The following is a 113,946-nucleotide window of genomic DNA, read 5'->3' as shown; positions in this document are numbered from 1 at the left end:
GGAAGGGAGGCAGGGAAGGAGGGAGGGAGAAAGGAAGGATAGGAGGATAGGGAAAGGAAAGAAGGCAGGCAGGCAGGGGGAAAGAGGAAGGAGGGAACTGGAAGGGAGGCAGGAAGGAAGGGAAGGAGGAAGGGAGGGTGGAAGGAAGGATAGACAAGTAAGAGGGAAAGAGGAAAGAAAGCATGTGACTACGGTGGGAGACGAGGAAAGACCGGTGTGCTATGTTATGCAGAGGTGTACTTATAACAATTTTATAGACAAATTATACTATTTACAGTCGCGCGGGGGGGGGGGCGCGAAATGTTTTCTTCTTCCTAGGGTGGGCAGGACAGAAAATAATTGAGAAGCACTGGCTTGGGGTGACTGGCCCAAAGTCACCCAACTGCTTTAATGGCTAAGGCAGGACCCACTAGGCCAAATTTATGAAATACATTTGTTACTTTTCAATTTAATATATTGGTTTTGTTGATAAAAATTAAAATATAAAAGAAATGGAGGCATATATTCCCTGATAATATTTACTAATGTTCATTCTGGGTTGATTGGTGGGAGAGATTGTTTCCCAATCAATCAGGTGAGGTGCTGCAGGACTTGATTCTGTCTTTGTTTTCAACATCCACATGAAACTACTGGGCAAGTCATCTGCCGGTTTGGTATCAGTATTTTGATGATACCCAATTAAGGTACTGTTGGAAGACATGCCAATCTGAGTTCAGTTCCAAGTGGGAAGAAAGACACTGGAAACATGGAGACTGCTTAGAAGGTGGTTTTAATGGTGAACAGGACCACATGGTTTGAGGTCCTGGGAGCCGATCACATGGGTGAGAGATATTTTTATACCCTCTCGGCTTTGAATTTTAGCTTCCTGTTCCTGTGGCAAGCTATTGGCTGCTGTAAGGGTCATAGCTAACCTTGTAGGTTTTCTGAGTCAAGCTTGGTTGAACTGTGCTGGGTGGGTGATGTAATAAAGATGATTTGGGCAATTCCTATTATGGCTGAGGGCTAATCCTACCTTTGTTGGATCTTGGGTGAGGATATTTGCTTATGAATAGACCTAGCCAACTCTTTATCTCTTAAGTGCTGACATCTGCTGTGGACTATTGAGGGTGGGGGCTATTAAGAGTGAGTCTGCTTCCTGCCTAAAAGCGTTTCTCCATTTCTCATCCAGGTAAATAATAATCTGCCTTTGTAATATTTCCTAGAATATTTAATTCATCCTGGAGAGGGGTGGGTGCTAACTTCCTACAGTACCATTTAAGAATGCAGGCAGTTCCATGCAGGGCGGCGGTTTATAAAATTAGGTTCAGATCTGATCAATATTCCCATGTGTCAAGGAAGTCCTTTAGGTATTTCTCCAAGGGCTCCAATCACGATTGGTTACAACAATGGATTTTTTTTCCACAAATATTCAATCTGTGAATATATATGGATTATAGCTCATGAAAGCCCCAAATCCACAATCTCAGAAAATTAGAATATTGTGAAAAGGTGCAATATTCTAGGCTCAAAGTGTCCCACTCTAATCAGCTAATTAAGCCATAACACCTGCAAAGGGTTCCTGAGCCTTTAAATGGTCTCTCAGTCTGGTTCAGTAGGAATCACAATCATGCGAAAGACTGCTGACCTGACAGTTGTGCAGAAAACCATCACTGACACCATAAGGAGGGAAAGCCTTATAAGGTAATTGCAAAAGAAGTTGGATGTTCCCAAAGTGCTGTATCAAAGGACATTAATAGAAAGTTATGTGGAAGGGAAAAGTGGAAGAAAAAGGTGCACAAGCAGCAAGGATAACCGCAGCCTGGAGAGGATTGTCAGGAAAAGGCCATTCAAAAGTTTTGGGGACTTTCACAAGGAGTGGACTGAGGCTGGAGTAGGTGCATCAAGAGCCACCACACACAGACGGATCCTGGACATAGGCTTCAAATGTCGTATTCCTCTTGTCAAGCCATTCCTGAACAACAATGTCAGAAGCGTCTTACCTGGGCTAAAAAAAACAGACCTGGTCTGTTGCTCAGTGGTCCAAAGTCCTCTTTTCTGATGAGAGCAACTTTTACATCTCATTTGGAAACCAAGGACCCAGAGTATGGAGGAAGAATGGAGAGGCACACACTGCAAGATGCTTGAAGTCCAGTGTGAAGTTTTCACAGTCTGTGTTGATTGGGGAGCCATGTCATCTGCTGGTGTTGGTCCACTGTGCTTCATTAAGTCCAGGGTCAACGCAGCTGTCTATCAGCAGATTTTGGAGCACTTCATGCTTCCTTCCGCAGACAAGCTTTATGGGGATGCTGACTTCATTTTCCAGCAGGACCTGGCACCTGCCCACACTGCCAAAAGTACCAAAACCTGGTTCAATGATTGTGGGATTACTGTGCTTGATTGGCCAGCAAACTTGCCTGACCTGACCCCCATAGAGAATCTATGGGGCATTGCCAAGAAAAAGATGAAAGACATGAGACCGAACAATGCAGAAGAGCTGAAGGCCGCTATTGAAGCATCCTGGTCTTCCATAACACTTCAGCAGTGCCACAGGCTGATAGCTTCCATGCCGCGCTGCATTGAGACAGTAATTGCTGCAAAAGGGGCCCAAACCAAGTACTAAGTACATATGCATGCTTATACTTTTCAGAGGTCCGATATTGTTCTATGTACAATCCTTGTTTTATTGATTGCATGTAATATTCTAATTTTCTGAGATTGTGGATTTGGGGTTTTTATGAGCTGTAAGCCATAATCATCACAATTATGACAAATCACGGCTTGAACTACCTTGCTTTGCATGTAATGAGTCTTATCTCATATATTAGTTTCACCTTTTAAGTTGCATTACTGAAATAAATGAAGTTTTGCACGATGTTCTAATTTTTTGAGTTTCACCTGTATTTTATGTCTCATTATTTGCATTCTCCCATTTCTATGTAGAGAAAGTGTTTTGACCTATTGGATAAATCTATATTTGGCCCTGCAGAATTGTCTGACTAAGAGGCATGATTTGTAATGAGGCAAACTTTATTATGCATGACTTTGGAACCTAAACATTTCAGTCATTAATCTTGTTAATAATGCTGCAATGTGAATAAGTCCCATCTGTAAATATCCATTTGTGCTACTTTATTTTACCAAAATGTAATTTTCACTAAAGTTCACATTTGAATATGTTAAGGCTACATGTTTTACAGGTGGGCTATTACAACTGTTTCCGCATGAATCTTCTGTCTTTTGATATACAATCACAGAGCATGCCACCCTAACCCAGTCTTAATGTTTTATAAGAGGGTAGAGCAATGAAATACACTAAGGCAATATAGTTAACAGTGCCCAGTTATAACTCTAAAAGTGCAAAATATACCAGCTCAGCAAATCACATGCTGGCAAGATCATGCTGAATACTCTATAAGCTAGGCTTCAGCAATATGTGAACTGAGAACTACCAGAGGTACAAGCTAGATTTCAAAGAGGCAGTAAAACTAAATTGCCAACATTTGCTGGGTTATAGAGAAAGCAAGGGAGTTTGAGAAAAACATCAACTTCTGCTTCATTGACTAAAGCCTTTGATTGTAGATCACAGCAAACTTTGACAAGTTCTTAAATAAATGGGAGTACCAGACCACCTTACTTGTCTCTTGAGACACCTCTGCAGGTCAAGAAGCAACAGTTAGACCCGGACATGGAACAACCGATTGGTTCAAAATAGGAAAAGGGGTGTGACAAGACTGTATATTGTCATCCTGCTAATTTAACTTACATGCAAAGTACCTCATGCAAAATGCAGGGCTGGATGAATCACAAACTGGAATTAAGATTGCCCAGAGAAATATCAACAACCTCAGATATCCAGACAACCACTGTAATGGCAGAAGTTGAAGAGGAACTGAAGAGCCTCTTGAGGGTAATAAAGCAGAATTCAAAATTTGGCTTGAAACTCAACATTAAAAAAGTAAGATCTAGTCCTGTCACTTCATAGCAAATAGAAAGGGAAGAAATGGAAACAGTGACATTTTATTTTCTGGTCTCCAAGATCACTGCAGATGGTGATTACAGCCATGAAATTAAAAGATGCTTGCTCCATGGGAGAAAAGCTATGGCAAATCTAGATAGCATATTAAAAAGCAAGGACATCACCTTGCTACAAAGATCCATATAGTCAAAACTGTATTTTTCCAATAATAATGTATGGCTATGTAAGGGAGGCCGAGCACTGGAGAATTGATGCTTTTGAATTGTAGTGATGAAAGAAATGTCCTTCTGGGTTCGGCTCTGTTGGAAGAAATGTCCTTCTGGGTTCGGCTCCAAGTGGGGAAAAAGACACTGGAGACATGGAGGCTGCTTGGAAAGATGGTTTTAATGGTGGACAGGACCGCATGGCTTGAGTCCTGAACAGAAAAGGTGATCACATGCTTCAATGTTGGTGGAGAAGAAGAGAAGGCAAAAGGAAGGAGTGAAGAAGGGCTTGCAGGGCTTTTTATAATCTGTTCTGCCCCACCTATCTGTTTCCTGTTCCTGTGTAAGAAATGTATTCTGATTGGTTGCCAGACTCCATTGGGCCCATGCAAGGGCAACCCTCTAGGCTGAGTTTTGAATCCAGGTTTGGTTGAGTTCAGATGCCATGTGGTCAGTTGAGTAAAGGCTTATATTATCATGCCTTCATTCCCATCCCCCTGCAGTTGAGAACTCTTTATTATGTAAAGTGGACCAGCTTGGCCTTCTTAATGGCCCATTGACAAAGTGGGATGGGCCGGAAGCTGCAGGAATTTACTTTGTGTTTAAAATGTGTTTCTCCCTTTTTCACATCCAGGAAAATATAATATTCTGCCTTTTCAATATTTCCTAGGATATTTCATTTTTCTGGGAGAGGGCTGGGTGGTAACTTCCAACAATCCCTCCTTTTTTTTTCAAAACATGTGGGTGGAACGCACATGTTTTTGACAAAAGATAAAATTGGTCATATCAGGGAAACTTAATTTTTCTGATGGAAAGGCATTGAAAGAGACAGCAGAAGGATCCCTTCAGTAGCTCCCAGAGAGCTTTCAACCATGAAGGTCTAGCAACCAGGGCACAATTTCTGGAAAGAAATTTACAATATCCAATTTACCATGCCAATTATTTCCAGAAATTACACACAATGAGCCCAGGGACTCCTATCAGAGACCACCAGTGCAACATGTCCTGCTTTACTGGGCAACTGGGCAGCATCATTTTTTTTTTCACAGTCAGGGTTTGAGTTTTGAAGATCCTTTCTGCTACTCTTCAAGTGGGGGAATTGCCTGAGGGGACTTGACCCTCTCCCATGGGATTAAAAGGGAGATATCACTGAAAAAATCAACCTAGGAAAAGCTTTGTGGAGTTAAGTCAAGGAGATAGTTTCAATCCAATTCTGAATGGAGCCCCCCCCCCCTCTCTCTCTCTCTCTCTCTCTCTCTGTGTCTGCTTCTACAATATAGAAAATACAGACATTTTGGACAAACTTTCCTCCCACTAGATAGAAATCTAAGGTGTTCAGATCTTGCTGTGCCAGCCATTCTCAAATACAATTCTTACATGAATACATTAAACTGATTACAATATAAACGAGACAGGAAAGAAAACCTTACAATGGGTTTCTGTGAAGGAGGCAAAGAAAGAAAACTTTGCAATCAATTTTCACCCTCCCCCGTAGTTTTACAGCTGTCTTCTGGTAACACTCTCCTCCTCCCCCCAAAGGGGAAAAAAATCTATACTGACCTGAAGAGTACAATCTTCTAGGGCTGAAAGACATGAGAACAAGGTTCCCTCCCCCACAGAAAAGGCATTGTTGGAGGATTAGAAGTAAAGGGGCGTGGGGAGGGGTAGATAGCTTGCAGACAGAGTTTGAAAAATAAAACCATCAGTTACTAAACAGATAAACATTATGGGGATATCACAGATGAGAAATGGAGTCTGGATTCACATGCTTCAGGAAAGAAATGAACAGGTAAAATCATTTAGACACACAATAAATGCAAGGATAAAACTTTTCTTGCAAATATTTCCTGGGTTGTTACTTTAAGATATAGGCAAGGAAGGAAGGAAAAAAAATTATCTTTACTCTGTTTCTGCTGGCCAAACAGACGCAAAGTAAAGACTCCCCTCCACCTTCACTTAGTTTTCTGGGCCCAACAAACTGAGCGAAGGCAGTTTCTGCCAGTGTACTCTTTTCTTTCTTTGAACACTTTAAAATTCTTGTCTTTTTTGGATTGGAGACATTTTATAGTTACAATTACCTCGAGGGCACACAAAGACTTAGACATACACACACAGAGACAAAGAGGGGATAACAAAACTCATGAGTTTCACAAACAAAATCATTCCCACCATGAATCTCAGTTAAATTGGGGAAGGCACAAATCTTAACAAACAAACCACGTGGTTACATAGAAGACAGAGAAAGAGACAGACAAGAGAAAAAAAGAAATCCCACCATTTTCCCTTTTCTTTTAAATACCTTTTTAGCCAAATTAGTTTTTCCTGTATCATCTTTCAGCAAAGCCCATTTTTCTACAATCTGTTTTGCTTTCCTTTTTTTTTCATTCTGGCCAGGACAGGGATCTGCCTTTTCGTCCCAGGCCCCCAACAGTTCCCCTAGGGGGGTTTCCGTGACCACCCGCGAGCTACCGCTTCCCATGATCCCGTTCAGATGTGGGCTCACTTCGTCCTAGCCGGGTTTGCCACTTCGTATTCCCCGCTTCAATTTCGTGTCCTTAGAGGACTTCCGCGCCCTTTTGAAGGGACTTTTGTTTGCCCTTCGGAGGGTCTATGTGTGCCCTTCGGAGGGACTTTTTTCTGTGTGCCCTTCGGAGGGACTTTTCGCATTCCTCACCATGGGAACCTTTTCTCTATTCGCGCCCTTTCACGCAGGGACTTTTCTTACAGTTTCAAGTCTTGGGGAGAGACCCGGAGGACCAGCTGCACAGTTACCCAGGAGGGGTTCTGTCGGAGCGGGTATGCGTACCTCCTTTTTTCCCCTTTCTCTAACTTTCTTATGGGCTTTGGCTTTTTTTTTACTCTCACAGGACAAAAACAGCAACAACAACCAAAAAATAAAAAATTCATTCACTTTTCCATCCACTTTCACACACACTAGTCACACACAGGCAGGCATACACACATTTCCCATGCTTTAAAATTAAATTTTAGAGAATTAAAATTTAGGAAACTCACCTTCTTTCCAGGCAGCCTTTGAGCTCAAAATCAAAACCCCTTTAAAGCCTAGATCCAAATGGCTAAGGTCAAGATAAAGTCCACCCACAGACTCAATGGGGTCTGTGCCGGCATGGGAGGCTTACCTTGGCCATGTCCATTGGTTAGGCTAGCGTGGAGTCCCATCTGGGGGGTGCCAATTGTTGGAAGAAATGTCCTTCTGGGTTCGGCTCCAAGAGGGGAAAAAGACACTGGAGACATGGAGGCTGCTTGGAAAGATGGTTTTAATGGTGGACAGGACCGCATGGCTTGAGTCCTGAACAGAAAAGGTGATCACATGCTTCAATGTTGGTGGAGAAGAAGAGAAGGCAAAAGGAAGGAGTGAAGAAGGGCTTGCAGGGCTTTTTATAATCTGTTCTGCCCCACCTATCTGTTTCCTGTTCCTGTGTAAGAAATGTATTCTGATTGGTTGCCAGACTCCCATGGGCCTGTGCAAGGGCAACCCTCTAGGCTGAGTTTGAATTCAGGTTTGATTGAGTTCAGCTGCCATGTGGTCAGTTGAGTAAAGGCTTATATTATCATGCCTTCATTGTCACTGCCAGAACTCTACACCCATCCCCCTGGAGCTGAAGGGGAGAACTCTTTATTATGTAAAGTGGACTAGCTTGGCCTTCTTAATGGCCCATTGACAAAGAGGGGATGGGCCGGAAGCTGCAGGAATTTATTTTGTGTTTAAAATGTGTTTCTCCCTTTTTCACATCCAGGTAAATATAATATTCTGCCTTTTCAATATTTCCTAGGATATTTCATTTTTCTGGGAGAGGGCTGTGTGTTAACTTCCAACAGCTCCAAGTGGGGAAAAAGACCCTGGAGACATGGAGGCTGCTTGGAAAGATGGTTCTAATGGTGGACAGGACCACATGGCTTGAGTCCTGAACAGAAAAGGTGATCACATGCTTCAATGTTGGTGGTGGAGAAGAGAAGGGGCGATGGAGGGGCTTGCTAGGCTTTTTATAACCTGTTCAGTGCCACCTCTCTGTTTCCTGTGTGAGAAATGTATTCTGATTGGTTGTCAGACTCACATGGGCTCATGCAGGGGCAACTCTCTAGGCTGAGTCCAGATTTGGTTGAATTCTCAGAGTTCTCAGGTGCCATGTGTTCAGTTGAGTAAAGGCTTATATTATCATGCCTTCATTCCCATCCCCCTGGAGCTGAAGGGGAGAACTCTTTATTATGTAAAGGGACTGGCTTGGCCTTCTTAATGACCCATTGACAAAGTGGGGATGGGCAGGAAGCTGCAGGAATTTACTTTGTGTTTAAAATGTGTTTCTCCCTTTTTCACATCCAGGAAATATAATATTCTGCCTTATCAATATTTCCTAGGATACTTCATTTTTCTGGGAGAGGGCTGGGTGATAACTTCCTACAGTAGGGTTGGAGAAAATGTGAGAGTATCTTGGACTGCAAGGCGATCATATCAGTCAATCCTAGAGAAAATCAACTCTGACTATTCTTTTGAAAGACTGTTACTGAAGCTGAAGCTCAAATATTTTGGCCGTTAAATAGGAGAGGACTCATTGGAAAAGACTCTTAGGTTGGAAAAGATTGAAAGCAAAAGAAGGGAAATAGCAAAGAATGAGATGATTAGTGTCATTGACACAATGGACATAAATTTGGGCAAACTCCAGAAGACAATGGAGGGGAGGGGTCAGTGTACTGGGTTCCATGTGGTCATGAAGAGTCAGACACATCTTAGTGAAAATATTTTTGCACTGTCAGGATTTAAAAAGTGTATTTTACTAATTTTTTATATATAATCTAGAATAGTTAAAATATTGTGGGTGTCAGGATTAGGGAGTTATGAGCTTGTTGGGAGTTCAGTTCCAAGTGGAGAAAAAGACACTGGAAACAGAGGCTGTTTGGAAAGATGGCTTAATGGTGAACAAGATCACAGGATCCTGGATACGCGGCATAGTTTAGAAGAACACCTGACGGCCGTGACCAGGGGGGCCTTTTACCAGGTTCGCTTGGTACGTCAGTTGCGCCCCTTCGTGGATCGGGATGCTCTGTGCACAGTCACTCATGCCCTCATCCTTTCTCGCCTGGACTACTGCAATGCTCTCTACATTGGGCTGCCCTTGAAGAGCACCCGGAGGCTTCAGCTGGTCCAGAATGCGGCCGCGCGGGTTGTCATGGGGGTACCTAGGTGTTCCCATGTTACACCTCTTTTAGGCGGCCTGCACTGGTTACCGGTTGTTTTCCGGGTGCGATTCAAGGTATTAATTATGACCTTTAAAGTGCTCCATGGCTTAGGCCCAGGGTACCTGCGAGACCACCTACCGCCACCAGTAGCCTCCCACCGTCCAGTACGATCCCACAGAGTTGGCCTTTTGAGGGTGCCGTAGGCCAGACAGTGTCGGCTGGTGACCCCCAGGGGGAGAGCCTTCTCTGTGCGAGCACCTTCCCTCTGGAATGAGCTGCACCGGAGCTTCGCATAATCCCTGACCTCCGGTCCTTCCGACGCGCCCTAAAAAGTTGGCTTTTCCAGCAAGCCGGCCTGGCCTGTTAATTTTAACTTATTTTAAATGTATTATCTTTTAAATTCGATTTGTTTTTTGGATATGTATTTAATTTTTTTTAACTTTTGGGATGTGTTTTTTTTTTAATGTTGTACGCCGCCCTGAGTCCTTTGGGAGAAGGGCGGCATATAAATCCAAACAAACAAACAAACAAACATGGATTGAATTCCTGAGCAGAAAAGGGCAGAGATGCTGAGAGCCCCTGGATTTATGCCCTCTCTTGGGCTTTGAACTTCCTGAGGTACAGGAAGAGTATCCTGATTGGTTGCTATCAGAGGTCGTAGCTAGCTTTGTAGGTTGTGTGCTGAGTTTGGTTGAAACTTGGTGGGTGGTGCAAATGAAGGGCAATAAAATGGGGTAGATCTTGGTTCTGTAGAATAGTCTGGCTCAGGCCTTAATGGCCCATTGACAAAGGTGGGGGCAATGAGTTTCTGCCTCCCTTTTAGGGGGTAGTATTCTGCCCTTTTAATATTTCCTAAAATATTTAATTTTCACACAGAGATGGGTGCTAACTTCCTATAAACTCTGGGGAAAATATGATCTAAAACTGTTGGATCTGATATGGGTATATTTTGCTTATCTCTGGTAGTTCTAGGTAAATAGACGTCATACTATAGCAGTTAGCAAAATCCTGTTCAATTATTGCTCTGCATTCTTTTTCTTTTGGTGGTTGTTAAATCATCTCTGTAGAATTTTGATTTCTAAGTTTTTGAATTGAAAACAGAATATATATATGGGTTCAATAATGCAACAATTCTGTAGGGGTCCTGGGTGCTCTGAGCTTGTTTTATTGCAGATGTTTTATTACCCAAACTAGGTAACATCATAGGTGCTAGAAAGGTTTGCTGTCAGTTTATATTCTGGTGGCTTGTCCTGTCAGTGTTGGTGGGGGTGATCTTAGAGATTCTTTGATTGGACTGTTTACTGTTGGCTCTGGCAGTTTCTTGATTGGGGTATTGTTTACTTGATCTGATGATAATCTTGGGAGTTAATCTATGGTGATCTGGGTGCTGTATGCTGGTTGAGAGATGCTTGAGTCTTTTTGTTCCCTTTTGGGCTGGTCTCTTTTGCAAAGTCTATAGATGTTGTTAATGTCTATGTGTCTATTGATGCCTAATTTATCAGAGTGCCAGGCTTCTAGAAATTCCCTGGCATCTTTTGGACTTAACTGATTTAGGATTGTCAAATTTTTACAATTGAAACTACTAAAAATCTGTCTATATCTTGTGAAACAATTCTATTTGAGTATGCCCTCACTTTGAGTAAAACCAGACTGATTAGTTTCAAATCATTTTGAAGCACTATTTTCAGCTGGAAAAAAATCTTTATGAGGCAGTTTAAAATTAAATTAAATTTAAATTAAGTTTAATTGATTCTTATATTCAATAGTAAAGGGATTATTGTAATAGTAACAAGTTGTACTCAGTATATAGATTTGTATTTTGAAAAAATACTCTAAACAAGCTCTTACCCTTTCGCGTAACTATAGGCTGTTATGTATATTGGGATTATATTGTTGAAATATGAGATCCAAGTAATTTTGGTATAAACCAGTTTATTAGAAATGAGACTTGAATAAGGTCCCCACTTTTGACAGCGAGCTTTAGTTGACCGTTAATGTTCCGTCAAAGCAGTTCCTGCATCACTGGAAATAAAGCGCCACGTAGCAAAATTGTCTCCAAATGTTTTCGATACGTATTTTAAAACGTTTAAATACGTTTTTGCACCACACTCTCCTTCCTCGAGCGACAATAAATTTCACCGCCAATACATTTTATGGCTCGTTTTGCTTTCTCCCTCTTGGAAGTGGTTCACCGTGGTGCAATTAATAGCATCTCCTTCCGCGTTACGCCACACGCCACAATTTTCAGGTGCTCCCCTAATGCAAAGTAGATCGTCCCACTATATCCTGTAAGCAAAGAAAAACCAATCAATCCCGGCTAGGATTGTATTTTTCTAAGGCAACGTTTTCATTTGTTGCAGAAGATGGACTACTTTTCTCAGCTCCCTCTTGCCGTCAGTCTTCCCCGCCTCTCCTCGGCCAGCTGACGTCACAGTCGTGTGAGGTTTCTCGGCAATAATGGCAGCAGCGGGACTGGAAGACATGAATCTGAGGCGCAGCGGTTAGGGTGGCGCGCACAGCAAAGCGCGCGCGTGCCCGCCGGATCGCTGTCCCTCCTTAGATATACATAGACATAAGAACTGAGGGGGAGGGGAGTGCTAGCAGGTTTACGTCGAGCCAGGCCTGGGCCGCCGCGCCAGACAGAGCACTGAATCCTAATCTCGATCTGGCGACAGCGGCCGCTACGGAAATGGCCGAGTTGTCGAAGGCCTCCAATTCTGCCTTGGCCGCTGGCGGTCTCTCTGTGTCGCTGATTGAATCAGGTAAAAGAAAAAGTGAGCGCTGTCGCGAAAGGGGACGGGAAAATATGCGAGGTGGACGAGCCCAGCCTCTCAGCTCCCCTCACCTCAGACGCCGCCATCTTACTCGTGATCCTGACTATGAATTACAGTCACCTAAGGGGATCTCCCACCCCCTCCCCTCCCTCGCCCTCCTCCAACTGAGCTCAGCTCTGAATTCATCTCTCTCTCTCTCTCTCGCTCTCCCCCGCAGAACTGTATTTTCTCATAGCTCGTTTCTTGGGCGCTGGGCCTTGTAGAAAAGCAGCCGAGGTGAGTTCCGAATCGGCGCCGTACTTCTCGGCTACCCCGAGAAAAAATTCAGAGTGCCCCCGCCCCTCGCTTTGGCCAACTGCCGCGTCTTTTGATTTTAAAGATGTGGTTCTTCCTTTCCCTACAGGTGCTGGTGCGAGAACTGGAACAATATCAGGTCTGCTTGACTTGTTTTTAAATTCTACTTTTCTTTTTTGATACTCAAATTTTGCTCATAGTTCTTGTTTTTATTTGTGGACATTAGTCCAAGAATCCATTGTAACATCTTTTTCATGTCCCCCCCCTCCCCCTTGAACTTTAGTTGCTTCCTAAACGATTGGATTGGGAAGGAAAGGAGCATTACAGACGTTATGAAGACCTGGTGAGATTTAGTTAGTGCACAAATGAACTATATAAGCGCATTTTAAATCATCATTACTCTATTAATCATCCTACTTACTGTGATGTATTAATTATTTCGCCAGACAACAAAAACCATAAATGGGACTGCAAACTGAGAATGTTGTCATCACAATGGAGGTGGGGTTTGTGAGACTGACACACACAGGATGAGTTGTGAAAAAACATCAGCCTTGTTGCTTTTGCCTCCCTGTCTTTCAAAATGAGAAAATACGAAGAGAGATTTTTTTTCTTAACTAATTTTAGTTTAACAGAGATTGTTGTTTCTGGTTACCTTAAATTTCTCTGCTTTTGAAGATATATTTATTTTCACTTATAACCTGGATCATTCTGTATTTTGTTTGTACTGAAGAAGTTGATCTTCAAAGTTTTTTTGTTGCTACTAAGAATGCTGCTTAGTAGTCTTGCGGGGCTGATTTTAGGGCTTTCAGGGAGAAAGGGATTCTTAGTGAGTTCATTGGAGCCTAAAATCCTTATCCTTATTTTCTCTCTCTCCATTACTTTCCTCCAAATGATACAGTTTAAATATTCTTCACAGTATGTTCTCTTAAGAAATCCTGCTTTTAAAGCAAATTCCATTGATAAGTTTCATTTATTTCTTAAAGTTATGAGACTTCTTTAAAAGGATGAAACTTTAAAAATATAGAATTTAAATATTTTTTTGTCCATAGGATTTCCAATGAAAAATACAGTACATAAAATTGAACTGCCAAGTTTTAGTAATTTATAATTAGAAATATGTATCTGACAGTGAGATTGCTCATTTGGTTCCATGCATTTATCTTCAGAAATAAATAATTGTTCTACATTAATGAAGCTTCTATCCTGAATTTTCTTCTTGTATCTCTCTCTCTCATATTATTACAGTAGATGAAAGTTTCAGGAATAATAAATTCAGTAGATTTGTTTTATAACAAATGATTCTCTGGATACTAGACATTTTATACTTAAATTGTTTCAAAACCAGTTCAATGTATTTAACTTTCATGTTGATCTGAAAAGCAAAATAAGGTGCACACTTTAAGGTGCTTCATTGCAGCAAGTGATACTCCAGATAGGAAAACATATTCATCATATGAAGTAAAAATTATTAAATGAAAATGTTTTTTAAAAATAAAAGAGTTTTGGTCAGAAAGATATTAAAGGAAGTGATGAAAGAGATTTAATAGATAGCAGCACAAAAAAGTGTTCTGCTCTTGAAGAGGTGTCCTCTGGGATGTTCAGATTTAGGGCAAATTATAGGGATGTATGATTGTCTTGATTTTATGAAGAAACAATAGTGAAAAACAGTGACTGTTGGCTTCTGGTATTATGTTCCTATTATATATTATGAGTATTTTTGATAGAAGGCAATTAACTAATTAATTTGAAGTTATTATTTTCTTTAATTATAGCTAAACTAAAGTATATTTTGGGGAGAGGGAGAAATAATATAAATAGTAAAATGAGGGTGCTTTTTAAAAAAAGGCTAAATTATGTGCTATCAAGTATTTTCAATAAGGAAGGGATAAATATTTTTTCCCAAAATATTTAGATTGTGTAAGCATCTTAAGGTATATTAACTTAAATTTTAATTTTATTCTTATTTGCATGCTAGGTATTATCTAACAAACATGTGGCTCCAGACCATTTGTTACAAATTTGCAAGCGAATCGGTCCTATATTGGATAAGGAGATTCCACCCAGCATTCCAAGAGTGAATTCATTGTTGGGTGCTGGGAAACAGTCCCTGCTGCGAACAGCAAAAGGTATATTTAAATTTTGTATATTGCACACTTCATTAAATTCTAATCAAATATGTCTGAGCTTAGTATATACAAAAGTGCACATCTTAGTTTTCCAAATTAGGATGACTGTCCTTAACCATTTAGTGAAAACTGCTTGAACATACTCAGTTCTTTTGAAGATACAGTACATTTCTTTATATTGCTTTGTTTTATTTCATAGTGTTGAAGCATAGAAAATGATAGAGACCATATAGCCAGAGTTCCCTAAGTTGTTGTGATAATTACTTGTTATAGTGCTTTTTAGAAAAATAATTTGTTTATTTAAATAAAATTTATTTAATAATACTTATATACTTATTTATATATATATAGCCTTAGCTTAACAAACTGTAAAGATGTAGAGTTTTTCAGTTTCTTAACTGCTGCTCTCTCTCCCTTGCTGATTCATACAGGTGTTCTTTAGCCAAACTTGGACAACCTTGAGCCTTTAGAGGTTGTCTTCTTGGCTTGTTTTAGCTTAGAGACAAGACTGAGCACAGAGTACAATAACTTTTTTCCCACTTAATACCTGTCTTGGAACTCCTAACACCTGTCCTTGCTGATATCTGGTTATGTTTCCAAATACTGTGGTATTTTCCACCAGCCTCTCTATTCTTCATCTGTCTTTTAATCTGCTTTGTTACTTCTTAGTCCTTGGCTGTACAGGTAGTCCTCAACTTACAACCATAATTGAGCCCCAAATTTATGTTGCTATATGAGAAATTTCTAAGTGAGTTTTGCCCTATTTTATGATTTTTCTTGCCACATTTGTTAAGTGAATCATTACATTCTTAAATTAGTTACATGGTTATTAAGTGAATCTGGTTTCTCCAGTGAGTTTGCTTGTTAGAAGGTCGCAAAAGGGGATCGTAAGACTCTGAGACCCTGCAACCGTCATAAATGTGAGACAGTTGTCAGGCATCCAAATGTAAATCACATGACCATGCGGATGCTGCAATGGTCATAAGTGTGAAAAATTGTTATGTCACTTTTTCAGTGCTGTGGTAACTTTGAACAGTCACTCAATGAACTGTTGTAAGTTGAGGACTATCTGTAATATGTCCAGACTATGCAGCCCAAGGATAACAGCAGAAATGTCTAGCGTACACCAATGACCTCCTTCACTGACTAACACTTTCACTGTTTTATGTATTTTCATCAAAAAGCAGATGCATATGCTCTCATATCATTCTGGGGCTTTTGACAACACCTTATAGTTCTAATTACACATTCATCTTGATTTGTGTGCCATGAAAAAAGTCAATAGTAATCGTTGAATCATTTTAGTTCAATAGAAAAAATGTATCAAGTATATTATTTTGCTTTCTTGTGAATTATTACTATTTAAGGCCTAGTGAAGTGGGACTTTAAACCATGGTTAGATTGAAAACAACAGCATAATCACGTGCAAATATTTTCTTCTGCTGTCTGGCTTGGTTGGATCTCAGTTAACACTAACATAATCACCAGAACATCTCTTATCCAAAATTAAAAGCCATTCACCAGAAGAACCAACAGAAAGAGCATATAACAATTATACATATGCCTCAAACATATTAGTATAGTGGCTGTTCCATGTAATATTCTCAGTCATTCCTTCTTGAATTCTCTCCTGGCTCGGACAGTCTCTCCTACATGACTCCCCTCCTCAAAATAGCTGTCTCCCTTTTCCATGTTGTTTTCATTTTAGTTCTCAGAGAAACTTGGGTGGGTGGAAGCAAGGCCAGTTCAAAGGAATCCTCCACCCCCATATCTGTTAGAGCAGGTGCTGCTATCTAGAAACATTAAATGATTAGCATGTCTTTCCCTCCTCTCCCTTGGGAAGTGAAGGTCTCATCAACCACTATGTCTCCTCTCCCCCCCCCCCCACCCAGAGGTGTCCACTCTGGTAACCTCTTCATTTACAGATTCCTTGGGTGGTTGTAATGCAGGGTAGGAAGTTGGGAGTTTGGAAGGCTGTGGCTTTTCTGGGAAATGCTGATGGAATTGTCACACCAAGTCATGTGTATGTCCATATCTGGCATTTTCTCAGAACGTTTGGATTCTAGGTAGTCCTCCCAATAGATCAAATGATGCCTTTGTCCCTTTGTTCTAGACTAGAGTCCAAAGTTTCTTCGACTTCATATTCTTCCTCAGCATGTACAATCACTGATGGAGGCAATCTGTGCTGAGAGTGCATAGGGCTAAGAGGGCCTTTGATTAGCAATGAACAGTGAAAAACTGGGTGGACTTACGTTTCTTAGGAGGCCTAGTAGAAATCAGAAATTTTGTACCCTGTTGACAGCCCTTCCTGCTAATGGGCGTCCCCAGCCTTGTAAGACTGTTTAGATTGTTCAAGCTGCATGTTTCAGTAGGGTCTGGACAGCCAATTGTTCTTGCAAAAAATCTACTGCCGCTGCGACAAAGTTTGAAAGGGAATCATAGCAATCCCTTTGCTATGCAGATTATTCTATGAAAACTCTGTGGGGGGAATATAATAAATCTCTTTGATATATAAGGATGTTGAAGAAGGGGCTATTGTGCAAAGAACCGTTTTAACTCTTCAAACAGTCTTCTGTGTGCTCATCCAAGCAAATTACACTCTCTTTTTTAAATAACTAAGATAGAGGTTTAACCTTATGAGGAAATCTAGGAATAAACTTTCTGTAAAAGCTCACAAAGCCTACAAAACCCTACAGTATTTGTATTATGGAGAGCCTGACATGAGAACACTTTGTGCACTTTCTGGGGATCCATTTGGATTCCATCTGTGAAAATGTGGTAACTGAAGAAATCTAACTGTTGCAAGTCAAACACATACTTCTTTAATTTAGCACAGAGGTGCTTTACCCTCAGTCTTCTTAAGACTTCACACACATGATGGTCATACAGTTTCTTATCTTCTGAATAGATTAGGAGATCAGCCATATAAATTACTATAAAAATGTGAATTTTATCAGAAAAAAATGTGTCATAAATCTAGAAAGCCAAACTGCACATAGTCAAATTTGTCATACTTGTTATTGAACACGCAAAAGTTCCGACCCCTTCTTGATTCTTGGTAAGATTAGTGTATATTTTGGAGGTCTAGTATGCACACATTTTTCAGTCTGTCCAATATGAGTAGTAAAGATCTCTTACTGTAATCACATTAAGGGCTTTGTAGTCATGCATGGTGCTTATTGAATTGATTGTGGAGAACTTGGGTCTTATTTCTATAGGACAAAGAGTAGGCACCAAAGCTGGCAATTTTAAAGGTCTAATAAAATCTTTTTTGCAGATTAGAATCCAAATACTGTTTCAAAATTGACAAATCTTTTTCTGACATGGGATGTTGTCTCTTAGCAGAGATTTTAGCCCCGGGACCAAATCAGTTGCACAATCACTGTCTCTTATGTGGGGAAAGGACCGATGGTTCCTCTTCCCCAAAAACATATACAAAGTCTGTGTACTTAGTTGGTAACTTTGCCTCTTCGTCCTTGGAATTTTCTTTTGTCTGTGGCAAAGGGGAAGTTGCTTGCACATGATGGAATTGGCAAGCTGGCATGGGAAAAGAAAGGATTCCTGTCTCCTAGTCTCCTTTCTCCCTATTGTCAAACTTCAGGCACACTGATCCTAATGCAGCTGGGATGTGAGGGTGATGCATGACATTAAGGGGCAATTCTTCTGCATGTTTTGCTATTGTTAGCTTCAGTTATTACTAAATCTATAAAATTGCATTTCTTCTTGCCCATGAGGTAACAGTAACAGTTAAAGTAACAGAATTTTTCAGCAAAATACCTTGATTCAGATAGAATCAAGGTGATTGACACTCACATGTTGTCATTTTCCAGGCCTGGACTCTGCGCTCATGTCAGTGTTCTCTCACACCCTGGCTGGATGATCTTTCTTCTCTTTGAGGGCCTTTGGTTGGGCAGATTCTTACCATATGTCCAGGTTCTCTGAAATAAAAGCAGAGTGCTAGGTCTCCACACCTCTGTCTTTCTTCAGCTGTTCTCCTTGCCACCTTTACTTGCGTGGGTTCCTCCTCTCCCAACTCAGTCCCTGCCAGCATGAGTGGCGAGAAGGCTGAATAGTAAAATTTTGAGCTCAGTTCTTTCTGAATTTCTTCTAGGCATCAAATTTCTCCCAGGCATGCACTAATGATCATACAAAGCTCGTAATCTGGTCTAAATTCTAGGAAACTTCTTGTCTTATCAACTTGGCGGTGATTTTAGCCTTTAGCCTTTGTCTATCCTGAGGAGTTCGGGCTACTTTGTTCTACTCCAGATCTGTGGATTTAATTTGAATTCAGCTACATACAGCCTGACCCTTTCATTATCCTGTTTAAGCTGGTGGATCTGTACAGCACCTGTCACTCTGATTGGATCTCCAAAATGATTTTTGAAGTTGTCCTTGAAGTTCTGATAATTATCCATAATTGGGTCATTCTTTTTTGGTGATTTTTGGGAGGTACTGGCACCCTTTAACAGATTCAAGATGAAGAATACCCTTGAGAGTCAGTTGAAAGTTCCGCCACTCAATAACACGCTGTGGAGCCAGAGCAACCGGAGTTGCTGGCTGTACCAGATTTTGCACCTGTTGCACTAGCTGAAGTACTGTTGCTCTCAAATTGTATGCTTCATTCTCTGTCCTATCCTGTTGCCATAGCACAGCATCCATTATTCCTTCATTTGCTGCTGCTCTCATTCGGGCATCAGTTGCCATCCAGTTGTTGCTCTCTAGGAGAAAAGTTGATGTGTCTGAGAAGATTAATGTCAGATGCGGATAACCACATCTACAGGTGAAGAGTTCAATTAGCTGTTTTATTGTTCAAGCCTAATACAGAGGAATCTTCTCAGATTGCCCTCTTGTGCCCATGTAAGGATTCCAGACTAATTTCCCTTTTGATTCCTCCCCCTGACTTGGCCAGTCTCTCTCAATAGCCAAGTTAATTTATAGCTAAACAAAACTTTGATGATATTTTATAAGTGTTTCTTTCTATTTTTGCTGCTATTCCTATTACAAACATCCTGTTTTTCCTCAGCCTCTTTTACCAGAAATGTAATTTTCTTTCAATTCATTTTCACATGCATGTCTTTCTTCTAAGAAGCAGTTAAAGACTGACAGTTGTTATCACACAATGGAAAATGCTAATATGTAATGGGGGAAATACGATTTAAAAATTAAGATAGAGTATTGAAAAACATAAAATTACTCCAGTGGATCTTGCTACTAAACAGTTCAATCTTGGAATTGAGTTAAATCTTGTAAATATCTGCAGTCTTTTATAATGTTTTGACAAATTTATTAAGCACAATCATAATGATTACCATAAAATATTTTTCTCATGAGCTTAGCAGTCTTTTAGTCACCAATAAAGGTTGTTAATTCAAATGTGAAAATACTGTGTTGAGTAGGCTGTTTTTAAAGAAAATTCAATTTGAAATACATTTTAAATTTTGTCTCTATGTTACATACATTTTTAAATTTTGCCACAAAAAAATTTGTTGCCACAAAGAAGAGGGAGTCAAACTATTCTCCAAGGCACCTGAGGGTAGAACAAGAAGCAATGGGTGGAAACTAATCAAGGAGAGAAGCAACTTAGAACTGAGGAGAAATTTCCTGGCAGAACAATTAATCAGTGAAACAGCTTGCCTCCAGATGTTGTGAATGCCCCAACACTTTAAGAAGATGTTGGATAACCATCTGTGTTAGGGTTCTAAATACCATGCAGAAGTAAATCATTGTCCAAGGCAAAACATCCTTAAAGGTGCAATTTATTCCGCAGGCATGTTAGGACGGCTATGGAAATTCCAACTCTAAATTACATCCTCTAAGTTCAACCAGTTGAAAGTTCATGATCTCTCCCCACACCCACAAATCCATCACATGTTCCAATCATATTCTTCCACGCTGGCATGTACACCCATCTTCTTCCGGCCAGGTGTCGAGATGCGAAGACAAAAGATGACCTTGGCTTCTACAAAAGAATGTCAACAATCCATTCTACAATCCTACTCCTTTCTATTCCCCCCTCCCAACTACTACACTATTGAAACAGCATAGAAAATTATAAGAAAGTGTGGCAGGCCAAAGATCCAAAAAAGAATATAATTACAGGCCTGACAGGCGGCCTCTCCTCAAAAGAAAAACGTTTCCTGCAAAGAGAATAACATAAAAGTTAACATAACAAAATTAACCACCTCTTCTCCACCCAGGGGAACCCCTTGACTTCTCGGGAAACTTCCCATTGAATTGCTTTATTAACTTCTCCACTTTCAGGTTCCCACTGGTTACCCAATTAGTTTCAGACCAAGGGTAACCCTTCCAATGCACTAAGTACTGTAAGCAACCCCTATTCAGCCTGAAATCTACAATTTTTTCCACCTCAGATTTTGTTTCCCCTTCCAACACTAAAGGAGGAGATTGAGCTTGGGTGGATGCTCTTCTGTTAGACCCAATTACTGGTTTCAACAAGCTACAATGAAATTCTGGGTCAATTTCCCCTAGACTTCTGGGTAGACTGAGTTGAACTGTAACTGAGTTAACTATCTTCACTATTGGGAATGGACCTAGAAATTTTGGACCCAATTCCTTGCTAAGCATTTCTAATCTTATGTATTTGGTAGATACAAAAACATTGTCCCCCACACGGTAGGGGTTTAGGAGTGAGCGACGTTGATCATCTTGCTTCTGGTAGGCTTCTGCCGCAACTGCTAGAGCCTTCTTCGTATTCTCCCATCCTTTCTTTCGCATGTCCATCCATTCACTCAAAGACATGAAAGAAGGAGGTTCTCTAGGCAACTCAGGCATGGCAACAACTTCCATGCCACTGGTAATCTGGAAACCCGCTAATCCTCTGCTGCTGTGGACCGCATCGTTGTACGCCACTTCGGCGAAGGGTAGCAAGTCCGACCAGTTGTCTCGCTGATAGTCCACAAAACACCTGATGTATTGTTCCACCACCGCATTGGCTCCCTCTGCTGCGCCGTTCATGCTGGGATGAACCTCTGAGCTCAGTTCTTGTGTGGACCCAATAGATCTCAGGACCTCTCTCCAGAACTTGGCTGTGAACTGGACTCTGCGGTCTGAAATGATCCTCTTGGGTACTCCATGCAGGCGATAAATGTGTTTCACAAACATTTTCGCTAATTCGTTTGCGGATGGCAATCCTGAGCAAGCAATGAAGTGTGCCTGCTTAGAAAACAAATCAATAACAGTCCCTATTACTTTATGCCCACTGCTGTCTGGGAGTTCCACAATGAAGTCCATTGCGACCTCTTCCCATGGCCGTTTAGGGCTCTCTGCTGCAGGTGCTGTAGGTTCTGGGCTCTTGGATTCAATCATCCACGGCTGGCCTTGTTCCTCCTCTGAGGCCTCCCCCTTGGTAGGACTCTTCGTCACCTGAAGTTGGGGGTCCTCTTCCAGAGGTCGGTTGGGCATTTTCCCCTCCGAGGCCTCCCCCTTAGTTGGACTCTTTGTCACCTTCAGTTGGGGATCCTCCTCTGGAGATTGTTTGCCCTTTTCCTCTTCCGAGGCCTCCCCCTTGGTAGGACTTTTTGTCACCTTAAGCTGGGGATCCTCTTCCAGAGGTCGTTTGCCAAGATGACTTTTCTGTGCTGGCATCTGGGGCCCTCTCTTTACCACCATGGCGACTGGTACACACATTTGTTCTTCGGCAATTCCCTCCTCCGAGGCCTCCCCCTTGGTAGGACTCTTCGTCACCATAAGTTGGGGATCCTCTTCCAGAGGTCGTTTAGGCTTTTCCCCCTCCGAGGCCTCCCCCTTAGTTGGACTCTTTATCACCTTAAGTTGGGGATCCTCCTCCGGAGAATGTCTGCCCTTTTCCTCTTCCGAGGCCTCCCCCTTGGTAGGACACTTCCTCACCTTAAGTTGGGGATCCTCTTCCAGAGGTTGTTGGCCCAGATGACTCTTCTGTGGTGGCATCTGGGACCCTCTCTTTACCGCCGTGGTGATTGGTGCGCACGTTTGTGGCATTGGGGCTGGAGCCAAGCACTCTGACGCTCTGTGGCCAAGTTGACAACAATGGTGGCATTTAATTGGGCCCCATGAGGAATGGAACCTAGTTACATCTCTAAACTCAGGAACCGTTTCATCACACTGCCTTGCTCTCCAACTTGCAGCTGCCCCCTTGGTAAACCCTTCTTCCATGGTGGAGATTGCTTCTCTGTAGGAAGGTGGAGTAAGAACCTTTTGGGGCATTGCAGATGCACCTTGTCCCGCTTCCCATCTTGCAGGCCTGGCTTTGGTAATCCCTTCTTCCATGTTGGTGATTGCTACTCTGTAGGAAGGTGGGGTAAGAACCACTTGGGGCCTTGCAGGCGCACATTTTCCCGCCATCCACAATGCAGGCCTCTGTTTGGTAATCCCTTCTTCCATGGATAATTCTTCTCTGTAGGAAGGTCTGGTAAGAACCTTTTTGGGCCTTGCAGGGGAGATTGGAACCGGTGGGGAGGTCGATCCCTCGGTTGGCCACTGCCCAGCTTTCTGCCATGGTGCCATCTGCTGAGGGAGGGCAGGTGCCCACTGGCATCCCTCCCATCCATGACCTGGGGTTAAGACCCATCCCGGGGTTGCCTGCTTCACAGGTTGCAGCTCAACCAATGATGGCTGGCTAGGGGGTTTTACGTGCCAAGGACCCTCCTGCTGGCTTGGAGGAGTTATGGGCCAAGTAGGTGCCCTTTGCTGGCTTGGATGAGTTATGGGCCAAGTAGGTGCCCCCTGCTGGCTTGGAGCATTTCCCCATGCTGATGGCAAAGGAGTTGGTAAGTAGCATCTCTTCCATCCAAGTCCTGGGAGGAAAGCCCAATTTACTGCCCAATTTGCTTCATTTACTGGTTGCAGCCCCATTTGTGGTGGCTTGCAAGTGACAGATGCTGGAAAAATTCCTTCTTCCTGCCTCCTTTGAAATTCCCATTTTGAAAGGGAATCTTTCTCCCAGCTAATTGCAGGGTGACAAGCCATTTCATTTATTGCCGTCTGGAAGGAGCCCAAACCTCTGTTCTAGGTTTTTTTTTCCCCAAGCCTTGTTTCCAAGCTGGGGGGAAGGAGGGGGAGCATGCACTCACAATTTTCCTGAAGAAGTCCGTCTGAGATTTCCTTCGTCTTGTCGGGTCTCCTCCTGCATTCCTCCAGATGCAATTAAACTGGAAACAGCATTCCATTGCCTTTGAAGTTCCGCACTCAGCTTCTTATCACCAAAAGCTTCTCATTAATTCTTCGCTGATATTTACGCTGTCCCGGTCAGCATTGGGAATGCCGAGACCCCATCACCAGATCTTCCATCACCAGCCCTTCCCCCTTGATAGGGGGAGGGAGCTAGTGAAATATTTTTAAAGTAGAGAGTTGGAATAATGTTAGGGTTCTAAATACCATGCAGAAATAAATCATTGTCCAAGGCAAAACATCCTTAAAGGTGCAATTTATTCCGCAGGCATGTTAGGACGGCTATGGAAATTCCAACTCTAAATTACATCCTCTAAGTTCAACCAGTTGAAAGTTCATGATCTCTCCCCACACCCACAAATCCATCACATGTTCCAATCATCATCTTCCACGCTGGCATGTACACCCATCTTCTTCCGGCCAGGTGTCGAGATGCGAAGACAAAAGATGACCTTGGCTTCTACAAAAGAATGTCAACAATCCATTCTACAATCCTACTCCTTTCTATTCCCCCCTCCCAACTACTACACTATTGAAACAGCATAGAAAATTATAAGAAAGTGTGGTAGGCCAAAGATCCAAAAAAGAATATAATTACAGGCCTGACAATCTGTCTGAAACGGTATAGGGTTTCCTGCCTAGGCAGGGGGTTGGACTAGAAGACCTCCAAGGTCCCTTCCAACTCTACTATTCTATTGTATTGTATTGTAAATTAACAAAATCCTCATATAGACATATAGAATGTTTTATATGTGAAAAGGTACATTATTGCAAAGCTCTGAAGACATTTTTGAAATGAACTTATCTCTTTGGTGATTGCACTTGAACAGTATTCTTAACAGGATAATATAAATGACATTACCCTTTTTACCTTTTTTCAGGATATTTTTAGAGTTCTGATTTAGCTAGAATCCTAATGTTACTTTTTGTACAATTAAAATACACTTTTGCAGATTGCAAATATACAAATTGGAAAGGCTCAGGTATTGCTGCCCTCCATAGAGGAAGACCACCTGAAATACCTATTAACTGTGGCAGAAAACCAAGTCTAGGTAAGTGAATGTTTTTTTCTCTTAATATCTTATGCTCACACTTTTTTTTACTTCTGTTAAAATGTATGCTGTTTATCTTACTGAAATGTATTATTAAATAATGCAATTACAATGATTAGAATCAAAATATTAACTTGATAGGAATAATCTTAAATTAAAACTTGCTGCAAAAATGCACAAAAATGCTGAATGTTTTGTACTTTCACCTTATCTGTTAACTTCTCTGTTATTACTTGCTCTGAAACCTCAACCCAACAAAACTTTGTATTTAATTAATCCCCCGCCTTTAAAATAAACACATTTTAAACTTAAGAGTTCTAGCTATCTAGAAAGAAGAGAATAAAAAGAAGAGAATAAACAGTTCCAAGATAGATAGATGAAGATGTAACCTGTTATAAGGGAACTTCATTTTTTTCCGTATTAGTTATTGTAGCATAAATAACCATTGATCAGAAATCCTATATAATCTGAGTAATTACCCTTTCCCTTCAAAAAATTACATAATCTTAACATTTTTTCCTATTTTAGTGGAATTAAATTATGCGAAACAGTTGACTGGATGTACACGATACAGTTGTTCTTTCCCAGAAAATATGTACCAACATACAAAGATGCATAGACGGATTCTTGGTCATCTTTCTGCTGTCTATTGTGTAGCATTTGATAGGACTGGACATAGGATATTCACTGTGAGTTTATTTATTTCTTTGATAGAAGTATATGATTTGCCTGATAGATATGGAGTACTGGATGACTAACAAATACAATAAAATTATTATTAAAAGCAATCAAAAACATACATATGTGCATAGAGCAAAATGAGCTCACCTAATATCTGGATCCTATAATTGGTGAAAAAGCTGGGTCTTTAATGGCGCCTGAAAAGCCAGCAAAGTCAATATCATCCAAATCATGGGGGTTCTGATTTTCTCCTGGATCCCATTAGATAGCATTGTTTCATAGAGGGAGCCTAGAGCATATCCACCCAATTGGACCTCATAGGATAAGCAGAGATAATTAGAAACAGGTTTATTGTTTATTGTTGAAATTGTATGTTTGGAGTTTAATAGAAAATGGAGAAACATGAAGTCTAACAATTCATATTAAGTAAATGTGCTATTGAAATCTGGCCTAGATGGAATTTGGTATTTTATTTTACACAGCTTATGATGAAATATAAATTTCCTGGTAAAGTGACTTAAACAAATATGTTAAAGACTAGAAGATTTCAGTGAAACAGTAAATATGCCAGGTATCAGAATTTGTATTGGTGGATACTGGGATAGGAAGAAAGCTTCCATAATCATCTTGAATGAAATCCAGATCTGTCAAATCCTTTTAGAGTAAAGTAACTCATTTTCATTAATATCATGAAATCTTGATTTAAATGTGTTCCTGTTTAACTAACTTGGGGTACAATTGGACCAAATTTCAATTTAACCTTCATCTCTGAAATAAAAGGCTCACCATTGATTTTTGAAGTCTGTTCAGACAAATGAGGCAATTTACACCAATGAATGTAATTTGTTTAATAATAATGTATTTATTTTAATATGCATATTTCTGTAATTTTGTTGATACAAATTACAAAAACATCAATTTTGTAATTTTATTAATTACATCAATTGTGCAATTTCAGATTAAACAAACATTCGGCTTTATTGGACATCTTTTCTTGAAATGACCCATTAAAGGGAGGTTTTACTCCTTATACTGGTACAAGAAGCCAGGTTCTATATGTGCATTCTCAAACCTAAACTGCTTGAGAGCCAAGCATGATTGTTAATTTCACCAAGTCCTATTTAAAAGATAATTTGCTACATTTATTTTATAGCTCATTATGAAACTGATAATTAATTTGTATAGTAATAAAATAGTAGCTGTGAATTGAACATTCTATTGTTGCAAGCTTCTCTTCTATTAAGAAATGCTTTTGCTTTCACATTAACATTCTTTAAGAAATCAAAATAAGGCAGAGCTAATGAAACAATAGAACTGAGAATAATTATAAAAAAGTTAAAAATATCTGGAAATATATTTGTGCTAAATTAAATATCACTTAATGGCAATATATTGATCCATTAGTTACCCTCTTTGACTATTTATTTGGTATATCATTCTATTAAACCTAAATTGTAATCAGGGTAGACTACTACAGACTGTTGATTAAGTTTACATTTTGAGCTATATCATGAAAAATTTATGCCACCATTTAAATAGAGCTAAATTATAAACAGTGATGTAAAAACCACAGTGATGTTTTCACAAACATCTTGAACTTGAAGAGAACACTTTATGCCTTAGCACAATGTGTGGGCCAAATCAGTAGGTGTTCATTTATCTATTACTCAGATGTGTTATCTCATTTCAAAACAGTCTTAGATGTAGAATATTACAAATTGTTATACTAAACTGCATTTGAGAATATATATATACTCCTGTAACACATGTAAATTTAAATGATGATTAGATGCTAATTACCTTTTGTTTTTATTCAGGGATCAGATGACTGCTTGGTAAAAATTTGGTGCACACATAATGGTCGGTTATTAGCTACCCTAAGAGGCCATTCAGCAGAGATCTCTGATATGGCTGTGAACTTTGAGAACACAATGATTGCAGCTGGTAGTTGTGATAAAATTATCAGAGTTTGGTGTCTTAGAACATGTGCCCCAGTTGCTGTTTTGCAAGGTCACACAGGATCAATTACATCTTTACAAGTAAATTCTTTATTTATTTATATATGTTTGTTAATGCATGTTGATAAACTATTTTTAAAATTGCTTTTTATACCGTAGTACATTTTGGGATCTTTACTTTGTATGTTTCTAAATTGGTAATTATCAGAAAGTTGCAGTTGTATAATTAATAATGTCTGTGAAAATGATGTGATTCTCCTGTGCGTTGCTTGGAGAATCAAAGCATGGGCTAACTTTGTCCATTAGCCTAGAGACTGAGTTATGAAATTGTTGACCACGCCTCCTCTAACTGGAAGAGTTCAGTTTTTTAACTCAGTCCAGCCTGAAGAGACATATAATTTTTCTCTCTAGTATAATAGACAAATTAACTCTCTCAACTGTAAGTATTTCCTTTGTAGGTTTTTTTCCTCTACTCGAGGTGACTACGGAAGTGAAGGGCAGGCAGTTCCATTCCGACAGACTGCTTTGCCGGGCCGTTCATTTTTCCCAGAGCAATTCTGGTGCCCTGAAGACTAAATCAGCCAAAACGTGTAGCAGTTGACCTCATCCCCTACCAATAGCCGCAATGAAGAGCTGGTTTGCCACTCCCGCTTCGGCCACGCTGGGCACGATCCGCTGATTAAGCGAGATCAGTCCCTACTGCCTTAAATTCGCTTTGCCGCTGAGCCTCACTGTTCGAGCGAGTTTGGCTTTCCTGGCAGGCACGATTCGCTACAAGTAGTGCAATCGCTGTCCTGCTCACAGAGCAGCAGTTACTGCCATGGTCACCACGAGGGAAAGAGTTTCGAGACAGCCATTGGCCTCGTCAAAATTGCAACTGTGGCCATTTTGGAAGCCCTTTTTGAAAGTCTGCGCCATTGCAAAAGGACAAAAAGGGCGGCCGATCTGTTCACCCAAGATGTCCACATCGCTCTACTGGTGGAAGTCCTCCAATCTGAGCCAGGGGTCCCTCTTCAAGGAGCTGGACTGGATTGTAGTAATAACCAATGCGAGCCTCTACGGATGGGGGGCGCACTCACTCAACTATGTAGCCCAGGGGTGTTGGAATCCACAGGAGCTCAGAAACAGCATCTATTGGCTGGAGCTGCGCGCCATCCGGTTGGCACTTCTTGACTTTCAGGACTTGGTCAGGGCCAGTCATGTGCTGGTCCTCACCGACAATGTGGCCTCCAAGGCGCATGTCAACTGCCGGGGAGGCACGCGATCCAAGTCACTGATGTTGGAAGCGGAAAGGCTCCACTGTTGGGCGGAGAGACATCTATCAATATGGGTGGAGCATATATCGGGGACCGTGAATGTCCAAGCAGACTGGCTGAGCAGGGAAACGGTGGATCAGTCAGAGTGGCGTCTTATTCATTTCCTTTCAGCCATCAACCATGGGCCAGAAGGTTTCCTCCAACACTATCGGATGTTGGCTGAAAGCATGCATTGCCCTTGCCTTCGAGACACAGTCTAGACCTGTACCCAGGCGCATCACTCCTCATTCCACCAGGCAGCCTGGGCTACTCAAGCCTCGGTAGAGGAGATTTGTAGGGCGGCGACCTGGTCATCTCCGTCGCCCTTTGTCAGACATTATAAGTTAGACATGTTTGTCTCGGCTGGGGCCTCATTTGGGCAGGGGGTCCTTCAGAGGGTTATATCGGCATCTCAGACCCCTGACCAGCCTGGCTCCCGCCCTTGAGCGTCATTGCTTTGGCATGTCCCATGCTTGGATTCTCCAAGCAGCGCACAGGAGAATGACCGTTGACTTACCGGAACGGTCCTTCTATGTGCGCTGCGAGGAGAATCCACCCCACCCTCACTTCAGCTGGTCCAGGGAACTTCCGGTCTGCCCTGTTCGGAGTTTGACTTGAGGATCGGATTGTTTCAATTCTGGACTATTTCTATTATATTATGACCTGACAGCAAAATCTACATCTCTTAGTTCGGCTGAGCCTTTGTACAAAACTGAACTCTTCCAGTCAGAGGAGACGTGGTCAACAATTTCATAACTCAGTCTCTAGGCTAATGGACAAAGTTAACCCATGATTGGATTCTCCTCACAGCGCACATAGGTGGACCGTTCAAGGTAAGTCAAGGGTCGTTCCTTGTTGCATATTTAATTTGATTGAGGTCATAGTATTTGTAAATTTCTAAAATAATGTTTATAGACCACCAAATCCATTAAAATAAGACAGAAAATTTGGTCTTAATGGTTAAAGTATCAGGTTAGAGAGCAGGAGACCGTACGTTCTGGTGTCGTCATGTCCAGTCACTCATTCAGCCCAATTCGTCTGACAAGATGGTTGTTGGGGAGAAAATAGGAGGAGGATTAGGTATGTTTGCTGCCCAGTTCGGAACATCTGAATTGGCTGATTTTGTCCTGAACATTTTGCATTATTTATTTGAATAAAAATCTACTTATTGAAAATGCTGGTGATAAAATTCTATTCTCTTACTGCACCTCTATTGTGATACCTCAGATATGCTCTAGAATATTTGATTCTCTAAATAGATTTTGAGAGTCTTCATAGGATAAGAAGAAACTATTTCCCAGTCCCCAGCTAGGTTGGTAAAATCATTGTATCATTAGAAATTAAGCATTGATTTCACTCTGTTAGATAAGAACATGTTGCATAGTTTTGGACAAATGAAGCAGCTACAGTGTTACAGACTGTCATGAGATAGAACTTCAAATTTATTTATCTAGTATTATACGAAACTAAAATCAGAATGCGATTGTATACTGAGCATATTTTTATTTGTAAATCACATTTGCTGTAGTGTGTTCATAAATTATATCACTTGGTGCTATATTTTATTTTTACTTTTGAATGTTTTTAGAGATAGAGTGTGCAAACTATATTTAGTTAAGGAATTAAACATGGAAATTTGTACATTGAAAGAAATGCTGGGATTTCTAGCATTTATTCAAAACTGTCTGTCTGTCTGTCTGTCTGTCTGTCTATTTATAACACACTATAACTGGTTATTTTACAGTTCAGCCCGTTAGTCAAAGGTTCAATAAGATACATGGCGTCCACAGGTGTAGATGGAACAGTATGCTTTTGGCAGTGGGATACCATATCCATGAAATTTAAGTATGTATCTTTCTATGTTACTGATTATTTTTTTTGATAAATAGTATGTTTAGTTTGTCAGAGTTATTTTTATATTTCAATAAGAAAATGATTTTTTATTACAGAGTATAAAAAGAGGATCTTATGGCATTTAAAGGAAGCAAAGAAAAGCTATTTTCTTTGTAATATGGAGATGTCCAAATACATTGGAAATAGGAATTTATTTTTATGAACTGTTAATGTAAAATCTCCATACTATTCATAGTGTTACATACATACAAGTTAACTCTTATTGTCTTTGAAGTAACAGGCCATTGAAATTCACAGAAAAACCTAGACCTGGAGTTCAGATGCTTTGTTCTTCTTTTAGTGTTGGTAAGTATGTGACATACTAAAGCCGAATGTGTTTGTACTACTCACTTTTATACTTACCCAACCTCAGAGAATACGTACGTATGTATGTATATACAGTACATATGTACATACATACATACATACATATTATTTTTTGTCCCCAAATCAGGTACTATGTTGCTTAGTGTTGTAATTAAATTGTTTGAACTCAGTAGACTTCTGTGTAGGTATACGCAGAATTGGACAATGAATAATCCAAATCTTCTTAGACTAATTGACAGTTTTTCACTGAAGACTTTAAAAAATATTTCCAGATCTGTAGAAATGGGATTAGATACAATTCAAGACAGCGATGGCGAACCTTTTTTGGCTCGCGTGCCACGAGGGGGGAGCGCAGGGGGGTCGTGTGCGGGCGTGCCGCACCCATAATGCAATGTGCGACCCCCCCAGTGCGTATGCGCGCACAACGCGATCCCCCTCCCCATTTTTACATGCTTTTTTCGCCCTCCCCAGGCTCCAGAGGCTTTATAGGAGCCTGGGGAGGGTGAAAAGAGCCTCCCCTGCCCCCCTGGAGGCCCTCCGGAGGCTTCAGGGACTGTCCGGAGGCTTCCCTGAAGCCTTCGGAACGCTTAAAACGACCCTCCGAGCAAACCGGAAGTCACTTCCTGTTTGCTCGGAGGGTCGTATTAAGCGCTCCGAAGGCTTCAGGGAAGCCTCCGGACGGTCCCTGAAGCCTTTGGAGGGCCTCTGGGGGGGCAGGGGAGGCTCTTTTCGCCCTCCCCAGGCTCCTATAAAGCCTCTGGAGCCTGGGGAGGACGAAAAATGGCTTTTAAAAAGGTGAAATCAGCTGGCCAGCGTGCGCATGTGCGCTGGCCAGCTGACAGGGCAGCGCCTCGCGTGCCCTGACAAATGGCTCCGCGTGCCACCTGTGGCATGCGTGCCATAGGTTCGCCATCACTGGCTTAAGAGAACCTATTACAATCAGGACAAATTGGTTAACGAACCTATCAACTTCTTTAGAAATAATCCAATTTATTCTGGTTCCAGTCCATCATTTACATTTGTTTCCTTTCATTGTTTTAAGCAATTTCTAATTTTTTTTAGGTGGAATGTTTTTAGTAACTGGAAGTACTGACCATGTTATCAGAATATATTATTTCGGTTCTGAAACTCCTGAAAAAATTGCAGAACTAGAGAGCCATGCTGTAAGTAATGTAATATTAAATTTGCCATAAATTCACATTTTAATAGAAAACATTTTATCTCACAATCCAGGTTGAAGTAATTGGTATAATTAAATGTAGAACAAGTAGGATTTCTTTATTTCTTATAAAGAAGTTTAACCATGCAGTCACGATCATAATGTCCTTAACCTGAAAATAGTCTATGGTTAATAGGACTTGCTTTCATATAGACAACAGAATGGGATGTAGAGGAGATCTCAAGTGTTAAGGGGTTAAGAAGTGTATTTGCATCCCTTTGGGTTTGGAGTTTTAATTACTGTTATGGGAACCACAAAATGCTGCACTTTGTACTGTTTGAAAGTAGAAGTCAGCTTAGCTTTTTTAGAAAAATTACATTTGTGATAAGATGTAATAACGCAGCAAATACTAACTAATATTAGAGACCATTGCTGTTGTGTGGCCAATATGTTTCAATACTAATAATACTAATAATAACATCATCGACAGTTTGTATCTGCCAAGAAAAATAGGGTGTAGAGGGCTATTGCAAATCCATCAAACTGTAGAAGAAGAAAACAAAGTTTGAATGGTTATATGAACCAGAGTACAGAAAAATCGCTATAGGCTATGAAAACCGAGAACAGTATAAAAATAACAGAAACAAAGGCAGAATATAAGGAAAAACAACTGGATGACAGATTAAATAGACAGAAAACCAAAGCTTTGCATGGACAGCACTTGAAAAACATTGAAGGCAAATGTGACTACAACTTGACATGGACATTGCTTAAGATGGGAACCATCAAGAAAGAAACAGAAGGTTTAATACTGGCTGCTCAAGCACTACAGACTAATGCCATGAAAGCGAAGATACAAAAATCAACTGGCAATCCAAACTCTCAACTTTGCAACAACAAAGTTGAAACTGTTTCACATTTAATATGTGAATGCAGAAACATTGCAGAAACTGATTGCAAAGCTAAACACGACCGAGTTGCTAAATTAATCCACTAGTCATGTAAAAAATACAACGTACCTGTATCCAAAAAGTTATGGGAGCACAAAGTTGAAAAAGTTACCGAAAATGAGAAGGTGAAGATCTTGTGGGATTTTTGAATACAGAGGGATCGTCATTTGGAACACAACACACCAGATATCACGGTTGTAGAGGGCCGAAACGCACAATTTATTGACATTGCGGTACCAGGAATTGCCAGAGTTGAAGAAAAAGAACTGGAAAAAAAATCACAAAATACCGCGACCTGGCCATCAAAACTACCCGATTATGGATGAAACAACAGTGATACCCATTGTCATCAGGGCACTTGGTACCATGTCCAAGAATGTTATAAGATACATCAACAAATTGCAGCTTCCTGCAATAACATCAACAGAACTGCAAAAAACTGCGCTACTCAAAATATCGTATATTTTAAGATACTTTGTTGATACCTAGGACGCTGGCAGAAAATCGTATCAACCATTAGCACCAGTCAGTGATATTTGTGATGCATTTTTGAATGTTCAGTTGGCTGAGTTTCATGTTTAATGAATAAAATATATAATCATCATCATCTTGATCTTTTATGCATCTTTACAGTTTTGCTCCTATTTGATTTTGCTTCTGGTGCTTTTCCCCCTTTGTATAGGCCAGTGACGTGCGGTGAGGGTTATGGCTGGGGAGGCTGGTGACGTCATCAGGAAGGCGGGGAATGGGACCACGTGTGCAGACCACGTGTGCAGACCACGTGGTCTCGTTCTCCGCCTTCCTGAGTGAACATTAAGGGGACCGCGGCGTAGCATTACTTCCTCCACCGGCACCAGTCCCTTTCACCCCGCTCAAGCCTTGCCGCCTGCAGCCACCGCCCGCCCTCGCTGCTCCTTTCGTTGCTTGCCCGCCCGCCTCTAAGGCACGCCAAAGCCTCCTTCGTCCCCCCCCAGCGCGCGCCCTTTTTATTTCCCGCGACACCCCCCCATTTCGGGAAAGCTTTCCCCATTGCCTGGGGGGTGAGGGGGGCGGCTCCTCTCCCCCCACTCCCTCCGTCCCTGCCTCTCTCCTCAGCCCCAAAGCTCCGTCCGCGCGACTCACTTCCAAGGCGGTGGCTGCTCCATCCCGCTCCGGCTCTGGAAGCGACCGAAGATCAGGCTGCGTCGCTCGCTCGCTCGCCAGACTGCTTCGGCGCCATTCTGGCTACCTTTGTCCATCCGCGCCCGGGAGATGCGGAAACAGTCCGGTGGACGAGTGACCGAAGATTTCGCTGCCTCGCTCGTTTGCTCGCCGGACTGCTTCGGCGCCATTCTGGCTACCTTCGTCCATCCGCGCCCGGGAGACGCGGAAGGAGAAATTTTGTCGGCGCCTCCAGATGATGAACCAGTCGCTTGCTTTCGTCATCGGGAGGCCGATAACATTTCTGCCTCCACGTCTCCCGGGCGCGGATGGACGAAGGTAGCTAGAATGGCGCCGAAGCAGTCCGGCGAGCGAGCGAGCGAGGCAGCGAGATCTTCGGTCACTCGTCCACCGGACTGCTTCCGCATCTCCCGGGCGCGGATGGACGAAGGTAGCCAGAATGGCGCCGAAGCAGTCCGGCGAGCAAGCGAGCGAGGCAGCGAGATCTTCGGTCACTCGTCCACCGGACTGCTTCCGCATCTCCCGGGCGCGGATGGACGAAGGTAGCCAGAATGGCGCCGAAGCAGTCCGGCGAGCGAGCGAGCGAGCGAGGCAGCGAGATCTTCGGTCACTCGTCCACCGGACTGCTTCCGCATCTCCCAGGCGCGGATGGACGAAGGTAGCCAGAATGGCGCCGAAGCAGTCCGGCGAGCGAGCGAGCGAGGCAGCGAGATCTTCGGTCACTCGTCCACCGGACTGCTTCCGCATCTCCCGGGCGCGGATGGACGAAGGTAGCCAGAATGGCGCCGAAGCAGTCCGGCGAGCGAGCAAGCGAGGCAGCGAGATCTTCGGTCACTCGTCCACCGGACTGCTTCCGCATCTCCCGGGCGCGGATGGACGAAGGTAGCCAGAATGGCGCCGAGGCAGTCCGGTGGACGAGTGACCGAAGATCTCGCTGCCTCGCTCGCTGCCTCGCTCGCTCGCTCGCTCGCCAGACTGCTTCGGCGCCATTCTGGCTACCTTCGTCCATCCGCGCCCGGGAGATGCGGAAGCAGTCCGGTGGACGAGTGACCGAAGATCTCGCTGCCTCGCTCGCTCGCCGGACTGCTTCGGCGCCATTCTGGCTACCTTCGTCCATCCGCGCCCGGGAGACGCGGAGGCAGAAATGTTGTCGGCCTCCCGATGACGAAAGCAAGCGACTGGTTCGTCATCCGGAGGCGCCGACAACATTTCTCCCTCCGCGTCTCCCGGGCGCGGCCGGACGGATGTATATAATATTATATATATAGTATATAATATTATATACTATTATTCCATGAAGAGAGGTGAGGCCCTGCCTCCCTTGCCTCTACTGACTGCACGTCACTGGTATAGGCATAGAAGGATGTCTTCTAAAAATATTTCTTGAAGCAAGGATAGAGAACTTTGCCTCACAAGGTTAATTCATTTGCAGATCAGATCAATTTACCCATACGGATCTCAAGCCTTTTACTTCATTATTGCACATGCCATATTTCAACTACAGTATTTCTCAAAATTGTCCATTGGAAAGTAATGGAATAATTCTGATTATTCAGAAGGAGATTTTGTGACAAAGCCAGAGTGGCTTCATTCATAATAATTAAATTTGCACGCTGTCCAACTTTCAAGACATCAGGGCGGTTATTGAGGATCTGAATGCTCTTGCAGTTTCAAAAGCCTTCTCACAAACAAGATATTTATACTGGGATTGCTGCTGAAGCAAAACTTAAATGTTTTTGTGTTCTATAGGGAGGCCCTTGAAACAGATAATGGAGTAGGATTTTGATTTAGCCTCTTGCTCCCGGCTAGATAGAAAGCAGTTGGTTCAAAGTCTGGTGTTTGGAACCAACCCCCCCCCCCCCCCCCCCCCAATATTTGGTTTAAAGTTGTCAAGGAAAAATATAGTACAGATGAGCCATTGCAGGGGAAAAGCAGATAGTATGATGTCTAACCAAGGAACTCAAGGTGACAGTGAAAATGACCACTGGACCTAAACCTTTTGCTTTTCAAAGCCTGGTCAGTTGTTTGTGATTTCATGCAAAGTTTGAAGACTTCCAAAGCATATTTAATTCCTTCTGATGAAGCTCACAATATGCTGAATTCTATCTTTTTTATCAAAAAAACTTGTTAGTTTCATATTCATATTCAATATATTATGAATCTAAGAGACTGAAAAATAAATAAATAATATCTGGACACTAATTCAGTTTTGTTCTTGTATATGGACAATCCTGTTATCACCATGATCTTACTTTGCTTTCATTAAATAAAAGTAGGACTATTTCCAAATTTGAACACATGTTGCCTGAATTTTATTTTAACTCGTGTTTCTTGTTTCAGGACAAAGTTGACAGTATTCAGTTTTCAAACAGAGATGACAGGTATTTTTTATGAAGATTGTTTTGTTAAATGAACTATGTCAAAGTAAGCTAGCATTGTTTTAACATTCATAGAAGATAAATGTTCTCTATGGATTTTTTTTGGGGGGGGGAGAAACAGAAAGTAGCATATAGATGAAATACAATGATGATGGGTATTCATCCAGAAAACAAGTTTGATATTCATATGACTCAGAATTGAAATATCATAATTTATTGAATATTTTGCTGAAATAAGTTGTAGTTTGGAAGGAGCAACTTTTATTGAAGACAGACAGTTATTCATTTCTAGTAGTAAGATCTATCAAAGAAACTTATCCATTTACACACACACACACACACACACACACACACACACACACACACACACTGTATGTACCTCCACAATGGCAGTTTTGGACGGCCTAGTTTTAGAAGATATTGTGCTTATTGTAGAAGAAGATACAGGAATGAGATGCCCATATGCTTGGATCTCACATAGCAAGGTTATTGTACTTTAATGTGTGTATGGGTTTATTTGTCCCTGTCTTCAGAGTTACAGCTGCCAACCTGTGAACAGAATAGAAATAAATATATTGAGAGAGAAACCAATAATGGCTCAGGAGAATATCTACTCTCTTCTGATATAGGAATATGTAGACGGGGGTTCAGAGCATTTGTTACAATAGACAAATTGTTGATTGGCCCTTACTGTATGATTTGGTGAGCTGTAAATATATAACAAAGATCTCTATGTTCTTAAGAAACATTTAAATATCATTGGAGACTAACTTTTGTGGGAGGTATTGCTCTAGTTACATTTTATATATGCAATAGCATGGATTCAGCATTTCAGAAAGATGCTATTTAAAATATGAACAAATGATTTCTATTTTGTATGTCACATACTCTTTTAAATTTATGTTAAGGTTCATAAGTGGCAGCAGAGATGGAACAGCCCGAATCTGGCGATTTCAGCAAGCAGAGTGGAAGAGCATTTTGTTGGATATGGCTGACAAATTACCAAGGTAGGCGTACCTTATTTGTGAATAGTATCAGCATTAAATTAATTTGAAAAACGTTGCACTATGTAATTTGGAGGAACTTTATAAATATTTGGGAGAAATGCTTTTTTTTAAAAAGGACATAGTTTGGTGGAAGGGTTAAGGTCAGTTTACTTTAAAATAACTGGGTTAATATAGTTCGGTATTTGTAGAAAGGTTTGGTATGCCCATTTTTGCAAACATATTCCCAATGCAGAGTGACTTCTATATTAATATTTTAAACTTTCTTTGTCATATTTATAGCTCATTACAATTGTACATTGACTCTTTACATAGCTCACAAACAAAAATAAATATTTTTATAGAACAAAATCAACAATCAAAATAGATAAACTTGTTAGGTTAGTGCTCCAGAAAAACTCCAATTTAAGAAATTTCAAGAAGGTGACCATAGTTGGGACCAAGTACAACTCTGGTGGGAGGCCATTCTAGATGGCTGGCCCAACAATAGAGGAACAATACTTCTGGGCCTTGGCCTTCAGTAGGAGACAATCTGCTGTTTCTCCCAGCATGAATTAAATAGCATACTTGAAATACAGAATACTGTATTTAAATGTTTACTTGAATTCATTCAAAGCAGTGACTTGTGTGCAGAGGAGGATAAATTTATGAAACCCAAAGTGACTATGATAGCTTGGAGTCGAAACGATAATGTAGTGGTTACTGCTGTGAACAATCATCTGCTCAAAGTGTGGAATTCTTATTCTGGGCAGCTTTTACATGATCTCAAAGTAAGTAAAAATTTATGTTTCCTATAATTTTTCTTTGGATGAAATATTAGATATATTTTCTTAAAATATGATATACTCCTAGGACACTGTGTTAAGAAAGCTGAAACAAACATGAATAATTAAGTGGCTAGTAGTGAATGGCACTAGAAATGAGACTAGAAATGATAGCACCAAGTGGAAGCTAGATAATAGCCTTTGTTTAAAGAAAAACTCAGCAAAAATGAGATATGGCTTTATTAAATAAAATAACAAAATGCTTACTTGAAGCTAGGGAAAGCCAACATTTGGACAATTTTGGAACCTTTTATTTACACTATAATATGTAACCAAAATTTCAATGATTGTTTATCCCTATGCCTCAGAATCAGGGTTTTCAGAATCTGTTTGGATATTAAATTTGGATAAATGGATAAATAAATTGTCTTGAGATTCTCAGACATCCAGGTTATGGGTGTCCCAAAGATGCTTTTTCAAAAGGCAAAAGAAGAAGTCAGAACTAAAGCATCTTGGATCAGAAGTGAAACATCTTCAAGAAAAAACAAAGAAAGTCTAGTTGCCTTTTGAAGCTCCTTTGAGACAATCATGACCTGGGTGACTGAGAATCCATAGATATTTATTTGCAATTTAACAATTAATAATGAAAAACCCACTTTTCTCCATGACTAATACATTAATTTCTATTCAAAAAGGGACATGCAGATGAAGTGTTTGTTTTGGAGCCCCATCCATTTGATTCCAGGATTATGTTGTCTGCAGGCCATGATGGCAATATCTTTATCTGGGACATAGAAAAAGGCATTCAAATGAAACATTATTTTAATATGGTAAATATTATTTCTAAAAGTATTGTTTTAGCAAGGCTATGGGGACTGAGTGGGTGTGGGCGGGATGGCATGGCCAGCTCAGTGTCACTCATGTCAGGAGTACCTGTGGTGGCCCAGGTGGGGCCGGGGGGGGGGGATCCATTTTCTCCAGCAGAGGAAGACGAAACCAGGGAGAGGGCCAAACCTTTGTCCTCCAGAGGAGTCTTGCCATCCCTCTCAGGAGGACCCCGGATGGCAGTGCAGGCTGTCCAGAGCCCGAGGCAGCAGAGCAAGTAGCCAGCCCAGCCCTCAAATTCCCAGGGCACTGGGGTCCCACAGCCCAACCCAGCCAGCTTCCCTGAAGGTGTGCCGGGTTGTGCTTACCACCTCCACGAGGCTGCTGCTGCTGTGCTCACTCTCCTTGGTCAGGTTGATCATGGTGTGTGTAGGAGGGCAAGGTATGTGGGTCAGAGGGAGGATCACACTCTCTCCACATGAGGAGATGGCTTTGCAACCAAAGCATTCTCAGCGATAGATGGGAAACCACCAGTAGAGGTCAGGAGGAAGAAACAAGTTTTCGGCTGCCAAGGTCTCCACCAGCACACTGCCAACCGCCACCAGGTTGTAGATCACTGCCCAGTCAACCTGGGCCAGGCCGAGGCACCGCAGGACCGTCCTTTGCTGCTCCCAGGTTGGCTTCGCAGGCCAGATCTAAGTACCCTGTTGGCCGAATCCAGCCCGTGGGCCTTGAGTTTGATATCTTTGTTCTAGACTGAGGAGCTATTTATCTGATAAAAGTTTTATTCCAGCACCACAAATACTTTAAAGTATCAATTCTCATCATGTTGTTCAGTCGCTAAGCGGTGTCTGACTCTTTGCGGCCCCATGAATCACAGCCAATCTTCCCTGTCTTTTACTGTCTCCCGAAGTTATTCTCACTTTGACGTTAGTCCTAATTAAACTAAAAGGCAGTTTAAGTAACTTGGCTGATTCCTTTTTACTAATCTTAGCTGTTTGCTGAGATGCACATTTTGTGCTAATGGGGCAAAGGTCGTTAGTTACAGATGGATAAGACTTCATCTGAAAAGCTATAAGCAGTCTGGAAAGTTTTTGTTTTGATTTTTATTTAGATTGAAGGTCAAGGACATGGTGCTGTGTTTGACTGCAAGTTTTCATCAGATGGCCAGCATTTTACCTGTACAGATTCTCATGGACATCTCTTGATATTTGGGTTTGGTTGTAACAAATCATATGAAAAGGTATTGTTACAGCTTATTTTTTTTAGCTGTTAAAATATATAATGTTCTAAGCTCACCAAACTTGTCATATATTCATTTATTTCATGTGCATACATTCAGCAAAAGCTTTAATTGGTAATTAGACTGTAGCCTAATTTGTAGTCTGTAGAGGGATTGAGAACTGAACAACATATTGCCTTTAAAAAAAAAAGAACGAAGGTACATCACTGCAAGTAGTTACCTTCTCTAGTCTCAAAGATGGGCTTTCTTTTGTTTCTAAATTATAGAAATTATTGAGATTGTTGCTAAACTATTAATCCTTTGTGTTAATATTTAAATACAAATATTTAATTTATGAAAAGTAACAATTTCACCAATTTCTGTTTGTGTATAACACAGACAATTCAGCTATATTTTGAGTAAACACAGATTAAACATTTCTTACGCTTAGATGCCTAGTCTGTTGTTTTGCAAAACAAAATATTTACCTTGAAAGTCTCAAATATTACACCAAAGAGTGAAGAAAAAATTAGACTGGAATTATAGTAAAACATTGTCATTTTTGGAGATGGATTTAAGAGAACACAGAGAAGCATTTTTTGCAAAAGGAATAATTTAAAAAAATACTTTGTATGAGTGATTGAGCTAAATCAAAATAAGACTTATGACAACAATTTGCTTCTTAGGAAACCAGTGATTGAAATTTGTTAAATATTTCTCATAAGATAAATTATAGTTTTCCTGAAGTTTACCTTTTTTGTTTTCACTATAACATATCTAGTTTAGATATAGTTAATAAAGTTAATTATATATAAGCTTCATTGTTTTCTAGATTCCTGATCAGATGTTCTTCCACACTGACTATCGACCACTGATTCGAGATTCTAACAATTATGTCCTAGATGAACAGACACAACAGGCACCCCACCTCATGCCTCCTCCATTCTTGGTAGATGTAGATGGAAATCCCCACCCAACAAAATACCAGCGATTGGTACCAGGAAGAGAGAATTGTGCAGATGAACATCTGATTCCTCAACTGGGATATATAGCAACAAGTATGAAAGGAATATTTAAATCTATGGCAAAAATCTTATCTTTGGAATTGATAAAACCTGATAAAAATGTTATATAAATATATTGTTTTCAAATTGTACTTGTAATAGATTCACGATATTCAAGCTATAAAATGTTAATGCTTTAATTAGATTAGAGTTGGTACCAATATTCTTTTACTGAGACAGTCTTGGAATTTTCAACAAAAATGCTATTGTAATACATTCTGATCTATGTTTTATATCCTGGTGCGCCAATTGCGTCCCCTTTTGGACCGGGGGGCCCTGCGCACAGTCACTCACGCGCTGGTGACGTCTCGTCTGGACTACTGTAATGCTCTCTACATGGGGCTCCCCTTGAGGTGCACCCGGAGACTGCAGTTGGTCCAGAATGCAGCCGCGCGGGTAATCATGGGGAGATCGAGGTTCTCCCATATAACACCTCTCCTGCGCGAGCTGCACTGGCTTCCTGTGGCCTACCGGGTGCGCTTCAAGGTGTTAGTCACCATCTTTAAAGCACTCCATGGCATAGGGCCTAGTTATCTGCGGGATCGTGTCCTGCCCCATACATCCCTGCGGCCCATTCGCTCACACAGAGAGGGCCTTCTCCGGGTGCCGTCCTCTAGAGACTGTCAGAGGGCGGTGCCCAGGAGTAGGTCCTTCTCTGTGGCGGGTCCCACCCTTTGGAACGACCTCCCCCCAGACATCAGGACAACAACCGATCTCCGCTCCTTCCGCAGTAAACTGAAGACCCACCTGTTTCGGCCAGCCGGCCTGGCATAATCTCGACAACTGTTCCACCCCTTGGTTAATTTTAATTGTCAATGTTAGCTTTTAAACTTTTATTCTTATTGGGGTTTTAACTTCCCTGATTATTGTATTTATTTATTTTTACCTCCTCCTTTGTAGTCCGTAGACCGTTGCTTGTGTACGTCGCCCCGAGTCTCTGTGGGGAGAGGGGGCGACTAATAAGTCTGATAAAATAAATAAATAAATAAATAAATCCTCAAAATGAATATAGGTTTCCCCAGAATTCAGAACTCCCTTATACATACAGCGGTATGCAAAATCTTTTCTTTTTAAGTTTCAGTTGTGAAACTGAAATATGAAATGTGGCATTTTAACTGGCCAGACTGCTATTTAAAGATTCCAATGGTGCTCCAACCTTGAAAACAGCCAATGAAATGATGAGATAGGAGATGCCACAAAATTTTAACTTGAAACATTTTGCACACTGCACATCCATCGTTCTGTCTCCTTTGCTGGATTTATAGTTGAGGCTTTAAAAATTTACTTGAGAAAGTACATCTCAAGAGAACATTTAGTTCTCACATTAATGAAATTATAATCATTCACATTTGCTTTCACATTAAAAACTATTTCTCCCATTGATGTGCCTTTGGAAGAAGGGTCTTTTAACAAAGTTTTTTTAGCTATTTGGGTAAACTCTGTCTTTGTAGAAATATTTGCCTGGTTACATCTTGACAAAAATGAAGAATATTACTCTTAGACAAGAGGGCAACTTAATCATTTTGCATTTTAGCAGAAAGTTCTGTCCCAAAGATACTTCTAAAGTACAGTTGCCAAGGTGCATTATACTTAGCTGTACTTGTTGAGGTTATGGAGAATCGTATACCTCCAGATATTATATATCTGATACATGCCATTCTAATGTAATAATTTGTTCAGGATGTTTTAATTTGAAATTTTGTATTGAGTAGGAGATTGGGCTTCTCTGTTCTTTGAAGAAGAATGCATCTTCTTTCAGGTTTTTTTGGAATTTTTGCATATCATTTGAATGTCCCAGTTCTGAAGAAGCTTCTTGGATAAGAAGCAAAATGTTTTCAAAGAAAAAACCAAGAAAGTCCTGTTAAAAAAGTACCTTTGGGACAATCATGACCTGATTGATTGAAAATCTTCATAATATTCATTTGAATGTTATTAGAATTTTGTGTGGTCCTAATGTATAAAGGAAGTGTGGTTGTAAGTGAACCCATAGTATCAACATTTGATGCGTGTTCAAAAAATCCATAAAGAGTGAATTCTTTTCTCGAGTATAAATGAACCCTTTTAATCACGTGAGTGTGCAATACTATTGGCAGGTTTTATTGAAAATTCTTTCATACTGAAATAAATATTTCCATTTAACTTTTGCAAGGTGACGGAGAGGTTATAGAGCAAGTAATAGGACAACAGACTGCTGAGCAGGATGAACAGAGTCTGGAGCCCAGCATACTTGATGGCATGATTAGACAGCTACAACAATTGCAGGACCAAAGAATTAGCATAGACCAGGATATTGTTTCAGCTAATCCACACTATGGACAAGAAACACCTAGAAGAGGTTGGTAGTTTACAATGAAGTTAATTTTTGCCGTTTCTTAGGTTCTTAAATATTTGCTAGTATTTTGAGTATTTATTTCTGTTGTTAACTGCCAGTTTTTTGTATGTCTGTGGTGGTGCAGTGGTTAGAATGCAGTATTGCAGGTTAACTCTGCCCACAGATAGGAGTTTGATCCTCACTGGCTCAAGGTTGACTTAACCTGAGGTTGGTAAAATGAGGATCCAGATTGTTAGGGGCAATATGCTGACATTTGTAAACCATTCAGAGAGTGCGGTAAAGCACTGTGGAGTGATATATAAGTCTAAGCGCTATAATGGTAATACTAGGCTGCAGTAATCTTGAGAAATTCCTGGGGGTTAACAACAGAAGTTAGGGGCACAGTTTGCATTCTGAGAATCTAAGGCTTTTAGAATGTTGTAGATTCTTAAAAGTACATAATTTACATAGTGTGCTAAAGAATGTTTTTTTTTTAATGAGGGAAACCTGTTCCAGTCTTAAAGCATAGCTCAGATTTAGGGAGAAATGTTAATGCCAGTATATTTAGGGGAAGTATATTATATTTGAGTGGGGATATTTCACAATTAAAACACTTTGTTTCTTGGGGGATAGGATTGTTGGATTCACTATACAATGTATTTCTCTTTGCCTTCTGATCTTTAGGTTTATTTTTTATTTGAAATACTTCATAATAAATGTTATCCTAAAATGTTAAGATTCATCTTCTTTTAAATTTTATTTATATTCTCTTAAGACTTTATTATTTCCTAATCCAAATAACTGGACTACATGCTCATTTATGCAAAATTTTGTCATATAATTTTAACATTTCTGTTGTAACTATTACAGTAGTTAATAATCTTTTATATATTATTCTGTGATGTGATTTTTACTCCCGGTACTTTATATTTATTTCCGTATTGTTCTTTAGATGTTCTATCTGCATGGTCTGAATCTTTATTCCAAAGTCTCAGCTCAATGCTAAACTAATTATAATATGGGGAAAATACATAATACAAGTTAAAAAATCATCCATATTTTTAAAAATGCATTTTGGAGTTGAGTTCATGGTTCTTAATTCTATTCAAATGTTCAGATACTATTACTTGTTCAATTGAAAAAAAGATTAGCTATTTGGCCATTTTAACTAATACCATATAAAATGTAATCCCTTTTACCTTGTTTAGATGAGGCACGGCAGTGTTTGGAGGGTTATATTTGGTTATCCAGAACAGTTGCTAGTACATGAATTCTGAATGGATCAGCTACCTGTAATTAATTCCTCTCTAGAGTAAGAAAGATTGCCCACAAGTGCTCCATACAGTGAATTCCCATAAGATGACTATAAGACAATGGTCTCTGATGGTTTTATTGCCCTGGGAACTGAGGGAAAGCCATCTCTGCCCAAGTTGAGATTAAGAGCTTTTAAAAGGATACTGGGTTCCCATACTTCCTTTCTCAATCACTTTTGGAAATTGCCTATTAAAGCTTTTTGGATATCAAGAATCTTTAGAAAGGCAAGTTTCATTGTACTGGATGAATCTGCACTGGTTCTATCCTTGACAAGTTTTATGCAAATGTAAGGACTTAAAATTTTCTTTTAAAAGTTTCAATAAAAGCAAAATGGTGATAATAGAATTGATTTTGGAAAGCTATAAATAGATTAAAGGGCCAGAAAGACTTAAAATAATAGAATCATAAGACTGGAAAGGACTTTGGAGGTCTTTTACTCCAACTCCCTGTCCAATATATGATTTTGAAATTAACTTTAGAAAACATTCCTATATGAAAATATTGATAATTGGGGGGGACGGGACACACATGATAAGGAGGCTGTGAAGGTTGACATTAGAAGATACGAGAAAGAGCTAAGATTACAATGAAAGCTGAAGATATGCATTAATACTGAATGAAGCAAAAATGCCTCGAATAATTCAAGATTATTTGGAACAATACTCTCAAAAAGTACTCTTAAGATTGTCTTCCATTATAAAAAGGGGGGGGGGGAAAGGATTATTGAAGAGAAAAAGAGATGTTACTGAAATTGTTTGTACTTCTCTTGTTGAAAAATGTAGAAGTTTATTCTTTGTATATCTTTATTATTATTTCTATAATAATTATTATCTCTTATACTTTTTAAAATATTTGTATTAGTTTTTATTAGCTTTTTAATCTTCATATCTGTAAACCTCAATAAAAATATTATTCAATAAATGCTGGAATATGGTAATAGGTATATAGATACTAACGTTTGTGTTCCAAGAATATATGTTCACCTATTTTTTATGAATCTTTTTAAAGATTTCCGCAGGCTAAGCTCAGATATTCAGTCACCTCCTAATATTGGTCTGAGACGTAGTGGTCAAGTTGAGGGTGTCCGTCAGATGCACCAAAATGCTCCAAGAAGTCAAATTGCTACAGAAAGAGATCTTCAGGCATGGAGACGAAGAGTAGTTGTTCCAGAAATAACATTCAGTATATTTAGGTAAGCAGACTCATTAAGCTAAAAATCTGTTGAAACTAACTATAAGCACCTGCTCATTCATTTTAGTTTGTAACCACAGACTGATACAACAGTATTGTTGCTCTTAGGCTTTATTTATCTCTTGGGCTGATTTTTTTTTATCATTTTATAATAACAATGGTATTACTATAAAGGTACACTTTCTAGTCTTTGCCATCTATTGGTTCTTTTTCAGTAAAAAGAAAAACCGCTTTTATGGTGTTCTAAATTGAAAAGTTCTGGAGTTGGATTTTTCATCTTTTTTAGTCAGACTATGAAGCTAAGATTAATGGAAGAACCATTTTGTATAAGGGAAACTAATTTGTAGTTGTTCGTTCTCTTACAGATACATGTTAGCAATAAATAAAATAGTAGTTGCTTTCATATTTGAGGGTTTTTTTCTGACAAATTTTCAAAATAATATGTTAGAAATCAGGAAGAATATAGGATCTCAAAAGGAGAAGAAGAAAAATGGCTGTATACAATAGAGCAGAAAAGGAAGCTGTTTCAGTCCTCAGAAAAGGTAAGAAATCCATGACTTTTGAAATGCATAATTACACACAGATGTAATTTAAAAGCCTAGCTTGTTAACTGCCATGAAAAAGTATGGCAGTTAAAAATCCAGACAGATCTATTTCTTTTGCTCGGCTGCTTTAAGCAATGAATTTAACATTACTTAAAGCAGCCGAGCAAAAGAAATAGATTTGTATCATTGTAGCTAAGAATAATTTAAATAAAATTATTATGAAAGCCAGAATACATGCTGTGGATTGTACTTTATTGAATCAGAATAAACCATAAAAATTGCAAAAACTGTGCATAATTGGCTTTTCCAGTAGTTAAGTCTATTACACTATTTTTGAAGTCAAGTGTCCAAAACATGTCTCCTTTCTGACTGAACTCAATCCATTATTTCAGTGATGGCTATTTCAACCCCTGATTTTCTTTTTCAAAATGTCATTAATTCAGAGTGATTCTGAAGATTCATTGATGGAATCTAAGAGAAGGCTTTTTAGGCGCAAATATGCATCGTATCAATCACGGAACAACATTGAGCAATCTGATTCTTCCAGTGAAGATATAGGTGATAGTTTTGGATTCATTGATCAGGTAAGCATTTTTGGTTTACCTTAATGATTCATATTATCAAAAAAAATTGACTTTGATTTCCAAAAGTTCAAGCTGTTGTCTTTACAAATATGATACAGTTTCCTGTGTTAAACTATATAATCACTTTATGATAGATTATCATAGTTACTACATAACCATTTAAACGAACTGATTCATTTAAAGAACAGTTTCTTAGGCCAGGGATTCATAAATAACCTTCAACACTTTTGAGGAACTACATTCTTTTATCATGGCACATTTACTCTTACTTTTCCTTCCTTAAGAATGAAATCTCCAACAATCCAAAAAAGTAGAATTAGGACAAAGTAAAAGCTGTTTGTAGTTTGAATTCCCACAGCAGCAAAAAAGTCTCCTACATATAGCTCCACCCAATTCATTAGTACCAAGCTTTGTGTTTCCTGAAGAAGCCAGTTTCTTATGTCCCATAATCTTGGTCTCTTTAGTCTTGTATCTGTCTAATGCATGAGTGATATCAATATCTTTTTTAAAAAATAAAATTTTTATTTTCAAACAAACACAAACACACAACACATATAATATAAAAGCCTCTTCAACTACATACAGTGTGTCGATTAGTTACAAGGTCTTTCTGCGTCCTTTCCATAGTCATCATTTGAATTTTATCAAAATTCACATATTGTCAATCAAGATATCTTTGTATACATTGTTGTTATGCTTCCTTTGTTTGATTATCACTATTGTTTCTCCATTTTAGACAAGGCATTCTAAATATATAACCATTAATATTATAATGATTCATTATATCATCTTCAATATATCCAATAATAAAGTTATTTTTTTATCCTATTCTAAATCATTCTATTATTTTAGCATTGATAACATTCTCTAATAATTTTCAATTCCATGTTTTTCCCCATTATTATCATCAATCTAATAGTCATGTATACAAATTGTTATAATTATTAAACATCCATTAAGCCTAGCTATTATTACATCCTTTCAACATAAGGCATATTAAATTTGAAGTAAATTTATATTATGGCATTTCATTACATCATCCTGAAATCATCCAATGATATTACATCTTTATATTCTATTCTATATAGAATTGTTTATCTTTTATAAAAAGGCTTTTCAACATCATCTCCATAATGCTCACTTATAGTTTGTATAAAATTTCATATTATCAATCTAGTATATATGAATGCTTTATTATCATTATTAATCATTTATTTGACTATAGCTATTATTACTTTATCTTATACATAGTACTCAAAGTTTAACTACATTTAACTAAATTTTATTGTGACATTTCATTTCATCATCCTGTATCCTTCCAGAAATAGTGTAGTCCAATATCTTTTGCCATTTGTAAAGTCTGTATTCTAAGTTTTTTCTTGATAAGTCTTAGGTGGACTTCTCTTAAGAACTTGTTGTTCATTGGATATCTTATAAGGATTCGAAACCCTCTATCTGCTCCTTTTATCAGCTTAACTTTTGTTATCATTGGTGCTTCTGCTGAGATTACTCTCATTATTTCTGCCAAATTTTCTCTCCTTTGTTCATCTATGTTCTGATATCTGAAATAAAGTTCCGGTTCATTGATCTTTCCTTTCCATATTTCACACTTGTCTTTTCTCTCCACTCTCAGTTTGCTGTCAAGTGTCAACAATTTTCTTACCACTTTCATATGTCTCTGTGATTTTTTTGAGCTCTGTCTTCAAACTTCATCACTGTCCCTGTACTTGTATTTTGATCTATAATTTCAAGTCTCTTTTCAATTCTCTCTGTGATTATTAAAACTTTTTTAATTTCTAAGAAAATTCTTTGCAAAGTTAGTGCCTTTTCTTCTTCCATTGTGCCATTTTCCAGGTTATAAACACTGCCAAAACATTTGAGACTTTTTAGGTTTCAAACAAATTCAGTGGAGCTTTTCAAATCAAAGCTTTCTCTTTCCTTCAAAGGAACATCTGTATAAACAAAACTTTTTCCACTGACCCTTTCAGTAAACAAAGCCTATATCTTTATAATATCAGATATTGCCAAGCCTCTAGCCACTAGATGGCAGTGTTACCTCTTTTCCATCTGTTTTTGCCTCTCTCTGTAAACTCCAAGCTCGGAAGAGGAAAAAAAATGTTTAAAAATTACGCTCCGACCAAGCCTTACGAGAGAAGAAACTTTTAATCCACGAATACAAAAAATGGAAAAAGTATAGAGGGAAAAGGAAAAAAAGAGACCAGTCCAGTTTAAAAGTAAGAGGCATTTGTAAAAAGTCCATCCATAGAAACAAACAAAGTTAAAGTGGAAAAGAATACGATAGTTTTAAACCAGGGTTAACTCGCCGCTTATTTTCTTCTGTCTTCAATTTTATTTTAAACTCCAAGTCTTTTTGGTTTTCCCTTCTCTAATAATAAAAAAAATTTCTCACCATTTCGACACACTGTCTCTCCTGTACTGCTTCTGTTTCAGGGGCTTGTCCCAACCTTCTGCAGCCATTTTGGCTGATTCTCTTGTAGCTGGCAAAAAGAGCTTTTTCCTAGATCAATCAGGGATTTTGTGATGTCCCTGAGATCAGCAGGACATGCTCTTTTCTATCACTGTTCCTTCAGAACAGATTAGACCGTCTAGGAAAAGAGATATCGATAGCAATCCTGGAGCCCCAAGATTGCATGTTGTGTCGTTGCGACGTCAAGCCCCGTCTCCACCAATATCATCTTTAAGGGATGCCACAGGTGTGCTTATGCCTACAGTGGTGAGTGTAGAAGTCTTTTTTTAATGAGAACAGATTGAAATAAATGCCACGCATTGTCCATTATAAGGGACTAGGCCTAGAGAATTATACAGAGTACCAAGTTGATCTTAGTTGAGTCTTGACCTATCCCCCAAGTCTGTGATTCATATTTTAAGTGAGCAGCACATGACTCAAAGGGACACTTAACAGTGTGTTCACAGGATGATCCTGTTATCCATGTCTGTAAAAACAAAGCTTTTCTCATGGCTATTCTACCATGCAATTGATCACCACAATCCTGAATAGATATGGATTACAAGTAGTCCTCAACCATAATTGAGCCAAAATTTCTGTTACTAAGGAAGATAGTTGTTCAGTGAGTTTTGCCTCCATATATATATACACATACACACACACATACTTTAGTTGTCATTGTACATTTACACATACAACGAAATTCACATAACACCCAGAGACCAGTCGCAACACCCATAATAATCCCCCCAAACACACCCCCACCTACCAAGAAAAAACCTCTGCCCCTGAACCACCCAAACATCCACATAACAGACCAAATAGTGCTGTCCAATAGCTCACTGATGGTGACCCTTTAGTTCATTGTTGAGTGCAATTATAGCTCTGGGATAAAAACTATTCAGAAGACGTGTGGTCCTAGTTTGAATTGTTCTGTATCTTCAGTCTGAAAAGATTGTAAGCAGGATGGGAAAGTCTCTGAGGATGTTATGCAGCTTCTTCAAACAGCGAGATGCGAAGATGTCATCCAGGGCTGGTAGCTGGAGCTCGATGATATTCTGGGCAGTTTTAATAATTCTCTAGAGCTTTTTTGTCTGCTGCAGAGCTGGTCCCATACCACGCAAAAATGCCGTATGTCAGGACAATCTCAATGGTGCTGCGATACTAGGACAGAAGTAGATGCTGAGACTTTTACGATTTTGTTTGCCACAATTGTTAAGTGAATCACTGCAGTTATTAGACATCATCATATTCATTTCAGAGGCACTTCTGGATTGAAAGAATTAGCCAGTGACTTCACGGGTGCCTGAAAGGTACCCAGTTCGGAGCTCCTTTCATGTCCCTGTTAATGAGCTCACCAAAGTGGTACCAAATTATCTACTTGCCTTTGCACTGTTTCAAATTGCTAGGTTGGCAGGAGCTGGAGCGAATGATGGGAGCTCACCCCATCACACAGGAGCACTCGGGTCTTGAACATGGGCTTGCAGATTATCAATGTGGCATTCTAACCATGTGAGCCACCAAGCTCCAAAGTTGTTAGCAACATGGTTGTTAAGTGAATCTGGCTTTCCCATTGCTTTGACTTGTCAGAATGTCACAAAAGGTAATCACATGATCCCAGGATACTGCAATTGACATAGCAGTTGCCAAGTCTCCACTTTTGATCACGTGAATGCTGCAATGGTCATAAGTGTGAAAAATCATCAGTTCTGTTGTAACTTCAAACAGTCACTGGTTGAATGGTTGTTAGCCAAGAACTAGATGTATTGCTTTTCAGTTCAATACAGTTGAAGGGACAGAAAATCTCTTCCTCATTAGAAGGTAAAGTTAAGACTTCCTTAGATGAAAGTGCCTCCATGGGATAAAAAGTCTTAATCCTGTCTTCTGATTTGAAAAAGTGGTTGGTCATCCTCAATGACCAAAAATAAAGTTTTTGTCTATATTTTTATTTCCAATCTTAAGAAAATTGTAATTAAATTAGGAGAAAGTTCCTAACTCTAAGAGCAGTTTGACTCTGAAATCAATTAATTAGGGAGATAGTGTACTAAGCTTTAATCTGAATATCTTCAATTCTAATTTTTTAATTTGACCTATTTAAAATGAATATTGTGTACATATTCTCTTTGAAACACATATAGAATAGAAAGACTTTATATTTTTAAATGATTTTATGATATGATTTTATGTTTTTCAATAAGCCTTATACATGATATACATGATAAACTATTGTACTTTATTAGTGAATGATAAATAGTGTGATAAAGTAGCAGTGTAATAAATAATCTTTAAATTAGGATATATTTTAGTACTCAAACTATTTGTTAATTTAGGAAGCAGAAGAAAGTGATGGATTGAGTTTGACTTCCCATGAGGAAGAATGGAAGAGTGACAAGAAATCTAGCAGTAATAGTTCCAGGTAAAATCACTGTCAGATATACATATGTCATATACCGTGTTTTCCTGAAAATAAAACAGGGTCTTATTTTCTTTTCACCCCCGAAATAAGCGCTTGGCCTTATTTTTGGGGAGGTCTTATTATTTTTGAGGTGCAGGAGGCGACGAGCATGGTCACCTCATGGCTGCTGCTGTGTTGCAATATTTTCAGAGGAGGGCTTATTTTAGTGCATGCGCTCAAAAGCTCGATTTATTATCTGGGGAGGGCTTATTTTCAGGGAAACAAGGTACTTGAAACTTGGCAGTATTGCATTTTAATTTCTGTGGGGACCTCTTGAAAAAGAATAATTTAGAGTTTAAATACAGGAGGAGTTATATCAGCTTTGTCACTACAAAAGATGTGCTGTTGTTTGCATGGCTTGCTACTCACTGTTGCTGTTGACACAGTCTTGTGTCTGCTGAATGTTTTGATTATAGCTCAGTAATCCTGTCCAACTCTTTGGAATAATAGTCTAAAATATTTGCAAGGTATTGGTTTACGTGTGTGTGTGTGTCTTTATTAACGTACAACATTAATAAAATGTCTTCCATAGCTCCAAACTGATTTGTTTCTGTACTGCAAAGTATGACTAAAATGGATTGTGAAGTTTAATTTATTAATATTACTTTTAGAAAGTTCAACGTTGTGGCTTGCTCACTCCTAATTCCATATGTGTAATTTATAAAGATTACCAGTAGGACAATAGATGATGTTTAAAAACTCACAGAATTTAAGCTTAGCTTCAAATAATTAATCTTAAAATTTACAGAATTTAACAACAGAATAGAATTTAAGCTATTAGTCTAATTACAGAACATTTTAAACTACAGTAAAATATTTTGGTTTTCAACTTGTACTATATAATATTGTTCCCTCATAGTGATTCTTCAAGTCAGTATTCTGACTGGATTGCTGATGCAGGAATTAACCTACATCCTCCTGTGAGAACGTCTCAACGTAAAATCATTAGATATTGTATTTCTTCTGAAGATGAAGTGTCAATAGAAAAAAATTCTCCACCCAAAAGGAGAAAAAGACGGAAAAAATATAAACCGAAAAACCAAGAGGTATTGAATTTTATCTGTTTTTGTCTACTTTTAGGAATGCAGGTAATTCTTTGACCATTTATTTGATGACAGTTCAAAGTTACAACAAGGAAAAAGTTATTTATGACCCACTCTTGCAATCACATGATCTCAATTCAGACACCTGGCAGTTGCTAAGATTTACAGCCAATTGCAGCAATCGGGGTTTGCAACCTTCTCAACCAGTTTTTGTCAAAAAGTCAATTATGAAAACTAAATTCAGTTAACAACTATGTGAGTCATTTAATAGTCATGTTGGTTTACTTAACAACCATGGGAAAAAATTAATAAAATCCAGTACAGCCACGTGATGACTTGCTTTACAACTGCATTAACTTATAAAGAAAATATTGATCCCAACTATGATGTAAGTCAAGGACTACCTGTACACTTAATTGGGATTTGATTTTTTTCAGTATTTAGTCAGCACTTAAATTATTCTTAGTTCAAGTAGTGAATAATTAAGGACTATGCAAAAATAGTTTTCCTTGCAACTAATATGCAGGTATTAATACAAGCAGTGTACATCTGCAAATGAAATGTCTTAAAAATTAACTCGGAATTTAAATAACTGATAATTCTATAACATCTTCAAGTGTTTGAAATATTCCAGTCATGTTATCTAGGTTTAATTTTTATAGAAGCTACAAGTAGCCCTTATTACCGACTGCAATTGGGCCTAGCAATCCTGTTACTAAGCAGTCTGGTCATAAAGTGAACTGTCAAATGTCTGACTGACCTATGACATCAGTTTTAGCTATGTTGATTAAGTGAATCACTGCTGGTTAAGCATGGCATCATGGGGCAACAGCATGCAACTTCCTGCCAGCTTCCCAAGTGATTTTGCTTGTCAGCAGTTGGCTATAAAGGTTACAAATGGTGATTCTGTGACTATGGGACACAGCGCCTATTGAAAATGAATGATGCAATGACTATTGGCATGTGATGGTTGCAACTTCAAGAACTAGTTGTAAGACTCCTTTTCCATCATCATTGTGTCTTTGAATGATGGTTGAATGGTCAGTAAGGGAGGATACTGAATATAATATAAATAATTACTAGTTTCAATATTATAGATGGGGAGGCGATAGCTAAGAACCAGGTTCTCTAAACTTATGTAGGCATCACAACAGTTAATGCAGAAGGGTCATTTCACCTATTCTGTTACCCCAATGCTGTAAATTGTATACACATATAGCACACATTGGTATTGCTTTATTTACACTAGAGGTTACCTTTGGCAGTTAAAGTTTCACCTTGAATTCCTTTATATTTCTTTGTCTTTATTAACTAACACGTTCTTATTAAAGAGTAGTATGTGCAAAAGTATATATCTTGCATAAATTATATACAAAGATAAGTTTTAAGGAAGGATACAATGTATAAAAATGTATCATCTTTTAATGACTCCATAATCCCTTGCGGGGTGGAGTCTGGAAAACTGAATGGAGCTGAGGGCTTACTGGCTGGATGCCCTTCCTGTCGCCAATGTGGAGCTTTGTTCAGCAGATATATTCTCATTGTTCCCAGAGAGAGAAATATCTGCCTCTACCTAGGATCGAACTCACAGCCTCATGATTGTGAGGCGAGAGCTCCACCTCTAGGCTACTGCACCACTCAATATATATGTTGTAGCCGGCCGGCAGCCAGCGGAGCTGGCAGCAGAGTCGGACAGTGAGGAGGTTTGGGAGAAACATGGAACAGTCCTGGGGGGTTGAGGAAAGCTCAGACGAGGGCTCTCCATCGGAGGCAGAGAGTGAGTTGGACAGCAGTGAGGCAGAAGAACAGCTGGAGCCTGCTCCCAGTGTGTGCATGCAAAGAGCTGCCAGAAGACAAGAATAACTAAGAAAGTAGAGTCGACTTAGGAGTAAAGCCACACCTTGGAGGTGATTGGGAGCTCCCTTAGGAAACAAAAGAACGATTGATTATGGTAATCCTGGGAAAATTAACTGGTTTTTGCTATAAATCTGTAAATCAATGACTTGTATGCAGTCATGATGTTATTTTGAGTAATTTTTGTATAATAATGCACAAGTAAATGCTTCTCAACAGTCAGCAGACCAAACGTTGTCATCTGATTTTCAACCTCCTGACTGGATAACAAACATCGGACTCAGAAGATCTCCTTTTGTCCCACAAATGGGAGATGAGGTGAGAAAATTGTACTATATGATATTTCTTTTAAAGTAGAATATTTAAACTTGGCTCTGTAATTTTAGTTTGTCCATAGGTGGCAAGCTATATTGTATTAGCATATTCTTGTTACCTTATAGAATTTATGATGTTTTAAAACCACAATATTTACAACTTAGTTTAAAAATACAAAGCTGGGTTTCCTCAATTTGTAATGCAATCCTTTTTTAAATGTTATAATGAGCTACTGGAAATAAAAATTAACATTCAAATCGGAATATAAAAGTCAAATGGATCAATTCTAACTAACACCTGAAAATCCTTTTATATTTTGATCAAATCTGGCATTTTATTTGTGAACTAAAACTGCCAAAATGCTGATATATAATACATAGTAAATGTATTTTAACTGTCAATTGGTGGTCTTCAGTAACATAGCAACCATTTTTATGAATACTTGTGGAAGAAGAAGCCATAACTATCAAATAAAATGAAAGAAAATTCAACAGTGGCATTACCCAAAAATTAAATGATTGGAAGAGATACAAAGTATCTTTGCCTTTCATCCTGCTGTTTATGGACAGCAAATTATCATAAACAGTTGAGAATTCTTGAGATGATAGGACTTAGAATTATGTTATACAAGTGTTACCCATATATAAATTATAATATAATATAAATATTTTTAAGAAGGAAGACAAAAACAGATACAAAATAAGATAAAGAAAGAAAAAAAAAAGAAAGAAACCAAAGAGAATGGTTAAAGTGCAAGGAAAAAGTAAAAAGATTTTCTGTGACAATTCATTCTACAATGATGATATGTATATTCTCTGCTTTCTGATGCAAGATTGCTACATGGATTATACTGTACTAAATATTTTGACTGAATGCTACAAAGTGGATAGCATTTCATTTCCATTGCAAAAGTAGCATTTTAAACTAAATGTATGGTTGTCTTTCATTCTTCGATTTACATTCCTCTTTACATTAGGTGATATATTTTCGACAAGGCCATGAAGCTTATATTGAAGCAGTAAGAAGGAACAATATTTATGAGTTGAATCCACAGAAAGAACCTTGGAGAAAAATGGTGCTTAGGGTAAGACTAGCTTACTACTGGTTGTTTCTATTAAATGTGTCTTCTTTAAAAAAAACATTTCTTTAATAGAAGTATAGAAGAAGAACAAAGCAAAGGAATACAAGTTAAAAAATAAGGATATATGATAATAGAATAAGCTAGACAGAAAATAGTAAAATCTAATAATTATAGCTATGTAAAAATTATTACAGATAATCCTTATGACGGGTTACTTAGTGATGGTTTAAAATTATGACAAACCTCCCAAAGATAGTTAAGACTCAATCCCAAAGTTAAAGCTGTTGCAGCACCTCTGTGGCTGCTGCAACAATCCTCAGAATGCCCTTCCTGTTTTCCCCATCTCATTGGGTTCCCACACACAGTGAGCCTGCTTGGCCAGCTCACTGGATTCCACATGCTTCCCTCTACCCTCCCTTCACCGAGCACTCACCTTTTGAAGATCTGGAGAGCTCAGATGTTTGGGGTATAGAAGAAGGCAAGGCCATTCCATTGCTGGACCACGTGGCAGAATTCCACAAGCAACTGTCTTTTTCCTAGGTGCTGGCAAAGGTCTTGGTTTTTATTTCCTTGTTAGTCACTAGCCTTTCCTCCCCCAACATTAACAGTCTATCGCAGCTAACGCTGGGAGAGGGAAGGGTACCACTAGCCAGAAAAACCTGGTTTTCCTTTCCTTGTTAGTTGCTAGCCTTCCAGTTTAGATGCATAAGGACAATTCTGTGACAATAAAGATCAGAATAGTTAAATAGTTATCTTTTCATTGGTAATAACTTGTTACGAAAGCTGGATATCAAGAAAGAGCAAGAGGAAAAAAAACATTTGAATTACAGAAGAGTTATGAAGAGTACGATAGATTGAGGGGAAAAAACAGTGAATGAGACCTCGACCAAATAAAAGCTAACTCTTCTGTTGAGGTTATAGTCACCAAGCAGTTGTGCTCTGCACACATGATAAAAGTAGAAGATGGATTAGAAAAACAACATCTACACTTGACAAGGTTGAGGAAAAAGAAAGTAGAGAAAGACAACGAATAAAGTGGATAGATGAGATCAAAGTGATTACTGAAATATTTTTGGAAGAGCTATGAGTTATTAATACCAAGAAGTTGGCATGGTTTTCATTTATCCACAGAATCACCAAAAGTTGATTCACACCAATTTTACTCTCACTCATGGTGCTTTTTAAGTTTGTAGATATCTCACGTATGATTTAAAAAGCAATAAAGCTGGGGATCTGGCTGGAATATGTAGTGCCTGCCCAACTTCATATACAGAGTCATTCAAAATTCAAGACTTAAAGAGGAACCTGTGCCATTAACATGCCTAGTCTCCTACCAAGTTGGTGAATGCCTTGTAATGGCACATAATTCATTCTTTGCACAGTGTCCTGATATAGTGCAGTATTTTGTTGTTGCTCATTTTTGCCCAATTTGTCATTTACATGTTTTCACATAGAACATATGGCATTCAAATGTTGTTAAACTTCAACTAGCATTCTTCAGCATTTTCTCTGCAGGCATGCTGAGAGGTAATTCAGTGTGATTTGGAATGCCATAGGCCAGTGATGGCTAATCTTTTTGTTGTTGGGTGCCAAAAATGTGAGCGTACACGTGCAATAGCGTTTGTGTGTGCCAGCATCCATAATGCAAAGCGTGCCCCACATGCGTGCACAACAAACTTCCGGTAGGCCTTTGGGGCCCGTTTTTTGCCCTCCCCAGGCTCTGGGGGGCTTTCCTGAAGCGCACTGGAGCTGATGGCTTGCATGCCCGCAGATATGGCTCTGTGTTCTACCTGTGGCACGCATGCCATAGGTTCGCCATCACAGCCATAGGCTATCTATCAGATAAAGAACTATAAATAATTTAGCTAATTGTTGTATTAATACTAACAAAAATGTTTGTGCATTTGTTAGGATCAAGAATTGGTAAAAATTGTTGGGATACGTTATGAAGTTGGACCTCCTACACTATGCTGTCTTAAACTTAACCTCATGGATCATGTTACTGGGCAGCTTCAAGACAAATCATTTTCTCTCAAGTATGTATCTTTTTCCTTGTATTATTTGTAAGAATGTTTCCACAGTTCTAGTCATTGCGCATTTGACTAAAGTTTAATCTTTCTAGATACCATGATATGCCAGATGTTATTGACTTCCTGGTGTTGCGTCAGTTCTATGATGAAGCACTGCAAAGGAACTGGCAACCTTGTAAGTTAGGTTTTGTCTTGCTATGGAATTAATCATCTTGAAAATCTTATTTAGTTATTTATAGCTTCATTGTATATTAATTTTAAATATTAAACCTAAAGTTTCAGTCTAATCTGCCTAACATTTCTGGTAACCAGACAGAGGTAGTGTGGGTATTAAAAATGGATTGTTAACCAAATCAAACAACTAAAATTTCTTTTTGAGGATGCTCCCACTTTATAAAATGAGGGAAATCTGAATGCTTGAATCTAACAATTATTTTCTGTAAATAGAAAATATTAAAGTTTCTCAGGCTATCACTTTCTTACAGGTGTATAGTACCAATAATTTACAACTTTAAACCTATCCATTTTTACTTAATGCTTAGTAGGTAAATTATGTCACTGTGATTGTATTTAAAACATCAGTCTGAAGTACCATATAGACTGTAACTACAGTGATCATTAGCTATGCTGATTAGGGATGATGGAAATTATCTGAGGACCAAATATGGGGTCTTCCTTAGCATAGTGCTTCAGATGTTCTAGAACAGCGGTTCTCAACCTGTTGGTCGCGACCTCTTTGGGGGTCGAACAACCTTTTCACAGGGGTCGCTAAGGCCATCGGAACTCTAAACTTTAAACTCCACCTCACGTTCCTCGAAACCCCCTGCGGATGGGCTCCGGAGTCATCGCCAACCACGCAGAGTGGCACCGCGGCTACATGCCGTAGAAAACATAGGTGTGCACGCACACCACGTACAATTACAGCCTCGGAGAGTTTGTAATGGCGGGAAATGTTCTCACTCTGACAAAGCGCTGCCTTGTCTTTCACAGCCACCTCGTTACCAATTGGGGGGGGGAGAAATCCTCTGCATGGATCCCCCCAATTGGAAACAAGGCGGCTGTGAAAGATGTGGGGGATCTGGAGCCCATCCGCGGGGGCAGGAGTCCCCCTCGCGTTCCTTGTCTTCCTAGATGGGCTCCGGAGTCATCCCCAGCTGCGCAGAGCCTCGCCGTGGCTCCACGCCGTTAAAAACAGGTGCGTGATGTACGCACACCCCGTAAAGTACAACCTCAGAGACTTTCCCCCAGGAAAAACACCGCTGCCAGGTACTTTTAACCTGTGATTAAAGGTGACCACAGTATGTGTGTCTGTGTGTGTGAGTGAAAGAGACAGACAGACAGACACACACACAAAGAGTGACACAGAGAGGAGAGACACAGACAGACAGACAGACAGAGGCACACAGACAGAGAGAGAGACAGACAGACACACACACACAGAGTGACAGAGAAGGGGGAGGGAGAGACAGAGAGACAGACAGAGTGAGTGATTGAGGGAGGGAGACACACACACACACACACACACACACAGTGATAGAGAGAGGGGAGAGAGAGATACAGAGAGAGAATGACAGAGAGAGACGGGGAGGGGGACAAAGGGCCACATTCACAGAGGCAGACAGACAGACACAGAGAGACAGAAAGAGAGAGAAAGAGATATATTCTCTTAATATATAGATATATTAAGAAATATTTCACAATTTATAATTACATATTTTTGTGATTAATTACTATGCTTTAATTATGTTCAATTTATAAAAATACATCCTGCATAGCAGATATTTACATTACGATTCATAACAGTAGCAAAATTACAGTTATAGAGTAGCAACGAAAATAATTTTTTGGTTGGGAGTTACCACATTAGGAACTGTATTAAAGGGTCGCGGCATTAGGAAGGTTGAGAACCACTGTTCTAGAATGACTATAGAAATTTTTACAGAAGAGATTGGATAACTTTTAGTACAGTGTGTTTTTGGCACTTTTTTCTTTACAGATGATCGATTTCGTTCAATTATTGATGATGCCTGGTGGTTTGGAATTGTTTTGAGCCAAGAGCCATATCAGCCACAATATCCAGATAGCCCTTTCCAGTGTTATAGTGTTAAGTATGTACATGTTTGCTTCAGGGTGGTCGCATTTATTAATAACTTTAAAAACTTTGTGTTTCTTAACTGCAAATTACAATTTTATGAAAGCATGTCAGTTCCTATAATGAAGAATTGGTGCCGGGGGGGGGGGGGGTTGTTTGGAGGTTCCTTTGAATCAGAGTTGACTCTTGGTGAGTGCTTGGACAAGTTTCTGCAGGTTGTTGTATTTTTGTTTTTTTGTTTTTGCTATTTAGGTGGGGCACGACATGGTTTGCCAATGCCTGTTTTCTAAGGCTGACTTATGCCTGAGGCAGGACTAGAATTCACAGTTTTCTAGATTCTAGCCTGGTATAACTACACCAAATTGGCTGTATTGGAGCTTTTTTACTTTTTGCCTAATTGAATGGAAGACAAAACAAACAAACGAACAAACCAGCATGACCATTCATAAAGTAAACAAATTTTAGAAAGTTCTGAATATATTTAGAAAGAAAGAAAAAAAAAGATGGCCAGCTAAGATGAACCTAGGAGGTTGGATGGATTGTGCAAACATTTGTAACCTGGGCTTTGATCCTAAACACTTACTAGAAAGTGAGCTTCATATTTCTTCTAATATAGTTACTACTGTGATGTGACTGCTACGCATCAGAAGATGTAATGAGATAGTAATTAGACCATTGTAGTTAGACCATTGTAGCTCTAAAAGAGATCCTAATGGCCATTATAGCTGTAAAGAAACTCCTTGGCTTAGGTTTCCAGAATGTGGGGGAAAATGCAACCTTTGCTAGACCCAAACCATTGAAGTCCTGCATGTTGGAGTTGGGGAGCACTGATAGCAATAGGACTTAGACTTATATACCACTTCACTTTACCACCCTCTCTAAATGGTTTACAGAGTCAGCATATTTCCCCCAACAATCTGGGTTCTCATTTTACTGAGCTCGAAAGGATGGAAATCTGAGTCAACCCTGAGGATCGATCTCCAGATTGTTTATTTATTTGTTTATATATATATATCAGAAGATGATGTGTGCGTGCGCGTGCACACACACAAACGAAAGTCCAATTTTACATCTAGAATGTGATATTTTCTACATAGAAATATCTTCACTGTTTTTTCTAATTTATTAAATAGATGGGACAATGGTGAAACCGAGCGACTTAGCCCATGGGACATGGAACCAATTCCAGAGAATGGTATGTTAATCTAATTTGTTCATATTTTTCCCAGTGGTCACTTTATTCAGTTAATACCAGTAGTTAAGAACTGCTAGTAGTAGTTAAGTAACAGTTAGCTACTGAGGAGTTGTCACCGTTTAACTTTCAGGTGCAATTCAGAGCACTGTTTGTTACCTTTAAAACCCTACCTGGTCCAGGTTGTGATGTATCTGTGTCACACTTCTGGAAGTTGAATCTGCTTGTCCAGTGAGATCTCGGGAAGAGGGCTTTTAGAGGCTCTGAGGAAATGCCACCTTCAAGGACCTTCTTCCTGATTCCAACCCTGCCCCTTAAGCTGCCAAAGTCTCTGGTAGTGTAGCACATGTAAATTGTAATAAGAAACAAAAATCAGTATGTTATTAAAAACATTTTTGTGATGTTTGCCATCTAGTTTCTTAAAAAATAAATTGGTATGTTAGTAATATGTCTTCACAGCTATATCTGCCTTGTAGGAATAATTAATTTCATGACATTGATTGATAAAGCCCATTACATGTATCAACTATTCTTTTTTATAAATGCAAACTAGGTAACTGAGGCATTAATGGTTTTTCTCATTATAGACATGACAGTAGCAACAGCACAACACATGCATTCCTTTTGATATTGCTTAAATAATGCCTTGCTGTGATACACATATCTCTTGATCTCGTGATGCACTAAAAAATGTAAAGCATAATTTGCATTTGGATAAAATTAACCTTGTACATACATTGTGTGCATAATTATTACAGAGTATTTTGATCCTATAATCATTTTAATGCATATTTTCCACCTCCGAGCTGTATAAACTTGAATGCTTAGTGGATATAAGCAGATCAGGTGATGTGTATTTGTATAATGAGGGAGGGTGTGGCCTAAGGAGATCAACACCCTATATCAAGGTGTGCATAATTATTAAGCAGGCAAAATGGGCTAAAAAAGAAATTTAGCTGACTCTGAAAAGTCAAAAATTGTAAAAAGTCTTTCAGATGGATGCAGCAGCACTCTTGAAATTGCTAAGATATTGGGGTATTATTGCAGAACCATTAAACATTTTGTTGCAAATAGTCAACAGGGTCGCAAGATATGTGTTTGGGGAGGGGGGGGAGAAGACACACATTAACTGCTAAAGATTTGAGAAGAATCAACTGTGAAACTGCCAGGAACCCATTATCCTCCAGTGCTGTCATATGCCAAAACTGCAACCTATCTGCAGTGCCCAGAAGTACAAGGTGTTCAGTGCTCAAGAGACATGGCCAAGGTAAGGAAGGCTGAAACCTGACCACCACTGAACAAGACACATAAGTTGAAACGGCAAGACTGAGCCAAGAAATATCTGAAAACAGATTTTTCAAAGATTTTATGGACTGATGAGATGAGAGTGACTCTTGACGGACCAGATGGATCGGCTGGTGGCTGGATCAATAATGGGCCCAGAGCTCCACTTCAACACAGATACCAGCCAGATGGAGATGGGATAATGGTAAAGGCCCGGGATGGCGAACCTGTGGCACGTGGAGCCATTTGTCAGGGCACGCAAGGCGTTGCCCTGCCAGTTCAGTCTTTTTTTAAAGCCATTTTTTGCCCTCCCCAGACTCCAGAGGCTTTATAGGAGCCTGGGGAGGGTGAAAATAGCCTCCCCCCCCCCCCGAGGCCCTCCGGAGGCTTCAGGAGCTTCCCTGAAGCCTCCGGAGCTCAAAAACCCGGCCCTACGGGCAAACCGGAAGTTCACAAACGGACTTCTGGTTTGCTCGTAGGGTGGGTTTAAGCCCTCTGGAGGCTTCAGGACCCTGAAACGTCTGGAGGGCTTAAACCAGCCCTACGAGCAAACCGGACTTCCTGAAGGTCCCTGAAGCCTCCAGGGGGGCTGTTTTCACCCTCCCCAGGCTCCTATAAAGCCTCTGGAGCCTGGGGAGGGAGAAAAAAGCATGCAAAAAATGGGGGGGGGGAGCTTTCATGCGCGCATGTGCACTGGGGAGGGCGCGGGTTGCATTATGAGTGCGGCATGCCCGCGCACGACCCCTCTGCGCTCCCCCCCTTATGGCACGCGAGCCAAAAAGGGTTAAAGATAAGCTAATTGGACCTTTTCGGGTTCAAGATGGACTCAAAATCAACTCCCAAACCTGTCAGTTTTTAGAAGACACTTTTTTCAAATGTCTATGTCATCCATTTTCAGTCATCCAGGTTGTGGTTGTTTCAAAGGTGCTTTTACAAGATACAACTGAACTTTTTGGTTTGTCCTTGACATTTGGCTTCTCATCCAAGAAGCTTCTTCAGCTCTGACAGGATGGTGGGGAATCAAAGGATTTATACTCCTTGCAGACAACTGATTTGCATTCCTTTATGAGTCCTTTAGGCCACCTGGAGGTTTATCTGTGTTATCAGGGTCACCTGAGTGGTGCAAATGGGTGTGGAGCCTTCTTGGAGCTGTTGAAAGGACTGTGTTGTAGACTGGAGATAGATGATGTTTTATCTCTCCATCTCTGTTGAAAGAGGGCTATTCAATTTTGATATAGATGGGCCTCTTGACAACTCTTTCAAACCAGCACTTCTCTGTCCAAAATGTGGACTTTGTTGTCTTCAAAAGAGTAGCCTTTGTTTTTTTAAATGCAGAGGGACTGCTGAATCTAATCCTGATGGGTTTGTTCTCCTATGTTGTACCGGGCGTTTATGAAGTGGTTGCTTTGTTTCCCCAACATACAGATCTGCACATGGCTCACTGCATTGTACTTCATATACCACATTGCTCAGTTTGTATCTGGGTGTTTTTACCCTTGGGGTGGACAAGGTTTTGCCATAGTGTATTCTTGGGTTTGAAGTGTGCACATATGTTGTGTTGGCTGAAGATCCTCCTGAGCTTTTCCAATATTCCTGCAATGTATGGAATAACAATGTTGTTTCGTTTATTGTTCTCTTCATTGTCTGTTATGGAGGACCTCCTGCAGGGTCTTTTGAATTTGGTGAAAGCCCACTTGGGATAGCCACATGTTCTGAGGACTTCCTTGATGTGTTTTAGTTCTTTTTCTTTCCCATCTTTGCTGGTAGGCAGGCCTTTATCTCGGTGGTGTAGGGTTCTGATGTCTCCCATTTTGTGCTCCAGTAGATGGTGGGAATCAAAATGTAAATATTGATCTGTGTGTGAGAGTTTTCTGTAAACTTCAATGTTAAGGGGTCTGTTTTCCTTTATGTATACTGCACAGTCCAGGAAGGACTGTGTACAGGAAGACATTGCATCTTTCAAAAAGACCATGATTTTTATGGAGGCCAATTGTCCATCGGCCTTCAAGCTGAAAGAATAATGTCATGGCTCCCTTCCTCACCTGACCTAAACCCTATTGAGAACTTGTGGGCCCTTCTTAAATGGGAGATCCACAGTGAAGGAAAACAGTGCATCTCTTTGAACAGTGTCTGGGAGGCTGTGGTTGCTGCTGCACAAAAAGTTGATCATCAACAGATCAAGAAACTGACATATTCCATGAATGGAAGGCTTATGATTGTTATTGAAAAGAAGAGTGGCTATATTGGTCATTGGTTTGTTTGTTTTTTAAATGTCAGAAATATTTATTTGTACATTTTGTTTATTTATTATTCTCACTTTAACAGATGCAAATAAATGAGATGACCAAATTTTTATTTTTCATTTAGTTGCATAATAATTATGCACACTAGTAGTTGTTCAATAATTGTGCACACATAGATATTCTCCTAAGAAACCCAAAAACTCAATTTCTTTCTTAAATATTCATGTTTAAGGTTTATTAACATTTTGGATTGACCAAGAGCACTATAGTTGTTCAATAATAAAATTAATCCTCCAAAATACAACTTGCCTAATAATTGTCCACACAATGTAGCTACTCGCATTATAAATAGCTGAGTTTATAAAACATACTAAGTAACAGACCATAATATATTGGGATAAACAATAATTGAATTAAAATAATATGTTGAATGTGTTTTGTTTGGTTTTTGCTTCATGTTGTATGTATTTAAAAAGTTGTTCTGGCACAAATATGTACTCAAAATCATTCCTTTTGTCACTTTCCTTTGGATAGAGAAAATAAATAGGCACTTAAATCATTTTTCTAGGAGAACAAAAGCAGCTGGTAGAAAAAAAAATTGAAACAAAAAAGAATTTCATTGCAGCTGTTATATGAGCCTGTGCAGCCAACCAGCCAGGCGCTCATTCCGTTTGGTTGCTCACTGTGTCGCAGCCACGAGGTTAGGCGGGAAGGTGGAGCTGCCCAACACACCCTGCAACGGCTTACCTTAGTGCCCCCACAAAGAGGCCATCCATTCTTGCTAACCTTGCTACATTTGATTTTTGTTCTCCTTTTCATCTGTTTTTCTTTAAATTAGTTGATCAGCCTACAGAACTGGGAGCAAGTGTTTCTGTTACTGCTGAAGAGATGGCAAAACTACTGTATAAACCTCAAAAGGGAGAATGGCAGGGGAACTCGCAGAGTGAAGAATGTGAACGAATTATTTCTGGAATTGATCAACTTTTGAGACTTGGTAAGGTTTTAAACATTTGATAGCTGTGTTTTGATAAATATAAAGACATATATAGTGTTTTATACTGAATTTGGTTCCTTGGATTAAGCAGTAGAGATTTTGTAAAATAAATTTAATTTGCAAGTTACTATATACTGCATTATTTACTGATGATGCATTTAGTTGTTTCAACTAAAACTATTATTTTAACAGATATTTCAGGAGCTTTTGCTGGTCCAGTTGATCTCTATACATATCCAAAATACAGTACAGTAGTAGCTTATCCAACAGATCTTTGGACTATTCAGCTGAGACTGATGAATCGTTTCTACAGGTTAGTCTGATTTGGTACTAGAATCCAGTTAATAGAACTAGCTTCTAAAATTGCTCTGAAGTTAAACCTCAGATGATTGTTGATCTTTGTGGGGAGATGAACACACATGTTATTTTCAGAGTTTACATGTTTTAAAATATGGTTGCCGTAAAAGAGTAACTTGTGTATTCACAAAATGGTGAAAATGGCAAGTATACCAGACGGCAAACTGGTGAAAATGTGTGCCTTCTATCTTCTCAGGTTGCATGCTATTATTTTTGTCCCTTTTTGAAAAAGTAGAAAAAGCTTTAGCGTCTCATCATGACAAACTAGTTTCTAAGAATACCATGAGGCCAATTTGAATTTACATTTAAATAAAGAGCCTGGTGGCCAGCATTGCATCATACCAGTTTTCTGATTATTTTATTTAAAATAGAATAAAATTAATATAGGAAAAAAGATATTGGGCAGCAAGTATGAAAGATTCTAGCACTGATGAGCAACAAATGCCCTGCCCACAAATTCTTAGAGGAAAAATTATGTCCATAAATTGAAAAATATCCTCCAGGAGCTTTGAAACATCATTTTCCTTGACCAAGATAAATCAGATTTTTTTTCACTTTTAATATGACATATAAGCTGTACAATTCAATTGAAAAACAACTGAAATCTTTTAGGAGGGAAAATAACAGTAAAAAATGGACAATAACATAGTTACATAAATGGGCACATCCTTAAACTAATACTTTGTTGAAGTATCTTTTGATTTCATGGTAGCATTCAATCTTTTGGGGTAGAAGTCTGTCAGCATGGCACATCTTGTCTTGAGAATCTTTGCCCATTCTTCCTTGCAAAAACACTCCAAATCTCTCAGATTGCAAGGGCATCTTCTGTTCACAGCCTTCTTTAGGTCACCCCACAGATTTTTAGTTGGATTCAGGTCTGGGCTCTAGCTGGGCCATTCCGAAACTGATCTTTTTCTGATGAAGCTGTTCTTTTGTTCATTTGAAGACATGCTTTGGGTCAATGTCATGTTGAAAGATGAAATTCCTCTTCAGCATTTTATCAAAGGCCTGAAGGTTTTGTGTCAAAATTGATATCTGGAACTGTTCATAATTCCCTCCACTTTGATTAAAGCTCCAGCTGAAGAAAAGCAGCCCCAAAGCACCACCACTATGGGTATGGTACTTTTAGTGATGTGCAGTTTCTGTCATATCCTAAGGATACCTTTACTTTATTGACTTAGGATAGGAATAGTAGATTTGATATTTCATTGGCAGTAACCTGTTCTTGAAAATAGGTGGGTTATCAATGTCTTCTGGCAATTGGGGAAGACTGATATATAAAATTATATGTGTGCTGCTCATTAATTTTGCATTGTATAGATTTGGAATACGTAAGAGATGAAATAAGAAATAACCTGTAATTCCTTAGGAAACAGATATTTAAAACACTAGTTTTGCATACTACAATTAAACATTTAGGAAGTACAACATTGACTTTGTAAATATTATTTATTTTTTATCATAAAAAGTAAAATACAAAACAGAAAAACAAACAAAACAAAAGCATACATTCAACCCTAACAACAACAAAACTGAAAAAAATAGTACCAAAAAAGAGGAAAAAGTGGTCAAATAAATGTAACATTTAATATGTAGGATCCATCCTGGCTAGGTTCTGAAAAAAAGGAAAAGTAAATTCTTGCCTTTTACTTACACACATAGATTCGTAGATACATAGCTACGTATACATATACATATACTGTACACACATACACAGACAGAGACAGACATACTGTATTTTTCAGAGTATAAGACGCACCAAGGTTTTGAAGAGGCTTTTTTTTAAAAAAAAAGTAGGTAGAGAGAGAGAGAGAAATACAGTAGGTGGGTAGGGAGAGAGAGGGAGTAGGTAGGTAGGTAGATAGAGGGATAAAGAGAGAGAGATAAATACAGTAGGGAGGTAGGGAGGGAGAGAGAGTAGGTAGGTAGGTGTTTCCAGGTGTATTTATCCATGGGCTGGAGAAGGAAATTGCTGACAACCTGCAGCACCTAAGACCTGGCACAGCACTTGATCAATGTAATTCTCATCAATCACTTTTAACTAAAGAGCTTTTCCGAAAGGGTGGGGGGAGTTTTTGCACTCTGCAAACCTCCCAAAAACGGCCCGTTTTTTGCGAAAACAGGCCCGTTTTTTTTTTCAAATAAAAGGCATTGGGGGGCTTGCAGAGTGCTCCTGGGGGTGGGGCGGGGCAAAAACGAGCACAAAACGACCCATTTATCGTGAAAACGTGTCCATTTTTTGTCAAAAAAATTGCATGTATAGCCTTATGGAGGCTTATAGAGTGCTGCTGGGGGCTGGGGAGGCAAAAAATGGCCCATTGTTTGCTTATTTCTGCCCTCCCCAGCCCCCAGGAGCTCTCTGAAAGCCTCCATAAGGCTATGCACAGCCATTTTGATGAAGGGGGTGGGGCTTCGGGAGGCAAAAAATGCTGTATTCGATGTATAAGATGCACCCAGATTTTCAGCCTCTTTTTTGAGGAAAAAAGGTCCGTCTTATACTCCAAAAAATACGGTATATATGTATGTATGTATGTATGTATGTATGTATGTATGTATGTATGTATTTGTGTTACATTAATTAGCTCGAAATAGATCTATACTAGTCTCCCTTTATTTATTTATCAGTACAAATATCACACACACACACACACACACACATACACACATATATATATATAGCAGGTTTAGCTTAATCTGAAGTACAGCACTTTCAATGAAGTATGTTTTGCATTAGAGAAGAGTGCACTATTTTGCTAAAATATCATTTAAGAATTTTTAATTGGTTGGGGGATTTTTGGTAGTTATATAACATATATACTGACCACTTTTGTTAGAGTCCTGGTAGTATCCAGAATAAAAAGAATGAATTGTTGATATTTTTTTTGCTTATAGATTTTGAGTTTTAGAGAGTGCAAGTTTAACTGTTTATTTGCTAAATATATAGGAGACTTTCTGCATTGATTTGGGAAGTAAGATGTATTGAAAGCAATGCTCGAACCTTCAATGAACCCAATAGCAAAATTGCTAAGACTGCTCAGAAAATCACTGATCAACTCTTAGAATTTATTAGGTAAGCAATATATCCATAGAACAGCAAAATGTGAACTTGATGTTTATAGTGATACCAGGTTTATCTGCTGTCTGTATCTTTGATGGGCAAAATCCCTTCAAAGCAGAACTATTTAACTCATTTTTGCATCTGTCTTTACACAAAGGGATAAAATAGTCCAACCTATCAAAAATAGCACCACAAAAATCAGATTAGGAACACAAATTGAAATAGGGAAGAAAATGGTAAGTGAGCGCCTGTCTACACTAGACGAGTTCAAATCACCAGGACCGGACAGATTACACCCCAGGGTTCTGAAGGAACTGGCAGACGAGATCTCAGAACCACTGAACTATACCTTTCAGAGATCCTGGAGCATCGGGGAACTGCCAGAGGACTGGAAAAGAGCTGATGTGGTTCCCATCTTCAAAAAAGGAAAAAAAATAGATCCAGGAAACTATAGACCTATCAGCCTACCCTCAATACCAGGAAAGATTCTGGAAAAGATAATCAAGCAATGAATTAGCGATCACCTAGAAGTAAACAAAGTAATAGCCAAAAGCCAACATGGGTTTGTCAGAAACAGGTCATGCCAGACTAATCTTATTGCATTCTTTGACAAAGTGACAAAATTAGTGGACCAGAGGAATGCCGTCGATATAGTTTACTTGGACTTCAATAAGGCTTTTGATAAGGTAGACCATAACCTACTACTTGATAAAGTAGAAGAATGTGGGTTAGACAGCATCACCACCAGATGGATTTGTAACTGGCTGACCAACTGCACTCAACATGTAATCCTCAATGGAACTGCATCTACATGGAGGGAGGTATGCAATGGAGTACCCCAAGGCTCTGTTTTAGGCCCAGTACTCTTCAACATCTTCATCAATGATTTGGATGAGGGAATAAATGGGGAACTCATCAAATTTGCAGATGACACCAAGCTGGCAGGAATAGCCAACACTCCAGAAGATAGGCTTAAGATACAGAAGAATCTTGACAAACTTGAACATTGGGCACTATCTAATAAAATGAAATTCAATGGTGAAAAGAGTAAGGTTCTACATTTAGGCAAGAAAAACGAAATACACAGGTACAGTATAGGTGGTACCTTGCTCAACAGTAGTAACTGTGAGAGGGATCTTGGAATCCTAGTGGACAACCATTTAAATATGAGCCAGCAGTGTGCAGCAGCTGCCAAAAAAGCCAACACAGTTCTAGGCTGCATCAAAGAGGGATAGAATCAAGATCACATGAAGTGTTAATACCACTTTATAATGCCTTGGTAAGGCCACACTTGGAATACTGCATTCAGTTTTGGTCACCACGATGTAGAAAAGATGTGGAGACTCTAGAAAGTGCAGAGAAGAGCAACAAAGATGATCAGGGGACTGGAGACTAAAGAACAATTGCAGAAACTGGGTATGTCTAGTTTAATAAAAAGAAGGATTAGGAGAGACATGATAGCAGTGTTCCAATATCTCAGGGGTTGCCACAAAGAAGAGGGAGTCAAACTATTCTCCAAGGCACCTGAGGATAGAACAAGAAGCAATGGGTGGAAACTAATCAAGGAGAGAAGCAACTTAGAACTGAGGAGAAACTTCCTGACAGAACAATTAATCAGTGGAACAGCTTGCCTCCAGAAGTTGTGAATGCCCCAACACTGGAAATCTTTAAGAAGATGTTGGATAGCCATTTGTCTGGAACAGTATAGGGTTTCCTGCCTAGTCAGGGAGTTGGACTAGAAGACCTCCAAGGTCCCTTCCAACTCTACTATTGTATTATTGTAAAATCCAATTAAATCTAGCCTAATACAATACTATTTACTGTACTTCACTATACATTTCTGTCCACATTGTACCATCATTCTTCCAGATGCATATCCCCATTCTTTATGCATGCCAGCCTCTCTGTTGCAGGCCAGCATCTCATTCTCTCACTCCTTCACTGGCTTGCAGAATAGCAAACATGATTTTGGGAATGAGGCATTGAAGCATGATGCGAACAGGGCTTCTGCTGTTCTAAAAACCATTGTCCTATTCTCACGAGACCTGGGGAAGAGCCAGAGGTTTCTGAGAATAATAGGCCAACTTGCATATAGAACAGGAGGTTGGCTCATAGAAGAAACATGACATTAGTTTGGATAATGGTGTGAGGCAGGCAAGTCCAATGGTCTGAGGCTTGAGGCAGCATTTCTGAGTGGTAATGGTGGTACTGGAGCTGAAGTGGAGACCTGATACTGCTACAGGCCCTGGGCTTCTATTTCCATTCCAACATTGCCACCACCGAGTGCTGCTGTGCAGGTTAGCTAAAAAACTGATTGGTGGGGGAGATAAACTAGTGGAAGAAGTTGGAGTCCCCCTGTAGTTGTAAGCATTGTAGAGCTATCTGGGCAGCCCAACCTTCTGTAATATGGCAATACTACTGGGCCAGTCGGGGGTGGCTGAGGCTTTCATATTGCAGCATCCCCTAACTTGCACAATGTGTATTCCAGTTCCCCCTGCCCCCATTTCCCTTGAGACACTTTTGCACGCCTTACTGGATCTCGACTTTATGACCTGTAATTTTCACTTCACAACAGCAGCCAGGAGTCAGGATTGTGGTTGCCAGTGATTGAGATTCCAGTCCTGGTTGTGGTTATAAGCCAAGACCCACCTGTACATTTCTGTTGCACTTTGAAACATATTTTATGAATTTCTATTTATTTCTAAAAGCCATCTGCAATATTAGTATTCAGAAAAAATGATTTCAAACTTGCACTGATATAGTTAAAGCGTCATACTTTTGTGTCTAAAATACACTTTTATTTTTCAGGAATCCAAATTGTACTAACTTTTTTGAGTTGTGTACTGCAACAAATGAAGACAGCATAGCTGCTACTGAATCGGTAATAAAGCTAGCTTTGTATATATTTTGCAGTTAATTATTGATATTTCTCTTTCATTGCTATGTTGTTAAGCTTTAGTCTTCCTCATTTGTAATATTTGGATTCAACCCAGTAAACATATTAAGCAAAATGGTATTTTCTACCTTAATTCAAAATAAATTTATGATTAACGTATCTGGTTCACTTCCTAGGATGATGATTATAAACCAAGGACATCTTCTAGGAAAGTAAGTTAATTTTGTCTATATAACTTTTTTCTATATGAATGAGTAGGAATTTTGTATTTTTAAGTAGCTGAATGCAATTCATTTGTTGTAATTGCATTTTTAAAAGTCATCAAATATTTATGGGTATTTTCCTTTTTTGTTAAAAAAAAGAGACAATCCGTGAAAGGAAAAAATATTACAAGATCACGTTATGATGAAAACAGATGGAGGAAACAATGTATGGAACTTGTTAATCTAATTTTCCAGTGCGAGGATTCAGAACCCTTTAGACGGCCTGTTGATCTGGAGCAGTACCCTGTAAGTAATTATTCTACAGTAACATCAAACATGCCACATTTTAAAACATTCTCTTATCCATTGTACTTTCTTATTCAAAACAAGAAAAATGTCTGCTTCGGTTAGAAATTTCTGGTGGATAAGTCTGAAGGCACCCTTGTTCAAATCATTGTACACCTAAGAGAAAATACAGTATTTTGTTTCCTAAGTAAACAGAATGCCTGCAATTCCATGATGATGTGCAGTCTCCTTTTCTCTTTTGAATATGGTTCATAGCACAGACCTAAAACAATAGATAAATCTTCTGCAATCTCTCATGATCTTGCCACTGCCCCAAAAGCAAATGAGGTTACAATTGTTTTGATGACAAGTAACTCTCTATTTTATATACAGCTGCTAAACCTTGAATCTAGTATTTCCTAAGCACAGAAAGGGTACTTTAAACAAAAAGAACACACTTTTGCCATGCAGCAATGCAACCTTTTCCATGTTGTGAATTTCAAAGCTTGTTATGGAAATGGAGATGGACACACTAAGCATTTGCATCTATGTTTGATTCTGAGTCACAGAGTACAATCTTAATAAAACAAATATTATCAGCATCAGGGTAAAACTTGCTGAAAATAATTTAATTTACCGTATCGAGTAAGTTAAAAATTATGTAATGTCTGAAGTATGAATCTCCCCAAACGGTTCTGGAGAAGGAAAACGTTAACACTTTGGTGGAAGACCATTGGAGAAGCCTTGTTGGAAGGTAGTTGAAGAATCTGAGTACAGTTATCAGCTACCCCTTCATAAGTTAAATGCACTCATAGGCCTATTAGATATAAAACATTACATTATATTACATTATTGTTATCTTCCCTGAGTCTTCCTGCTGACTGGGTAAGCAGCCGGGGCTCAGGACCCCAGATAGGGGCTCCTGTTGGAGCTTGAGTTTTAGGAGAGTCGGTTTAATGTCAGGGTTCCAAGTAATAGACCCATACTAAACAAAACTCCGAGGCAGATGAATTCCTCAAAGAATAGCTTTATTGGATATATCATATTGATACAAATCTGGTGAAAAGGGACTCTGAAGGTTCCCATGGTTTTCACCTAATTAAAAGAGAAAGTTTTCCCACAACCACGAACAATCGGTCACATGGTCCAATCAAGATGCTGTCTGGTTGTCTGGTGACCTCACTCTTCCTTCCACGGTGAGGTGTGACAATGTCCTTGGTTCTCAAGAGAAAGTATTTCATTTTAGCTACACAATCCCTTCTATCTCTAATCCCCCCCACCCTTTCCCTTAGCTCCAGTGTGTGGCAACACTGAAGTTCCAATATGGCTCCGGTCAGGTCAGCTTCAGGGTTGACAGTTATATTAGTACTGTACTGTACTGTACTAATGTTATTTTAATGAACAACATTCAAAATAATCTGAAATTAAAATGCTTGCAAATTTTTGTAAATATATCAAAGATGCTTTCCCTAGCTCTGTCTTTTTTTCTTTTTCTCACTTTCTATTCTGCTTCTTCAATCTTCAGAAAGAAACTGCTGTAATTTTTGTCCCCTTTTTATCATCACAGTTAAGAAGAGAACTTCACTTTTGAAATTTTGATATTTGTGGACTAAGGGAATATGTTTCATTAGCATGAGACTTGTTAAATAGCCTTGCAAAGGAATGGTAAAAATATTAGAAAAACAAATTATACTGGACTAGCCAATTCCACTAGGATTTTAGAGTTTAATAAACAATGATTGTTAATATATATTTTATATATTATAATACAGTTCTTCAAACGCTATTTGAGACATTAGACATACTAATTTCCCGCGGTTCCCATCTTAGACTTCATTCCAAGCTGCATAGTCCTATGACAATTAGTTGTGCTTGTTTTTAGTCCTTTAAAAAAGTGTATTAAAGTTACTTAGTCTGCACACTTCCTCTCTGTGTCTGTCTTGTCTATCTGTCTACAGGCTTTCACCTGTATACGAGAAACTCCACCCCAGCCTTTTAATAATGGAGCCATTTGGTTATCTTTATTTAGGACTACAGAGAAATTATAGACACACCAATGGACTTAGCCACAATAAAGGAAACACTAGAAGCTGAAAACTATGATAATCCAATGGAACTGTGCAAAGATGTCAGACTCATATTTAGCAATGCTAAAGCATATACCCCAAACAAAAGATCTAAGGTAACATTTCTATACTATTTACTGCAATAACCAAATAAGTATTATTAGCATTTAAGCAAAAGTTAGATGGATAGGAAATGAAAGTCGTTGGAGGATCATTGAAAGTGTGAAATCAATCAGAACTCTGTTATGAGAACTTAAGGAACAATTGGTAAATACCGTATTTATTCGAGTATAACGCGCAAAATGTTATACCCAAAAAAGAAGTCAAAGTTTGGGTGCGCGTTATAAACGAGGGCTGGGCTGGGGTGGCAGTGGCGAATTGTAAATTGTAAATTTCTGGATTGCAGCCTCGATCCCGGCCTCAGGCGGCGCCGTGCCGTGCTCAATAGTCGCAACTCAGCTGCCTGCCGCCTTTCCCCTCCTTTGTCTCCCCGCCGCTGCTGCCGCCGTTTAAACCAAGGAATCGTCGCTTGTTCTACCTACAGAAGGTCCAGCATAGAAGCGAAGCCGAAAGAGATCCTTGCGAGGCTCTGCAGGCTTCCTCGGAGTAAGGAAGGCAACAGCTCCCCTCACCCCCCAGAAAGCAGCGGGGCTCGTCACGATGAAAAAGGCAGCCCTGATGCCGAGGAGAGCCTTGCAAGGAGGCGGAAAGGAAAAGCCCGAAAAGGCACCAATAGAAGCAGGGGGAGCTTCGCCCGCCTGGTGGGCAGCCATCGAGGCGTTTTCAAAGGCGGCGCCTGGGAGAGATGAGGTGGCGCTCCGGCGGTCCTGTTGCCAGTGTTCGGCGGCAGCAGCAGCGCTCCGACTATTGCCGCCGCTGCTGCCGCCGAACGCTGGCAACAGGCGCGCACAGGCTGCCCACCAGGCGGGCGAAGCTCCCCCTACTTCTTTTGGTGCCTTTTCGGGCTTTTCCTTTCTGCCTCCTTGCAAGGCTCTCCTCGGCATCAGGGCTGCCTTTTTCATCGCGACGAGCCCCGCTGCTTTCTGGGGGGTGAGGTGAGCTGTTGCCTTCCTTACTCCGAGGAAGCCTGCAGAGCCTCGCAAGGATCTCTTTTGGCTTCGCTTCTATGCTGGACCTTTAGCCTGCTCTTCCTCTTCTCTATACAGCAATCGCCTACTCATTACAATGCCTCCCGTGAGTTTGGTCTTATTTTGTCTTGACTAGAGCAAAAGCTGGCGCGCCTCCGCCCCCTTCCTGCCCCGCCGGCGGCAATAGTCATTACTATTACAATGCTTGGTGTGAAACAAAATTTTATACCGATTTTTAATCGAAAATTAGGGGGTGCACGTTATACACGTGTGCGCGTTATACTCGAATAAATACGGTAATTTTACTTTAAAACATATTTAGTTTAAAGGAGAATAAGCACGACTTTATACAGTCCTTAATACAGGCTCTGAATGTGTAAGCAGCTTCTTTTAACTATGTGACTAAATGTGTTTTAATTAAGATGTCTTGGATAATATTTTCAACTACTATTCAATTCCAGTATGTTCATTTTTCTACGTTTTCTTAGGCAACATCAATTTGTTATGGTTAAATTGTTGCAGATGTTCATTATAGCCAAAATGAGAAATAGAATACCCAAATACAAGATTAGTTTAACGAAGAAGCACTGTACATGTTTGCAGATAAGTGGAGAATTTTATGTGCCAAAATACAGACCTAAAATTGGGTTCAGCTTATCTGTGAGAATATACAGTACTACTTTTAGATCGTTGTGCAGGTCTGATCTGCAACTACGGGAATGTTTGGTTGAGGTTAGGGTTTTTCTTGCAACTGTACATATTTCCTCTAAAGAATGTCCTGTGATTGAATAGGTCATACTTTTAGGTAAATTTGCATACAACCATAATTGTATAACTGCAGAAGAGAAAGTGCAAATCCTATAAAGTAGAAGAATGTGGGTTAGACGGCATCACCACCAGATGGATTTGTAACTGGCTGACCAACCACATTCAATGTGTAGTCCTCAATGGAACTGCATCTACATGGAGGGAGGTATGCAGTGGAGTACCCCAAGGCTCTGTTTTAGGCCCAGTACTCTTCAACATCTTCATCAATGATTTGGATGAGGGAATAAATGGGGAACTCATCAAATTTGCAGATGACACCAAGCTGGCAGGAATAGCCAACACTCCAGAAGATAGGCTTAAGATACAAAAGGATCTTGACAAACTTGAACATTGGGCACTATCTAATAAAATGAAATTCAATGGTGAAAAGAGTAAGGTTCTACGTTTAGGCAAGAAAAACGAAATGCACAGGTACAGTATAGGTGGTACCTTGCTCAACAGTAGTAACTGAGAGGGATCTTGGAATCCTAGTGGAGAAACCATTTAAATATGAGCCAGCAGTTTGCAGCAGCTGCCAACACATTTTAGGCTACATAAACAGAGGGATAGAATCAAGATAACGTGAAGTGTTAATACCACTTTATAATGCCTTGGTAAGGCCACACTTGGAATACAGCATTCAGTTTTGGTCACCATGATGTAGAAAAGATGTGGAGACTCTAGAAAGAGTGCAGAGAAGAGCAACAAAGATGATTAGGGGACTGGAGACTAAAACATATGAAAAACGGTTGCAGGAACTGGGTATGTCTAGTTTAATGAAAAGAAGGACTAGAAGAGACATGATAGCAGTGTTCCAATATCTCAGCGGTTGCCACAAAGAAAAGGGAGTCATCAAGGCACCTGACGGTAGAACAAGAAGACCTCCAAGGTCCCTTCCAACTCTGCTATTATATTGTATTATTATATAAAAGGTATTAGAAAATAAATTACTATTTCAACAGAATGAATAGCAAGTGGGGATAAGGAAAGAGGATGTGTGAAATGGCTTGTAACAGAGTAAAAAAATTGTATTACATTCTACAGAAGTCTGAAGTTATGCTAATACAGGATATAAAATGGATGCTTGGTGGAAAGTAAAAGTGAAAAAGATTATGGATGAAGAAAAGAAATTTAAAAGATAATTACCACTGCAGAAAAATTGAGGAAGAGAAAATACTTCATATTTTAGTATGAATTGAGTCAAAGAGAACAGGGACTGGTTAAGTTAATATGATAGAAATAAACCAAGCAGTTATGATGGAAATAAATTGTTGTCAAATTAGGTGAAGAGAACTAAAAATAAAAATGGAATTAAAAATAAAAGTGAAAACAATCAATTTCATCATTTTTCTTATATGATTTACTGTTTTGTTGCTCTTTTTCTTTTAACTGAAAAGGAATAGTGTAATAAGTTGTATATTGTTAGTTTATACTTTTAAAAATAAAATTATTAATTTATGCATTGCATAACCTTCATAATTATTAATTCAGTCTGCATTTCTTTATCTAGATATATAGTATGACACTGAGACTATCTGCACTATTTGAGGAAAAAATTAGAAGAATTATCTCTGACTTTAGAACTGGGCAAAAGCACAATGAAAGAATATGGAGAAGTGAGAGATCCAGCAGAAAGTTGCAAAGTCTGAATAAATCTGTACAACGCTCTGCCAAAATACTGAGGTAAATTTTTCAATCTATTAATCAATCTTTTAGAATCATTGGTGCTAAACTGTAATTCACCTCAAACAAATTCCTTAATTAATAACTCATTTCCCTTTTCTGTTTGTTAGTCTTTAAACTCTAAAGTTTAAATTTTAAACTACAAACAGTGAATACGTTTAAGAATATTATGTTATATTGCATCATTTTAATATGATTTTAATATTTTTTAATATCTACTGTATTTTTCAGAGTATAAGACGCCCCTTTATTCCTCAAAAAAAGAGGCTGAAAATCTGGGTGTGTCTTATACATCGAATACAGCATTTTTTTGTCTCCTGAAGCCCCGGCCCCTTCACCAAAATGGCCGTGCATAGCCTTATGGAGGCTTTCAGAGAGCTCCTGGGGATGGGAGGGCAGAAATGAGCAAAAAATGGGCCTTTTTTGCCCCTCCCCCCCAGCCCCCAGCAGCACTCTGTAAGCCTCCATAAGGCTATGCATGCAATTTTTTTGACAAAAAACGGGCCCGTTTTCGCAAAAAAGGTTTTTTGCCCATTTTTGCCCCCACCCCACCCCCACAGGAGCATTCTGCAAGCCCCCCCAAGGCTATTTATGCCTTTTATTTTTTAAAAAAATGGGCCTGCTGTTAGCGATTTCCTACTCCAGCACATGGATAAATACACCTGGAAACATCTACCTGCCTACCTACTCACTCTACCTACCTACCTACCTACCTATCTACCTACCTACTGTATTTCTCTCTCTATCCCTCTACCTACCTACCTACTTACCTACCTACCTACTCTCTCTCTCTCCCTACCTGCCTACTGTATTTCTCCCTCTCTATCCCTCTATCTACCTACCTACTTCTTTTTTATTATTTGCCTCTTCAAACCTTGGTGCGTCTTATACTCTGAAAAATACGGTAATAAAGTAATTATATCTTTCATTGAGTGTTTTATTTTATTTATTACAAGGAATCTCACCTGTTGTCCAAAGTTTAAGGCAACATACATCGCACTTCCCCCTCTAAATTTTCCTCCTTCTCCTTTATTGTTGGTTTGGCTGAAAGATCATGCATGGCTCAAAATCACCAAGTAAGTTGCATAGATGAGTGAGGATGCAAAGCCAGTTTGAACTAGTAGTTAAGGCACCAGGCTTGAATCCAGGAAACTATGAATTCTTGTCCCACCTTATTCATGAAAACCAGACTGACTTTGAGCCAGTAACTCTCTCCCAACCCAACTCACCTAACAGGGTTGTTGTGGGGAAAATAGGAGTGTAAGGAGTATAAGGTATGTTTGCAACTTTGAATTATTTATAAAAATAATAAAAGTGAGAAATAAATAAATAATGCCTGGGTACCCCCAATCTTAGCCCAAAGTCTTAACCAGTACAGCATAATTAATTACCAAGGCATTTAGGAAATAAATTACATTAATCAAATACATATTGTTTTCATTCTATATGTTAAGAAACGCAAAACAGAAGCAGTGTAAATCTCAAACAGAAATTCAGTCTGAGGCAGAAAACTCTTCTAATCAAAATACATCAGGCAAAAAATCCTGTGTCACAAGCCATAAGGTGTATACTACCAGTTGTAGTATTGCTGGAATGTCTTCTGACTCTACCTCTGCATCGTATTTTGGATCAAATACACGGACCAGAAACACAGCAGTAGCACACAGTGGTACATTATCAACAGGTAAATGAACTGAATTAAAACTTGGTTTTAAAAAACCCTCCCCAGTTTATTTTAATATTGCTTTCTTTTCTGCTTGGCTTTATGATGAGAGTAAAGAATTGGTGGGATTCTTTCAAAGGAGGTTTTTTCTTTAAAACAAAAATGATATTGAGAAAAAATACTTTATGAATTTACAGTTTTTAAAGGTGTTGACTATTATTTAATTTGGTAATGAAACATCTGCAAGAAAACAACCAAGCTCAGGAGAGCACCTAGGACCCCAACGACATGGAGAGGAGGCTCCGAGTGACCTCTTTGATATCCAAGGACATGAAAGGACTATGGTGGGTTAAACGTCCCTACAAATGTTTTTGCAAGGAGGGACAGCATTGCCATGTTGTTCTATTTATAAATTCTTTAAAGCATCCATTGTTTTCAGAGTTCTTTCTATTTTCAAGTTATATTTTTGAAATCATACTTATCATGAAGTGCCAGTCAATGTAGTAACAGTGTCCAGTTTTTAAACAAACAGAAGTCAATTCAGATTCAGTTTTGGCCATCAGTCTTTGGGAATATCTGTCCTTCAGAATATTCCTCCCATGATTTTATGACCTTTTTTAAAGAGAGCTAAGCAAGTGCCATGGTTGTTAAGTGAACCAATTGTTCACTATGGGCACACTTTTGCCAAAAACTGTAGGTAAATGTTGGCTTTCTGCAAAATCATTGTAAAACACGTCCATGGGGCCTCAGGAGGAGAACCATCAAAACATTGAATACCTTGGCATTTTACTTTCATTCTGGTAATTATGTTTTCACTTTTGGGCCATAAATATTACAGTGGCAACCACAAGGAAAGCATCAAAAATAGAAGGAAGGACAATTTATAGACCAGGATATCATCAGATATTTTTTTAAAGTGCTTTACTTCTAAGCTTAAAGATTTGTAACAAAACATGTTATTTTGTAAAATATATCTTAACAACTTAATAATGAACCACAATCCCATGATTTTCTAGTTAGCTCTATTTTCAAAAGTACTTTTGTGAAAGAAAAAAAGTCAGTCTTCTAAAATAATTGTTCCTTTATCTGTTTTTAAAAATTCTTATAGACCTGTTGAGCTTTTTCTTTTAAGTTAAAATCTTCAGGATAACGTGTTTTTTTTTCTTAATTCCAAAAAGAAGTTGACTCAATGAATTTCTTCATTTTTTTCTGCTGGTCAGAAAATCTGTCTTAGGTTGTAAATTTATTAGATCCTAAAGGGAGGGTTTACAAGTCAAGTGTCCATCAAGGCCGCACATGATTTTGAGCATGATGATAATCATTTGGCTCCCAAGATACTCAACTCACAAAACTATAAGAAACTCAGTTCCTGTAGATTCCTTACGAGGAGCAAATAATCAGAACGCGAGGGCATGATCTTTCAATCTCTCATTTGTAGGGACATGTACCTCACTACAGTCCTTTCATTACCTGGATGCCATAACTTCTTCTTTGGGTCTGTATATGAATAATTATCACTGACTTTAGAGAGGTAAAGCTGAAACCTCCAGGATCTCTTGGTCTATCCTCCTAAGATTGGAATATGCCAGTGTTAATCTTTTGCAAAGTAATTATATGTCAAATAATCATGGAAGTATTTCTCATTTTCCAATGTGATTATTATATTTCCATAAAATTTAATATTTTTCTTTTATTTAGAATTATATTTAAATTACAGGAAAATAAACCAATATTCCAAATAGTCAAATTGCTTCAAATCTACCAATTGTTAAAATGTAGGAAAAACAGTCACCATTATTGGGGTTTAATATTTGGTGTTTTTAAGACTGATAATTTTATTTTTAAAATATTACAGCTTTATCAACATATTTTTATTCTTCTAAAGTTGATATACATGTTCTATATTTTACATTGCAATATTCCTATTTTGAATCCTAATTTATCACCCCTGTGTTTCATATGTAAGTAACTAAAAAGCAAATAAGTTCCAAGGATTTCTAAAATGGCTTTGGAGTGGGATCTAGTTAAGAATCTTTTAAATCTATAGTTAATATTAATTATTGGAGTTTGAGAGATGTTTACCTTAAGGTTATATAAAGCTCATTTATGCAGGAATCATTCTTAAACAGTTGATTTTTTGTGTGGCAGGATTTGACATAAATTTTTTGCTTCTTCTTCTATATTGTTTTAAACCTTTTCTGGTGAGCTCCCAAAACACCGCACATAATAAAGTACTGATGGCTATTCTGTTGACATAATACATTAAGATCTAGCTATACAAAATGCAGACTGTCTGCAACTTCTTATTATATTAAAATACATGAGAGAAATATTTAAAATTCTGATTAGCTTTATATCTTTTAACTCTTCCAGAAAGTGAGTTAGAACATTCATCAACTACTTCATCTTTGAGTAGTTCAGAAGAGAGCAAAGAGAGTTCTACAGCTCTGTCATCTCCAGTGCTACATAATGGAACTTCTGGAGAAAAACAAAGTATATTCAGGATTACTAGAAGTAAAGTATATCAGCAAAAACAAATAGGTATGTATATTAATATATATATATTAAAATGTATGTCATGTCTTTAAGTCCTGAGCAACTTAATGACAATCAAAGTTATTAAAAAGTATGATAAACACAACATGAAAACATTGTTACAAGATTTTATTTGTTTGAATTATATGACTACCAAAAAGTGGCAGTTTGGCAGCTTAGAAATTATTAAAAGTAAAAAGCAATCACCATCCAAAACAAAATAAATGCTAACCACAACATATTCCATTCAAGTCTTTTTCCCATTTGGATGAGCTCATCTAATACTTTAGCTCAATGCCTGGCGGGAAAAACAGGTTTCCAGGACATTTCTGATGGTTAGTAGGGACAAGATTGGAAGTGGTTGCAACAGAGAAGCCATGCCTCTTCGTTCCCACCAGATGACATTGGTCCATATAAGAAACCTGAAACATAATTACTCTGTTAGATTCCCATAGGATAAAAATAAGGAATTGAAAAGAATCAGCCCCACAAATAACCTGGCCAGGTGTAATGAAGGCTTAATTGGTGATTACTAGCAGTATCCAGAGTTCAAGGTGCTAGTAATTATAGGAATTACTGTGGCTCATGATGTGATCCACCTACTTAACACTATTACTAATATTACTGTTACTACTACTACTACTACTATTGCATTCCAGACCAGTTACAGCTTCTGGGTGGTTTTCAGGGACAGCCTTAGATAGAACATATTACAATAGCCCAAATTGGAGGTGATCTACTAAGAGAATTTCAAAAATGTTAAAAGATTACATTAAGTAATGAAAAAAAGCAAAAATATTGGAATTCTATGATTCCTGTTCCAAAAGCCTTCTGAAATATTGTTGTGTATCTTCCCCCCTCCCCCAAATGCCCCATCTAGGATAGAATGGGATAATTACATGAAAGTACATCTTAATGCAACCTTGTACTTGTGGGCACAAAGGCATTTTGATGCCCATGTAATGGCATCATGAGATGTAATAACACCACCCATTATTGGATGCCCAAGTAATGTGAGATACGTCTTACTAAAGGAAAATTCCTGTTGGTAAATTGGACTTCAGACAGTTAGCTAATAACTTTATTATTGGCATCAGAAAACTACTGTATTTTTCGGAGTATAAGAAGCACCTATTTCCCTCCCAAAAGAGGCTGAAAATCTGGGTACGTCTTATACACTGAATACAGAATTTTTGGCCTCCTGAAACTCTGCCCCATTTGCAAAAATGGCCGTGCATAGCCTTTAGCTTCCAGAGTGCTCCTGGGGGCTTGGGAGGGCAGAAATGACCGAAAAACAGGCCGTTTTTTTTACCCCAGGAGCACTCTACAAGCCTCCTAAAGGCTATGCATGCCCTTTTTGAGGGGCAAAAAGCGGGCCCGTTTTCGTGAAAAACGGACCAATTTTTAGGAGGTCTGCAGAATGCAAAAAAATTTTTTTTTTTTATTTCCCTCTTCAAAATCTGAAAAATATGGTAATTAGAGATCTATTAATAAACATGCATACACATTCCTTTTTAAGTAAGGGCATTATTCTATAAAATACAGAAGAGTATGTACACATAAGAAATTAAAGACAGGAAATTAATCAAAAGGCAACCTGTGAAAATTATCCCTTTCCTCCTTGACTGGTCCTTAGCATCATTTCATATAATTTCTTACTCCGGTCTGTTGTTCTTTAGCCTACCAATAGTGGTGGTGATACTGTGTGAATAGCAGGTGCAAGTGCCCATGCCCACCATTTGGCCTGGTTCCAAACAGGCTGTGGCCCAGGGGGTTGGGGACCCCTGAATTAGTTGGTATATAGTTGCCAAAAATGTTTTCATATGCTGCTTCCCCCCCCCCCCCCGCCCTCTCCTGAGCCCTGAAAATGTGGCAAGGAGAAAGCTACTACTTCCTGGAAGGCAGAACTTAGGAGTGAGGAAGGGACTTTTTTCCAGGTAGAAGACTTAAACCCTGCATTCTGGCTAGAAATGAGATTAAGCTTTCTTGCTGGTACTCAGAAAGGTATTTCATAGTAAAATCAACTGCTGACCTAGCTTACATTAGTGTTGTTCACTGTACATCTCTTTCTAACTTTGCAACCCATGCTTGCTTTCACCACATCAGTGCATTTCATTCATTTTACCCTTTAAGTCTTTAAAGCTTTTCAACTCTTTTTGGGATTTCACCAACTGCCTCTAAGGACAACTTTCTCAGTCTTCTTTTTTCTCTCAGTCCATTCACCCTTCAAGTATTTAAATGCAAATTTGAAATCTTTACCGCATGTAGTCAGTCAGTAAAATGTAACTGGAAAATATTCCTCCAAATGGCTTATAAAAGATGAAAAAAACACATACCTATATTTACTTTAAAAAGGCCAAACCTCAACACTTAGCCTAACTTAAGAGTTTAGTAATAGGTCCCCAGGGAGATTCCCTCTCTGCCAGGCCAGTGCGGTGCTAATGGCGGATTGTAGCTCCTGGGCAGAGGAACGGTTGAAAGGGGCTGCTTGACTCCACGGCTGGCACCCCCCCTGAGGTTCCCGGTCACTTTGTAGCAGCTCACAGTTTAAAAAAAGAAGAGTTTAGTAATAGACAAAATTATTTTTTAGAATGTTTATTGTAAGTATGTGTTTTTGTGTGTGTATTCATTTATTCATTTATATGTCCAGCTTCACAAGGGAATGCAGATAGCCAAAGGACTACAAGGAAAAGGATGTGGGAAAGAAAAACTGATACTTCAAATGAACATTCTGAAACGTTGAGCAATAGATTTTGTAGGTATAGGAAAATGCCACGCAGAAGTGCTACTGTGGCAGCTAATAAATTAAGAATGATGAGTGATGTGGAAGAAGAGTTCTTCAGCTCAGAAAGTGGTGGTACCAGAAGCAAAAACAGAAAACTACCTCATCGCAATGCTTCTGCTGCAGCCAGAAAGTTATTATTAAATGATTCTGAAGAAGAAAGTTCCATGCATTCTGAAAGTGACAAAGAATTGGAAGATCAGTCTGACAGAAGAAAAGCTCCTAAAACTGAACATTTTGCTGTTAAAAAAAGGCATAGTAGTGGATCTGAAAGTGGTAATTCAAATTCTGAGAGTGGGATGAAAAAAACACCAAAGAGGTACCCTGTTAAAGATTATAAAAAACGTTTGAGAACTGTTTGCCGTGTATCTCCCAAAATGAAACACAGCCCAGAATGTTCAGAAGATGACTCTAAACACCATATATCAGATGATGAGAGCGTTCAGAAAACAGTTCATCAATTGTCATCTTCATACGAAATTAATGCCAATAGCAGCTCTGAGACAGATTCTGAGCAAGAATGTAAAGTTTTACCAAGACATGCTTTTACAAGGGCATCATTTCGCTTCAGGAAAGGTAAAATATTGAGTGATTCAGAAGTGGAATCAGGAAGGGATGATGAAACTCCTTCTTCTTCAAAGATCAGAATCTTTTCTGAAACTTCAAAACTTGGCCAAAATGACTCATCTAATTTAGAATCTGGAACCGACAGCAGCTACTCAAGAAAAAGTCAGGGAAGGAAAAGCATCAGGAAAGGTGATTTATTTAAAATATATGATGCATTAGAATAAAATATTTTTCTTTTAGTGTCATTTAGCACAATAAAGTATTCTAGATTTACTGATTTATGGACAATTTATCCACCTTAATGAATTTTTGGAATACAGCCTTAGTCACATCAAACAAGGGTTTGTAATATATTGTTTGAGAAGTACATTTTTTAAAAAGGCAGTAGACAGTTACTGATGCAAGGTTAGAGTTAGCCTATTTCTGACTTTATCCCTCACTTCTTCACCCCATAATAAGAAGGAATAGATTGACCCTTTTATAATCCAGTATCTTGCTTCCAACCCAATCTCCTCAATTACTTCTTGCTCTACATGAGTTACACCAATTTTGCCATTGCCTAATTTGAAGGGAGGTTTGAAGCAGGAAAATAAAATGTGTTTTGAGCATCACGTGTGGGAAAGTTGGTGTCATACAGTATAGCGCAGGGTTGGGATTAAGCTGTGGAAGCAAGTTACTGGAATACAGAAGGAAAGATAAGAAATTGGGCTAAGTAGCAATAGTCAAGGTACATATTTGTATATGTTACAAGGGATTGTGTGTGTCTGAGAAAGAAGATTGCTTGAATTAGCTTAGAAAACCAATTCTGCAAGAAATAGAATTGGCAGAGGTAGGCTCAAAACTCCATCTCCCTTATATATCCATTACTTTTTTCAGGCTTTGACAGGTTTTCTTCCTATGAATCTCATTGGTAGCCATGTTTTGATGCTGCACTGAGTATTTCTTCAAATTGCAGTGCTCAAAACCTCAACCTTGATTGACTATCTACGAAATCTCTTATTTAATGGTTTGACATACTGAAATGTCATCATACATCTTGTTAGTTTTTGCATTCAGGTCATGAAACTTTCTGAGGTTGATAATAATGATGAGTACATTTTGCCTTAACTGCAAGGGTATTTACTTACCTTTATTATCTTCAACTAGGGTATTCACAGTTGCTAATGAATGTGTTTATTTCAACTAGCTTTTATGAGTTTTTAATGCTTTTATTTGTGTATTTTAATATAATTATTCTATGTGCCTTTATAGATTCTGTTGCCAAAGCAAATGGGCTCAGCAAATCTACCAGAAAAAGACCATTCCAAAGTGATTGTCAGATAGGAGCTTCTAAATCGGAATACATCTATGGAAAATTGCCCCTTAGAAGTGATTCTGTTGCTATTAATAAATTAAGTCTTGTGAATGATAAGGAAGACTTCACCAATTCAGAAACTACTAGAACCTACAGTGACAATAATAGAAAACTGAACTGTCGCAGTATTGTTTCTGCAACTAGAAAGCAATTAGATAGCTCAGCAGATGGAAGCCAAGAGTCTGGTGAAGCAAAAAGGAAACAGTACTGTAGAAGAAAGTGTATTCAGTCTTCCACAGCTGCCAAGATAGATGGTAGTGATTCTGAAAACAGTTCATATTCTGAAGGGGCCAAAAGAAAAAAATTGCATATTAAAAAAGCCCATAGGCACAAGCCTAGAATTCCATATGGTAAAAGTATAAATCCCATTCTAGAGAAAAGTCTGAAAAGCCACCTGCCAAAGGTTAGAAATCCTGATAAACATCCTATATTTACACATAATACTATAGTTACTTCTGACTTTGAGGGAGATTTTGAATTAGACCAATATAATGACAATATTAAAAAGTTTCAGAAGACTGTAGATTCTTCAGGAAAATCAAAAAATGAATCTGAAATACAGCATAAAGGAAGTGGAACTGATTCTCTGCCAAATAGCAAAGAATCTTCAAAAGCCCCAAAATCTAAAACCAGAATAGATTCCAGCTGCCAGTCTGATTTGGAAATCAAATCTTGCAACGATGCTAGCAACTACAGTGATGTCAAAACACAGCCCAAGAAAAAGAAAGAAAAAACAGATGACATTAAGGAAGGTAATTTTTATAATACTGATCTTTTCCTTGATAATATTAGAAGTTATGTTTGTTATATGTAAATTATAATGTATATTATATTTTATATGAAATAAATATAATATTCCTTACATTAAGGATTGCATTCAAGGGATATATAATTTATTTGTTTTTTTGAAAATGCAATTTTATCTACAAATTAGAAAATAATGCAATGTTTTGGGTGCAGATTTCTTGATATTTTACAATATCCTCTTTTTTCATCTAGAAATTATTAAATATTGTTTAACATGTATCTGTTTTGCTATAGATAGTTAATATTTTTTTAATTTTTACTTTCCTTTCAATATGTTACTGCTTTTGTATGTTGGGGTTTGGGTTTGTTAAAATTATTTAAATTTATTGGCTGCCCAACTCCAGTGGACTTACAGGAATTCCTCGACTTATGGTTACAAATTGAGCCCAAAATTTCCATTGCTAAGCAAGACAGTTATTTAAGTGACCTTTGCCCCATTTTATAATCGGGTGAAGTTAGTAATATAACCATGTTACTATAACCATAACCATTATTACATGACCCTGGGACACTGCAACCGTCATAAATACATGCTGGTTGTCAAGTGTCTGCATTTTGGGGATGCTATAATAGTCATAAGTGTGAAAAATGTCCATAAGCTACTTTTTTCAGTGCCATTGCATTTCAAAGAGTTACAAAGTGATTGCTTGTAATTCAGGGGCTGCCTATATTTATTTAAAATAAATGAACATTTGCAAAAAAAAGTAAGAGTTTGTCAAAAAAGACAGTAATTAAGGATTGTACAGTACAAAATGCACATATGATTTTCATATACAAAGCTATGAAATAGGAAGACCAAAAAATTTCAAACTAAACTGAGGAAAATTTAAAGAAAAAGTTTCTTATATTAACATTACTGATGAGTACTTGCAGTTCCAAAAATCACTTAGAAGATTAGCACCAAAAATATCTAAATGGTAGTTGAATTTGAGAACTTCATTATAGTTTTCAATATAATATAGCATGTTTTCACAGTGAAGGGAAAGGCCAAGATCATCTGTTAGGCAGACTACACAACCAAGTGTATAACAGTTTGGATTAATTATGATTAAACTAATGTATCATTTGTCTTAACTTGTTTTAGAAATAATATTTAATCTATACATTCTTCCTTCTACAGAATCAGCTTCTCAGCTATTGAACCAAAGCCCAATAGTACTCAGGAACAGAAATACTTACAAAAGATGTACAGAGTTGAATAACATGTCAATGAATATTAAAACCCTCAATGGAAAGAAAATTCCACGTCGAAGTGCTGCTGTGGCTGCAAGCAAAATAAAACTTATTAGTGATGCAAAGGAAGAATTCTCAGGTTCAGAAGTTGGAGACTGTAGAAAAAAGAACAGAATACTTCCACTCCGCAGTGCCTCTGTTGCAGCTAGAAAAGTACTGGATGATTTATCTTCACTCTCAGATAGTGGAACAGAACTGAAAGGACGTAAGATAAAGGGGAGAAATAATCAGACTTGTTCTTATTCACCTAGGCAATCTGATAAAGTACTAAAAACAAGATGTTTAGATGCTGAAGAAGAAAGTGTGTTAAAACAGAGGCATAGCAATGGCTCAAGACAAGTTTCTATCAAATGTAAAAAAATCACAGTAAAACATTTTGATGATGACTCTTCCAGCAGCATTACATCTGAGGAACAAAAAAGTTCAAGTCAAGATAATGTAACAAGTGACTCTGCTGCAGACTCTGAACTGGAAAAGGAATATAATTTTACAAATGTGAGGAACACCAGGCACAATGGAGAAAGGGAGAACATGGGACGAAATGCTTTGTCAAAGAATAAACAACTACGCATTCCAGAGAGCTCAAAATCTGAACCTGAAAGAAGTTCCCATTTTTCTTCTGATTCGGAAACTCAAACAGAATCCAAACCCATCAATAATAATGGAGGCGTAAAAACAACTAAAAGGAAAAGGAAAGCCACGCCAGCAAATAAAAATGGCTTTTCTGAATCTTCCAGAATACCTCAGAGAAGGAAACGGCCAAAAGCGAATGAAGAGAATGATTCTGACGAATTGCATTACACAAAATACAAACCAATAAATCGACGCTCCAAAGTCAAAACTAGAAATAGGGGCAGGCGAACGGTAAGATATGCAGATGATGAAGAGGATTGTGAAACATGAAGATCTAGTCCACTTTCCTTTTATTAATGATACTAGACTTACGTTGGAACTTCTCTTCCTCTAATTCAGGGAATATATTTATATTTTTCTATGAAAAAGTTAAATGTGGAAGCTCTGTTTTGATAATATGACTTGCACTTGCCTATCTGTGCACATATGCCAAAATGTGCCTCATTATGAAGGCAGAACTGTTGTCTTTAATAATATTTTGTTTGTTAGTGTAGTAAGTGGCAAGAGGGATAAACATTAGATAACAGCTTTAATGCTGTTTGATTAAATAGCATGGTGCTGCAGATTGAGACTATGTCATACTATATTAGTGTGTTAAGAACCAGATGAATCTGACTACCACGGTGTTTAATATTTAATTGATCAGTAATGAATAGAATTAACTAGTATATATTGTAAACAAATCTTAATAGTTACTAATTTTAAAGAACAAAAATGTGAAAAATGGCTACCAAATATCATAGCAACTTGTAAAAATGAGCAGTGCTATTGATTTGAGAAAAAACAGCTTGAATAAATAGATAATTAAATGCTTATTGTTTTTATAAATATGTGGATTAAAATTTGTTGTCATCTCCTTTTAACATATGGCACCCATGCTGTAAATTTAAGATCATTAGGATATAGGTCTTTCCTTTATTTTGTGTGAAAATTTGTGTTTTGTGCTTTTTCTTTAAAATGATTAAAGCTTCTGTTCTGTAGAATTCTATATTTAAGGTGTTATTGGTAAAGTTTAATATTTACTAAAAATCTTCAAATTTAATTATTTATAATTCAGATTGGTAGTGCAATTGAACCACTCCACCGCTTGATTTAACTAAATAAAGCACCTTCATGTTGGTGGTGTTTAAGTTGGCATTGTTGAAATAATAAAATCATTACATTTCATGTAGCATATGAAAAATGGGAAGTACATGCTGCTTTGTAAGCGTATACATAATGAAATGTTAGTGACTTCCTTTTCAAAAGCACTATTGACTTTCAGTTTTATTTTTCTCTTTAGGCCTCCTGAAATTTTATTTTGAGAACTATTTATTCAGGGTTATGTATGTGATATTTTTATGAAACAAAACCCTAAATGTTGGTTTTGTCTTCCACTTTTTTGATTTCTCAAAATAAAATTATCCCGATAAGACGGTTGTCTACAAATTCTAATATTCAGAATTCTTTATTTTTGTATGTTAAGTTTAAAATGTGCTTTAGAGAAAAATTGCACATTTCTGAATTTAAAGTGAAGATGAATGTAATACATTTTATTTACGAACTTAAAAGTGTAATTTTGTTTTTGAAGCAACAAATGATAAAGAGAAATCCCAAAGTTCAGTAATTTTTCTGAAGTGCACTGCCCATAAAATGCACTTTTATTTGCAATTTTGGAATAATCTTGAATTTTAACTGTTTGTGTTCTATATATATTATAGAAAACTAATACAACATTAAATAGTTTCACTCAAAAACGTTTAAGGTATTAGAATGAATAATGAATTTGCCCAATGACATACAATAAATGGAATGTTCTCATGACATCATTATTGTAGTAATGGCTGCAAATTACCTTGAAAAATCAAAGGAGTAGAAGTTCTTTTGTTTCAATTACTGTTTGTGAACATTAGAAGACAAACCATGTTATGGTAACTTTAGTGGAAGCTAGGTTTGGTTTAATAGTTTCTTTTCACACTTTATATATATTATATAAAAATAATTACTTTTCATGTTCACATTTTTAAAGTTTTTTTTAAAAATACTATCCATATTTTATCTAAGTAATACTCAAAAAACCTCAACAACCCTTGCTTGGAAAAAGCTAATTATTTAAGCCTTAGATCAGTGGTTCCCAAAGTGGGCGGAGGGGGGTTGACTTAGGGGGGTGCTAAGAGGCAAGGGGGGCGGCAGGGTTGGAGGGCGCTGGCGATAGAATTCTTCAGCTGCTTAATGACCCCGAAGAAGAGCAGGGCGAGCAGGAAGAGCAGAAGGAAGAAAAGCGCGAGGTAGAGGAGCAAATTGAATTCCTGCTCCATGGTGCCGCGAAGGCCATCCCTCACGAACTGCCCAATGAGGCCCCCTGTTCCAGGGAGGGGGCAAAATTAGAGTGTTCAGCCGCCCCTGGCATCTCTTCTCCTAGGTCCCTATCCCCCGTCTCCTCCCCTTCTTTGTCTAGGCTGGGAGCCAAACGAAGGAGATGCGTCTCGCCGACTCCATTTAGGAACAAACAACAATAAGAAATCAGTTCATCGCTTTAAAGAGCTGGAAGCTTGCAGGAGTTGTTTGCACTTACAGATCCCGCTAAAAGAAACACACAGAGACACGCACACACACTGCACTTGAACAGATCTCCTTAGCAAACTTGGGATGCCCAGATAAATGTTCTGTGTCTTCAAGATCGGATTGAGGCAGAAAATCCACATTAAAATAGCAGCATCCCAGCAAAAGAGTCCAGCAAGGGCGGCCGCTGCTTTTGATCAACCTGTATTACCGGGGGAGCGAGCAAGTGAGAAGAAAAGGGCGGGATTGAAGGGGCAACGGACTGAGTCCTGCCACTCTCGGCAGAGGTAATGGAGCTCAGCTCTGGTCAGCCCCGTCCCGGTGGGCACTGGAGGGCATCAAATCAGGAACTCTACTATGCGAGCCGCAGAGGGAGAGCGGGGCTTTTCCAACGTAAGACGAGGCTGCCTAGATCTGCGGGTCAACTGCTGTCCTTTCAAAAAGCGGTGAAGTTTTTTCTGTTTGTGGTAGAAAGAAATTATAGTTCTAGCAGAGTCCAGCAGCCCATTGCCTGTTGCACTGTTTTGTAGTACAGGCAGCCCTTGACGTAGAACCACAATTGAGCCCAAATTTTCTGTTGTTAAAGGAGACATTAGTTACCTTAAGTGAGTTTTGCCCCATTTTACAACCTTGCTTGCCCAGTTGTTAAGTGAATCACTGCAGTTGATTAGTTAGTAACCTGGTTGTTAAGTGAATCTGGCTTCCTCGTTGACTTTGCTTGTCAGAAGGTTGCAAAAGGGGATCGCATAACCTTGGAACACAGCAATGGTCATAAGTATGAGTCAGTTGCCAAGCATCTGAATTTTGATCACATGCTCATGGGGATGCTGGAAAGGTGGTAACTGAAAAGCAATCATACGTTTTCAATGCCATTGCAACACTGAATGGTCAGCAAATAAACTGGTAAATCAAGGACTATCCGTAGTATTATGTATGTTTGCCTTGAATTATCTACAAAGTAATAAAGGTGGAATAAAAATGTAATAAATAAAATCCACTACAAGCTTCTTGTTCCAGCTGCCTTTATTCTTTTGGCCTGTGCCCATTAATAGAGAAATCCATTGAATGGTGTATGTGTACTGCACAGCCATAGATGAGCAAAGCAACAAAGAGGAAGAGTCTAGATTTTCCTATCCATACCACATGCTATGAAGGATAGAAGATAATGTCTCTCGAAAAGTAGACATTTATCTATTATTTATTATTAGATTTATATCCTGTCTTTCTTTGCACAACTCAAGGTAGCTTTCCAGTGCTCCATCTCCTACTTTTCCCCAACAACAACAACCCTGTAAGGTGGATTTGGCCGAAGGAGAGTGAGCAGCCAAATGTTTCTCAGCTGGTGTTCATGATGAGATAGAGCTAGTGGTCTCTTTCCTGCTTTCTTGTCTATCACCTTAACCACATTATGAGATTCAGAGCTTGTGATTCATTTATCTTACAGTAATACTTTACCTAAAGAAGTATTTACATAGAATTAAGTTCTATGTATTACTTTCATTGAATTGGTTCTGCTCCCCTGGATCTAAAACCATTTGCTTAATTACAAGCACTATTTTATCATAACAAAGGATACAAGATATAGTGCCAATAATAAAATGGGTGTTTATATTTGGGTACATATCAACTGCACCTGATTGTGCCATCTTTATAAAAATAAAAATACGCTGTGAAAAATAACAAGAAGGCACATCCTGACAAGGCAGACAAGAACCTAACTTTTTTTCAATCAGTTCGTGACAGCTTGCAAAAGCGCCCAACACTGTCACACATGTTTTACAATGCTTCCCAACAAAACACTGATGGTTTGCGTGCTTCATACAACATTTCATTGTTGATTGCTAAGTCTGGAAAGCCACATACTATTGGTGAAGAACTCATCCTACCAGCCATTAGTGGGGTTCTGAGTACTGCATGAGTCACCACATGATATAATTAAGACAATTCCTCTCAGCAACAATTCAGTGCAAAGACGCACAGATGAAATGGCTGAGAATGTCGAAGATGTATTGTGCAGCATACTATGGACAACAGACTTTGTATTACAGCTGGATGAATCAACTTTGCCAGGCAATGAATCTTTGTTTCTTGCTTATGTGCACTTTATTAAAGACGAAAGTTTGACTCAAGAGTTGTTATTTGCGAGGCAACTAAAAACGGATACTAAAGGGGAGTCAATATTTCATGTTGAGCAGTTTTTCAAAGACAAGGAAATTCCACTTACTAACATACTAGCTTATGCAACTGATGGAGCACCATCAATGACTGGTCGCTACCGTGGGTGCGTTGCTTACTTGAAAAAAGCAGTGCCAAATGTCTTTACCATTCACCGTGTCATTCATCGCCAATATCTGATTGCAAAAAAACCTCAGTGATCGCTTGCACAAGTCATTACACACTGTCATTACTGCAGTTAACAAAATTAAAGTACATGCTCTCAATGATCGACTTATTCAGAGCTCTGTGTTGAGAATGATGAAGATTTTGATCGTTTGCTGCTTCATACAGAAGTTTGTTGGCTATCAAAAGGCAACTGTGTGAGATGCTTTTACAATCTTTTTGACATTGTTGTGGAGTTTTTTGAAGACAAGAATGCCTTGCTCAGTGGTGAATTTAAAGAGATCAGGCATGACATTGTTTATTTATCAGAACTATTTGCAAAGTTCAATGAAGTGAATTTGCAGTTGCAAGGAAATGAGGTCAATCTTATTAAGGCTAAATCTGTCATCTCTACGTTTATTTCAAAGTTAACTCTATTCAAGCGCAATATAGGCCGTCGTGAGCTATACCAATTTCCAAGCTTGTCTGAGCTACAAAAGAAAGGTGGGATACAAGATGATGATCTTAAAGTTTTTTGGGACCATTTGGACATGCTGCATAAAGATATGTCTGAGCGATATCAGGATCTTCTTTTGATGGAAATTCCAGATTGGGTGATAAATCCATTTTCAGATACTGAGGATGATGGGGTAGTGGAGGAACAACTCATAGAGCTGCAAAATGACATCGAGCTGAAGCCAAAGTTTACGAAATCGTACTAAGAGTTTTGGTTACAGAAAGAAATTTCTGATTGCTATACTGCACTATGGACAGTGGTTAAGAAGTCCTTGTTGCATTTCCAACATCATATTTGGTGGAACGTGGCTTCAATGTGGTCATCCAACTTCTCTCCAAGCAAAGAAATTGACTCCAGATTACTGAACGTGGTGATTTAAGACTCCTGCTAAGTGACTTAAAACCAGACATTGGAAACTGGTATCACTTTATCAAGCCCATCCATCACATTAAGAATTTACTGAACAGTGAAGTAGTTACTAAATTTTACTAAGTTTACTATGTTAGTAGTTACTAAGGTTCTTGATAAATGACTATCAGACTTTGAAAAGCTGGTATCATTGGATTATGTTTAATTCAACAATTTTGTTGAATTAACATTAGCTACAAAGGTTTTTACATTGGATTTTGAATAAATGTGCAATTAATTGTTACAGTTTTGAATTTTACTGTTACTATCTTCCGTCCGTCGTGCAAACCGCCCAGTCACATGACACCCCCCGACAGGCCCACCAAGCCATGCCCACAGAACCGGTAATAAAAAAAATTGAATTCCACCACTGAGTGAGGGGCACTGAGGATCAGTTTGTAGCACCAAGGGGGCGGTGGACTGAAAAAGTTTGGGAACCACTGCCTTAGATTAAAAGAGTGAGTTTCCAATGGGAATTCCGTTGAGTTGCAGCTTAGTATACCCAGAAAGCATAAGATTGCAGATAGCTATTTTGCAAAAAAATAACACACAACAATTAGTTGCTCTACATTGTTTCTCTCCCCTACCCCCAATGTGTAATTTATAGAAAGAACAAAATTGGGGAAAGAGAAGGGAAAATGGCAGATGGTTATGTGTGCAAGTATATGTTGGGGCAGAAGCTTGATGCTGCAACCATCTGTGTTTGCGGAGGATGTGGGGGGGTCACCTGGTATCCACCTTAGATCCCAGGTGGTATGAGAGGGAAGGCCTACACAACCCTTACTGTGCCCTTGCTGATTAGAATGTCAAAAATTTATAATGCAATCCTCTGGCTGTATAACATAAAGGCATGTGGTGCAGACCATTCCTTCCTTGGGAGATAGGCCAATTGAGATTAAGAAAAAGCAAACTATTTTTAACAAGGAAAGATAACATGTAAATGTCGCTTTTAACATTGGATGTTAAAGTATGAACATTTAATTATAGGATAATATAAAGGGCAGAGTTTCCCAAATCATGGCAATTTAAAAGTCGAAAAGAAATCTATTATTCTGGTCTCATCACATGGTGTGCATATGTTATAAATGAAATACATTTTCTCTAAGAATTTGCCAGATTTATACTAGAGAGAATGAATTCAAAATATTATTAATCACAAGTAGATATTAAAGAAAAAAAATGCATTTGAACTCAACCCGAAATACAAATAATGCTTGTGGAGTTAGACACCCAAGTTCATAAGTTATGCAGGAAAATAAGACCGGAGATGTGTACCATAGCAAAAATCAAAATCCTAACAAAATTTATTGGCTGAATTATTTATCAATGTCTACAGTAATAGGATTTTCAAAGAAAAAGTTTTTCTACTTCATTTAACCGAACTTCCTCCAGATTCCTGAACATACCAAATTTGAACAAAGGCTGTGAGGTACAAGGGTAATCCTGCACTTTTCTCAATTGCAGAACACACATTTACCTACCTACTTACTGTACACAGCTTGATTCAGCAACTCTGCACAGTTCACAGACTAAAACAGAAACATAGTAAAACAATAGGAACAAAATAAAGGCAAAAGGAACAAAATATGTCAATGCTGGGCAACAACACACACTTCAGAAAGGGCTTCAGTTATTCCAGCCAAAGGCTTGTATAAAGAGTCAGGTCTTTAATTGAGTTTGTCCAAATTCTGTTTTTATGTTCCAAAGGGCTGACCCTTTTCTATTTCCATCAGAGGCAGGACTGAGATACATGGCTGAATATATGTATTATGACTGGACTGCAGTCCAAAATACAAACCTGGCAAACAAACTATAGAAAAATAGACAACTTTTCGAAAAACACTAAGGAATTAAAGCAGTATTTGGACTGAACTGGGAGTACCTGAAAGGTATACAATCATGTTAAAATAATAATGCTACTACACAGAACATGGAAACGACACATAAATTAATAGGTCCTGTTCTAGATTTGGTCTGATAGATAACTGCATTTGGGTGCAAACATCTAGTAAATGGCCAGAATAATTGTATCTTTTCTTTATAGGCTTCCAATGTGATATGATCCCACATGGCCTACCTGATAAGGCCAGTTTTGTGTTTCTTGGCTTAATACATCTGCGCCTTTGTAAATCGCTGTTTAAAACATCAAGTTTTAGAAAATTCCAGAAATATTCTGAGACTAATGGAGAAAACATTACATTCAAGCAATCCACTGTGCATGATAAACATTAACTTCTGTTTATCTTGTTCTGCCATTGCACACGTGCAATTAGTCTAGTTACTTTCAGTGTGGAAATTTCATTGATTCCCTTTAGCTGCTTCAGCATGCACAACATTGGAAACTATGTTTTCTTACTTAATCCACTTTAGTCCAAGCAAATGAATTTCACTCTATACTAGCATCCCCTTTTGCACATAAAATCCATTTGATGTAGCTGTCCAATGAGTGGAAGTCACAGGTATCATTTTTTTTTAAAAAGGAGACAATCCAACAAATGTATCATCCAATCAATTTATTAAATATGAAAGTAAATTATATGCCAGCCATCTCTGTGAAACTAATGGACTGGATTAATAGCAAAAATTACCATGTAGTAGAACAAGATGGTCTTTCTAATCAAACATCATTCTAACATCTAGTCCAAAAAAAGATCACCCTGAAGAATTCCCTGTACTGCTTTTATTTGAAAGCCACTTCTGATGCAAACCAACTTTGAACTGAGTTCCTGGAAATTCTGACACTTCAACTGGTCTGCCATCTTTCTAATCTGTAGAACCTTTCCAGGCTGCTTGAGTTTTGATGCTCCCCAGTCTCAGGATGTATTTATTTATTTATTTATTTATTTATTTATTTATTTATTTATTTATTTATTTATTTATTTATTATTTTGACTTCTTAGTCGCCCCCTCTCCCCCAAGGGACTCGGGGCGACGTACATCAGCAGCGGTCACAACAATACAATACACTATACACTATGGAGGAGGTGGAACAATAAATAAATAAATTACAATAATTTAAAACAATTAAAAACCCCAATGATAATTAAAGTTAAAAATTAAAATTAAAAATGCCCAAGAGGTGGAGAAGCTCTAAATTAAGCCAGGCCGGCTAGTCGGAACAGGTGGGTCTTAAGTTTTGTGCGGAAGGAGCGGAGGTCAGTTGTTGTCCTAATATCTGGGGGGAGGTCATTCCAAAGGGTAGGGCCCATCACAGAGAAGGGCCTACTCCTGGGCGCCGCCCTCTGACACTCTCTGGAGGACGGCACCCGGAGAAGTCCCTCTCTGTGCGAGCGAATAGGTCGCAGGGATGTGTGGGGCAGAACGCGATCCCGCAGGTAACTAGGCCCTGTGCCATGAAGTGCTTTAAAGATGGTAACTAACACCTTGAAGCGCACCCGGTAGGCCACAGGAAGCCAGTGCAGCTCGCGCAGGAGAGGTGTTATATGGGAGAACCTTGTTCTCCCCATAATTGCCCGCGCGGCTGCATTCTGGACCAACTGCAATCTCCGGGCGCACCTCAAGGGGAGCCCCATGTAGAGAGCATTGCAGTAGTCCAGGCGGGACGTCACCAGCGCGTGAGTGACTGTGCGCAGGGCATCCCGGTCCAAAAGGGGTCGCAATTGGCGCACCAGGCGAACCTGGTGGAACGCCCCCCTCACCACGGCTGCCACATGGTCATCCATAGCCAGCCGGGCATCTAGGAGGACGCCCAAATTGCGCGCCCGTTCCACCGGGGCTAATTGCTCGTCCCCGATGGCCAGAGATGGAATGTACTGGTTGAACCGGGAAGCCGGAAGCCACAGCCACTCTGTCTTGGAGGGGTTGAGCTTGAGCCTGTTGTCCCCCATCCAGACCCGCACGGCTTCCAGACACTGGGACATCACTTCGATGGCCTCGTTGGGGTGGTTTGGGGTGGAGATGTACAGCTGCATGTCGTCAGCGTACAGATGGTATCCCACCCCAAAACCACAGATGATCTCGCCCAGCGGCTTCATATATGTGTTGAACAGGAGAGGCGAGAGGACCGACCCCTGCGGGACCCCACAAGTAAGGGGCCTCGGGGTCGACCTCTGCTCCCCAGCCAGCACACATTGCGTCCGGCCAGAGAGGTAGGAGCGGAACCACCGCAACACGGTGCCTCCTACCCCCAACCCCTCCAGACGGCGCAATAGGATACCATGGTCGATGGTATCAAAAGCCGCCAAGAGGTCTAATAGGACAAGGATAGAGGAGCAACCCCTATCCTTTGCCCTCCAGAGATCATCCACCAACGCGACCAAGGCCGTCTCCGTGCTGTGTCCGGGTCGGAAGCCGGACTGGCACGGGTCTAGATAATCAGATTCCTCCAGGTGACACGGGAACTGCTGAGCCACCACACTCTCAACAACCTTCGCTAAGAAAGGAAGGTTGGAGACAGGACGATAATTTGCTAGCTCCATTGGGTCCAGAGAAGGCTTCTTGAGCAGGGGCCTCACCACCGCCTCTTTCAAGGTGGCTGGTAGAAGGCCCTCACTCAACGAAGCGTTCACCAGTCCCAGTAGCCAGCCTCGTGAACCCTCCCAGGATGCCAGTACAAGCCAGGAGGGACACGGGTCCAATAAACATGTGGTGGCTTGCAGTCGCCCGCGCAACCTGTCCAAATCTTCGGTGACAACAGGGTCAAACTCCTCCCAGCATGGTCTCTCAAGACTCGCCTCGGACGCCCCCCCTGGAGCACTGAAGGGGGTCCATTCCCTCCGGATCTGAGCGATTTTATCCTGCAGGAATTCCCCAAATTCCTCTGCCCTGCCCTGCAAAGGGGGATCCTGCTGCCCTTGTGACAGAAGGGAGCGGGTCACCCGAAACAGCGCGGCAGGGCGGTTCTCTGCGGACGCAATAAGGGTGGCACAATATTGATGTTTGGCCACCCTTATTGCCACAAGGTAGGTCCTTAAGTAGGCTCTTACCTGTGTTTGGTCAGATTCGGAGCGTGAGGATCTCCACTTGCTCTCTAGGCGTCTCCTGTGGGGTATCATTGCCCTTAGCTCACCGTTAAACCAAGGAGCCCGGGTCGATCGTTGCTGCCGGAGAGGCCGCAAAGGCGCAACCCGGTCTAAGGCTCCGGCAGCCGCATTATTCCATGCAGCTACCAGGTCCTCTGCCCGGAGCGGGACAGGTCAGCAGGAGGTGGCCCAAGCTCTGCCTGGAACCTGTCTGGTTCCATCAGACGCCTGGGGCAGAACCATCTAGGACAATCTGGTTCCGCCTCCCCGTGGCGGGGGGTAGCGCCAGGGAAGTCCAGCTGGAGAAGTGAGTGATCTGACCATGACAGGGGTGTGATGGCTAAATCCCCTATTCCCAGATCACTCGTCCACTGGTCGGAGACAAACACAAGGTCCAGTGTGTGGCCTCCCTCGTGTGTGGGGTCCTGAATTACTTGAGTCAGATCCATGGCTGTCATGGAAGCCATGAATTCCCGAGCTACCTCGGATGCTTCTCCCATCAACGGCAGGTTGAAGTCCCCCATCACTAATAGCTTGGGGGTCTCAACTGCCATCTCAGCGATCCGCTCGAGGAGTCCGGGCAGGGCCGTTGATGTATAGCGAGGAGCCAAGTATACTATCAACAGGCCCAACTGTCTCCCTGGGCAGACATGCACATCTGCATGCAGATTACACCAGTTTGGTATCTTTTTCAACTCGAGGTCTCAGATTTTGCTGGGCAAGCGACTCTCAGGATATTCTGTTCCTGTTTCACAAAACTCAAGATACTTATTCCAAAAGATTTTGCTCTCCCTCACAATCAGCTCCAGTAGCCCTCACATCATTGCATGTATAAGTTTGAAAATGAAAATTTCATTTTGTGGAATAGTATAACCTTATATGCAGATATCTAATTGTTGACACATTCTTTAATAACCATTCTAATTGTGACATTCATGTTCCACTGAATTTCTTCACTGAGCCATTTATTTCATGATGATAGGGGCTTATCTGACTTTTTCTGTACCATAAGCAGCCTCTTTTCCATCACCCTGACAATAAAATGGGCAATAAAATGCATTTGTCGGGATAGTCGGCAGCCACCTTTTCTTGCCCAAAAAATAAGGTTTGATTTATTCCTAGTATCAGTTTAAGTTAGAGGTACTGTCTCAGGCCATATGGCACAAGGTTGAATTTGTATGCTTGTGTGTCTCATAGTGCACACAGCTTTACTATGTGAGACAACCCAGGAGAATATATACTATACATACATATACTATAGGCGGAAGTCAAACAATCAGTAAATTACAGCAGAGAAGAACACAAGGGCGAGAAAGACACCCTAACGGCCTCTTCTTATACAGGCTGTTGAAGGGATAACAGCTAAAAACCTTACTGGCTCATTCCCATCAGTGCATCATCATATATATACACACACACAATCTTGGGTTAGATATTCCCAGGAGGTATATTGTCCCAAATGGTGTTTCTAGGGCTGGAATGGTTTATTCACTTAGTCCTTGCAGTTCCCTACTTTTTGACAATTACCACTGGATTTTGCATATTTAGTCCCACTGCCAATTTTTTTTACTTTTTCTTTGGTTCAATCCATACCTTTGTGTCCATTGGTGTGATAAGTGTAAAATATGTCTGTAAGACGTATTGCACTTAAATACCCTTGCACACTTCCTTGTATCCTTATAGGAAATAAATCTGACACAGTAGTCCTTACTTTGAGAAACCTGAAAGCCTTGTATTAGGAATAGTTGTAGTGTTTTACCTTCTCTTAGATACAGACTTTGGATGATCTCAATTCAATGCCTCTGCATTGCATTGAGAACTGTTCCGGGGAGTTCTGTATTACCTATTACTTCACGAGAATCTACTACTGTGTTGTCTAGCTGTCCAATGAAAATCCTTTTTTTTTACGGTGGATTGAAAAACTGGAATGAGCAACTTTGGAGAAACGTTACAATTTTTAAAAAATTCAGGAGTGCTGAAACCCACAAGCACTTGGTTTTTCTAGGCTTGAGTTGAAGACTGTTCTCCAAAAATTGTACTTTGAAACTTGCTTTTTGGTTTATATGAAAGAGTAGGTGTTGATGAGAATTAGAAGGCACCTCGAGTTAGAAGGACATGACCTGAGATTTGGGTGGCATGGATACTTGTGGTAGTTAAGGGTAATGTGAATTTTAAAAATCACTATGTTAAACATGCCGTATTGTGAATATGGAATAGATTGTGTCCCAAAACAGTAGCTCTCAGCACAAAAGGCATTTTATAGACAAATAATAGGCAAACAAAAAGCTAATTTATCACAAGATATTAAAATCTGTCAAGGGAAATGTAAAAGACAATTTAAAGAAAAACTGGTGGCAAGTGAATATAGTTGTCCATGGTTCTCTTATTTTCAATTATTAAATTTAAGTAGGTAAAAGAATACATGGTTTTGAATATTGTAAGACTGGATTTGAAGGAGAATTGTGTAGAAATTATGAACAATTGAGAAAACAAGTGGATGAAAGGGTTAAAATTTAGACTATGTTATAATTTTAAAGAGAACATTTATAAAATGATATATCCTTGGTATGTCACCAGAGAAATTATCTGGAATATATAAAGGCACTTCAAATTTATGTTGTTAACAACAAAATGAATGGTCATTTTATCATGTTTGGTGTACATGTAAATTTTGGATTCAAATATATACACTGATTCAGAAGAGTTTAAAGATTAATATGCAAGTGAAACTAGAGGTTTATGAAATGTTGCTTTTGCACATAACTGCATGTACAAGATTCTACTACATTTCACTTGTTTTTCTTTTTGAAACAAGTAATCATTACCCTGTCAAAAAAACAAAGAATTCATTGTGTTAAAGAACTCTAGATTTTCTACTGCAAATATTGTGATAGCTTTTTGGATAACAAACACAAGAGGGCAATATTGTTTAAGATAAGTGATCCCCCCCCCCCCCCCCACACACAACTAGCTTGTAGGAAATCCACAGGGCAATTCATTTCATAAGTTTGTTCCTATTTGGTTTTTTTTTTTCAGGCAATAGCAACATATAATAACTTTCAGTATGCACCTGTAAATAATTTATAAATTGTGCAAACCACATGGACAACATTTTTAAATTTTGTCTTCTGTTTTATTTTGAATAGCATCTGGGAGGTAAATTTATAAAGATGTTTCCATGAGCTGATTTAATGTTGTAAGGCAGTGTTTCTCAAACTTGACAACTTGAAGATGTCCGGACTTCAACTCCCAGAATTCCCCAGCCAGCATTTGCTGGCTGGGGAATTCTGGGAGTTGAAGTCCAGACATCTTCAAGTTGCCAAGTTTGAGAAACACTGCTGTAAGGTCTTGTCTCCATCAATTATAAGACTTGACAGTGTCTTCTGCACCTTTATTTTTCTGGTACACTTTGGATCAGTCTTTACCAATCTGAGAATCGTTTAACTGCATGACAGTTAAGAGAGCACAAGCTGTGCCAAAAATTTTCCACACACGTCTTTTGTTTTTCCCTGTGCAATTTATTGAGTGACACATACATTTTGGGACAATCTTCTCAAAGAATTATCCCAGTCCCTTCATGACGTCTGCTTCACCAGACAATAGAAACTTCACATTTTCCATCATCTTTCTTGGCTGACCTTTCTTGGTGTCAGGATTGCTATGGTAGAATTATTTCTCCCACTAAGATTACCAGAGAACTTTTTAACACTGATGACAGATATGGACACTTACATTGCAATATAATGCAATTACATTACATTACATTCTTGGAACATGTTTTGTGCAGAGCGCCCTATAAATGTTAAAGACTAAAAAAAAGGAAATTAGGAATATTTACCAGAGATCCTGCTTACTGGTATTCCATGCTGAACATTTGCTGCTAGTACTGAATCATGCAATTGCCCATGAACGTGCATTGAGAAACAAGAGAAATAGTTAATTTTGAGCAATACAATACAATACAATACAATAGCAGAGTTGGAAGGGACCTTGGAGGTCTTCTAGTCTACCCCCTGCCTAGGCAGGAAACCCTATACTGTTTCAGACAAATAGCTATCCAACATCTTCTTAAAGACTTCCAGGGTTGGGGCATTCACAAGCTGGAGGCAAGCTGTTCCACTGATTAATTGTTCTAACTGTCAGGAAATTTCTCCTCAGTTCTAAGTTGCTTCTCTCCTTGATTAGTTTCCACCCATTGCTTCTTGTTCTACCCTCAGGTGCCTTGGAAAATAGTTTGACTCCCTCTTCTTTGTGGCAACCCCTGAGATATTGGAATACTACTATCATGTCTCCCCTAGTCCTTCTTTTTATTAAACTAGACATACCCAGTTCCTGCAATCGTTCTTCATATGTTTTAACCTCCAGTCCCCTGATCATCTTTGTTGCTCTTCTCTGCACTCTTTCTAGAGTTTCCACATCTTTTCTACATCGTGGTGACCAAAACTGAATGCAGTATTCCAAGTGTGGCCTTACCAAGGCATTATAAAGTGGTATTAACACTTCATGTGATCTTGATTCTATCCCTCTGTTGATGCAGCCTAGAACTGTGTTGGCTTTTTTGGCAGCTGCTGCACACTGCTGGCTCATTTAAATGGTTGTCCACTAGGATTCCAAGATCCCTCTCACAGTTTCTACTATTGAGCAAGGTACTACCTATACTGTAAGGTAGGTAAGCTCTTTGAAGGAATTTTGGATACCAGAGCATATGTTTCGGTGTTCTCTGCCAAGCAGTGGCTTGTCACCTGGCCCACTGAGCCTTGTCCAAGTGTGTGGGGTGTGGGGTCATCAAACTGCGTCAAAGTGCGCAATTTCTTTCAGCTCATCTGCCTAATTCAGATTTGGTCATTCCGGTCTGCCCCTTTATATTAGATATTCATGTCAGCCTTTGAGGACATGACCTGCTCAGTAAATTGGGTGCCACCCTTACTTTGGAAGACTGAGGCTACTGCCCTTCCATTAACTTGGCTGGTTAAAGAGCCTGTGTGGATTGATCAATGGCCCATGTCACATGAAAAATTGGCAGCTCTCCACCAACTGGTAAATGATCAGCTGCTTGCTGGTCATGTTGTGCCTTCCACTAGTCCATGGAATACCCCTGTTTTTGTCATAAAAAAGAAAAGTGGTAAGTGGCGTTTCTTGCATGACCTTAGGGCCATCAATGCCTGTATTCAACCTATGGGCCCCTTGCAGTGCGGGACGCCCAACCCTAATTTGATTCCCCAAGATCATGAGGTAATGGTAATTGACTTAAAGGATTGTTTTTTCTCTATTCCCCCCTGCCCCCCTGACCAGGAAAAGTTTGCATTTACTGTGCCTGCAGTGAATCATTTAGAACTTAATAAATGTTATCACTGGACTGTCTTGCCACAGGGAATGTTAAATAGTCCTACTTTATGTCAGCTTTATGTTGCTGCAGCATTAGCTCCTTTTCGCAAGCGTCATCCATTGGCTTTGGTATATCATTATATGGATGATATTTTAATTGGAGCCCCAAAGATACAACCTAATTGGCTTTCAGAAAAACAAAATGATTTAGGTGTCTATGGATTGCAGATTGCCCCTGAAAAAATATAACTGCACTCTCCCTACCTATATTTGGGGCATAAAACGTTGCAATCTTATTCTGCTCCTGCTTTTCCTCGCTTGAACTTACTCAAAGTTATTTCGTTGGTTGATTTACAGCAATTGCTGGGTACCCTTAATTGGATTTGCCCATATTTTTCCTTGCCTACACATTTACTTAGCCCCTTATTTGATTTATTGACCAAAGGAAAACAACCTGGAGATCTCATTGCAGTTCCTTCTGCAGCACTTGCCACAGTTGAGAAAATTAATGATATCTTGAGCACTCAGTTTGTAGATCGTATTCCTCATAGAGATTGTCAGTTAACTCTTCTGTTGTTTCCTACTAGTAAGCTGCCTACAGGAGTATTATCTGTATTAAAAGACAAAAAGGTATATTGTGTTGAATGGCTTTATTTACCTCATACCCCATATCAAAATGTCTTGCCATTTATCCAGGCCATTGCTGAATTAATAACTTTAGGACGCACTCGAGCTTGCCGCAGAAATGGGACCAATTTAATTACTATTGTTCTTCCTATTCCAAAATCTGATTTTCAATTTTATTTTCAGAATAACCTATCTCTTCAGTGTGCTTTAACGGACTATGTGGGCTGTATTGCATATCATTTGCCTAAAGATCCTCGGCTTGCATGTTTAATGACTCCTTCTTTTCCTGTCCGCCCACTGCTTTCGTCTTCTCCACTTTCGCAAGCTCCCACTGCTTTTGCAGGTGGAGAGCGAATGAGAGGAGCAATTGCTTACAAGGATTCTTATGATGATATCTGGAAGGTGTCCTACACTACAATACAGTCGTCCCCACAATGCTCAGACTTGTCTGCTTTTTTTTCAGCCATTACTGCCTTGGGCAAACCCTCCTCTTTAAAAACTGATAACGCCCCGGTCTATTCTTCATCAACCTTTTTGCAATTTTGTACAATCTGGAATATTGTTCTTACTCATGGGCTACCCTACAATTCCACAGGTCAATCCATCATGGAACACGGTAATCGGTCCTTTAAGGACTGTCTTCACAAACAAATAAAAAAGGAGGGCTCTCGGGTACCCAATTTGTCATGGGTAACACAACAGGTTAAAAAAGTATTATTTACCTTAAATCAATTGAATGTCTCCATTCAAAATTTGACCGCTTATCAGAGACACTTTCAACAGAAAACAAACTTGCCTCCCCCTCTACTATATTATCGGGCATTACCAGACAAAACATGGTCAGGGTCGGTCCCTCTGATTACTTGGGGACGAGGATATCCTGCTGTGCATACAGGACCCTTGTGGATTCCAGCATGTTGTGTCCGCCCAGCTAAGGATGTTGTGGCACCAGTCCCCGAATCCGGTTCCAGAAATGGCCAAGGTGACTATACAGACGGCACAGTGGTCAATACGATCTCGCCGGACCAGCCGTCCAGTGACGTGGGGAGACGTGAAAAACCTGACCACCAAAGCGCAGGCAGTGCTGTAATAGCAACAAGTGGAGCAAACCCCCGAGAATTTATGCGCTGTCATTTTTGCAGTTTTAACTGCCAATTCCTTATCCATCATTTGTTTATGTTTGATTATTAATTGCTGCCCTCTAGCGACAGCAGCTGTCATCTCACCCAAACACTCGCTTGAGCAGCAAATGAAGCAAAACCTATGGGTGCAGCTAGCTAACATCACACAAAATGATGTTGTTTGCTTATCCGAATCGTATGACATGGAAAATTTGCTTTCTACATGCTTGGTCCCTGTTTGTACCCCATCCGCAGTAATTCAAAACTTCACTGGCTTGAGTAGATTTCTATTAAATGAAAACTTTAACTATGGGACTATATCTAGTTGGGGGTTGATTGCCTATGATCCATCCCCTGACGCAATTGCTTTGCGCACCTTGGTAGTAGTAGTCCCTGAGAATATAACATGTGCAAAAATAGTTAATTGTACATCTTCAAGTAAAAATTCTCACTGTCTTCATATTAGTTCACCTGTTTTAAACTGTACAGCTTTTGAGGAGACTTCCTTTAATTTTGCCCATGTTTGGCTCCCGCAAGGATGGTTTTTTACATGTGGTCAAGAAACTTTTAATTACATTCCTGCTAATATTAATGAAGCACAGTGTTGTCTCAGCCGGTTGATTCCTGTTTTGCTTTCCAAACAGCAAATTCACTCAGACTGTTCTCGACATGGAGTCACGCTAGATAGCACTTGTGATTCTGAGACAGCTTTACTTAATAAAGCAGAATATGTAGCATTGGCTATATCTATAGTGGGTGTGCCAGCACTTGCTGCTCGTTCTCATCTTAACATTAACGCTGTTGCGTGTAATTTGGCAAAAACAATTAATGCTACTTCTTCAGCTATTTCAGCAATCAACCACGAGCTGTAAGCTTTGCAAAAGACCATTTTACTAAATCACGCTGCTATTGATTATTTGCTTCTGCGCCAGCATTTGGGTTGTGAAAGTTTTGAAGAAATGTGTTGTTTCAACCTTTCAGATGAATCACAAACCATCCAGCACCAGCTCAATATATTACACAATTTGGCCTCTGATTTGAAAATTGATACTTTAGGATCTTGGTGGGAAAACCTTTGGGCTTGGTTGCCCACAGGCTTATTGGGAAATGTCTTACGTTATTTAGTCATTATTTGTGCTATTTTGATTGGTGGGTGCTGTTTTGTTCAGTGCCTCCCTTCCTTTTGCAATATATGTATCACAGCTTTTCACCCTAAACCCCCTCCCACTGCCTCAGGGTCACTTATATGCCCTGTATAAGCAACTGCAAGGATGTTCCTCTCCTGATTATGACCCTTTCACTAACCCCTCTTACGATACCTTGTCTAACAAAATAGAAAAGAGTGAGATGTAGAGATAGAGGTCATATAAAGGTTACGTAGAGGACGTGCGCAGCAAACTGCCAGGCCTCAGTACCTGTTTACCTCAAATGTCTATGAGCTCACCTAATTAGCACCGCCAGGCATCACCGGGAACCATCAAGATATGCAAGACTCTACCCTGGCTGAGATGATTTTAAAGATTGACAAGGAGAACACACCAAAAATGATGCTGTTGCTATATACTCTTTGCTGCTTGTTAAAACTGTATAAAAAGCAATAAACTCTGCGAAGGCGGACAAACATTTTGGATACTGTGCTATGACTGGTTTCTGAATCCATCATTTTATATTTTTCATATGGAAACAACACAATGTTTGCACTTGGATAAAGATGCTTTCAGACCCAAACTGAAGTGTCACAATGCATGTCCTTTTCTTTAGGATTGTTATTGTCATTGAATCCTAGAGCATTGAATTATAATGTTGGGCAAAATGGATCAGTTCTCAGTGTAAGGCAACTCCTCTCTCCCTCCCTTCCTCCTTCCCTCCCTCCCTCTGCCAGGCAATCAAATGAAGAAGTGTTAATTGAAATGTCTGTGAAGTATGTAGGAGTTTTGCCAGTCCCCAAGACCATCTTTTTGATATTCAACAGTTACCTGCCTTTGCCAGTTTCAGTGCATTGATTTGATGCTATTTTATTATGTATTTGTTTTCAGGTTAACTGTTTCAAGTCTTCATTGGGACTATTGGTCAGTCATTATACTCTTGATGTGCTCTAGTTTTAGAAAACTGCAATATCTGTTTTCAAAGTACTTGTATCTATTGTAGCGTTTTCAAGATAGTGACTGAGTTCCCCATATGGATTCCAGATGGAAACATATTGGTTTTGTTAGCCACCTTCGAAGCAGCCTGTCAGCCAGGTTCCTTCTCAGAAACAAATAAATTGTCTAGTGTCTACTGCATTTCCTGCTGCACTCTCCACTTTAAACTTGGCTATGTTTCAGAACAATCAAAATCCAATCAGCCATTGTGCTAACTCCACATGTTATATTTCCATACTACTCTATGCAGAAGAAGTTGAAAAAAAAAACCCTAATCTTAAGCTGTATTCAGAATGATGTGCCAAAGATTTTCTTGCAGGTTTTCCATCTGAACAGAAGTCATTGATCAGATCGTGGGTTTTGTGGCGTGAAAGTTGTGAGCTAAATATTGCAATTATGTTATGAGAAGTAAGCCATGATATAAAGTGAATTGAGTCAAAAATAAATTGCAGCTTGCTGGGCATGGCAGAAACAATAATTCCCAGGATGAATGTTAATTATTAGAAATCATCTTACATATTAAAAAGTTATTAGGATCAAAAATTTTCCTTCTCCCCAAAACAGGTAACTGGTGCCTTCCTGATTTATTCAGCACACCTGCTTTCATTGGGAGAGTGAGTTAATTGGTAACTTGTTAATAAATTATTATAGTCTATCTCTTCTAATTTATATTCCACTGTAAACGCTGTGTCACTGAGCCAGATCTTAATATTTAGTTCTGAGGTATATAATATGGCTGCAGTAAGGTGGTAATTACTGAACAGATTTGAAGAGTCTCAAGTTACTCGGCTCTGTGTCTACTTTAAAATATATTGGTCAGGCAAGATTTTTTGTGTCTCTTAGTTCTAAGACTATACCATTAGTTTCAATAACTTTTGTGGGTTTTTTGTGTTAAACCTTTAAAAGTCCATGGAACTGACTTTTTTTGGCTCTGCAATGTGGTGAATATCGAAGAGGAATAAAGCATTGTCTTTAATGAATAAAGCTTACATAAATATACCTCTGTTTTGATTTGATGACAAAAGAGTGCTCAATTTCCAATACTTTTTTTTTTTTTTTACAAATGTTAACTAAAATATTATCTGAAAATTACAGTGAGAAAAGCTAACCTCCTCTCCCTGCCTCAATGGTCTATGACAGGGCATCAAACTCACGACAACATGTTGTCATATGACATATCTCAACTTTTCCCCACTTCGCTAAAATGGGGTGGGGGTGGCCAGTCTGTGTCATATACGGCCTGCAAGCTAGACCTTACTAAACTTACTTTTCACATGAATGCTTATTTACTAAACTATATTTCACATACTGTGGTTCATAAAATTACCACTGATTACTTCCATTCTTGCACCATACAACGTACTTTTATAACCTATTAGGGCCAATAAAAATAATATGATCATAAAGTTAAGTTACATTTCAGAAGAAAGTGAGTCATACTCAAAATTGCTTCATTCTGTTCCTTAGTTGGACCTAGGGATTTAAAGCTTCAACTTTGTTATGGTTTGATACTATCTATAGTTTTGCATTCAGAACAAGTACTCATCCCTATGAAAACTTATATCTGACTTAAAACAGTTTGGGCTCCACTGGAACTTAGTCCTTCTAAGTGTTAACTCTGTACTCTTGCAGAAGCACTGTGGAAAGTAAATTACTGTTGAAAAACAGAGCTATTAGAATAGACTGCATATGAAATAAGATTTTGCTTTTCATTGCTTTACAAAATAAAGTGAAATAAAAAGCAAAACTATATACAATATAGTGAACTCTGGATAAGTAATAAATTAAATGAGGACCCAGATTGTCGGGGGCAATGTGCTGACTCAACCGCTTAGAGAGGGCTGTAAAACACAGTGAAGAGCTATGTAAGTCTAAGTGCTATTGCTATTATAGTAATTGGTCTATTCCATCTTGGGACCTCAATAAAATGCCCTGGTTGTTTTTGGTTCTTTTATATATGCTGAGTACCGTATTTTTCGGAGTATAAGATGCACCTTTTTCCCTCCAAAAAGAGGCTGAAAATCTGGATGTGTCTTATACACTGAATTCAGCATTTTTTGCCTCCCGAAACCCCACCCCCTTCACCTAAATGGCTGTGCATAGCCTTTAGGAGCCTTGCAGAGTGCTCCTGGGGGCTGGGGAGGGCAGAAATGATAGAAAAATGGGCTATTTGTTGCTCAATTTTGCCCCCCCAGCCCCCAGGAGCACCCTATAAGCCTCCTAAAGGCTGTGCGTGCCCTTTTTTTGACAAAAAATGGGCCCATTTTTGTGAAAAATGGGCACTTTTTGGGAGGTCTGCAGAGTGCAATTTTTTTTAAAAAAATTGCCTCTTCAAAACCTTGATGCGTCTTATACTCCGGTGTGTCTTATACTCTGAATAATACGGTACATTCATACATTTTGCGGTACATATGCAAAAGGATAATCTCTGTTCAATTGCCTCTCAGAAGGATATATTTGATCTGCTTTTATTCAGCAGGGATATGAATTTGTCCTTCATTCCCCAAACTCCCATCTTTCTGTTCACAGTCCAGAAAATACAACAAGCTCTGCCTGCAGGACAATTGATAAATCCCTTCCTAATACCAACCAGCTGCCCTCATCATGTAAAAAATTCACTGAAATGAAGGCCAATATATTAGAGGTTTGGGGAACCAATTCAAGAGGAACTCTCTAAATCAGCATTTCTCACTCTTGGCAATTTTAAGACGTGTGGACTTCAATTCCCACAATTCTCCAGCCAGCATGGGGTTGAAGTTCACACATCTTAAAAGTTGACAAGTTTGAGAAACACTGCTCTAGATTGATCTGGTGTGGAGGCAAGCTTCATTGTTGATGTTGAAGAAAATTGAGATAAAATGAAATTGTTCCTTAAAGCAAAACATAGGCACAACTAAAATAAAAAATAAAAAATGGTCAGACTTCATGCCGAATTAACAGCTGAAAAAAATCTTACCTGTATTCATTTATATAATGCAAGTCATTGATCCATTTTCTTCACTTTATTGTCCTGCTTGCTACAGATCTACCTCATTCAAACAAAAGGCTAACCATCAGCCATGCAAAGGTTTCCACCTCTGTTTGAAATCGTATGAGATCTCACAAATTGAAAAAAATATGATTGTAGATTTTATTACTGTATATCATTTCTTATTATTTATTACTGTATATGATTTTCTAACCAGTATTACCAATTCCTTTTCTTTTTGACGGTTTCTTGAGGTGGTGGATCATCATAAAGAAAAGTTACCGTAATTCATCTATTAGACCTAAAATTGGTTTAATTGACTATTTCTGTTTGTTTATGATTGATCTATGAGGTAGCATTTCATGCATTGATCTATGAGGTAGCATTTCAATCCCAATGGGGATAGCCTACCCCACTCACTCTAGCACAGGGGTGTCCAAACTTGGGAACTTTAAGACTTGTGGACTTCAACTCCCAGAATTCACCAGCCAGCCATGCTGGCTGGGGAATTCTGGGAGTTGAAGTCCACAAGTCTT

The 113,946-nt window shown here is 39.2% G+C and overlaps 1 protein-coding gene across 3 annotated transcripts; it reads left to right on the top strand.

The window, feature by feature from the left end:
* The first annotated feature begins 11,633 nt into the window (after window positions 1–11,633).
* On the top strand, window positions 11,634–92,058 carry BRWD1 (bromodomain and WD repeat domain containing 1). 3 transcript variants are annotated; one of them, XM_081952211.1, is made up of 42 exons: window positions 11,634–12,116; window positions 12,346–12,404; window positions 12,532–12,561; window positions 12,706–12,765; window positions 14,401–14,551; window positions 24,670–24,768; window positions 25,297–25,457; window positions 27,267–27,488; window positions 30,447–30,547; window positions 30,831–30,901; window positions 31,985–32,085; window positions 36,533–36,573; window positions 37,479–37,577; window positions 38,194–38,344; window positions 39,034–39,168; window positions 40,278–40,406; window positions 41,218–41,443; window positions 43,599–43,784; window positions 46,083–46,266; window positions 46,714–46,807; window positions 47,254–47,394; window positions 52,192–52,277; window positions 53,176–53,362; window positions 55,433–55,531; window positions 56,505–56,612; window positions 58,521–58,645; window positions 58,732–58,814; window positions 60,636–60,747; window positions 61,865–61,926; window positions 66,289–66,444; window positions 66,637–66,757; window positions 69,746–69,871; window positions 72,668–72,740; window positions 72,932–72,967; window positions 73,118–73,264; window positions 75,273–75,425; window positions 78,715–78,887; window positions 80,342–80,571; window positions 82,924–83,091; window positions 85,736–86,623; window positions 87,686–88,540; window positions 89,716–92,058. In XM_081952211.1, the coding sequence occupies exons 1-42, from the start codon at window positions 12,044–12,046 to the stop codon at window positions 90,729–90,731; spliced, it is 7,518 nt and encodes a 2,505-aa protein (XP_081808337.1). In that variant the 5' UTR covers window positions 11,634–12,043; the 3' UTR covers window positions 90,732–92,058. The 3 variants fall into 3 exon arrangements, with proteins under 3 accessions (XP_081808337.1, XP_081808338.1, XP_081808336.1); XM_081952212.1 differs by having other exon boundaries at window positions 38,191–38,344; window positions 85,745–86,623; XM_081952210.1 differs by having other exon boundaries at window positions 38,191–38,344.
* The last annotated feature ends 21,888 nt before the right edge of the window (window positions 92,059–113,946 follow it).

The sequence above is a fragment of the Natrix helvetica genome (assembly GCF_964273705.1).
Source record: "Natrix helvetica genome assembly, chromosome: 4".
NCBI classification, from domain to species: domain Eukaryota; kingdom Metazoa; phylum Chordata; class Lepidosauria; order Squamata; family Natricidae; genus Natrix; species Natrix helvetica.
The sequence above is the reverse complement of the archived record's forward strand: the minus strand, read 5'-3'. Positions and strand labels throughout refer to the sequence as shown.

Coding starts and splice junctions, on each gene's coding strand:
- BRWD1 (XM_081952210.1), top strand. CDS start 12,044: ATGGCCGAGTTGTCGAAGGCCTCCAATTCTGCCTTGGCCGCTGGCGGT. Junction 43,785..46,082: donor ACAAGAAACACCTAGAAGAG/GTTGGTAGTTTA, acceptor ATCTTTTTAAAG/ATTTCCGCAGGCTAAGCTCA. Junction 69,872..72,667: donor CAACTCTTAGAATTTATTAG/GTAAGCAATATA, acceptor TTTATTTTTCAG/GAATCCAAATTGTACTAACT.